Source organism: Opisthorchis viverrini (assembly GCF_000715545.1).
Source record: "Opisthorchis viverrini unplaced genomic scaffold opera_v5_12, whole genome shotgun sequence".
Taxonomy (NCBI): Eukaryota; Metazoa; Platyhelminthes; class Trematoda; order Opisthorchiida; family Opisthorchiidae; genus Opisthorchis; species Opisthorchis viverrini.
Genome location: NW_008751668.1, coordinates 3413941 through 3531544, shown reverse-complemented (window position 1 = coordinate 3531544; position 117604 = coordinate 3413941). Strand labels below are relative to the sequence as shown.

At 44.2% G+C, this 117604-nt stretch overlaps 5 protein-coding genes across 5 annotated transcripts; 2 read left to right on the top strand and 3 right to left on the bottom strand.

Moving 5' to 3' along the window:
- Positions 1 to 19883: 19883 nt before the first annotated feature.
- T265_01180 (hypothetical protein) lies at positions 19884 to 69793 on the top strand (the record flags this gene model as incomplete). Its single annotated transcript, XM_009165141.1, has 7 exons — positions 19884 to 19927; positions 30365 to 30440; positions 30531 to 30629; positions 38032 to 38211; positions 50879 to 50971; positions 66785 to 66895; positions 69662 to 69793. The coding sequence occupies 7 exons, from the start codon at positions 19884 to 19886 to the stop codon at positions 69791 to 69793; spliced, it is 735 nt and encodes a 244-aa protein (XP_009163405.1).
- T265_12737 (hypothetical protein) lies at positions 45899 to 54277 on the bottom strand (the record flags this gene model as incomplete). Its single annotated transcript, XM_009165177.1, has 2 exons — positions 45899 to 46625; positions 53601 to 54277. Coding segments are annotated over 2 exons (1401 nt in total), but the record flags the coding sequence as incomplete, so codon positions are not given.
- Positions 69794 to 93367: 23574 nt separating the features above from the next.
- On the top strand, positions 93368 to 95522 carry T265_01179 (hypothetical protein; the record flags this gene model as incomplete). Its single annotated transcript, XM_009165140.1, has 5 exons — positions 93368 to 93408; positions 94842 to 94872; positions 94953 to 95041; positions 95079 to 95376; positions 95412 to 95522. The coding sequence occupies 5 exons, from the start codon at positions 93368 to 93370 to the stop codon at positions 95520 to 95522; spliced, it is 570 nt and encodes a 189-aa protein (XP_009163404.1).
- An 8718-nt stretch (positions 95523 to 104240) lies between these two features.
- Positions 104241 to 106450, bottom strand: T265_12736 (hypothetical protein; the record flags this gene model as incomplete). Its single annotated transcript, XM_009165176.1, has 3 exons — positions 104241 to 104422; positions 104677 to 104810; positions 106187 to 106450. Coding segments are annotated over 3 exons (405 nt in total), but the record flags the coding sequence as incomplete, so codon positions are not given.
- Positions 106451 to 106905: 455 nt separating this feature from the next.
- T265_01178 (hypothetical protein) lies at positions 106906 to 110203 on the bottom strand (the record flags this gene model as incomplete). Its single annotated transcript, XM_009165139.1, has 2 exons — positions 106906 to 107068; positions 109971 to 110203. 2 exons carry the CDS (start codon positions 110201 to 110203, stop codon positions 106906 to 106908), a joined length of 396 nt encoding a protein of 131 aa, XP_009163403.1.
- Positions 110204 to 117604: the final 7401 nt, after the last annotated feature.

Below are 117604 nucleotides of genomic sequence, written 5' to 3'. Positions count from 1 at the left end.
GGTCGGTCATTCCTGGCAATTTGAGATGCATAATTGAATTTCTGTCTTGTGCACGTGTTCCGAAGACACGACATGTATCGGAAGGGATGGAAGGTGTGATTTCAGCGATGGGTGCCGGCTGCCAGTTTCAATGGTGATTACGGCATAAAACGATGCAGGGCGAAGTAAAATTTCGGAGCTAAGTAGTAATTACTGTCGGTCTTTATTAATTCCAGTGTTTCCATTTTCCTGAGCAAGATTTTACATACGAAAGAGTGGTTATGGAACTGGAAGATGTGTTGATTGCGACGAATCGTTCGGAGAGTAGAGAGGGTCATCGGTGCGGGCCGGTTAACAAGACGAAACAAGCGTGACTGTTACTTCCCCACTGACCAGACCAGAAGAGGGGTTTTTGTTATGTATTCCACCTTGAGTTATGCGATAGTTCTGATCCAAAAAGCAGTGAAATAATATGGAAGTTTTCCGGTGGACAATTCCTCTGGCCTCCGAAAAAAATTCTGGATAAATAAGGATGATTGCCAAATTTTCGAAATTGACACCTCCTGGAACCAACGACTCAGTGGTTTGACACATTTAGATTCAGAGGGTGACCTAGTTTGAAGGCTCATGGGGAAGGCATAACCACATTACTCCTGACACCCTTGTGTACCGCGTGTACAATTTGCGTACAAAAAGGTTTTCCAGTTCTACTGAATCGCTTCCCGGTGGTCACGATCAATCGTTGAACAATCGGAGTTTTCGCAGCAGGGTATTTTCTCACCCGTTCCTTCTCGGGAAAAGGCAGCATCGCTGCTTGCATAAATATGCGGAGATGTGTCACCCGAAAGAGATACCTTGGTGACTTTACAAATCCACCGCAGATGATAGTACGTTTTAACTTTAGACCCCTGTTTTTAGTCGAGCTGCTCAAATCTGATGTTGTCCGTCTGAATTAGGCTTAACGAACTGAGTTCCAACCAGTGCAGTCCGTAATATCACTTTGACAGCTGGATAAGTTGATATTTGCAAGTCAAGCAACAAGCGCTATGGGTCTAAGTTATTCTGTTTTCGCTACGTTGTATGGAATATTATAAACAAATAATTAGTTTTTCTAAATTTCTTCGTTTGGTTCAATACACGTGTTTCTCAACTCAGTTGTTCACCAGGTGTAAATGGTTCCATTGGTCCAGAACCAGCCGCATGTTGCAACATTAACAGTCGTAAAAGATAAAGCAGTTCAGCAAATTATTATCAACGTGTTCTACAAGTGCTCACTATTGTTGGTATTACTCAGCGTGTATGGGATATCTTCTTTACCTGTTCCCCACACTTATGTTGCGACGGCCAATCCTGAAACACCTTATAAGACACCATATTTCGTTTGCTTGCAAGTGCTTTTTGGCCCACAACAAAACGTGAACCCAAAGACCACTATAACATTTAAACTGTGTCTTTAGGTATATAATGACTTTAGGAAAACAAGGGCTATCCTAACAGCACTTTTCTTACAGTAAATTATGTGGCATATACTGCTTACGCGCTACATTTTCAACCCAACATCGGAAATGGATAAATTTCAGCAGTGTACCCTAGTGACGCATGTAGAACATTTCTGTGTTGTTCCAAAACTTAGTGCAAGCGACAGCTTCTACTTTACGGTGGCTGCCTATGATTTTGGGGCAAGCAGGGTACACTCCTCTTACGGGTATATATTTCCAGTCGGAAATTAAGTGGGAAAGCCCAAGGTTCAAAATGGCTGAACCTAATTAAGGTTTGTATGTACGCTCTCAAATTCGCTAGAGGTCCAGTTGACTGTCCTTTTAAAAGCTTTCTTTCAATGCTTTAATTTTAAATCTTCCTGCAGGAGACAGAATGAGCAAAACTCTTTTGTAAAGGAAACCAATTTTACGGGCACAAGAGACGCAAACGACGGTATGATAAATGTGTGCATTTTTTAATCTGTACAAAACTTACCATCAAACTTAAAAGGGTGGTGCGGATAATGCACGCTACTATTGCAAAAGCCTCGGTATTTTAGGGCCTAAAATTATTATTATCACTGTTGTCTGCTTTAAGCTTACACGCACATATGTGGTGAATTGAAAGCCTTCTATGTTTCGAAAGTAATACTTTAACAAATATCCCCAACCAATGTTTAAGTATTCTACATCAAACACCACATTCACCAGATGGAAGACCTATTAAAGCCTAGCAAACTATATACCGCCCGAGTACACCTAAAACCTAAACAGTTGAAAGAAGTACCTAACGGTCAATCAAACGTTGAATAGTATGCATTAGTGGAACCGTATCTATCCATTTTTCCTCCGGTTTTTGGATCAGTTGCGTTACTTTCGTCATCGTTTTTATTACACAACTTCCTAAAGCAGTTAAGTATCTAAAAACGCGCGCCTGTACAATTGTAAAAACGTCTTCTATCTCCTGATAGTTGCTCCAGGTTCAAAATTTCATCAGGCAAATTAATTAATCTTAAAAAAATGGGAAGCCGAAATAATCATTCATAGGTGGCTGAAGCCCCTGTGGATGATTCGAGGTGTGTCTAATCAACTAATGAGGTGCCGTAAGTAAGGCGGTTTCAAAGTCATTCCATTTATTCCAAACAATGCTTGCTGATGAGGGAAAAATGCGCATATCTTTTCATGCTAGGCCTAGAGAACATTTCAATTTACACTATGGACTCTAAATCACCGCCACTCTAACACACAACCCTAGAATTTTGTGGGTAGTGCAAAAATTGTCTACCCTCAATTTAGTTGCTTTTACTGCTGTACGTTCCTAAGAGCTATGCTAAGAATTTTAGCTGTGTGAAAAAATACAAGGCTGATACCTTAGATCGATTTAAAAAACACGTTTTTAGTTCTACTTACTAACCCAACTGCAAACGAATGTCAAAAAAACTTTGCGTCTTATCTAATCTAACTATGGATCATAATGAAAATAAGGACGGAACAATTTGTAGTCAAGACCGAGCTGCATAATAACGGAGAAAGTGACTGAACGGCAGTGCAATACGCATTTCACAGTGAAATACGTCGGAAAAAACCGGCCGAATTATTTTCACGGGTGTTGTGGCCTTAATATTTCATACTTTTGCACTTACCGAATGACGTTACCTTTCTACAGCACGTGTTGTTGCCGAAGACATCCAGCCGATTGCCTGGAATAAGGAAAACAGGACAGGTAATTACGATAAATGGAGGGTTACCATGTACAGTATTACAAAGCAGTATACTTGACGGATAGTTGCACCAACTGGACTCCGTCCGTGTTCCTCTGTTTTACAATATAATTAAAAATAATAAAACTCCTGCAAGTTAAAAGTGCTCCAGTCCAAGAGGACTTGTCATTTGTCATCATCATCATCATCATCATCATCATCATCATCATCATCATAATGAACAGAATGACGACACTTTTCAAAACTAAAAGTTTGCTGCCGTACTAAGAAAGAGAGTAAAGATGGACAGGGAAGGGATTTACCGCTGTCCTACTACAATCATTCCGAGGTGCGTTCACCTTCAAACACTTATTCAGTTAATCTGGATAGAAACTGACAACAAAAATGCCATTGACAGCAACTGTTAGCCATATCTTGAAGTGTCTTCAACCAGGCGCGGTGAGGATCACGCGGTGTCCATCTTGAAAGGTGAGTAGCACCGACAGCTCCCAGACCTTTCATCATCTCTCTCATATCCCTCAACTAGGTCAAGGTCTGACCACCTCTCCGCTTTAAACACTCTCAATTAGGCACGAAAGATTGAACTCTTCTCAGTAAACGACAGTATGCCACAAGCATTACACGACCTAACCAATGCAGCTTGTGGTGTTTTACACATTCTTCTATAAAAGTTCTCGTTGCACAACTCGTCTCGTTACGGATCTTCCGACACCCAACCACACAAGCTTTGGTCCCGAGACAACGACTGTCGTCTCAATTCTGCTAATCAATCAGGCCAATTCTCACAGTCAAACAGCATAAACAGGCTGCACGGCAGCGTGATGCACGCGTTTCTTGATATTTAGGGATATACCGCTTTAACTTCATGGGTGTCTCAAATTAGCTAATGCCACCCGAGTCTAGCAGATTTACGCACTGACATCATCTATCACACCACAATCAGAACTAATCTGGCTTCTAATGTACGTGAAACGCTCGTGAATACGGGGTGTCTCTCAACGGATTGTAAGCCTTCTTCTCTTCTTAAAAGACGAGAACAGTCTTGAGTGCATATTCCAGGTCGACAAGGTTTTTACCACATGCTATTTAAACACCGTGATTTCTAAGACGTTTCAACGCTCCTTCTATTATCGCGTCAATCATCAAACTGAATGGTAATAAAGAGGATGGACGCCCCTGACAAATATCACTTTGTGTACGGAAGCTTGCTGCAATCAAAACAGTGTTTCTCGGGCCACCATAATGCGACGAGGCGAAAATGACGCCGACATTCTCGTTATGAACGGGGTCATGCTGGTCTTCATGTAGTCATCACACTCACTACGAGCCTCCTGGTTTGAAAATGAGCGTCATTACATACTCATTTTTGTGGGACAGTCTGCCTCTGCTAAGTGCGTTCAAAGAGATCAGACAAGCGCTGACTGTGTATTTCATCCCCACTATTGAACCATGCGGATGGAGAGTCATCTGGAAAAGAATCTCGGGGGCATTTGAGAGAACACAGGCAGTCGTGAACCTGAGAGGCCTAGGAGATTCCACGATTACCGTCTAGGATTCTTCGTCAAATGTGGGCTCCAGATGAATGGAAGCTTTTAGCTACGATGGCTGGTTTTTTGGAAGTTTTTGGTCTCTCGGTTTAGGCATTCTTCCTTATTCAAGATGGTCGCTCCATTCCGATCATTATTGGTTTCACTCACAAAGTTTTTGGAGACCGGTTGCACAGACGAGATGATGTAATTGTCGGCTTATTTTGAGATATAATTATGTGTTTTTGTAAATGTCAATGCTTGCGCGAGGTGTAATCTTTCTTGGACTCTGTCTTCAAAATCGCCTTTAAAACCCCATATAGTTAACTGTTTAATTTGTCTGATATTGATTTTTATTCCGCTTATTGTGAGACAGCGATTTTTTCCTTATTCTTTTCTTCAAAGTATTTGGTGTTTTAGCGTTATGGCACCTCTCTCCTAGTAATTATTCTGGGTTTTCATCCAAACCAGTTCACTGCAACAACCATAATAACACGCCGCAAATGCTCCTTTCACCCCTTGTTTGTTCATTTCAAGAGTGAACAGACGAGTAATTGACCGTTCGTATGCTAAAATCTTGCTTTACAGCTGTATCTTTTTGCCTATTTTACACGTCCAGTGGAACAAAATACAACACATTAGGGGGGCTGTGTTATTTAATGACTTCCGACAGGTGTAGTAAAAAAGCTTTGTGACATTTATATTCAAATTTTGATTTAGGCCGCTGCTCTTAGCACAGTCCCTGTACGCCAGCGACTATTCGGAGTCCATGCTGTTGCATTTACTCTAATCAGTATTTGCCTCCTTCTGTATATAAACTGTAGGTAAAATGTTCATGATAAGTAGATTTCCAAGTTTAGAAGGCAAACAACTTAGAAGTTCACTTGTGGAAATGTTTCAGCGAATCCATAGATTTTCAAGCTTCCGCATTCATCAGCGTGGCATTTGATGGTCTCTCAATGCCGTGTTTGTGAGTATTCCTGGATCATTAGTTGTTTGTATTGTTGAAAAAGACTTAACCCTAATTCTGTATTTCCTGAATCTTCGCAAATACTCATTGGCTGAAGATTTCAGCACTACAAAGCAGTTCAAATTCTCAACACCGATCGACTAGGCTGTTTCAACTTCCCCAAAGCTCCAAACCGCACTGAGTGTATTCCATCCTCCGTTGTCCGCTAACATTGAATAAGTTACGTAGGAGGCGAGGTGATTACGGTTTTAACATACATTGCAATTAGTATGGGTCCGCGAATAACCCATAGTATCAGCCACTACTTGCTTGACTGGATTGTGGGAAAACAATTTCGATTAGCACTTTTCACGTTCTTTTTTAAGGAAGGAAATCCATCCACCCGTATTGCATTCCAAGATCTCGGCCAATTAACGTGTCTTAAGAAATGGATTGTCAGCTGCTAAGTATATGTGCTTGCTGAATCGATCAATTGTTATATGTGTCAAGATTCAAACTTCTATAATTTTAATGAAAGTTTTAATCTGTTAGATTGTTTGTAGTACACTAAAAAAACATGTTTCCTCGGACCAGGTAACCGTGTGCGAATAAAGTTCACCTAATTGTCATTTGACCATTCTTTCTATGGTCTTGAGGAAATTTGACGTTCTACTGACCGATCTGTAGTTCATATGACCCATTCCAAGCGTGTTTATTACTCACGCACGCTAGTCTTTGGAAACTAAAGTTGTTGCATTGAGCTAAGATAGATTTTAGTGCATAAAAGAGCTTATTTGTTGGGCTCTGCCGTTTTAATGCTATTGAGAGTTCCTAATAATTTTTCTGATTAATTGGGACTGTGGTTTTTCTCACCTAAATATTATTGCGCCTTGAACACCAAACCCGGGGTTTGTATTTGTAAATTGTATTTGCGAGAAGAATGTTCAGCAACGATTTCAGCATCTCTTTTCGTCATCAGTTAAAGTTTGAGATCCGTTTCTTCTGCGATTTGCATTTGCAAAGATCCTTTTTTGTTGCGCCAATGGCACAAATTTTTCATCCTTCAGTTTATCTCATGGCAGCTACTAAATAACTGAAAATCTCCCTGATCTCCCTGTGTCGACTCCTGCCGTTTAGTATTTTGCTTCCTTTAAAGCAGTACATTGCCTTTGTCCTTTTTCTCATATCTCATAACAAGAGGGTTAATTAAAGCTAGCCCACTTAGTTCTCACCCTTGTGGACTCCGTCGGGTTTTTATACATCTGTCCCTGCATATTTTGGAATGGTTTGAGTAGCCTTGCGTGCCAATGTTTTTAGCTTCATTGAGCTATCATCCTCTGAAAACAGACCTTCTGCAATACCGATAATAAACTGCCAAGCGCGTGCCACCTATGCAACCAACCTAACAACAACCAGATTTCAACCCACCCCCCAGTTCACATCTGTGCTGTTATAACCGCAACCGAATGATTTAGTTCTGTGAAAAAAGATATACAAAACAGCTAGAAGTTACTTAATAAACTGCCAAGCGCGTGCCACCTATGCAACCAGCCTAACAACAACCAGATCTTCAACCCACCCCCAGTTCACATCTGTGCTGTTATAACCGCAACCGAATGATTTAGTTCTGTGAAAAAAGATATACAAAACAGCTAGAAGTTACTGCCTGCATTTTTGCTTGGATCGCTGAACTGTCTTACTGCCGTTTTACTTGAAACGCCTATATCAAGCACGCCTTTGAGAAGAATTATCATCGCCGGCTATGGTTTGACCAAGCAGTTTTCCAAAAGTACTTCAGCTGTGGGTTATTCAGGATATTCAGCATTTGCGTTCACATCCTTTTCGTTTAAACTGTAATTCTTTCGTAATGGACTCACCAGGATAGTACTATACACGTAGGTGCATTTTCCATGGAGTACCGTTACCAGAAACTTTGTATACCACAGCGATATTATGGGTTGGTCCGACAGTCTTCCCTACGGAAAATCTCAATTGTTTATAGTGTACTCCGTTGTACTGGTGCTTTAAAACCAGGAATCGGGAGTGCTTCTTTAAAGAAGATTGAATCTTCTCTATTTCCATGTTAGTGCCGTCTACTGTAATCTTTACTCATTGTATTTACTGAGTGCCAGTGGTGGCGACGGCACAGCGATTTTGGTAAGCTACTTACAAGTGTAAAAGATCTAGCTTATTTATAAGGCCCCCAGCATTGGTGTCACAGTTGCTTAGTGTCGCTAGGTGGATGGCCTCAGGACTTGTGGCTATCACAGCAAGGTACTTTCCCACACTTTCTGCAAACTACAAGTAATCAAGTCTTTTTCTTCATCCCTGCGACGTGTATTTAGGTGCAAAATGGCAGAACGTTTTATTGCATTCTCCTTGAATCTATATTTCATTTCCTTGATGCGGTAATTATTGGCATCCGTGTTCTTCTTATTAAAATATTCCAAATTCTGTGTAATTTTGAAAGTCCTTTGGATGTGATCTATATTTTGAATCCTGCTCTAAAGAACTGCCTCATGCCTACCAGTGAACATTCTCCCCTTTTATGAAATAACTCGATTATGGTGTCTTTTCAGCGTTTTAGTTAAGTGGACTCGGCCTCTGGGATGTTTTAGTAGATTGAGCACCTTATACTATCATTTTCCCGCCTGAGAGTAGGGTGGTCTTTGATTCCTGAAACTCTGTGTTGCGATGGAACCTTTGAAAATTCATTCCGAATTTCAACCTCTATGTCCTTTCAAGTGTTGTTGAAATAATCAAATTTCCGTTGTTTAGGGCTGGCCGCAAACGCTCTCGTCATGTTTCCGGTCCTGGTTTCTGGATGTAGTTTAGTCGAGATGCAAGTATTTGTTTAGTTCTTTGTGTCGGTTTATTAGTTCCTCTTACTGATCGTTTTTAGTGCACGACGCCTTCCAACGTCTCTACGTCTTTCTGTTTCTTGGTAATCTTGGATTTTAATCAAGCCGCTCATCCGTTCCCAGCTGCACATGTAAAAGTGCAAAACACGACAACAAGTTAACAGAGTGGATAGACAGTGGACAGTAGATTCCGAGTTCGTTGTCCTCTTCCACTAGTAAACGAATTGTAAATAATACTGGCTGTGAAGCTGATTAGATCGCTCCCTACTAAGTGCACTTCTTCAGAACTTCAATTTCCATCCATTCGTTCACCAAATAATCACACTTTCAGTTGTTTCGCGACAGACGCAATGCGAAATGCTTCCAACATATGATACTGAGCGCCCTAGTTTCATCTACATCCTTTTCTGAAACCGAGTTGCACATGTACGACAGTTGCAACGTAATCACCGCCGGTTTTTTAATGATAAATATATGCTAGATTCATCATTCATTGCAGAAAAGCTTTTTGAAGCCAGGACAACGGAATAGGTTACGTTTTTGAACCCCATTTAGAAAGTCAGTCCGCAAAACCGTTTTGTTTGAATGCACACCCGATTCAATGTCGTATACTGCAAGCCATCCGTTTCTCCAAAATTAGTCACTGTTTTTTCACTCACTGTTTGAGTTTGTTCGTATTCGCCACAACCAGTGTAAACTAAATATACTGCATTCCGATAACGGATTTCGATTCCTAAATTATTCTCACAATTAATGACGTAGTGAGCAGAGGGACGGAGAGCTTATTGGCTTAGAAAACGTGAACAAACCTATCAGGTGTTTTGACTCTATAAACGTTGCAATATGCGGACCACGTTCTCCAGAAAGACGAAGTTCAAAAGGGATCTACTTTACGTAAAACATGCAGGTTTGACTGTTATCTTGCTTTGTAGAATTTTCCCTGATTTGTTGTATATTCTTTTGCCTCGCATTTTTTACTTTGATTATGATGACTTTTCTCAAAGTTTAACACCCTTACTTGTACGGAGTATTTCAGGTGTATACAAACTACATGCCCTCACGTACAATATGCATAACTTAGTGCAATTGTTGGAAGATGTGGAGGTATATAGATCTTTGGATCACTTTTTCCGCATTTCGCTTTGAGTGATTTTGGAATATCCTGAGGAAGGCTTCTTCAGGCCACATAATCCCGCCGTTCAAATACAATGTTGTATTGGTAACAACCAGCCCCAACCTCTGTGGATATCCTGGACTGTCTGCCGACAAATGACAGTCAGCAATTTTTACGCGGTCAACATTTCATCAATAAAGGTTATTTTTCTCTTTCAGAAATGAGCTACCCTGACCACCGTCTGTCAACAGGGAACATGCTGCGTGCTCTTTTCTCCCCCTCAGTTCGTGGATAAGCTGACTTGATTGCAGCAAAAACATAAAAGCCTATCCCCTGAACAGAATTACCAAGGCTTATTAAGGGTTCGTCAACTGTTTTACACTGACGCTTGCCAATTCAGACGCTATGTACTCTGTAGCCACACACACCAATATTACGACTGACCCTATAAAGAAAGCCATTCAGTTATGCTTTGTTCAATGTCCTGGAAACCTGAAACTTCAAAATGTGAAGGCCGCTTTCAAACGGATTGACAATTGACATTTGACAGTTGATTTTGACAACCCAGTTATGTTATTCGTCCAACACTTTTCCATTTTTGCCCGCTTATCTCGTTATACTTTGACAATGGTGCCGTAGGAACGTCGTGGTCGCTAATTGTATACGGTTTCTGACTATATTTCAAATGCCGTGAGTTTGAGTGTTGAGGCCGTATATTATGGGACGCAGCCAGCTGGCCGGTACAAAATCCTCGGCTTATTCAAGGTTAAAACCTTTAGTCTCCCTGGCTTCAGCAGGTTTTGAAAGTGTTTCGAGAAAAGTCAACAAAGTCGCAATAATTTTTTTTTAGGGTTTTCACTCATGGCCGTTGGTAGCGTGCTCAAACAATTTGGACGGGTATGAAATCAAGTGTTAAGAAGAAACTTGTACATTATTAATCATGTTTCGAAAAGTTTCACGAGATAAATATTATGGGGTACAATTTCAACTTGTCCAGCAGGCGTACAACTGACTGGCGGGTTTGGATGAGCACATAGTTTGTTATTATCCCATATAAAGGGCCAGCCAAATAACACTAAACGTTATCACGATTATTGTATGCGAAATGAGTCCGAATACAGTGTGAAAGTATTTTGGGCGGAATTTGTTACATTATGAGTCAGAATCAATGTTTTCAAAGTAAATAACTATCAACAAGAGCTTATGTTTACAACACATACATCTCAAAAAAGTGTCTGAAAGCATTTACACTTACACGAAACCATGTAGCGCGTTCTGAATGTTTCTTTCCTTAGTCAGAATTCCGTATAGTCTAGATCGTCGGTGGCTTGAGCGGAAACGTATCACATTGCTTATAGCAGTGTTCAGGTCAAGGTCACCTATCCGATATGAGTGATTCGGAAGTTCATTCATTCCCTTGATAAGTCTGATGGTAGAGTTGGACATAGAAAGGAAAACTCGTAGCATACACTGCCCCTTCAAACAGAGCATTCATTTTGCCAATGATGACTCAAAAACAACACAAGAATCCTTCTATATTATGAAGCAACCAGCAAACTCTTTGTCAACTTCGACACTATATTTTTGGTGGTCGTTTGATTCGGGTTGGAAGCAGAATATTCCACTCGTATTGCGGGGTGAAGGATAACCGCATTTCCATTGAAGAATACTCCCGTTGCAGTTTGCGCTATGCTGCCACTGTCTTAGGAAGTGCGTTCAACATAAGTGTTGCAGGAAAAATCACCTCAATCCAATTAAGAGTTCGAGAAGCAGAATGGACACGAATGCACAACAAAGCAGTCAAAACGTTTCATCGGTTGGTTCGGTCGGACATCTGCGCCTCCTGTTGGCAACGGTTTCGCATCAAGTGTTCCAATAAGGCAGTACCGACAAATACAAAATTTTGAATTGCAATTTGGGCAAAAATGCGGCAGTCTGCTGAACATCAGCAGTGCTTCAAACTACCAGAAGCTTCTGGCATTCTGTCACCGACGTTGAAGTCATAAGGTTTCTTACTCAGCTAAGGAATCACCTGATGAACCCAGGATAATGCGAGCGAAGAACGCCAAAACGACCGCAAATCACCAAAATTGCATTCGCCCGCAAAACAATCGCCAAAAAAGTCAAAATCTAGCCAAAAACGTTCGCCATAGTTTCTTTATTTAGTGTTCTATCTTGAGCTAAATCAAGCCACGCAAATACTGCTAGCCAGTGGATGAAGCCTCACCCTGGCGCGAGTGTCTCACTATTCCAGATCGATATAAGGGACTGTCGTTCATACGCTTTTAGACGGATGGCACTCTATCCTGTCGCTAGCTGCTTGAAGAAGTGAAGTACAGTGCTATAAACTGTTCCTGTTGAAGTCTTCCAACAGGACAACCGCTCCCTAGAGCCTCTTCAGTAAAATCGATCCCATCCATGGCGACGAATCGGGGGTATTTCAGTTCACCATGGGCTGCTGAGACAAACCTCCTCTTGGCACTCTAACCCAAAGGCTGGATGACCCAAACGATCTTCGCCAAGATTAATTGAACCGATCAGATAAGTCAAAAGCCGACGAGGTCCGTTTTATGTGGAGCTGCGGAAGAAAAATGCAACTGCTCGCAGGACTGCTGGGTTCGGTTTCATTCTGAAAAAAGCCAATGAATTATGTCCCAAACTTAAAACGAAACCAGCTGCAAAGACGGCACATCATAAGAGCTAAAATCAGCCCGAAGTTCAAGGTTACGTTTGCTTCAGCCGGAGGCGGAATACGAACCTCGAAAGCCCAGAACAGTATCCACTCTTGCCAGATTGCAACTCACAAGGCCACCAACCAGACGCCACCAGATATACGGGTATCGAACCTTTTCCCAAATTTCGATCAGTCTACCAGCCCGGGTGACAAAAAACTTCTCGCTTCCCGTTGTCCAGCCTCCAGCTAGGCAAACACCCGGGATATAAGAAATGAATATACCTAAACCTTGGGGTTGTCGATCTGAAAAGGGAATGAATGACAACAGACAATGATGAAATGTCTCCCGTGGGAAAATTGCTCCTCCGGCGGGCTAAATATTTAAGATATGTTCACACACCCTCCTTATTGGCAGCATCACGATTGGCCGCAGTCGAACCGAGCGACCCGAGCACCTTTTGAAGCAAAAAATCTAATACCAATGTGGAAGCCGAAAACCCTCCGACAGCTAACCGCTTTGCACTTTTTAATTCTCTCAAGTGGTCGCGGTTCCCCGGTTCCTAGCTACCACCCTCCTACTAAAACCCTCATCGTACACAACCAGTTAAATATACGCCCTTCCAAACTCAGCTGCCTTTAAAGGGTGGCTAAGCTGCATGCCAGTCGAATCTGTCGCAAGTATTACTACTCGACCAACAGCACCGCATGATGAATACCCTATGTTCCTATTAGCACTATATTTTGTTTATAGAAGTACCTAAGGTAATTTTCCAGCTACATCCTTTACAACGCAGTTTGTACCCCTTTGCCTTAAACTGAATGAATGTGGTAAAAAATAACTAAACAGGAATTAACCGGAGTACGTTCTTAAGGAAAACTTATTTCGTAAGTGATCACATTCTGCGTTAAATAGTTTGTCGTAAATCATCGCTAAGCCTCAAAGGTTATTGCATATTACCTTCCTCCGGCAGCTCGTTAGCCAACGTTTAAAAGGTAATAATGGGGCCGCCAAGTCATCGAATCAAATGAGCGCTTATACGCTGGCAGTTCAGCTTTCCGTTTTCTCCATTCAAGGACCCACCACTCCATTACTGAATTTCTGTGGACGAGATTCAGATCAAATTTCGGGCCACCAATCAAATGTTCACCGATACTTCTTAGGGGGCGGCACCGCACTGTATTTCAAAGATAACCACCTTGTGTGCCAATGTCTTCTTGCTTATCTGTGGCATATTCAGCGTAGTGCAAAGCATAAAGTCACCCGTATTCGTGAAAATATGCGGTAAACTTGGCTTCAACTTTTAGCGTTGCTCAAGGCTCAGCTTTAAGTGCTTTGCTCCTCCTCCTATTAAGCAGTGGTCTGTCCACCTCTCGAGGTATGTCATCAATATATTAACCGGAATTCGAAAAGGAACGTTGCAAGCGTCGTTCTTTATTACCCAAGGCTCCGCATGTGCGCCAGGCCCAAACCGTCGCTGTGAAATTTGCTTCGGTACTTACCATCCAGCGCATGCCCCTAATGCCGCAATTTATACGGTGCTACCAACAAAGGGATTGGGCTTCTAGCTTGGGCCTGCAGACCGTCCAAATAATACAAGCATTTCAGATAATCACCCCGGCCTGCAACAGATATCTAAAGCGTGCGGCCGCTCCTCATGCAAACCCGGCTACACGCCGCCATATCTAGGAGCGCCTTACTGAGCCTACCCAAAGAAAGCAGTTAGCCTGTCCTAACATTAACTCGGTCGGCTACCTGAGATTAAGTAGAGAATTGACGTCTGTCCTCCGATTCTCAAGGGATGTTAAACATGAGTGCCGCCGAACAATCGCAGTTGTGGATTAAGAATAAAAATCCACTCTCGACTGTTTTTTCAACTGTGCTTGTCGCTTCCAGGGCCGGCAATTACAGGAATCTACATATTAAATAGCCTTAACACCGCCCCATACAAAACCTCGTACGGCCCTTTGCGCTGTATCCGGCTGAAGAATGATAATCCTTGAGGACCATTGCCTGAACTCATCTGATTTTCATGTCAACACTACAACAATTTATGTCTCCATACACAAGGGTGTGTCGAGGAAACGTTTTGCGTTGAAAGATTAAATTTCAATATGCGTGCGCTCAAACCATGAAGCTACGTGAAGCAATTTACTATTGTGGAAAGTTGCTGTAATTAATCGGTATTCGTAATTTCTGATACATGTTCACCTCCGGATTTTTAATAGCATGACGAAGTACGATGGGTGCTAATTGTTTTGAAATTAATGACGGCGTTCTTTTCATGCTTCACGGTATTTGATATTGTGTTAGGCGAATAGACGATGGATGATTACGTGTTGTTTTGCGGGCAGCGAGGAAGCAGCACCCGCGAGAGCTGCCTATTGTTCCCTACAAGTTGCAAAGGAAACATATTTTTATTATTTAATCGAGTATCTCCCACTGTTTATGATATTGTCCCCTTTTTGCGCAATCACCACTACCCGCAGATCCCTCAGTCATGCCCAATTCTGACTGTAAACGCATGAACATGCCAGACGGTATGCCACCCACAAGTTGGAAATAAACATTACCATTATCAAACATTATCAGTATATGTGCAGCAGGCACCCCTCGAAGTTGGACGAAAGTCGGCAACTTATGGGAAGCCAAACACTTGCTGCATGTTTCGATTAGAAAACTAGAGGCATTCGTTCCATATTTCGGCTCTTTTGGGAGGACGCGGAAGCCATTTATCTCGCACTGTACCATCCTGTGTACAACAATGATGTAATTAATTTGTTGCACCATAGACTGCTTGTTAAATAATGAAGCATCGAGGTGAATTTGGGCACCTATGGTACCCCGCTTAACTATGAAAAGTCGTCGTATTATTGCGGCAGTTTTCGTTATTATATTTGGCAGGGTCCTCACAACTCTGACCATAAAATACCTCCAGAATCGGCAACCGGATCTGCTGGGGAAATGGTAATCCCTTTGGTTTCACTGTGATAAATGACACGTATTCAGTCCCGGGAATAACGGGGACCGAGCAAAGTCCCAAGAACCTCTGGCTCATAAATGGTCGCTACATAATTTAGGCAGTGAAACCAGCTTGTATTCAGCCTTGAATACATTCCAGTGATATTTTGGTAGATTGATTCATCTCTTCTATTCGTTAATGGGTTTGGTGACTCGGTAAACATTACTGAACAATCTTGTACATTTTCTATCCAGAACGTATGTACCAGTCAGATTTTGTCTCGTTCTCGCTTGACCATTGGCCTATCGCGGTTGCGCCTCGTAGGCGTTGCCTGTCTGTTCAGCTGTCAGCCGTTAAACGTCATCTTGTAGGCTAAACAGTCATCGTGGATCCCAACTTAACTGTTTATCTTGTGCATTGGATTTATTAAACTCATTCTATTCCCTCGTCTTTCCAAGCTTTGATTTTTAGCATTGGCTGCTTCGAACACCCCATGTGGTCGCTCCCTTCCAGGTCCATCTATCCGGGTCCTCTCTTTACATCAACATGGGTCTTCAGGTGTCTGCAATTACCTGTGATCCTTGATCAGCTTTATTCTGTCTGATTGGCTCCTTTTGGCCAGCCAAGGTCCCTTCTTTTTCATAATTGCGCATGCTCTGCCCATACCCAATCTGGTGGCACATCCGTAGCTTTTCTAACCATACTCTGTACCATCTCATCTCGCTCCCTCGAAACCTTCAAACAAACGCCTCTCCTGGTTCCAACCGCCTCCGGGGCAAACTGGTCCTAATTCTGATCTCTTCCCTTGGGTTTAAGCATATTGATGCACTTTCAGATTGTCCTACCTGCAACTTCGATTATTTTTTTCAAAGTTTACTTTTCATCTCATGCATTAGCACAACCTCGCACTCTAACAGAACATCTACACCTCGCCACCGTGTTTTCAGTGATATTGCGGAGGCTCTAGGCGAGTTGTACATTCTCCCTTTCAGAAATTCTGTAGGATTAAAGCGGCTAGCTGCAACTTGGAACTGTATTGACCGTACATAACATATGTACCAATATAACCAATAAACGGAAATATAATTCGCCGAGGGTGGCTGAGTGTGCACCAGGCATGGGAGTACGTGTTCGGACACGAAGGACCACCGTTGGATGGGTATATTACGTATAGTTGGCGCCTTATTGTTGGCTGCTTGCATGGGTAGTGACCGGCAGTTACTAGAATTAGTCAAGGTAGTTGGGTATGATGTGCTGTCGTTGGCCATTGGATAAGGCTACCGTGCAAAGCTGAGGTTTCATAATGAACGCCTCAAATAGAAAAAGCCAAGCAGCTACGATAAGTAGGCAAGGTTAGTGACATCGAGTGCATTTATGGGTCTCACGGGTCTGCAGGCCGTTAGAACAGGGTGTTATGCATGGCTGAGGCCTCATTTTTATCGGTCCCCATGGATGGTGTTCGCCCTAAGCAGCGGAGATGAGCGATTGCACATACGGATATTACTATCATGGGTCGTCGTTGGCAAATAAACCATGCTACCGTGTATAGCTAAGGCCTCATAATCAATGCCGTACTTAAAAACGAGCCTGGCATTCACGATACGTATCCATGGCAGGCGACAACACCTGCTGTTTCGTGATGGGGAGGCACGCGAGTAGTATGTGTTGTTCGTGGGATTTCGCTTTGCGTTTACTGATAAAGGGAAATCTGTCGCGGAATTCGTGAAGCCACTATGTGACGTTTGCTTGGATTTGACCAACGAATGAGGAGAGTCAATGAATCTCCAGGAAAGTTCAAGAAGACTCGTTTGGGAGAAGATTGGTGTCCGGTTTTTTAACTAAGATGGAGATTAGAGTTTTGATTCCCTGTTCAATGGTCTGTAACCGGTCAGTTGGCATTTCCGAATAAATAACTTCGCAGCGAAGGCCTTCTCCCTTTCATTTGGTGCCGTGACCAGGATAAGGATGAAGATCCCGTTGCCGCAACCCCTTGAGGATAGAGCTGTTCGAATCTTCCTGGAGGGCTTTGAGGAGGTTGCGGAGGCTGCCGGGCCGGAGACCGACCAGGGTATGATAGCAGCGCTGAAGACCCTCCTCAAGGGCCGGGCGAAGGTGGCCCTGGATGCGGCCAGAAGAGGCCCTCAGAAGACGGACTGGGCCGCGGTGAAAGAAGTCCTTGCAGCAGAGTCCGACACGCCGGCCAACCGCCAGGAGGCTATGAGGCGGCTGAAGGCGGCCAGGATGGCACCCGGATCTGACCCGACCGTGTTCTTCGCCGGCCTGCAGCAGTTGTTGGATCGCGCTTTGCCGACGCTGGACGGAGTGTCGCGACACCAGTTGCTGTCAGATCAGTTCGTCGAAGGTTGATCGGGAGGCACGCGAGTAGTATGTGTTGTTCGTAGAATTTCGCTTTGCGTCGACTGAAAAAGGGAATTCTGTTGCGGAATTCGTGGGGCCACTTTGTAACATTTGCTTGGATTTGACCGACGAATGAGTGGAGGCAACGAATCTCTAGGAAGACTCGTTGCGGTTGGCACGAGCAACTGGCCAGTTGAGTGCGGAGGAGCTGCTGCGTCTGCCCCAGGAGCTGCCCGAGGAACCACTGGCCACGTTGCAGTCGCAGGAGAACAGGGATACTGCATCAGTGGAGGAACTGCAGACCAGGGTGGACCAACTCACCGAACAGCTGGCAGCCGTGAAGACCGAATCGCGGAGGCACGCTCGAACCAGCCGATGCTACATGTGCGGCGAGCCTGGCCATTGGAAGAATCAGTGTCCCCGTAGCCGATCACGTGTACACAATAAAACTTTAGAGTACTCCTCTTTTCCTGGGTGGGTCGCGATTAGCGCACTGACACAAGCTACTCTACAAGCCATGGTCGAGGTAGACAGGAAAAGGAGTTATTTTTGATTGATAAAGGAGAAGCTGTATCGCTGAGGCAAAGAGGGAACCAAGCTGAACGCAGACCGTGCGCGCCAGTCGTGAGATCTGTTGGTGGATATCGACTGGAGATTGACTGATTGTCAACGCACTCGATACGCCTAGGCGACAGGTTCGTGCAACACGCGTTCCTGATCAGCCCAGACGTAGAACAAACAATATTGGGAGCTGTTTCTCTCAGGGGCACAGATTCCGTGATTGACCTAAAGCAGGGAAGGCTGGTGACGAAGTATGGCGCAATCAAGCTTGAAGGTTATCCAGGCACTGTCGTGAGGGAGCTGTGTGTCCGAAAACTTCCGTCTTGTAATGTATCGTCAATACGGGTTGTGGTTGAGGAATACTCCGAACTGTTTACGGCGATGAGGATCCGTTTGGCTTCTGTCCGTGGATTGAACACGAAATTCCTCTGTCATCAGAACGCTTTCGACCTTATGGCCCCCGTCCGTTGCTGCTTATCTACGGGAGGGTGTCCACTGACATATTCAGGAGATTTTGAAGAGTGGTATAATCGTAGAAGCTAATAGTGCGTACAATTCCCCAGTCGTGCTTGTAAGGAAGACTAACGGAAAATACAGGTTTTCCGTGGACTTTTGGCGCTTGAATAAACTGACCATAAATGGATTTGTGGTTGTGCCTTCGGTTGGAGAGATTTTTTATTCCCTCCAGCACTCCCGATACTTTACTGTGCTCGACTTGCGTTCCGGATATTGGCAACTACCTATTAAGGAGGAGGGCCGGGAGAAAACGGCGTTTACGGTTGGGGGCACCTAATATCAATTCAAAATAATGTCGTTTGGTTTGTCCGGGGCACCGTTCACATTCCGGCGCTTGATGCTTCGTGTAACGGAGGGACTCCAGAATGTTGCCGTGTAAGGAGGCGATATCGTTGTGTGCAGCAATTGGGAACCAGAGCACGCAGTTCACTCGAAAGCTGTATTGAATGGGATCCGGGAGGCTGACCTGCGGATAAATCAAGCCAAGACGCAGCTCGCTCGGAGTTCGGTGACACTGCTGGGGCATAAATTGGGTCAGGGAGAACTTAGCCCACTGCCCAAAAAATTGGCAAAGATCAAGGATTGTGCTGTTTCCAATTCAAAGCGGTCTCTACGGCAGTTTCTTGGACGAACAGCATACTACAGCCGGTTCGCTAAGGATTTCAACAAGATCGCTGCGCCACTGTACGATTCGCTCGGTCAAAATCGGAAATTCGAATGGACCGGAGAAGTACATGAAGCTTTTGAGCTTGTCAAAGCGCGGATGTCGGATCAGCAACTGACCCTCAAACTTCCCAGGGTCAGAGAGATGGTCATTGTTGCAACGGACGCCAGTGATCGCGGTATCGGCGCAGTCCTAAAGCAGAGTACTGGAGTTATCGAATATGCCAGTCGCGTCCTGACTAACGCTGAACAGAAGTACCCCACCATTGAGAAGGAATGTTCAGCGATCGTCTGAGCCCTGGATAAGTGGATATTACATCTTCTTGGGCAAAGGTTTCATGTCGAAACCGATCACAAACCCCTAAAGTGGATCAGGACCACCAGAGATCCTCCCGGGAAGCTCGCACGCTGGGCACTCCGGTTGCAGGAGTACGACTTCACAATCCAGCACGTGCCCGGGAAGGAGAACCACTTGGCTGATTGGCTGTCAAGGCCGGAAGCTGAAGATGAGGTCCCCAAGATCATGATTGGAGCCAATGGCCTCGTCATCGAACTGGATCCCGGAAAGTTGGTGGAACTCTAACGGCAGGATCCCGTTTTACAAAAGGTTGTGACGCTTTGTTGGATAGAAGGAACATTAAGAAAGGTGGGAGAAACAAGGAATTAGAAGCGTTCCAGGGTCACTTTGATCGGCTGAGGCTGAATGAAGCTGGCATAATTTCCTGGAATGCCACTGATTCAGATGTTGTGCTGCCCGTGATACCTCGCGTCTTGAGACGGAATCTCATCGTTGAATGCCATGAGATGACACATACAGGATGCACCAAGACATACGACCTACTTCGGCAGAGGGCCTACTGGCCCGGGATGAGTAGTGAGGTGAAGGATTATGTTGACCCCTTTGTTAGGTAAAATTACACGGAACTGCAACTTACCAGAGGTAGTTAGGTGGGTATTTTATTTGCGGCCAACCATGGGGTGCCAAAAATGATCCTAACCGATCAGGGGCCTTGCTTCGAGAGCGAAGAGTTTCGTAAGTGCTTGCAGAAGCTGGGTATCAGACGGCTAAGGACGGCACCATACCACCCGCAAACAAATGGCCTGACCGAACGTAATAACCGAACGATTAAGGAGTGGCTTGCGGCCAAAGGAGGTGACTGGGAAATGACTTGCCCGTGGTGTTGTTAGCTTATCGTGCTTCCACGCAGTCAACCACAGGCAGATCCCGTTTATGCTGATGTTCGGTCGACATCCGCGCCTTCCGGTTGATCAGGAAAATTGGGTTGTGGCTGGCAACACGCTTGTCTCCGGAGAGGCCAGAGGAAGAAAGAATGAGAGCTCGAGAAAATTTGACCGCCGTTCAGGAAAGGACTAGGCAGAAAACGGCAAGTAGAAAGGTCCGAACGTTCCCCATAGGCACGGAGGTCAAGTGGAAGGATCACCAGAGTCCTGGAAGGAGTGGACTGTGGTAGCGGAAGCCGGGCTGTCGATGGCAAGGGCCGCTTGTATTCACCGACCGCCGAGGGAACGTCTATACCATTTAAGATGGTCGGGGATCGAAAGTAGTGAATAGGACGCAGCTTCGCAAGTGGCATGATACACCCGAAGACCGGCCGAGTAGACCCGCTGCCGAAGCCGACCTGACGGAGGTCAATGAAAATCGATGGCATGCGAACGAGCTTTAATACGGGAGTGAAGCATCGGTGTTGAACACTGATGTCATGCTGCCGATGATGATGATGAACGATCTTTAAGGGGTGGAGGTGTGTGGCGGTGATACTACTGATGGGAAGGCACACGAGTAGTATGTGTTGTTCGTAGAATTTCGCTTTGCATCTATTGAAAAAGGAAAATCTGTTGCGGAATTCGTGGAGCCACTTTGTAACATTTGCTTGGGTTTGACGAACGAATGAGGGGAGTCAATGAATCTCCAGGAAAGTTCAAGAAGACTCGTTTGGGAGAAGATCGGTGTCCGGTTTTTTAACTAAGATGAAGATTAGAGATTTGATTCCCTGTTCAATGGTCTGTAACCGGTCAGTTAGCATTTCCGAATAAATAACTTCGCAGCGAATGCCTTCTTCCTTTGACACATACACAGATTTACGTTCAGGACGAACAACCATACGCGCATGCCTAACAGTGTTCTTTATCCCAGTCATTTGTACTTTCGCTAAATTTTGGTGGATGGCAACACTTCACTTTTGGTTGACTGTCGTACAGAATGTTCGAATTTGAGCTACCGGCAGCATGTCGAGTGAGGTCTAGGTAATATTTTTTTGGCGTAAAGTCATACACCACCGAGAAAACCTGCGAGGAACACCTGTTCAAAGCCGCGTGTCATTAACATGTGGGTGGCCGAACTAGGAATTATCACACCAATTTATTACATTTTGAATTTCCTCGCAATGTATAGGGCAGGTCGAACATATTAGAGAATGTTGGCTTTCTCAGACCCCATTCAAGTGAGGCTGAAGCTTTCGCTTCCAACAGACTGTAGGCGTCCTATCCGTGCTTCACTGGAGATGACCCTTTATTCGAACAACCCTTCTTCTTTAGCGGTTGAGATAAAATTGGATCAGCTACCACAAGGATGCGTTTAATTTGTTATTCCTTTATATTTTTGTTAGATTATTAGTTTGAAATGCAGTGTTCATCTGACTTCCTTAAGGCTAACTTCATGCAATTTTAGAGGGTTGTTGGATGCCGCTATTACCTCATGTTACTTTGTACCTCATTACAACATCAGTCTCCAGTTTGTTCATTCAAAACCTGGGTTCTGCAGAACTATCTGAAATCCCAAATTTCGCTCTATGCCGTCCTTATTCTCAGCCAGACTTCAATACCTATATGCTGTTTGACTTCGGCCGCTAGCACAGTTTATTACCCTAAATGCGCCATTCGGTAATAAATACAGTTCTAACTAAATCAGTAAGTTGTACCCCAATTAATGCCATTCATAACCAAAGCAATAAAGCTGCTCATCCCCGGCTGACACAGCACCGTTGTTTTTCCAATTTTACTGCAGGACTTCCTGACCTAGAAGTTTGTGTTTTTGGCACACGTGCTTCCCTCAACCTCCCACCCAACACCAACAACGTAGTCAGCAACCCACCTGGTCTTTGCGTCCGTTAACTGCACATTCACTTCTTGCATTTTCCGCAGAGTGCACCCTATTTTTTACTATTAAAATAGCTTCGACCATATATTTTAAAGCAATGGTTTTAACATATTCTGACAGTAGCCACTTAAATTTGATGGTGCACTGACTTTAACCCCGCCTTCTTCTAGATTTTCTATCACTGAACCTGTGTATGTTTTCTCGTCTAGGGCTAATCAGCTAGCGCCCGTGGGGCTCCTAGCAGTTCCCAAGCATCCTCTAGACTGTAGACCCCTGATGAGCAGCCGGTAATCAGCATTCCGAAATCAAGCTTTTTATTGAAGTTCACCAAAACCAGTTTTACCCCAGCTTTTTAAATTACATTTGCAGATTGAGCATGAGTCTGCTGCCTGAGTCATCTTCACTCAGATTGAGCTCATTTGAAAATCGAGTCCATAAACACACTAGATCCCGCCCTGTCTTTATCATTCACAGACGGTATGTTGTTAAATTCCGAACCTATCTAGCATGACTTGATGCGTTTCGTGCCAAATTTGGCGTCCAATACCCATTGATCAAAAATGTTTTGCCCTTCTAGACCTAATCCGTTAAGATAGAGAGCAGCGGTGATAATAATAATAATGATAATAATAAGAATAAGAAGAGGTGGATGATTGTGAGCTTTGCGGCCTTTAACGTCAAACGCTGTCACCAAATTACTATGATTTACCACCAACTTCCCTTGAACTTTCAGTTGAGTCCAAGGCAGATGGACGTACGAACCAGTATTTAATAAAGTCCACCAAATTTTGAATAAGTTCCCACTTGATTTGCTGGCAAAGCACATAGATGGGACATTGGAGTTCCCCTTCACAATTCTGCAAGGGGCGTTGATTATCGTTAAGATTAAATCGGCAGGCACGTTAGGTTTCGATATTTATTCAGGGAATAGAGTTCGATTTTATAAATCCCGTCTGAATAACTAGTGTGGGTGCAACCGTAGATCATTGCAGAAGATAGCGACCTTGGAACCATAGGCTCGTGGTTTTTCTGCAAAAGAATTTTGAAAATGGGCTTGAATTTAGCTGCGCATATGGATATTAGGAGCAAAAATGAGGTAATCGGGAATAGGTTGGTAGACTTGCGTGCGGGGTTCCACAACGATGCAGCTCCCTGTGAAGCTGATGCAACAGGCACCTGGTTTGATGCAGTCTACCGGACTTTGGACTTTTCAAGCAGAACAGAGTACCATTGAGGGACATACGCGTTTGCTGACAGGACAGACCAAAGATTGAAAAGAAAATACTGATGCTGGATAGCAGTCAATCTTGAAAGTCCTTCGTAAGTGATTAAATCATTAAAATAGACCTTGAACTGCGCGGGAGGTTGTCTTGAATCAAGAGCGAGTGATGACCTTTAGAAGGCCATTGTAATCTCCTGTTCGACAACATCCTACAAAGCAACTACGCCGGTTCATTTGAGGGAACACGTCTTAGCGTGAGGTGCATTTTTCAAGTTGAAAGACGACACAGACTACCCATTTTGTCACCCGTGACATTTATGTTGTCTTGCACGGCCAATATATTCCCGAAGACACTTTATATACTTGGATCGTCAGCGCGGACAACACAATTTAAACCCCTAATCCATTACCTGCTACTGATGAAAAATAGAAGTAGCGAGTTTCAAGAAATCACTTCTTCAACAGTACAAAGTACCAATGACACGATTCCGAGGGAAGTGCTTATAAGAAGGTTTTGAAACCGGTGAAAGGAACACCTATCAATATCACCGTGTCCTAAGTGCGGTGAGGGTGAGTGATCCCATATTCAGTTTGGTTCCTTAAGCATGTAGAAGAAAACAGATATTAACCAGGTTTGTGTTGTAAAGCAGCGCACGAAAATGCTATTGCAGACACAAGCCTTCAAAGAGCAATTCATTAGGCTTAAAATTCTTAAACTGGTCAGAGGCAACGCGGATCGGTAGAAAGCTGAGAGTGACCAGTCCAACGACTCTCCGTTGAACTTTAAGATACTTTGCGATTCTGATTTTCAGTCCCGTTTAAAACATAGTTTACAGTAACTTTTATGCTCGCTAAAGATTGAGAGTCATTTAACCTCGCGGGCTGTCACGGAGTTTTCAATGAAGTGGCTTACTTGGTTCACCAAGCAGTGGTTTTCCTTTTCCGTGTGTAATAATCAGAAGTCAACAGCTGCTGGCTCAATGGCATTCTCAACGTGAAATGGACGACCACTTGACTATGCTCCAGACTCTTGGAATGCATCAGTTCTGGAGTTATTGACAAATAAATTGAACGTTCATAATTGGTAGGTCTGACGAGAAATTTAATCGAGGACTGCTGGAGTAACACAGTAGCGCGATTAAAGTTGAGCATGAGGGTGTTGTTAGTCGTGACTGTCATGGTTGTACAAGGGCTGGGATACTGTCAGGGCGCCCACACCCAGACAGGAGGACAATAAGGGTCCTCAACAAAAGCCTTTTGCTCAAAAGCACAACCGCAAGGCAGCGGTGTTTGGCGGGGAATGCAAATGCATTACGATTTCTACGGAACAAGTCGTCACATGTTCCAAACCCCAACCTGGAGGGCCGGAAGACTGTGTTCGTCAGCCCTCTAACCATTGACCAAACTGGTATGAGAGAATCTGTGAGTGTCGCGGGGATACTCCTCACTATAGTTCAATGGATCGCTGAGGTGCGCAAACCGCCACACCCCGGTAGGGTCCATTCTCTTTGTGACAACATTGAGATTTACTAGAATGTTGGCAGATCAGTTGCATTTACTGGTGATTGATCAGACAACTGTTGGTCAGTTGTTTGAGTTTACCAATTAGCTTGTAGGTTTCTCTTCACCAATCATGGAATCACCATGATTGCGTGGTTGATTAACTCAGCAATGAAAACCTGTGGACATCACGACATAAAAAACAAAGCTGGATTTATAACTTCCAGTTTTCAGTAGGTGAATGCGCAATGAAAAGGCTTATTTTGTTGACCTCGCTGAAGTTCCTTAAAGGATTAGCTGTGAGGCTTTTCGGGCATTATTCGGACTTTTAAGTACTTCTTATTACTATATGTCGGAATATTTGACCTTGGATGCAATGACGCATAATGAGCATTGCTCACTGTACTCGCCGTTCCAAATTCAGCCCATTTTTGAGTTTCATAACACAAATAGCTGCCCTAAGATGACCAGTGTTTCAGGTTAGATGGACGAACAACTTTCACCGTTGTCTGTTGCGCGAACCTGTAATTAAATGTGCAAAACCGGTGGATTTTCACCAGCATCATTTGTCTGGTCGAAGTGCCATATTTTAGGAAAATCGACTGATAGAGATAATACAGTAAATTTTTAAAAAGTCAGGCGAAGGATAAGGTTGAGAGAATTCTCATCTAAAAAACAGCAAAATTTCTGCGGCGTACGCGCTCAAAAAGATGGTAATTTTATTTACTGTAATCGTACTAATATCCTGAGAGCTTGGATTCGATTCTGGCGAGTCACAGAGTAAAACGCTGCGTCATCCATACAAAGAATGTACGGAAAATCCAATAAGAGTTATCCCATTCGAGTATGCTTCTGTATTAACACGGACTACAAAATGGTCTACGATTAGCGAACTATGTAATAAAAACAAAAGATTCAGCTCAATTCAAAGTGGGTTTCCCATCAAAACCACATTGATATATAATTGAGTGCGGTTCGCTAATTTCATGTGGGTTCATGAAACAAAAGATTCAGCTCAATTCAAAGTGGGTTTCCCATCAAAACCACATTGATATATAATTGAGTGCGGTTCGCTAATTTCATGCAGTTTGGGTTCATGTAGAACATAAGGTTGGCGGAATCTATGGGACTGAGTCTATTAGATAAGCCTCAAGACAACCGAAACCAGTCAGGAGTTGTAGAGGAGTTCTCAGCAACATTATAAGTAGTGAATTACCTCTATGCAATGGTAAATCTCTCTTATTTCCCTGCATTGATATCTGTGGCGTACAATGTATCAAAAACAACAGAAATATTGCGAATGAGACATAAGAAAAGTGCTACACCTTTCCGAATCGTGCATAGAGTTTGATTTAGGCATGCGTTTTGCAAAAAATCTTAGTCTTTCAAACTTGAAATCAATATGATTTGGAGGAATTGCTTTTACCGTGGTCGTCTGTCCTAGTACACAGGTCTACCTATGTAACGTCATTCGGAAGTACCATCCTAGAATTCTCCACGGGGAACGCGAAGGCTAAACTTTAGCACTTTTCCAGTAATGAAGGTCTTAAGTAAAGATACGCTCAATTCCCTGATAGCTACTCACTCGAGAGTTTTCGTGATGGAATGACGCTACATCCTGACTGTTTACACTGATGATCAACTCTGCTCGTGGCCGGAAGATTAAGTCGTCAAACTACTGGCTGCATGCTCATAGGTTTGAGACACCCAGGGGGGTTTTGAGCTACGCATCACCGGTGAGTCCCAATAAGGATCCAACAGCCATGTGGTACATTTCGTGCTTTTAGAAGTGGCTGCCTTCACCTATGGGACAAACTCTTCATTAAACGTTTCGAATACTCCTCAAACTACTCGACAAAAATCTACTTATTTCAAAGTGTTCTACACATGAAAGCAAACGGAGAGCAGATGCCGTGACCTTGTCAATACAGGTTGGTATTGGAATAACTTTGAGGCAAACAGTATGACTTTTTTGGGTGTGACCAAGATTCATTTCAGTCTGTCCGCCATTAATTATCCGGAACTGTTCTTCCCTGATGGTATCTAGTGATTTTTTAGGTGTATGCCCCGTATCTGTAAAGACTTTATGGCTTCCACATTCGCTGAATACTATGTTTGTCTTATGTTTCTTCAAAAGTCCTCAGTATTCGGCATGTGACTGACTGTCTTTCTATGCAGTTTCCTCCAAGATGTTTTTTATTTCTGTGCTATGCGAAAAGGTCCATTTACGGATCATCTGTTGCAGCTATTTTGAAAAATTCACAACCAGTTGCTATTTTTACATGGTTCTTTGGATTTTCCCCAAACCCTCATGATAAAGAAAAATGGTGACTTATTCGCGTTGAATTTAAAGAGGGCAGAACTCTTCGAGAATTTATTGTGTAATCAGTTAATACACTGCTGTGTAGAACAAAGCAAATCCACGGAAAAGACACGCAGCAGCTCTCAGTGATTAATACTGAGTAAATCGTGAATGATTCTGACGTCAGCTTCTTCACCCATTATTGATAAGGTCTCGCAACTTGGGGGATATTCCATTCATCTTTCATATATCTCCTTCTTGGTTTAGTTAGTTTCTCCGCGAATTCTGTGTGAATTTATTTTCTAACACCTCTTTGGAAACGGTGAAGATGAATTTGCTATTTAGAAGCACCTGTCTTCAGCAAGAGCTTTTCAATACATACTACTGAGTGTGCGGACAGTTTGTCCTAGGAAGATACTAAATTTATAATAATTCTTTAGCTTCGTTTTGGTTCTTTTTTGTTTTTTTGTTTTGGTTCCTCGGAAGCGTTGTCTGCACCGACTTCTTTTCTTGAACAACGATGCATCTGTGTCACCTAAGTAATGATATCAGTGGGAAGTATTCAAGTTCATTACCGTAGATTTGTTCCCAGAGGTAAATGCTTGCTAGTTTTCTTTTAATGACATGGGTCGAGGATTTCAAACAAAGCCTAGACATTGTATTTTCCACCTCAAAAATTACAGCTTACTTTGCTGTCTGGCGTACAACTAAGGATAACCAGTTCAGGTTTGGTCAACCTGGAGGTAGAAACCTGTCGACGATGGTGTAGTTCTACAGCTAATAGTCTGTAACCAAAAAACAAAGAATTCCTTTGACACTCTTCGAATATCCACCTGATATACTCTGATGTGTGCGGGGCATCTGTCGCCATCTGACGACAGTTTTACGGCTATAGCCAACCTACTTACTCCTGAACCTAGTGGCTGGAAAATTTCTAAATTTTTCGTACCTTGACTGAGTTCAGAATTCCCGCCAACATCAGAACCTACGTCTACATGATGTCCTAACGCACAAGTTCACAACAGCGAATGTGTACGTCTACCGCTCCTTTCAAACTTCTTTAGAGGAACATTGCTTCACATTTTGAATATCGGCTGAACTTGACTCTTCTGAATTGCATATCTTTTTAAAGAATATGGGCAAGATATTCATCCGAAGGTCTTTCGAATCTAACACTCGCAATAGTTCACTGTCCAAATTAGTTGTTTGTGAAGCAATATACAGGTTTGTACTTAAGTAGAAAAAAGGATTTAAAGGTTGCAGTATCGACGCTTTTGGCGTAATACTTTATATAGGTACTCGCTAGGGTACATCCAACGTAAGATATTTCTGGTAAAGTGCGTTCATTCAAGCTGGTGCTTTCATCGCGAAGATAACGGAATTTTTGCCTCGAAAACTGATAAAACGACGGTTTATGTTTTGATACCTGTGGCCGAATGTGGTATGCTGATCTTAGTTTAGCTAACCAAAGTTCGATCATCCACTGTCAAACCACAAAGGCTCTGAGTGACGTCCCTTTCCATTAGAGTGAAAATGGAAGAGAAGTCCTATGGTTCTGGGAATGGCTCAGTGGTTAAATCACAAATTTGCTGACCTGAAAGTACTACATTTGCATCTCGACTTCTCTTGTTTTGGCCTGGGTATCCTGGCAATATCTCAGCCCTCGAGCCTCCTTCAGTTAGCATGAGAGGTAGGCACCAAACGGGTGCTTAATCTTAAAGACTATCTCATTAGTTTTCTTTAGTGTTAGTTCCAAAGGTAATCGCGTTTTGGTTGGATTAAAAACGTAGTTAGCGAATATACACTCATTTACAAACTAATTTGGTTTTTGGAGAGACTCACCTGGAACCCAGCTGAATCTCTCGTGTGTGATATTTCCAGGCAACTAAATGAGCTGCACCAGGCGACCTCATGTTTCAGTTGCTACGATATTTGGGATATCGCGACACATGTATATCTGTAATGCATTACCCATGAAGTTGCCGAAAATTCGTAGACAACCCAAGACCGGTTTTGCCCTTCTTGGTGCTCACGAAGTAGGCGCAGTCCCCAAGTTTCCGTCAACTTTATGTTGTACTTGAAACCAAATTGCACGAAGTTAGTGGAATACACTCATTTGGAAACTAATTTAGTTTTTCATGAAGCTCATCTGCAACCCAGCTGAATCTCCCGTCTGTGGTTGCCTCCGGGCAAAAAGTAGTTGTGATTTACAGAAATCAGAACTTCGCTACTTGAATTAACACACATCAATGTGTGCATTTCAAAAGCATCTTCTGCAGCAAAAGAAAACAACAAAAATCGCCTTAACACACAGCACATCAAGTACATTTTCCTTGATGGAAACCCTTCTGTTGCCTTTGGATTTTGAGTGGATTTATGTGAATTGTGTAAAAATTTCCCATGTGAAAAGATTTTGCTTCGATGACGAAGTTGTTCAGTGCATTGATACCTTTTCCATTGATCGACGGTATTATTTTTGCTCCGGCTGTTCGGAACCCCAACGCAGTTGACTGAAACACCTGAGCATGATCGAATTCAACGTGAACGAGGGTAGCAAACTTTGGGCCATTACCACAATTTATATGCGAAAGAAATCTTGCAAATTCACCACAATTTTTTGATCCAATTATAGGGATCCAATAATTTTTGGGTTTGCCACAATAAGTTGAATCGAAACACTCTAACCTATTGATAGCGCTTTTACGTTCCTAAGCAAAACGGTCTTGTTCTGCTCTCTCTTTTATTCTCATAATGCCGAGCATTTAAGCCCTTTTGAGTTTGAAGTTGTCAGGCTTTTTTCAATTCCTTTAACAACAGACAGCTTGCAGTTCCTCCTTCTTTCCAAACCATTTGTTTTCATAGAATTTTTGAGACTGGACACAAGGTCACAAGGCTTTACACGTCTATTCAAGGTATTTTAGAGCAACGCATAAAAAACGTAAGCGAAATCGAACCTCCCTATAAATTAGCCCTTCTTCTCGACCACGCGATCCTCATGATGATTGGCTTTGTCTATTCCTTCTTTCAGCTGATTCTTCCCCCCACAACCACCTGTGGGGAAGACTTTGATATGTTGATTACCTCAAATGTGAAGCCGTGGATATTCGCGGACACAACAAGAGCACGAGTAGCTACCACTGAAATACTTTGGACAACAAATTCGTCCTTGCGTTTATGTGTGCTGGTCTATTTTGCCTACGAACATTCATTCCATCCTTGAGTACAGGTTACCCGCCTCCTATTCGACATCAGAATGGAAGCTTGATAACGTAGAGAGACGAAATCTGTGACGCAGCAATATCGCGCGTCAGAAATAGTGTTTATCATGCCTGCGACTTTTTTTACTAGAATGCCGTTTGATCATCGGGCAGATCAAACAGATTATAAAGGGAGGTTTGATAAATAGAAGTGTCAGTTTCTCATTAACATTGTCGATAGTCCCACTAGAAGACATCATCTTAAATTATGCAAGATCAGGAGATACTGCATTCGGGTAGATGTAATACTGCGTTCATACGAATGGTCAGTTTACGAATTTGTGACGAGTGTAGTTGGCTTGCTCTTTCGCATAACAAGGACACTGTGTCCTTGCTTTATCCGGATCAGAATATAAGTTGCGTTTAGGATGCTAGTTTCTGTTCAGTCACCGTGGTATCATCTACACGGACATTACTCCTACTGCTACCCACACGACAATTTAGAGAGCGTGTATGCACAATAGCATTTAACTTTTATCTTGAATTTATGAGCTCGTTCCAATAGAACACTACTGAATTATCTATAGAGGAGAATGTCGGTAGCTCGGGTAGCGTAGATGGTCGTTGGCTTGTTCGCTGAGCTGGGCAATTTGGTTGCAAACGTTTCATCACCAATCGAGGTGACATCATCAGTGCGTAGTTGTGCGTAGCGGTGGGTTAGTGGTCGTGCGTGCAGTAGTGTTACGTGTTTGTTGATATACGTGCTGGTAGACGGGGGTGACCTTTGACCACGATTAGTTATTCGGTCGGGCGGTTTCATTGGTTGTTCTTTTTATCCCGTATCCTCATTCGCCGATGCCCACGTGACCCTTGAACTTGGCATCACTCGCCGTCGTAGTCTAATCGATGTTGGAGTGACCTTTGTCCTTTCGAGTTCCGGTTGTGACCTTTATTGATTTGACTTCGAGGAGTTCCTTGTTTCTTCGTTTGTGAATCCATTATTCGGTCCTCCTTGAGTGTTTCGGTTGCGATGTTGATCTCTCGCACGTAGAGGTGCGCAAATTGGATCCAGTTCGATGCACCGGTTTAACGAACCTGTCGTAGATGCTTCCAGAAATTCTCTTCCGTGTAGCGTGTCTCCGTATGCCAAAATTTTCGCGTTTTCCAGGCTGAATTTGTGGCTTTTCTGGTCCTCGTTTATGGATATCAAGGACAGGGGGTCATGCCTCCTGACAGCCGCGTTGTGTTCCTTTATTCGTGTGCCTAATTTTCTCCCAGTTTGCCCCCCGGCTACCAGCACGTATATCAACACAAGCGTAACACTACTGAACGCACAACCACTAACCCACCGCTACGCACAACTACGCACTGATGATGTCACCTCGATTGGTGATGAAACGTTTGCAACCGAATTGCCCAGCTCAGCGAACAGGCCAACGACCAACTGCTGAATTATATTAGTTTCACGGCTTATTTCCGAATGCAAGTAGAACCTGGTCAAGCTTCAATCGATCGGCTGTCATCTCCATGGTGTGGATGACAGACTCTGGGTAATAGCGATTAGGTCTCCGGCACAAATTCACCAGGAGCAAAATCGGAAGCGCTGTGAACGTATTCCTCTGGCTTTTCAGGAAGTTTGGCCTTCAGCTTCTCATCACCCATAATTTTGTTCAGACGTTATCCTACGCGAAATGTGACTTTCATTTTAGGAGAACTGTGTACGATGTGAAGCCTATGGTGAGCTGATCATTGATGATCTACGCTAGTGTCTAGATTGATGCTTTATTCATCTGTTTCATGAAGACTTCCTTCTGCAAAAGGATCAGTGCGTCCCATTAGTATTTGTAATAACTGCTGTCCGTGCAAAAAGGTCGGCAGCAAGTTCCACGAAGCTTCTGTTCTAGTGTACCTATAGGGTATCAAGCCGGCCACATGCACGCGGCTCTGAGACGCTATCAGATACAAGAGGACTTCAGCGCAGACGACAGGTTGGTAGACTGCATTCGAACAAGCCATGGAAGAAACTGATGAAACCATACGACTATATATAAAGGTGTTAGTGAATCTTAAATGGCCCTTGGATTACCCGTGGACCTTTAGGTCCCCGGAATATTCTGCATGTCCCCTTAGTTTTGACAAGTATATAAGGCGATATATGTGTGTACTTTTGGGATTTCTTCGTGTAATTGTTGAAACAAGAATAAGTAACGAAATGACCAGCCAAAACTTTCTATTAGAATAAAAGTAAAAAACAACATTAGGGTTTATCAGTAAGAGGATTTTGTCGTCTTCCGCGCTGGCTAAAGCAGTATCTCAAGTTTGATGTAAAATTTGTCCTCGTCGTTTTATGCTGATCGCTTTGTTCCAACAAAGCAGGCCACGTTTTAATTTTCCCAACAAGTACATTTCAACCACAATAAAACAATACCTGGATTTTTCATGGGGTTTTATATCTGGCGTTTTCTCGGTGCTGTGAGTAGCGCAAATCTTATAGCACGGTGCTCTTTGTTCCTGACGGATAGGCAGTCCAGCAGAATGTGCCTACAGGATTGGCCTCCGTGAGATTCCGTGGATTGAAAAAAAAACAATTTTTTTTCGTGCTGCAACTCCTTCCTCTTGAGTTTAAGTGTTATCAAGGCGGTGCGGTTTGATAGGCCATTTCTAGCCAACAGTGTTCAGCGAGCACGAAATCAGCGTTTGATTGGACAAACGCGACCAAGAGATAGGAAATAGTATGCACCTGAACCCTCAAAATTTCTAGCTTCGTAAACTTTGAATCTCAATGAATGGTGCTTTAGACTGGTCATCCTACCGTGAAATCTTTTTTATCAGCATGACAATGTTTAGGCAGCATTCAAATAACCCAGCTTTGGCTAAGGTTAGCCACGTATCAAGGTGAGATCATACTACGGGGCTGGCTTTTATTCGGCCCCTCTTTTTGATTTGATGGAAAGTGAGACGTGCCTATTAAGTAGTTTGTATGGAGCGAAGCACACTCATTTGCAAATAACGTTGTTGGCAACAATGGAGCGCCGTGAAATCTGAGCGAAATCTCTCGTTTGAAGTATTGTTCTTCTGAATGTGCCGCACAGAGACCATTCCATTTTTTCAGTTTGCATAATATTCGGGACATTGCAGTGTGTTTGCCTGACGGGCCACATTACTGGCTAGGCTACTAAAAAAGCCGTTTGTCAGTCCATTTTTGCTTTCACCCTCTGAACCATGATCAAATAGTTCACCCGGGCTTCAGGCCAGTCATCCATTTCTCTCAACTCAGCTAAACAATTACTATTTTTCGCCAAATGAGTTAAATTTGTTTTTAAAATGAAACATGCGGACTGCTCCTACTCACTTATCCGTAAGGAAGGCGAAACCGGTCGTGGACCGTCGAAGTGTTCTCAGCAGCCCTGTGGGTAGTGTGATTGCTCTAGAAGAGGCAGGATGAATTTTCGCAGCTGAGGGTCATATCTCAACTGTCGCCTATCCCTAATCGCCCACAGTTCCTCTGCCTCCACGCACATTCACACATAACAGGATTCTGGCCTTGAAGTCCATACATCCAAATTTTTAACCACGAGGTTTTAGTGACTAGCGTTATTTTTAAAACTGATTCTTACTTTGAAGTGTGGCATGGTTGCTTTGAACATCCGCATGAATTCGACGATAGAAAGAAACAAGAAAAGTTAGTCGCACAGACAATTTTATACAATTTCATACAATTTTATACAAACGTTTATGTATATTTGCTTTCAGTTAGGGTTCGATCTCGTAAGGTTCCCAGAAATTTGTGCATAACTTCGATTTCAATTTGAAATGTCACCTGCTGTAGGCGACTTTTGATTAACTTTATTAGACAACACAAATTCCGATGCGGGACTTTGTCCAACCTCAATGACTCTTTCAAGCAGTCTTGGAACCTCTCTAATTAGCATTGTACAAGCCTATCATTTCACAATGCTTTCTCAATTGTTTAACGTTGAATTGATCGGTGGTGAGTAAGCAACAGAATTAACCACCGTTAGCTAGCTACCAGATTTGGAAGCTTACTCGACTGAGTTTCTTTGTGAATTGAATCTTTCCTGAATATTGGGCCTTCCGCTTTCCAAGACAGAAAATCCACCCACGCATTTGATCATGCATCTGATAGTCCTACCCCATTTTATGTTACTTGTGAAGTTTTTAAAAAGGATGATGACGTGTGTACATAGATAAAGGATGTCACCATTTTTAGGGCATCACAATTTTCTGTAGGCTAAATTTGACCTCATACGAAAAAACATGCCTAATGCACTAGGCTGATGTAAACCTTGAAATATGTTCGTAAATTCAATAAATAACTATATTACTTAGAAAATTTGAAGCAGTCAGAAGTTTTATCCATTTTGTAAATGAACCCAAAAGATGAATTTCCAGTTGTTCCACTTGCTGGGTTCTCATTAATTGGATGGTGCAAACAAACCGTTAAATTGATACACTGGTCTAACCATTTAAACCGACACTGCTTCATTTGGTTATAAACTAAACTAATTTGAGGAAATGCGTTATTGATTCTCCATACTCCCACGAGTCATCCTTATAGAAAAGTTGGGATATCAGCCAGCTCTAGGTTCGGCGACATTTACTTGGGCTTTCACAACCAGTTTTTTCAACTGACGGATTCAAACAAGTTCTCACACGACTACCTGTTCATCTGCATGTTACCATATAGTGAGTCTGGTATGCCAAACTACTGAAGTATCTGTAGCTACCAACAGCTTCTATGGTTTGTCTACACAAAAGCCGAAAACTTTCATGTTTTCACTAGTATGGTCCTTCTAATTAACTTCAAAGTGGAAGGATTCAGAGTGCTCGACCACAGGGATGACGGGTCAGAACCAACTTTTACGAATGACTGAAAGCACTCTGGCACAGGTGTACGCATCCGCCCCATGTATCTACTTTACGGTCAAGGAGGCCGCTTAAACCGAATTCGTGTTGATTACCGGTCTTCTGAGGAAACGTTTCCACGCCACGCAGTGAAACCGAGTTCGAACCTACTTGAAGTAGAAATGATGGAACTTATTGTTCACTTCTTGAGGAACATTCTGGGGGACAAACGGGAAGCAATGCCAACTGACTGTGTTTTACTGATAATTCTAGGTTGCGCGTTAAATGTGTATTCAACTACTTTTCAGTGGCACTAATATTGACAAAATGGATCGATACTTGTTCCAACACGTCTCTGAAGCCCTTTGGAAAAGCTTCTTAGGCTCGTGAACCTTGTAACACTGAAGCACCGGATTGTGACACGGAGCTGTATATCATCAACCATGGAGCACGTTTTACAGAAAAGTCGAACAAATGACCTCGTCTTTCATGTTTTCACAACATGACGAAACAAGTCAAATTCGAAAACAATCCGTTAATAAGAAAGCAACAACTGTGATCACGCGCACAAGCGTTGTTGACCGGAAACCGCGACCCCCGGAGCAGGCTCGTTCCTCTAATGTTCCGATCTGAGTCCAGTGACCATATCTGGCGCCTACAGTGTCAAAGGGTGTGCATTAGGCTTACGGGGTTTATACGACCAACTATCATTTCAGTATACTCTATTTACCTGTTCACTGATTTGAACTACGCTGAGGGTTAGTAGCAAAATTCAAACCAAGCTTTCAATGCATTCAGCGAGCTGAACCAGTGAGTTTCGCCAAAATCTTCCAAGCTGATGAAAACAACTGTTGAGTATAAGTTGACGTTCAGGTGAAGCTTTCAAAGCTGAATCTTCTGTTAGGCCAAAATACAGGTTTTGCCGTAAGAAATTGCTGGGAGAGATAATTCCAAGAAAGCTGACGGGAATTATTGATGTACTTGTTAAAAGGGGGTCGGAATGCAGGGTACTCGTGGTCTTCTAAAGCTCCTAATGGTTGTATAGAGTTACACTCAATCTAAACTGTACTTAGTTTCCAGTAACACGATTCGTGCTGTGAAGTTAGCTCAGTTTTCAAAGTCAGACACGTAGTTTCACAACGGGTTCCAACCAAGTGAATAAAACTGGTTGTGTTCTGTTCGTTTCAAGATTGAAACATAATTCTGAATTGTATCCATTGAAAACTGGAGCTTATGCCCGTGGTTGTCAGTGATTGGTTCCAAAATTTCCCCCATTTTTAGCCCTGTTCTTGCAATCGCAACCAGATTTCGCCTTATGTCTGTCGCTTTTTTGGTCATAGAACATGTTTAGTCTTACACGGTCGTGCAAGTATACCAAGAACGTACACCGCAGTAGGAGTGTTCAAGCTGATTAAGTGAACCTAGCCGCAGAACGATCCCTGCGGGGGCTGAAATAATCTCTGTGTGTGTATGTGTGTGTGTGTGTCTATTGACAGAGATTTAATAGCTGAGTGAACTAGCGTATATTAAGTGGTGACCAGAAAGTCTTGTAGAATGTTGGTCATCTCAAATGATTAGGTTTCTTGGCAATCAGGGTATGAAAAATAGGCCAAACTACAAACCGCTGGTCCTTAAAGGCTCCGGCAAAATGCCACTGGATAGCAACTATCAGGTAGTATCGGAGCGCAGGAAAAAACCGAACGATCATGCTAATATTCCACGAGCAGAACATATTAGACAACCGATATTCTACTTTCTGCAGACATTGAAATCAAGGCAGTGTTGAAGAATATGAGTGTTGATCAAACGGCTGATCAGGCAGTTCGGGATCAGCAAACAAAGAAAACAACCTTTAACTTACTTTATGATATGGATTCAGTTACACTTTTGTTCGGTCAAAGATTTCATTTCCATCAAATGTAAGTGTTAAGCTAAAATTCCCGACACTTTTAACTCAGTACTTATTGCATTTTGGTGGCCAGTTTTGTCACAGTGCCCCCTCTCCGACTCACGAACGAATGGCCTTCACGTTCTCCTCCGAATGGTCTAGCTTCCCCGAACCCATGGGATCTGTCTCTGTACATCCTGTCTGTATACATCCCAGCAACAATGTTCTACACAGGAGGATGAATACCAGAGTGATTTCTTTCTTCATTACCTTACGGGCAGTTCGGCGAACAGATTAGCAAACAAAGAAAACAACGTTTAGCTTGCTTGTTGATAGGGATTCAGTAACGCCTTTGTTCGGCCAAAGATTTTAGCTCCATCGAATGTAAGTGTTAAGCCAAGATCCTAGACACTTTGGACGCAGTACTGATTGTATTTCGATGACCAGTTTTCTCACAGTACCCCCTCTCCAAGTCACAAACAAATAGTCCAGGTTACTTTCCTTCACGTACTTCTCCCAAAGGTCTAGCAGCTCCGAACCCATGGGCTCTTTGTACATCCTGTCTGTTTACATCCCAGAAACAGTTCTCTACACAGGAGGATAAATACCAGGGTGATCTTCTTGTTAATTACATTCCAGTCGCGTCAAAAACTCCTTACTTCAAACAAAAGCCAGTTGCGAGTAATGAATACAGACAGAGTGGATGGATTGTTGACCCGTTTTATGAAGATTCACTTGCCCTGGTCTCATCCATTCACGTAAGAACGACTATGTGCTTACATGTGCCTCTCTACAGTATTCCAATACTGTTCTGAGGTTAATTTCAGGAATGTAACCTTCCCGATGGAATGTAAAGCGTTAAACCCAATGCTTCGAAACTAATGTTACTGGTTTACACCATTCAAACAAACCCGTTAAAATGGAAAGAAAATTGAAGAACTTTTTCTACAAAGATTCAGGAGACGTACTATTTCTAACCAGAGCTGTTACAAAACCTGTGGTATTTGTACGTTTTCTTTTGTCTATTTCAAACTGCATGGTTTTCACAGTAAATACTTCATCAACTGCCTCTAATTGTTTTTACTCCTGAAATGGTCCCATTTCGACTTAGCATTTGTCCTTTTATAAATTGTTACGAATCACCCTTGTCCAGTGGACACGGTAAACTCCGGAATAAGTCAACATATCCGTAGAAAAAATGAGTGAAGATGCGAATCCGTGCAAATAAGCTTCGATGATTTTAGAGTGCCTGAACTGGTAAATCGCCCACGTACAATCGGTTGGACATTAACGGAGCCTTTCAAAGCAGTTAACCGACAATTTAACCAACCTTTTACTGCGTCGATTTGAAGCGGTCGACTTTTTCGCAGTGATTTACGATAATGAGTCAATAAAAACTCATGTGTTTAGTGAGGCACAACCTTTCGCCCGAATGCCAAATAAGCAGTGAGGATATGGAGCCAATCAGCCGTGTTTGAGGAAAGATGCAATCGGATCTCGAAAAGCTTAGCCAAGTAGGAGTTTTAATTGGAATGGCATAAGATGACCAAACACAAAATTCCCGAGCTTAAAACGCTGGACCCTCGTCCCCGGATCAGTTAACCTTAACCCAGTGTTGCAAACTGAAATACAAGTTCATGCTTTGTAGTAATTTAGCTCAAGGACTGCACTAGATAAAGCATCCTGATAATTCACCGCCAGGCAGATAGTTTAATCGATAATTCGAACTGACTCAAACATAGTCCTATCTGGTTGGATGAACAACGAACTGTCGAATGAAAAATTTGCCAATACAGGGCAAGACTGATGTATCCTATTTTACTTTCTTGCATATACGTGAGCGGTACCTGGATCAAACGTGAGACATCGAACACAATAAGACATGTAGTAGTGTGAGGATGTTTGCAAATTTCTAATGCCACTTTCTTCAGGTAAGTCAAGCAGGTGTATGACGAAAAGCAGCGAAAAAATCTCCCACTGATTTATCGCTCTTGGGAACCGTCAGCAGTGCGCACCTGATGAAATTATATGTAGTCATTAACTCCCGATTCTCTGTCTGGTAGTTTGATTACTGAGGTGTTGGACAACAATTAGTTGTTCGGTAATGTGATAAACTCACATGTAGACAGTATATTGAGTAACCTGTCTTTCGTGTGAGCACGTTTTGGCTGGCTCTTTGACTAACGACTTTTTAATATCACACATCTTTAAAGTTAAAATGAGACGTGTTTAAACCTTAGCCAGTATTATGGATCGAAGTAAATCAAACACATATCACCACCTCAGGTTAATATTTTCCCTTTACATTGTGTCCCCTGACTGCATGTTTTCATTTTACGAAATGAAACCAACCGATTCTATTTAGAGTGAAATATAACCACTGTTGTTGACACTCATGACAGACACCTTTTCTGGTCTGTTGAAAAACAGAACGAACTGTGATGGTATGTGTTGAATCCCTAGCTAATTTAACCGTTGGGCTCATACATCATTCCTTCGGTTCCTCAAGTGAGGTCTCAACTTAGATTTTCAGATCGTAGGTGGTCTTTCTAGAAGTCTTGTTTGCTAGAAAAGCAAAATTCATTGACACACAGGTGAAAATGGCGGGATTTGGAAAATGCGACTCTCTAAGCTTGTAGTTTAGAGGCAATTCGTCCAGGTGTGGGATAATGCTGAACAGGAATGGAGAGCAGTCAGTCTGTGAAGGAAATATTTGGAGGTTGGCCTACTTTAAAGAACTGCTATATTCGTATGAGTTGATGTGCTAGACGCGCAAAATTTAATAAACCGTTTTGCATTCGTCACTGCGCAATGAGAAATCTGGTTAAACTGGGAAGTAGTACTATTTACACTGAATAATACATCTAGTCTCGGGACACTTTAAGCATCGCCTCCAAATCACAAATAATTGGATGCTAATACGCCCACTAAAAACAATGTAAGTTATCTTGAAGAGTTTCTGTCTGATGCAGGAAGCGTTTCTGATGAGAAGAACGTATTCCTATACTCTCCGAATCCCATAGGTGTGTAAAGCACTAACAGGCCCTGATTCATCCTTGACCTCAGCAACCTGCTTTCTATGCTGAATGGCATTAGGTGAAGTTGCAACCCAAGTATTAGGCAGCGCTGCACGGGCTACCTTCCTTGATTCTACGATACATCCGTTACCGTTATTTAATGGCAGACTGTTTATCCAACCCGGTGAAATGTTAGGTTAGGAGGAAGGAAGACTGGAAGTTACTAGCAACGCGAGGTGGTTATTGTCCAGTCTCGCAACACGTACAACGGCAAACAAAACCTTAAATTATTTGCAATGTGCTGGAGTATTGATAACTCAGGTGCGTTCAGTGGTAATTGATCATGCGACCGTTGGTCTATTTGCCGAGCATCAAAATTCACTAGCAGACGTTTCGTCACCATTCGGGGAAATATCCTCCGTGCGCTCTTGGATACATTTAACTGGTATGGGGAATACTAATAACTAAAACAAGCTGCTCACAGGGTTGCTGAGAACTCTTCGACAACCTTGTGAATAGTTTTCCTTATGAAAATACACTGTGATATCTCGAATACCGTACCAACTAAAACTTGAGGGCGATCTGTGTGCAGCGTACTCAGTTGAAGAACATAATAAACGAGAAATTCACTTGAGTCTCCCGTGAAAATTAAATTGAGTACAATTGTCACTAAGAACCAAAACTTAGAAGATCGTCCTTGTATAATTTTCTGTTGAACTTGAAGTAATAGGCCTTCACAATTCCGTACAGTATTCGGTAATCCCCAGCCTTGAAAATCTGGTCTAATTTGAGAACGCTCGCTTATTTGCAAAATGTCTATTGAAGGTTACATCGTTTATCACATAATTTCACGCTGATGCGTCCAGCGCGGACTATGAGCAATAGAATGGACAGTTAGAAGACTGAACTGACGTGCTTACGTGATAGATAAAAGATGGTCCTTGACTACCTCCGTAAACAGCCAAACTGATGAGTTTGCATTGGATCGAATAACCATTTAATATGGTTTAGAGGGAGGCTAGTTGTAAGGCGGTGCGATTATGGGTACTGAAGGACGGATTGATGATGAAACTTAGGAGAATAAAGGCCGAAAATCACTGATCCCCAAATGAATTCGGCAGTGCGCACTTGCTTGGACGTTTAATCGCAATGTTTCCAATGTCTAGCGATACATAGTCGTATCAAAATGGGCGTATCATTCCCCGATCGTTCAAGTGGTTTGGATTTAGTTTTGAAGCCCCAATAAAGCGAATAACCAAGTGTACGAAAGCGTCCTGGGTAATGTATGTCCCCCTTGCATCATTCTGATTTAGCGGACGAGTGCAAAGTGAGCACACTCGACCCTCAGCTAACGGCATGCTACCCCCCATGCAGTAAATTCAATGGCCAGAAGCAAGGCTCTCTAATATCAGAGAATCCCTCTCAGGTGGATTCTGTACTTTTGAATCCCGGGTAGAAGCCATTTAACCAGCAACTCCCTCTCAACAAAGGTCTTTCCATTATGTTGGGGATTAAAATTTGTTGCGATTTTCTCATTAGAACAAACTTTTGAACGATTAGTATTCATCCGTTTCAATATCACTGCTCATATCCAGGTTAAATTGAGCAAGTGTATACAAATCAATAAGAGCATTCATATTAGCAAGTTTGAACTTAAAACTACTTGCTTTTTGTGGCAAATATGTTTTTGAGAGTAGAATGGGTGGCTATGTTGGTTAGTTAGTTGCATTTTCATGAGACTGGGATCGTGTATTATGCACATCCAATTAGCCGCAGCTTTATAAAAGTAACATTCTCGGTGCATTGCCAGATGTTTTCCGAGTCGATCACCGAAGGTTCAGCGAGATGAACAGTATATTCCGTCACCCCAGACCAAGATGTTTTTCACCCATAACTCATCCTTCATACCCCGAATGAAGTTGAGGCTTTGGAATGGTTACGCGGGGTTGGGAAGGCCTGGTGTTTGAACTATCAACTTATCACGGCAAAGAGTCATCATCTAACTTAACAGACTCCATGGGAGCTGAAAGATACTGTCAAATTTATTGGCATGAACTGCTTTATTATAAAGCTGAATGGGACGGCTGCATTGAATTGGCCGATCGAGATGCGGCGGCTTATCACACAGCAGCTAGTCGAGGGTGCTGACGGCAAATTTTTCCAAACCCACATGGTATTAGTGTACTAACAACAAGTGCTCATGCCTGGACGCTGGAAACAAAATGCTTGCTAATATACCTGGACCACAAGTGGGAAGATTAGAAAGGCTGACAGATTTTCTGAGCTGGTTTTCAGACCACAGAGGTTTTTTGCTATGTTGACTGACAGGCCAGTTTACACCCGAACAACAAGTTTTGCACAACCGGGTGGTCGCTGGTTTGTTCGCCAAGCTGGGTAATTTGGTTGCGAACAGTTCTTCACTGATCAAGATACCATCACAACTGCGCTGTTGTGGTTGTGCACAACCGATGACACACCAATATGCTGTACTTCAGACCGGTGCACTGCTGATATCAACTCGATTAACGATTAGTTGTTTGCAAACGAGATGCCTAAATCAACGAAAAAAACTTTGGCCATCTGTGACAATAACGCTGCCAACATTCTCCTCACAAGCCAAAACGGCTTTCTGGGTAAAATAAAGTCCAGTTTTAAAGTCTATTCTCGAGTACAACATGATGCTGTTTTGACTGGCACTGTCGTTGGCATGATTTCGAATGAGAAGTTTCTCTCTTTTCTCCCATATTCTCCTGCTACTCTTTCGCATTCATCGCCTGCATTCACTTTTTATGTTTGTGACCATGCTCTTCAAAAATAAATGATACTAAAAATGATAATAAAAATAGTAGTAGCGTAACGGTGGATACTACTGATGAAGCATGCCGGCAGTATATGGTTTCCTTATACGTCCGCTTTGCGTCCACTGAAAAATGAGATTTATTATGGAATTTGTGGAATCGCTTTGTGGCATTCGTTTACGTTTGAGTAATAGTCAGTTAGTATCCAGGAATGTTCAGGCAAATTTGTCCCATATGAAGGCGGATACACAGTTTTTATAAACAAGATGCATATGAGAGTTTTGCTTCCCTCTCCAGTAGTCTGTAACTGTTCTGTTGGTGTGTCCCAATTAAAAGTTCCGCAGTGCGGGCCTTATTTTTTCCACTGGCAGTAGTGAAGTTTGTAACACGTCAAAATGGTAAATCCTGGTTGACTTCCTGTATTGATACCTGCTACAACGCCAAGTAATTCCATGTATGCAAGATATGTCTCCAATTAGTACGGCTTGGAGTCAAACGGATTGTACTCTCCGGCAGCAGGCCCAGAATGCGAATAAATCTGGGAGTAGCACGAAGAACCAGGGAATGACAACAACTGGGTCTTTGTGCTGGCCAAAACCAAGTCTCACAGACTAGCTTGGCTTTTGAAGCAGTCCATACGCATGAATATATAGACCACAGAACGTTCGTAAATAAACTGGGAAACGATCGTGTATGCGACTCCGGGGAAAGACGGTCACAAGTTTTCCTAGACAAATGCTCCTGCGCTAGCAAAGTGCTGGACAGCATTTCGAATGGTATAGCCTATACGACCGTCATGTATCATATCACTGAACTATGGTATTTTGCTATGAGTCCCAAAAAATGCCCCGAAAAGTAGGGTTTTACAATAGAGCAAGATCCGGTCATATTTCATTTGACGTGACTGGCCGCACGTAAGATGGGATTCTTGAAGTGCTTTTTTCACACTGCACTCAAATGCAAAAATGGTTTTCCATCCGGTCGATTAAACTGAGTACTAGTTTTTTTCCATTCTCACTATCATTGGCAAACAAAAGAATCATTCCTACTTACAAAGATGTTGAGATAAGTACCACATGAATTGCAGCAAAATCTGTTTCCTCAGTTTCCTGGCTAATAAATCAGGTTGATGTTCCGAGCAAGCCAGAGGATTCCTTGAAACTCCTTATAACTATGCAAAATGGAAGTCACTGAGAGCAGCAAACAGCCTAGCGTAACACTCAGTGAGTGATGAATACAGATGCACTTTTCAAACACACACTCTGATCCTGAGGAGCACGAAACTCTCTCGGCAACCACGAGCAGGAAACTATTCACTGATGCAAACATCTCCAGCTGCCCCTAAATAAAGATGAAGCAACGGTTTGCTACTCGTATTAACAGTAGGAGCATGCTTCGATCATAGCAGTAACACTTCCCAAAATCGATTGGCTGCTGAATTATCTTGTGGTCTCCGATTTCGAAACACTAGTGGACTACTGATAGAGTTACTTTCATGGTATCAGACCACTTGTGGACTTGCTCATATTTCATTACAAACCTATAAGCAGTTGACAGCAGCTGTACGTCCTGCAAGGAGTGGCATCATCGTGCGACTAAAGGCGGGGTTACAGTCAGTCCTTGGAAAGCAAGGTACAGTTCTTTACTCAAATTGTGTCCCTTTTTGTGGCCACTGGTTTCTTCCTTTGGTGGAGTAATGTTGCATGCGTTTACCGTTTTGTTCTTGCCAAGTTATTCTTTGGCTTCTACAAAGCTTAGTAGTGTTGTTCGTCCTCAAAATGTTTAAAGGCGGTGAAGATTGTCCGGATTACGATAGGTGTGCTGCCCGTCACCCAATTCTCACTGAAAGCAGCAAAGAGACTTTTGATCTTTGTTTTTTTATTTCTTAAATCCACGTTTACTAATGCAAAAGCGATAAGAGTTGATAAAAACTTGCTCAAGACTCCCATGGAAAGTTCAAGCACACAGTCATCCCGAAAAAAGCTTGAACGCCCTACCTTCTATCTAGAAGTAACTCAGTTACGGTATTATACGATTATATCCAGGAGATATAATGTGATCCACCTCCAAACAGTCCTGCAGCGATAGTTACCGTGACCGCAGTCTAGAGACAATATTGATCGGTTTTAATTTCATTCGTGACTTTATGCTTGTGTCCCTCTCGATGCATCTCTGTCGATTACCAATAGGGACGAATTTGCTATCTGGAAAGTCACAGTCATTTGAAGTTTAACAGAGGAACATTCATCCTTTTCCTTTGTGCCGATCAGGTCCGCCTTTGGGCAGTCAAATATACCAGTGTACTATGGATCAGTGGTAAGAGACATCCTCGACAAATCGAAGGTCGTTTTGCTTGTAGATTTACGCGTTCGTTTTTTCACTATTTAAACTGCATAACTTAGTGGGATATTCCATTCTTCGGCGAGGAAGATGACAAACGGATGTTCTATGGACACAATATATATGGTAAACAGTTCGCCGTTTCTCAAAATCATTGATGTTTTAAAAAAGTAATTCCAATGTTAAAAGTTCTGGAAATTTTACATGACGAAACACACATCCGGTCGGATAAAAATGTAATAAAAAAAGTTACTGTTTGCCCTCCCTTATACCGTAAAAGGACATTGTTCATCTGTTCTGAAGCAACATCACAGTGGGTGAAATGAACATCATCAAACTAGTGATAATCATGAATGCATTGCCGACCATCAGAGGAGCTTTTAGCAATCCGTACTGTATCAGGCAAAAAATTCCACCGCTGAAGGTCACCACACCCAAAACAGTTCCAAAATAATGCACGGGGAAAGCAATCATTACAATTGTGCTGGTCACACTCGCCAAAATGGATGCAAATGCTTCAACGGCAACAAAAGTAACGTAGAATAGCCACTCTAAACCCTTGATGTAGGGTACGATACTTATGAACAACGACAAACAAGAAATGACGAATAGAGTTGGCCCCATGGCACGTAAGTGGGCCCAGTAGATTTGTTCGTCTGAAATGCTATGTTGCAAATTGTTCAAGCGATGTTGCAGTCGACGCCCAAAGGCAATCCGACATAGGTCTAGCAAGATTCCTGTAGCTGGTGATATTAATATGGTGCACATTGATACGGCCGAGGAAGCTTCCAACAGTCGTTTCACGATAACATGATCGTCGTTGAACGCGTTAGTGAGCTGTGCATTCAGCTGACTAAAGTAGAATGAAAAGCGTAGCAGTCCAGGCATAAAGTATAGAATGATTAGCAAAAATGGCAAGGATAGAAAACAGTGTTTGAGGTTCAGGTAACGTCGCTGGATCACACGGGTCACCTCAATCTGATACCGCCTGGTTTTGACCTCATTCTTTGCCACGAGCTTGATTATGGAAGAACAGGAAAATAAGCGTTAATTAGCAGTGGGATCAAGCAAACTTGTAAAAAAAATGCGCTGGAACCATTCTCTCTAGTGGCCTTCGACTAAATCACAAGCGGTTTTCGGTTGTACCGCATCAGCTGACCAGACTACACATGCGTTGCTGATCACGTCGCCTATATCGATATGTGATAGATATATGCAATACCATAACAAACTATGGCCACTCAAAAACAGTCCTGCATGTTTCAAGTTCCTATGACGCTACCCGACTGGGAATTCTCGACCGTCAGACCATTCGATCAACACAACTGGGACGGCTACTGAGTCGTTGTCCGGGTCAAGTTGCTCAAGCGTGAACGTGTTCGCCTGTTCAGAATTGACAATTCACGTGCGTTCAACCTGCACTGGTGGAGTAGTGGTAACATGTTCGCCGGAAGTTCCAAATCCCGTTAAAGCCAGTGATGCGCACGGCTGGTTTGCTCTATTAGGAGCCAAACTCAAATCGAGCGCCTCTTTCCCTTGGCATGGACTCACCAGAATAACTGAGCCAGGACAGGACATTGACACAAACGTGAGCTCTACGAATCCTACAACCAGCTATAGACACTGTGTTACCGGTCCTTCCTACGAACGAAAAATCCAAGTGATATGTTGCTTATATTTTTTTCCAATTCTACTCTCCATCATTCGGAGATTTCACCTAACTAGAACTACATCAGATAGTGGCGGTTGTGAATAATAGTATGAAAAGGGCGGTCGTGCTTCACGTTGGGGCACTCAAATTCAGGTCTTTTTCATCAAAAAAGAACGACTCCTTTCACCGGTATAGGGTGACTAAACTCTGCCAGCCCTGACACCCCTTAGTTCAAAACCACGCGAAATTTAGTCACTAACTTTGCGAACGTTCGGCTTTACAGGATCTGAACTTCGGAGATGCCATTCAGCTGGCTGTGAATTGACGTCGTTATGCTTAGGTATTAGGACGAATATTTACGCTACTGGAGAACATCCTGCCACGGCCAAGTTCTAGGATACACTGCTCCCAAACAAATGTGGAATTTTGGCATCAGTCTTATTTGAAGAGTGCTTCTTTTGTTCCGACTGCATCACTCTCGTTAGCACACATCAAGTGGGTATGAACAAACCATAATTAGAGGAAGGAAGACTGTCCAAACGGGATTTGTGTGCAGACCGCCGTTAAAATATGTTGCACGTCGGCTTTAACCATACGTTTTTCCCACAACTTAAGAATGCCTGCAGCCATAGAATTTCACTAATAAAATAAAACGCTGGATTGGCTTCGCTGAACCTTGTGTGATCAAGGCCTTAGCTGGTACAACACTTTTAGGTTATTCACTATCCACTGATAGTATTGTTAAGCAGACAATCAACTAAAACACGTTGTATTAGTTACATGCTCTCTTCAACAGCGTCAATTAGATTCACAACGAATTACTTGCAGCAACAATATTGTTTCGCTTGCGAAATGCAGTAACAACTCGTCAAATTTTGCCTGTTTATTGGTAACAAAATGTTCGGAAATACGTTTTTCAACCAAAGCTATAAAACTATGAATGTGTCTTTGCAGGTGGAGAACTACTGCCAAAGGTGTTCAAAACCACGCTTATTCCATGGTTAACCCACAAGCACCCGATTTCGGGCTGTTTCAGATTTTCTGTCAGATTTCTCCAAGCTGCTTAGGAAACAAGTTGAGTATCAGATGTATTTCGCCGTAAATCAGTGAAAAAAACTGCAAAAACAAAGCCCTTTGTGTTTCTAAGACTTTGCACATTGGATAAGCTTAACGGCCATTTTTTGGAATACGTTGATGTAACAGAACCGCAAAAGCGAGTTGAGTTTTACCCTGAATTGCGATGCTTGCGTCAGGACAAACGACTTTACCGTTTTCTGTGTTTTCGGTATCAGTGAAACAGTGGTTTCCCACAGCTGATTCAGACAGAGAAAAAGTGTGGAAATCGTTAGAAATTTAATTTGATGAAGTAAACAAAAGGCAAAGGCAATAAAACAATTACTCGAGATCTGGTCGACCCTGGAAATCAGCCATGAAATGCGGGGTGAGGGGGATCAAGCTGCCATAAATGCTTAGATAAGTTGCCTGACATGCAAGCCATCTGAGTGTATTTTCCACTGCTGGTCATACCGATAAACATGCTGTGACTGCCATGCGATGAGAGGATTTCGGCATTTCAGATGAGATTTAGTTTTGTCAGTCAGCCATTCTTTTGGACAACCATCAGGAGTCCAGTGGTTGGAGGAACTTGGATTTTCAACATTCCAGTTAGTCGTTTGACATAACACTAATTAACTAAGACTGGCACATCGGAAAGTGTGACTAAACTGTAAGTATATGTGATGGAAGTATCTGTGGATGCTATTACAAAAACTGATAAACCAAACTGTGCTAATTTTCTGTGGTTATCCGCCTGTACACCACAAATTAAAATGTCGCGGTCGAACTAAATCGAACTACACCACCCATTCTACGTTGCAGCCCTCTGACCTACGGACACTTTCCTTCATCTCTTTTAAATTTGTACGCGTGATTAAATCTAATGGAGCCAGTGATCAATCTTCAGATTTATATACCTTTGAAACGTTGCATGGCGCCAGTAACCTTTAACTGCTCATCTTGGCCGCGTGCTTTGCTATTCATCAGCTTCTCTAGTAGCGTCAATGGATAGAACAGGCCAAACTACTCTGTGGGGCTTCATACTGAACTCAATACCGATAGTTTGTATATGGTTAGAGGATTTTGAATTTCCAACCAAGAACTAAACACTACTGCCCAACCACTCGTATGAAAATGACAATATTCAGCCGTCAGCCGAAAGGTCACGGGTTTGAATCTTCATAAGGATCCGTCAGGATTGGGCTGCAATCATTCCAAATGAAAGTGGACCAGCTACGTAGTGTTGCTTGCCTTTACAGCTCAAACCAATTTCAATTGCCGAATAAAATCCATACGTCTGTGTTGGAGTCCTCCAAAACTACACGCTGGAAGTCATCATTGTTTGTATCAGAATGGCATAACAAATCGCTTTAGGAATCAACGATATGGGCGTCCATCCTCCATATTCCTTGGATTGAGGGGGGGGGAAATTCTATCATCGCTGGTCGCTTGTTTTTGCCTAGCTATTTGTTCTACGCTATTTTCAATCGATAAGAAAAAATCTAAGGAAACTGAAACATAAGTAAAAATGTACTGCTGAGTAAAGCTATCTAAATTGTGACAAAGCTTTCTGTACAAAATAACCCATATTTGGCTGCTTTTAATATTATTTGTTTACGGATTAGAATTTTTTGCAGACGCTTCGCGTCTATTGAAAAGTGAGATTTATTGCGGAATTTGTGGAATCGCTTTGTAGCATGTGTTTACGTTTGAGTGATGGTCAATGAGTATCCAAAAATGTTCAGGATGACCTGTCCCAGAAGAAGATGTATACACAGTTTTTATAAACAAGATGCAAAAAGAGTCTTGCTTCCCTGTCAAATAGTCTGTAACTGTTCCGTTGGTGTTTTCTAATAAAATAGTCCGCGGTGAAGGTTTTCTTTTTATCACCGGTAGAAACAATCAAGTTCCACTCGATCAGAAGAAAGGCAGATTCACTGATTCGTAAGTAGCATATCCTAGGACAATAACACAATGTGTAAATAACATATTCTCATTTGCGTACGAATTTTGTTTTGACAGGGTACTTAGCTGAATCCAGCCGAATCCCTTGTTCATGATGGTTCACTTCGGTTGAGTTTGCTGCTTCAGGTTACCTCGTGTTTCAGTTGGCACGATATTCAAGATATTGCTGGGCATTTCCGTCTAGAAGTGACACGTTACTCATCAAGCTGTTGAAAATTCTTCGACAGGCCACGACTGGTTTCACTCAATCTGTGGCTCAACAAGCAACTCTTGTTATTTCGCTGTTGCATACACCCATTCGTGTGTGTATCGTACAGAAAAAAAGACCGACTATTTGAAACGAGAGTTTTAGTTGGATTCATATTTCTCCTGTCAAAAAAGAATTCTTATGCAAATGAGAGTATTTTTTTAATCTGTCCAATTTGAGTTCAACTAGAACCACCCCGTGAACTTCTCTTTAAAGCTGTTTTCTCCCTCAACTAGATATTTTGGGCGGATAAGATGGCCAAACATACTACCGGGTAGGTTGTTGTATAAAACTGTTATTACCGTACTCGTTATCAGTTGTGATATCCTGTGCTTTTAATCATTGATTTAGTCAGTAACCTTCAGTCGATCCACAGTGGAAGAACCAGCCATTCGTTCTTCATTTACGAAAGCACTGCATTCCGATACATACTGGCTGCCTACAGTAAGTTAGCCCGGGTAAGCGTTACCTCTAACCTCTATGCTAAGTTTGAATGAGAAGAACTTGATAGGTACTATACAAAACTCATCACAGTATAAGACTACTGAGTGACTGAGTCCAACAAATGTTTATCAAGCGTACTAGAAGTTAAGATTGAACACAGTTTACAACAACAAATCCAAATGATCACAGTTAACTGCATGTCCCTCGAAGCAACCTAGAGCAGTTATGATTTTGGTGAAAAACTGGTGTGCTTTGAAACTGCGCACAGCGGTTGCATATTAGTTTTGGAAAAACTTTTCCACATTTGTCATTGCTGCCAGATTGCTCGTCGAGTCGTATTGCTGGCTTCCGACTCATCTGTGTTGTTCAAGGCATGAGAATATTCCATAGTTTCTTGCCAATAATTAAGTATTTATTTATTTATTTATTTATTTATTTATTTCACGCAGCAATGACGAAACCATGCTTTCGTTTGAAGTCGAATCACTATTCAGTTCAAACAATCACAGCGTTGCCAGAGGAACAATTTGATCGCTTCTCACTAATCCACACAAGATAGCAACCAGGAAACTCGAAATTTTATGTAAGCTCTTGGACTTCTGCATCAGTCCAAAGCTATGGATACGCTAAGCTTACGAGAAAAGGTTTACTATAGAGTGTGCATGAACTGCTCAATACCAAGTTTGAGGATATAATGAACGTTTGGACATTTTAGTGAAGACAAAGGTGGAATTTTTTCTGGAAACTTGTATATAGCGTAAAGAGACATACGGGTCAAATACTGAACAACAAAAAATCGTCCAGTGAGCTACAAGAAGGACTAAGTTTGAACTCTGTTCAGAGGGCGGAAACACATCGCATCACTACAGCATTAAGGAATAGGGAAGAAAGCCATCTGTTCAGAGTACAGTAGAACAGCAAGTATCCAAACAATTTTATTAAGAGAAGCTTAAGGGGAAAGACAGCTCAACAACATCAAGAACAAGCGGCCTTTTGTCAAGAACATATGTGATATCATGGCCAGATTTTTGGCTCAGAAAGTAATCCTCGTAGCCACAAACCGGATGCTACTTTTCAGAAACTGATTTGAAAACCAAAGGACAAGCAAGGCAGAACAAACAGGAACCACCAACCGTGATCGAAGGTCACAACGTACACGCAACGCTACTCAACGGACAACCAGCAATCCATCGCGATGCTTGACCGCGCTTCCAACAGCGCACTTACGATGTCCCTGGATCGATGATGAAACGTTTGCAGTCGAACCGCCCAGGTTAAAAATGCCAACGATCATGTACACTGCCTGAGCCTCTAACCAAGACCAACTCCAAGTCTGAGGGGTAATTTCAAGCTGTTGCCAGCTAGTAGTTAATTCTTGATACTTATCCGGACCGGTATTTTCTCTGATTAAGAAACCTCAGTGAACCATAGAAAAAATCTCTCCGACCAAGTAAAGTCCAGAAATTTTTTCGGTCATAATGCGCTTCATAGTTGGCTAATTTCAGACCTTACCCAACAGGCCATAATGACCTTTCGATTGCACAGCAATATCTCTCTACAGGTACCGATTAACAGCTGCTACCCTTTGAATTACTGAACTTGGTCGAATTCATCAACTCTCTGTTATAAGATGAGCATTCTACTTGCAGGGTGCCAGTAGCAATTCTATCCCCATGTTGCAATCAACTACTTTCCCATCTTGAAAAATTGACGTAACGCTCTTCGAAAATGTCAACTTTACTCAAGAGAAAACAGCAAGATGGGCTTCCTAAAATGTTCAAAATTTGAGTACAACAGGGATTTGATGCGCACCACAACTATTTACAGCCCTTTTTGTTGAGATTCTTAGCTGTTGGACTGAACCCAAGGCAAGTCAGCTCACATTGGTAGCATTTGCTGCAGTTTGATTCTTTGGCACTTTGGAGATTTTCAAACAGCGATTTCGATCACACTCAAAAAGTACCTCTGAGGCTTTCCGTGTAGCGTATTTCTGGTGATGTTGTTCAGCAGATTAGGGTATATTGTGGAGATTATTACTGAGCTTTTTAAAATAACGCGATTTCAAATAATTGACCAAAACATGACCACATTCTGATTCCAGATTTTTCGCCATTGAACTATAATCCAGCAGAGCGCTAGGCAGTTTTTTTGCGTGACAGTGGGATCTCTCAAGTCACTGATTGGAGCAAGTTCAAACAGGGCTACCGAAGTTTCTGAACCATATTAGCATACTGGGCTAACCTGCGAAGTGAGAAAGAAAAGCTGCGTTAAGCGGTTAGTTAGTTTTTTATGAACCTCTCTTAGTCACGTGATTTTGAGTTCCTTGACGGTTTTCTGACCAGCCTTTTCTCTGTTTACCTGTGATCGTTTAACCAGGGGTAACTGAGCTAATCCTAGGTGCAAGTGTTTACCAGATATAAGCTACTCTTATTGTTAGAGATGCTATCAGCACTTTTTTTAAGTCAGCGATAAAATTAGGTCTTCAAGAATGCGATATCCTGGAAAGTAATAGCGACGTGTACAAAATGTATGGAAGTCATCCATTATTTGACCATCAAACATTTGGCCAAAATGGCCCACCTTACGAAAATTTCTTATCTGGAATGCAACACAATGCGTAGGAACTTACGTCTTCAGGTGAGTCCAGTTGCATTTCAGCAGTCACTGAACAAGGTTGTTCCATGTCTTTGCCCCATTGATTCAAGAACAGTATGGCAATCAGACAACCACAGACCACTGAACAGCAACCAAGAATTACAAAGGAGGTTTGTATGGAAATCTGGGGAAACGTCTTTGCCATAATAAACGTAACAACAGCGCTGGAATCGTAGGCACCGTTCTGTACAGAAATCACTAAACCACGGGCCTTGGGAAAGAGGGAACTAATGTGATTGTTGCAAAATATGCCAGCCAACGATCCAACGGCCACAAAAATCACTGCCGGAAAAAGTAGATAAGAAGATTCACGGCTGGTAAAGGCAAACATAAAGCACCCTATGCAGAAGATCAGAGTAGACGTCATTTTGGCAACTCTGAGTCCAATTCGATCCATAAAAATTCCGGTTAATGGAGCCAAACACATCTGAGAAACCACTCCAGCTATGTAGGCGCTTCCAAACATGTTTAACTGTTGACTGCATTCCGTGCCATTACAGTGGCCATGAAACACGCCAAGTTGAACATATGGTGGAATCAGTGCGTTGAATCCGTAGAAGATTGCCCCAAAGAAAAGTATATCAATCAGTGATGAAATTAGCGCAGACCATCGTTTGATCTCGCCTGTCCACAAACTGTCCAGCGTTGTACCTGCAATGCAGCGAATGGAATTTTCTCAAAACGGTTATACTCCATTCCTTTGGGTGAACCATAGGAGGCTCAAACGTACAATTTTGAAGCTTATTCTCGATTCAAGGATGGTTAGGGCTCACCAGTCTGACGTAATTACGAAAGTTGCTAAACCTAATTTTTTATCCATCCCTATGTGTGCTACATTTATGATTTAGGAATTTGCGTGAATGATTGCAACTTTAAGGTTTCGATAGCGATTTCCACAACCTCAGAAAACAGCTAGACTCAGTGGCCGAAACCCAGTTTCCATTAATTATCGTGAGATTTTTTTTTGCCCAGCTCTTTATTTTGAGTGGATTTACAAATAAGAGATTTTTATAGTCACGCGAAAGTAGTTGAAGGAAATAAAGTCGCCATTCAACCAGAAAATAGACCGATAAAGAAGCTGGTTTAAACAACCAATCGCATATGTGGATCGATCCAGGTTTGTCATATCATCTTGCTCATAAACACAAAACTGATCACCATCAACCCATCCCACACTAAAAGGGGGTAATTTGGCTCGTCGTGACCACTTCGCGACTAGCGACCAAACAATTTCATCCTGTCATCGAGCTAATACTTAGTGACTCTGTCCCATATTGTTTTGTACCGATGAATATTCTGTATTGGCCTAACTTTACACACTCAAAGGCCAAAGCGTGTTAGTTGAATTCCAAAGTATAAATGTGTTCTGAAAAGTCACCAGGAACAAAGTGAAAGCACTCTTCATCTTGCTAGTTTTTAATTGAACTAATGGCCATCATCTTAAATTGACTTTCTTGTCACATGGACATACATGAGGTTTACCAAAAGAGCAGACAGACAAACAGATCATTCAAACCCAGCATCAGTTTTTCCTTGTTGAGTTTCACTCGCATCGCTGAAATCACTAATTGAACATGAGTGTCCACACTAAAACAGTGCGCGACACGATGAATGGATGTTTCAACTCACGAATAACTAAGAACCACAGAACAACGCAGTTTAACCTACTTCGCAGTGCTACAAACCACATATTCAGACTGTGATAAACACCGCTATTACTGTTCATCCGAATTCTGTCACAATGTACTTTGATGTAGTGAGAGATGTTGTTACTAAGGGGCTGCTTCTCCAGTGCAATAAACAAACATCTCCACCAAAACAACGTCCGTCACCAAGCTGAGGAAATACACTCTGTCAAAAAAGATGTTTGCCCGGAATGTGAGTTGTGTAAATACAGGCCAATCCCAGAACCAGCATTAATTTATGTGGTTATGCTGTTGACATTTATAATTGTGGAAACAAAAGCTATTATTAACCGAACCAGCCGCCTCCAGGTTAGAAGTGCTTTTTCTAGGAAAGCGCATTTTTAGCAGTTTTGCCGTAAACGGTGTGCTAGTTGTGTTACAGGCAAGGTTATCCAATACGCATCAACATTGTATTCTTAGATTGGCGACAATCGGAAATTCTCTATTAATCCCGGGTGAGTAACCATTGCTCACAGTCTTAACTCAGCCCAAGACTGAAATGATTACTTTGCTAACCCGTTAACAAATATATCAGAACTTATGAGGTATTATTGATTATTCAGCCCTTAAATAAACCCACGAGGAACTTAATTGACTTCTTTGCGCCGTGGCCCGACATCTGTTTACGGACTGATTGAACGACGCTGGCAGGTATTGTGCGGGACACACTTATGTATACAAACACAGGTATCCGCATGTAGGTAACGCTTTGGATGTCTGTTGTCCTTAATAAATTCAGGAAACAATACGGTAAGGTATACAAGATGTGGCATGGGGAAAGATATCGGCATGCCAAACTGATTACCCACAGATTTCTGATCAAGCGTTTTGCAAACAAAGATGCATTTGTAGGCAAGACTGGTGCTTCACACCACTCAAAGAACGCACGCAAAACGAATGTACGGCTAACCAGTAACAGACAGTAACCAGTTTTCTACGCGCAACTGTTGCCACCACACTCATCATAATCTCTGCTAAGGTTGTGACCTTTTTAATTGCCCAGATATTTAATCTACAGATGAGACACACTAAAATCAAATATACAGCATAATGTGGCGCTTACTCAATAATGGCAGAATCTATGCTGGGAAGAAAAGGAACAGACGATCAATTAAACAAAGGGCTTATGTGTCTAGCCGCAAAAGATCCTGGATGTTGGGCAGCAGTACTTCCACAGACGACGGTGAGTAAAGTCTACTAAACACATTTGTTTATTGAAGACCGACATCCGGTTTCCTATCTGCCTACTTCACTGAACTACTTTGATGACTCATCGCAGACAGTATTCGCAGAAACAAGCTGTGTAGCAAGCTGAATATCCTGCGCTTGGGGCAAATCTGGCACTATTGGGGTAAAATGTGAACAGAAGCAGGCTGTTCTTAATACATCGACACACCTCTATGGTGACCCACACTTGTCAGCTCAGGTGATTACAACTGAGCAGACAAGGTCCATAGTGTATGTGAAAGGTTGTGATGGCGCGCAGTTCTCGTAAGACCCACTCCGGACACAAATTGGGCTCATCAATGCTAGCCATAATTAACCCTGGTCTGTAGAACGACGGTCACATACATTTGTAGACATTACCCTCTGTAATGTCTGTAGTGATAAAACAGGTCATCAACAGATATATGAATAGGATACGAAAAAATAACGTACCGTAAACTAGGATATAAAAACACGATGCGAGCATACACGAATAATTAAGATAACAAAGAAAACAACTAAATAACTTGGCTATCAAAGCCAGTGTGTTTGTGTAGGTATTACGGTTTCCATAAGTTTTGCATGGGCTTTATCATACATGTCTAAGTACGCCTAGAGAAGGATACCTATACGTAATAAATGACGCCGGTTTCTTGACAGAGTTTCACTGAAGCTGGTCCCTGTAGCTTTGAGCTATAAAAGTGGATTCATTCGAGAGTATGGTGTAGGGTGCTTTCCAATATTTTGGCATTGTTCACTATTGTGTTGCGCACACAAAGCTCAAAAATATATTGACTGCATTTTTCTCGCATCTTCTGCTGTTTAACTCATCATGGTTAAAGTAATCTACTTTGGCCAGACAGGCTCTGCAAAAAACAACTTCGAAGTATCATCTGATAGTGCCGCATTATCATCCAAAATGGTGACTTAATAACCCTGATGATGTTACTCCTTTTAGAGTAAGAGATATCGTCAGAAATATGCAGCAATTTGGAAGGAAGCCGTTGAGATCTTTTTTCGGCTGAGCTGGTGAAAATAAAGATAATTTCCTATTCCACGTGTATCATCGCTTCAAATAATTCGAGGATCTCAATATTTCTGGCATGACTATTTAATCAGTCAAAAACTAAGGAAGTTATTATGTACCCGAGTAATTCCGTACTCAGGCAGAAGCAAAAAATATTCATATAGCCATCTTGAATGGGGTTTTTTTGGTGCAAGTTGGTTCCTGAAAACGCAGCCCACTTATTTAGAATGAGTCCAAACAAATTTACTTTTTCAACAAGGAAATTAATCACACGGCTGCTGAAATCCCACATTCGGATAAAGAATATCATAACCGAGGTAGTCAGATGAGTCTTCTCGGAAAATCTAATTGATATGCAAATGCGAGTATTTGTTGACATTCATTTTTTGTTCAAGAAAAACTCTCGAAAATCGGTTTGACACTATTGAATTGCGAATACGATTCCTACAAGAATGTCAATTTCTGTAAAAACCTTTACTTAAAACCCCGTTTCAAAATAATTCCTTTAATAACTAGGAGCCAAACTGCATGTTCTAAACCTTCGAATACGTCAATTTTGAAAATAAGTTCTACTAGCTTCTGAGCGATTCATTTATCTTTTCTTCTTTATCCTCTCACTTAAAGCGGACACTCAGGGCTTTACTAATCAGGTGGGGGAAAAGGATAAATTAGGGGCAACAAGGAACTGCATGGAACAAACTAATGAGTGGATGACGTTAGGAAGAAAATATGCTACCAGCTTTTGGGTGACAAAATAGGCTTACAATATTGTGTCCAATATTGGTGAGAACCTCCCAAATTTAATTTTAACGGATGCGCGTTTAGCCAACCGTTTCACCAAAATAAATTCAGCCCTTTAAATTGTAGTCAACAGTGAGATTGTAGCTCTGGGTAAGTGTACATATGAGTGACAGACAGCCCTAGCCAATGTTTGGGTCACTTTGACCACTCAAACTCGAAAGAAGATAATCTGGTTCGCTACTGAATGCCTCCATTTAATGCGTTGCTTAGTTATCGCTGTTACACTGGAAATTGTGTACACTGTGTCTAACTGAATTCATGGCTCTTCTTCTTAGTTTTGGTTTCAGTTCTTTATAATTCACATACTCACAAATTCCATCTCTAACACTCTGGACTTCCTAATGTTTTAAGATCACAAAAGTGCTTTGGGTGAGTCTCTGTGGACATCGGTATACGAATTTGATTGAAGATTGTGTACTCGTATGTACTTAGGGTGATGCATATGAACGGTGTGCGCTCTGTATTTCTTCACAGATACACTTTGGGCCTTAATTGTTCACCCACACTTATCTAGCTACAGAACCTAAACGTAACCGTTTGGGCATGGTGACATATTAGTTGGTGTCTTATGCTGCCTCGCTGGGAACGAATGCAACGTTATCGTCTGTTCAGACCACAGGCTTTGTTAATGAGGGGGGAACTTACGAAGAGAGGCTAGAAAAGGAGCAACGAATCAATGTGCTGAGAGCGATTGTGGTAACATCAAGGTCCAGGGGTGCATTTGTATTGCTTGCTGCAATAAAACTAGTAACCTGCTTTTCCTAGGCGATTAATATCTTCATGTTTATAGAGATGGTACTTTCAAGGACAAACGAATCAAAAAATCGCTACCCTGAAATATATACGCCTTAATATAACAATAATGGGTTGGCCAATAATGTAGTACGTAATGCCTTCAGGGTATTCTGACCAAAAAAGGCGTCCATTACACGTTGAATAAGCTTGATTTCTATGGCCCGAATGCACGAGTAAATTACTGTGGAGCCAACTTTTCGAGGTAAAAAGTGGCGCCGGAGTCAAAGTCGCTTTCGTGCTGCAGTGCATAACTAAACACAGCTTGCCCAGAAGCCTACCTATTCGGTCCATGCAGGACACCAACCTCTTCAACCCGAAGTTTTTTTTTGCCAAAAATAATCAGAAAAAGTATGAGTATTCCACGGATGATTGTACCTAATTTGCACACTCGAAAAAGAAGTAGCTGAACAAGCTGTAGCTTCTGATTTGACAGCCACCCGATTTCGTCTCAGTATAAATGCTTCTAAAAACACTCTACCAATGCGCCCAAGGATCACAGCACACCCTGCTCAAATTATTAACCGCGATTTAGCGTGCTGTGAGTCAAAAGTACACTGTTTGCGGTAATACTGGGCTACGTGCATGAGTTTCTAAGCTAAGTACTGGCTTTGGTCGATTGTATAAGCACAATGAAAATAAATATAATCTTTAAGTGAATGCAAACGTTACAGTGTATCGCTGTATGAGAGTAAAAAGTAGACACCATGCGAAAAGTATGTCAGGATGGTAGACAAGTCTCACTTTAAACGCTTATGAAAGCTCTACAAATTAACTGGCTCGATGAAATTCCAAACAGTGCATTATGTACATACAGAAACGCAACATAACATGATCTGAGGCGGACGCAACGGCCAACAATCTGATCTGTTACTTAAGTGGCTTGTCGAGACTGTGGTCGGATAGTTCATCACTTAGATTGCTCTGCATCGTAAAATTAACCTTACGGTGAACGCTCAGCCTTATTATTTAGAGTCGTGGAAAAACAGTACCCAAGGTAAAATCGGTAGAGCAAATCAAGCACACAGTTCTTAGCTAAAAGCACAACAGCCCGTGATCATTAATTTCGCTGGCACATGACAAAGCATGTACTCATGGCTGAAACAATAAAATTATTCAAAAAACTGGTCTACCGCTCGCTGAGCTGCCGCTGGCAGCGTAAGCCTAGAACATTAGAATCGTATTACTGAATTAGGCGGACACATACTCAAACAAGCCATTTGATCTTAAATAGTCAGCAGTCAATAATTATGAAATGCTGGCCCTAAAGCAATTTGGTACGAATTGCTGAACGTAGATGTCTACATCCCAGGTTTGGTGAGCTACAACCAGGTGAGCTTTTAAACCTATGTGAAAACAAAAAACACCCTGTGCAGACCAAAGTAATGGATGGAAAAGGGGCCACAGCGATACTGATCTATCTGAAGACCAGTGTTACGCTATTTGGTATGATTACTGGGTTAGCGCTGAATAAGGCATTTCGACAAAGAATAGGGTATACCTATCCCTCAGTCTGGAAAGAATCCAGATAGTGACATCGGGGAGTCAGAGGATTACGCCCTGATTATACTTCTGATATTTAAGGCAGGTCATCAAAAAAGGTAACGGCAGCTACTTAAACTCTGCGACTAAATTTAAAAACACGTCTCTTGAAACAGTTCACTTTACCTAGCTGATCTAAACGTAGTTTGCTACTAAGATTATTCCCACAATCTCTCGTCTATTTTAGCATTTGTCAGTTTCCTATAAGAAAACGCACACAGATTGTTTTTTGCAGCGTGAATCTTAGCTCCCTAGCCCTGAAAAACATCAAAATATATGTTATGCGCCCTCTTTCACTAGCCTACGCATTATAAGCATTGCTATTTGCGAATGAGGAGTCTTTCTAGGATGTCCTTTAAGCATAAGTCTTTATGATTAGGTGTGCGTGCATACTATCCTATATATGGATTATTTAAGGACCTGAGGAAGAGTGAGTTGACTTTCTGAAACCTAAGCTACCGGTTGTTTGTGGTTGTTAGAGCGTTTTGTCGCACTTTTGACCATCATGTGCCGTTGAGCCGGTAAAAAGCAAACCCCTGCAATCTAAATAGATATGTTATGATTTAAAATCTCCCTAGGTATCTAATTTCTGAGAGGCTTTTTTACCAATGCCACTTACATGCATTTCAAGTATGCATTCCATGCATCTACTTAGATGTTTTCATGGCCCAAATCCAACCGAATAACCATTAGAATCGAACCACTGACCAACTTCTCGAGGTCTAGAACCATATGATGGGAACGCTGACTTTCCTCTGACAGGTCGTTTGTCAATAGCGGGGCCAGTATTAAGGACGGCTTTGAAGCATTGAAGATAATAAAGGGTCACTCTACCAGTTATCAGGAGGATTTATTGTATCAAAAGATAACAAGTCCCAACGAAAATAACTTTGCTACTGTGAAAACCTCAAGTAGTTCAGTGTTAAAAGCTGTGACTAGCTTTGGGTCTGCGACATTCCTAAACAAGCCCGGGTACCGTATCTTTTTCTCTCAGCCTAATACAAATTTTGCGCACTCTCGGCATACAGAAGAGACCGCTAAGTCTTGCGTGTGATGTGCTCTGCTAAGCAATAGTTGCAGTCGTAAAACGCTTCACATAATGATTCGCTGTCCCCAAAGGTTTTGTACACTCCCCTGACAATCACTTGCGCGTAGTTTCCGGTCATTTTGTGACATTTGCCGGTGTGTGCTGACACCAAGTTTACTAAAAAGCAATAAACCTTGATCTCTAGCTGTGCCACTAAGAAGCTTGGTCGTTTCGGAATTGAAAAATGGTGAATAACAGTTCAGGCACTGAAAACATTTTACGTGATATAGTGTGAAACCCAATCACATGCATATCAAAAGATCCATACGTCACAGGCCTTGTTTAATTTGTATGAAACGTTGCGTCACGTCCCTGCCGAAAATAGAGGTTTTGGCTCTATTATTACTTGTTTTGAGGAACACACGAACCTGCTATCCTTTGCGCTCACCTCAGAGCTTTGACAAACATAATAGCCAGGATATCTAGCCCTTTCATAAGACGAAATTAGCCATTTGAAAACTCAATGTGGCTAGTATAACTTTTAGCCACCAGGTGTCATGTGGTCAACTACGAGAAAAGGTTCGAGCACTGCGCTTGTTATACTTTTTGTCTGTCTTCTGGTGACTGTAGGCCTTTGGCTATAATGCTGATGGTGCCCTACTAATATTGTCTTTTTTGGTCCATTATTTGACATATCATTCATTTTCATGATTAGGTTAATCCTGTAATACCCATTATGTAGCGCACATGTTGCCGACATTGTCCTGTCTAACATATTGCACCTACTTTGAGGACGCTACTGTAAGGTTGCTTCGGATCTCGTAGATGTTTCTCCGTAAACCAAAAATGCCACACTTGGATATTTCCTGATGTCTCATCAACCTTCTCTCATACCCTAATAAATCGTCACGTATGATTCATTCAGTAAACAAACTTTCCTCGGATATTTACTTGAAAACATTTATGAAGCCCTACGGTCATGACTTTTGATCTAAATATCTTTCACTTTTGTGAGACAAAAATAACCAAAAATGCATAACATTGGAGTCCCTGTTTTTATAGCCGTATTTTGTAGTATTGACTCAGTATCCCCCAAGGTCGTAAATTTCAGACTCCATAACTTTCGTTGACAACCGGCTTTTTGACAGATGAGCTATCTTTTTTAAATACCTGTTGCTCTAATTCACAAATCTCTATGTGTGCTTAGATTAGCACATTTATTATTGCTCCGGAATGTTTAGACTTTTATCCATTAGGTGAAAGTTGATTTTACCATACATTCTAATCCCCCATTCTGTTCACTCGTCTGTTGGTTACCATCCAAGTGTGCAATAGACAAGTCGAATGTCTGTAAGCTTTCTCCTTTTATACCTACCTATTTGCCAGTATCACTAGCTGTATTGCAGCTAAATTATCCGAACTACAGTTCAAATTTAATCGTCCGGTACCCGTCACGCACCCCTGACACGGCGCGCGGCTTAGCATAGGCTCGATTTACTTTTTATGATAGGCAACTGATCGGTTCTTGAGCATCCTATTTTTAAGTGGGAACACTTGAGACTTTCTAATTGACATCAAGCTCGTCGTTGATACTCTAGTCCCGAAAATTACAAGAACAAGCCCTGTGGAAAAAACTATCACAAAGGGACGGTGACTAGGTAACATACTATATGAAAAAAGGGCAAAAATTGATTTAGGAAGCCAATGTTTGCTTAAAAATAAAATGTTTAATCTGAGTGTGTCATAAAGAGTCCCATGTTATGGGCATTTTGGTACGTCAGACACACCGCTCTAAGAAGCATGCTTGGAAGCGACCGTATTTGTAAGTTTGCGACAAGCGATCACGATCTTGTAAGCAGTTAAGTATGCATACTAAAAAAGCGCGCACTATAAGTCACCAAATTCCTCCCTATGGTTTTGTAAGTATGACCTACAAAGGCACTTTTTTCAAAATAAAAAAGTATTATTTCACAAATACATAACGTATGGCCCTGGATGTGCACCATGTATCAGTAGTAACGTTCTTTGCACCTGATATTTCCTTTGATAGCCCGGTTTTGTTCCTTTGGTGACGATGCATGGCTAAAATTCGTTTCATTTTTTAGTCATGCTCATGATGTGGTGGCCAATGTTGGTTACATGTTTCCGTGTGGTTTGATTAAGATTTCAGTAGTGATTAAATCATTTATTGTTGTGTTAACAATTACTTTTAATTACTTTTAATCTGCGGATGAAGTAATCCTCGATTTTTCTCTGCTCAAGACTTCCCACAGGCAAACTCTATGCGGACCGTGAACCCATTCGTTTGGTTTCGAATTTAGTCAAATCAATCTCTCTATCTTTTTGTTGATGATTTATGCATCTACTTTTCCCGTCGTTCTCCTTTTTTGTAGTCGGATACTACTACAAATAGTCCAATAACTTCCACACAATAGCTTTTCTATCTGTTTGTTGAATACACACTTGGCTTTTACCGGTTTTAAATTGTGTCAGATTCCGTGCCACAATTCCGCTAGATATTCCGTTTGAAAACACAAATTGCGTAGTGAGGCACTTTTCTCGTACAAACAATAAACGTAAGATTTGCACGACGCTTAGAATACATCATTGCAGCTCCGGAATCGCGCACATGCTTTGTTGCAAAGCAAGTAACTATGAACTTATACAGGCTGAAGCGAACAGATACGAGTCATGATTCATTATTTCCGTGGAGAAAAAATTCCTTATTTATTTTTATACTTTATGGTAACAGATCTCCAAGTTGTGAGCCCTTGCTCTCATCAATTCTTCAGTGGCAGTCGTTGCCAATTGCTGACTGAGAATATACTTTATTCTTCCACTAACTTCTGCTTGGAATCTGCGCAACTCCACAATGCCTCTCAAAAGTCGGCAAAAAAGAAACCCTATACCGCTTCATCGAACTTGAAGGTTGCACTTGTAAGCCGCAAGTGTTAGTTGGGTACGGAAATTATGCAGAACATCTGGGTGTCCTTTGTTTTTTACTAATGTGAAATCAAAATTGATTTCCCTCCCCTGTGTCCTCATTCCCACCCAACGTGGTTCAGGCATCAGCAGCTTTGTATATACGACTTTCTGTTTACACATGCAGTTATTTGTCCATTCTGCAGCAGTATCAGTTCTAAGGCTTGCAGCTCGCCCCTGGTGGATGAGTAATACGTCGGTTGTTTATGTTTACTCGCCACTTGAATAGATATGACGTTCAGCGAAAACACTGGCGTTGGACTCTGCATATTGAAGGATATAATAAAAATCGAAATGTATTTTATTTCTTTTACCCACACCAGTGCTTTACAAGCGTTGGTATTGTCCGTTTGATACAACTACTAGATTACATGTCGACTGCACCAATAAGATGAAGATAGATTTCGGTGCCGCATACTTCCGTTTTGCTAACTGTATTGCTCACCATAAATCTCGGATGTTTCAGCTTTAGCTAGCAGTTACTCGTCGAATAGTGGGATCTTCGGTAAAGGTTGAAAAATAGAGAACTGATATGGATTGTGAGTATCAGTAGATCGAGGTATTTCCAGTGCGAGGTGCCACGGATAGCTTCCTTTGCCCGTTGATAAATGCCCTGGGTCCTCACCTAAAACGAATTCTGATAAAAGATTTTGCATTTGCCCGCTACTCGTTTTGAATCTTCAATTGCTTTTTAAAGCTCTTGTTGGGGAAAAGCGCGTACTTAATCCCAGAGACTCCTTGTAAGCAAGTCATAGTTATGGCGCTTTAGTTTTCGTATCTGAGGTTATTCAATTCTTAACGTACACCCACTCTATGATATCATCACAGTGGTCTTATTTTGCTCATCGATGAGGAGAATGTTCAATTAATAATATCGTTACTGTTTGTTCCAGGGCACATTTCATCTATATGTGCGTCTGAAACGTATACCGTTTTATAATGAACATCGCCTCAGTCTATGGTATCATAAGGTGGCATATTCTGCTGCATTCCGTGATTAGGTTGTCATCGTGAAACACTAGTGTGCCAAGTAATTCCAAGTACTTGCCTTAAAAAGGTTCCATGGAAAATTAATAGAAGATGTGGAGTGCAATCTCGTATTGAATAATTACAAGAAGTAAACTCACACAAATTCATGATGCGTATCTCGCTGTGCCTGCACTTTGCTAGTGACTGGTTCGAAATGCCTCTCGCGAGAAAGTAATGTGGTCTTTATTAAGGCGCTAGAAAGAGCCCAAGGTCATCCATGTGTTCAGTTCACTTTGCGGACTCACGGATTCACCTATTGATACACAGGATCGAGGCTTTCGCTCAGGTTTCCCAGTTCGGTTTTGTTCTGGCCGTTCAGCAGCTGTCGTTCATCTGAGAGGCGCAAGCGAGAAAATGGTGTACTGCTCTTTACGTTCTCAGCGCAGAGCAGTATGCTTGCCAGCGCGGGGACTCGCATAAATGTGTTTAATAGTGATTGGAACTGGGTTCTGGAAGGAGCGTGGACGACCGTCGTAGGAAGGTTGCTCCACGCAGCTACTACATGAAATGAGAAAGGATTTTGCCCATTGCAAATCCGCGCTCTGAGCTTGAAAATCTTCTCATCATGTCCCTACCGTTGATCAACCGTGAAAAACAGTTGGCCAAATCTTGTTCAATCTGGGCGCAAGTAAGAACTGAGTCCCCTCGGAGGGGACACACTTCCAGGGCGCCACGACACGCGTTTCGCAGTCCATGGATTTAAGGCGGGCAACCATTTCGTGGCGGCTCGCCGGACACGCCCACTCAGGGTTGTCTTTCGTTCGTCCTGAGGAGACAACAGTTGGCATATTCAGGAGCCGGTCTGAGGTAGGCCCCAGAGAACATTTTGAAGTGCGTGCGAGTAATGCGGGTGGAATGTGCTCCGAATCATCCGCAGAACGGCGATGCCCTTTGGGCCGTTTCCCTTTGATCCAGTGAGAATTATATGCTTGAAGTGAGCCAGATAACCGAACCCTTTCTGGCATCTGTCCTGGTGAGGTATTCTGGTCCTTTCTCACAATGCATGACAAAGCATTCAGTGGGACTCCTCAAGATGACGTTTTTCCTCGACACTTTTTGTTAGTCAGAGGAAGGTGACTGTCCAAGGAACACTGCTTTGCAGCGTCTACACCCGGTTGGAGGGCGTTGGCGTTGGATCTCCAAGATTTCATGTCGTCCGCAAAAGTGGACACGGACTGGTAAGAACATTTGGAAGGTCGTTGACGTAAATCAGAAACAGCGGTAGTGCCAGAACGAAGCCTTGAGAAACTCCAAAGAAGACTGTCGCTGAAGGATATTAGGTCTAACCTGGTTACAGTCGGAATGATATGTCTGATGGGAACTCCTCGATCCAGTGAAGAATTCTCTTTTGAATCCCGTAAGACCCGAGTTTGTGAAGTAGTGGGTTGTGTGGTACTCGAGTGAATACTCTTGAGACGCCGAAAAACATGACTTATGATATGAGTCCGTCGTCCATCACTGCCCTCCAGGAAGTGGTTTCCAGGACTCCAGCAGTGGTAGCTACCTGATACTCCGGGTTCAGGTGGTGAGCTAAACCGTGAGAAATCTGTGCCATATTTGAACTTCCCCTTTTCTGCCGAACTGAGTCGCCTTTTTCGTGGCTTGTTGCTTTTCAGTTACCAAGATGATGGGAGTGAACTTTTGACATGAACCTTTGGAAATTAGGCTACAACCTGCTTCTATGTTGCTTCAATGGGATCGCTGATATTCACAGTAGAAAATCAGCGAAGAACATCAAAAATCGCCCTTCTCAGTGAATATGGAATATGCCAAATGAGGAGTGGAAGAACCATCACCCCAAAGACATGAACCCGAGAAAATGTTTCCAAAGTTCTTTATCTAAGTTTGCTACTTTTATCGCTGTACCCCGAACACCATGACACAAATTTTAGGAGCTTGAACGCCGGTGCTATTCGTGTAGATATCGACGCAAATTGTCTTTGAAAACTGCAGCTTCTCGTGTTTTCGAATGATAAAATGTGTCCATGCGTCACTCGCAAGATTTGGTACATCATTGTAATGCGCGGTTAGAATGCTTCGGAAAATATCAACAGTAACGTCAGCGAAAAAAATCAGGTGTCTTGCCACCGTCAGCCTGAATTTCTGATTCATCCACGAAAATACCATAAGGTGGATGTTGTTTACCTTCTCATGATGTGATGCACCTAAATCAGTACTCCATGTGTGGAGTTCCAAAACTCATGGAGCCCTCGTCAATCTACCTCACAAATGACTCACATACAGCGTTCGATAAGTTATCGAGATTTGTAGCTTGCTCCATACAGGCAAAAAATTTTGCACGACTGGTGGCCCTAATCTCTCTTTTTATGTACCATCATCTTTAAGGCTATAGAGTTTCCCGCCGTGCATAGTATTGCATATTTCAACCTCTGGCTGTATGTGATCCAGAGGCCCAACATGGCTATCTTCCATTTTAACTACTGCCCGGTTTACAGCTGCACGGATCCAAACTGAGTCAAAATTACCTGTAAATTGTATTGGTCCGACTCTACCGGTTTCAATCCTCTCATCTAAATTTAATCCAGGAATGCGCTACCCTTATCCGCTTTTTGCACATTCGACGTCCCTTGTGTGGCCTTCCGGAACCTCAGAACACCCAGTGTGACAGTGCGTTAAAGACACGGCGTTGCCATACCCAGTGTGATGGTGCTTTCGCAAATATTCTCTTCCTACACTTGACAGTCGGCTATTGCCTACTCAGACCTTTAATTTTAACAACTAACCGCTTTTTTACCCGGCCCAAACCGCCGCCTGGATGAGTTCTTTCTAACACGTTGAACCCATCATCCGAATCAAACCACCCCTTTTCCGATTATACTTTAGCTCGCTTCTTTCACGAAATCCAAGATCTTACTTGTGATGCCCATTAGGCCCTATTTAGTGGCATTACCGCATACCCGCGAATATGATTTACATTTGACACCTCTTCAACGGTGCCACCAGTGCGTCTGCACAATTTCAGTGTATACTACGTTTTTGAGGAAAGACTTGCCATCGTCTTAGTTGGACTTTCTCTATCTCTTCAGACAGCTCTGTGCATTCTGTGACCCTGAATATTTGCCCCATCGTCAAAGGGTTTTTAAATTTTAATCCCAGTTAACCGGCTTCATTACTGAACTGGTCATACTTCATGCCCGAATTTTCCATTACTTCTTGTTCCCCCTTTGCCCAGCTGAAAACACTGACAGTAATTGCTCCAACCGCAGCGTATGGCCATCATCCACTCAACCTGGCTAGTCTCAAAACCATAATCACATAGTAATCAAACATGATCGAGATTTTTTGTGGCTCTACGTAGGCCTTGCTCCGCCTGCGTCACTCTTCCACCCTAACCCAAATCAAGCCGCCACAGGAATACACAATTCCTGTCCGATTATCTCAGCCTCGACGTCCTTTACGGAGTTGTCCAGATCTTGATGTATGTCAGCGCAATGACGGCATGGTACTGCCATAGCCAGTCTGATAACACCCCCGCAACAATTTTCCTTTTCCTCCAACAGTCACCTCTCGCCTACTTGAGGCTATGATTCCAGATACAAACAAAACTCTCACCTGGTCACAAGGGCCCTCGCAGCAAGTTCGTTCGCACCTGCTACAGATTTTGTTTGGATTCAACCAACCTGGTTTCCTGGTGAGATTTCGGTTCGCCCCTACGGCAAACACTTTAACTTATGGCCATCGTTCAGCCTCATGCTACAGCACAGCCTCTGCCAAAAATTTCCGCAACTGACTCATCCACAACAGCAACATCATTAAATCTACTTAGCTGCAAAGTAAAACATTTTTCAGACGAAAATTGCTACTTATATCCACTTCAGTTTCTTCCGCCTCCATCTCCGTCTTAGTTTTTTGTGACCCTGCCCATTTACTCAGCTCCCAAAGTCGCTCACTGCCAGCAACGATTTTTCTTTTTTCATTTCAAGTTCACCAGAAAAAATCGTGACTCCTGCCTTATTTTACTAAAATTTCGATTCAAAAAATACCGTGACCTTCCACCTACTCCGCATCTTTCGCTGGATATGGCTTCCCCAAGTTGGGTCGTTGTGGCGACCTAATTGTGCCTTGATTGTCACGTTTCCCATAAGTTTGGAAGTAGGTCTATTCTTATTACATATCGCATGGCAACCATGTCCCTTAGGCTGTCTTTTCGCCAATTTTTCTTCCAAATTTTGGTTGTAACTTCTCAAGCATGTTTTAATCGACATGCTCCATGTGAGTTGGGAGATAAAATTTACTATTATTACTACATAATACTGCATGGATTGTTGATAAATTTTTGCTCCTTCGTTTGACGCCCTCGGCCCGAGTTTGAAGGGAACGATTTCAAATTTAAAGCGTGCATATATGCTAACGTTCTTCATCCAGGTCGGGCAATCCGGGAAGTTTATGCATGCTGTGAGGTTCACGGTGTATGTATTGTCCACATTCACATCACTCTCGTTTAAACAGTAAAATGGTAGTAAAACTTTCACCCCATAAGTCAAGTGTCCGGAGCCCGAACATCGGCATGGCCATTAGATATGCACTGTTGATGGGCTCTAATAAGAATAAAATTCCAGTCCAGTGCTCCTCTTACCTTTGGTGTGGCTTCAACAGCATAATTGCGCCAGGACAGTATGACGTCCGTTCAAACGAGTGATGTGAATGTTAAGCTGCGAGGGTCACATCAAAAGCTATGTTGAAGACTGCAGAAAGATTGTAAAGCCACTGAACTCTAAAAATCCACATAGTCTTGGAGTAGGAGAACGACAGCATAACGGATTAGGTGACTTCCGTCATCTGGAATCCATTATAGAGGGCCAGGAGTTACCTAAAATCCGCCCTATGCAGTTTGATGGTCATCCCAGGAGCCATTGGAGGTTTATGAATCAATTCGGGCTTTACGTCGAATCAAGACCCAAGACCAGGGAAAGAGGCTCGTACGCGTGCTCCGGTGTAGCCAGGGAGGCTATCGAAGATTGCCTCATGCTTCAGCCTGCGGAAGGATATGAACGTGCCCGCCGAATTCTGCACGAGTCTTTTGGAAGGTCTCGTGTGGTTGCTAGAGCCCTGATAGATGATCCCTTTAAATGTTGTCGTTATACCTCGTGCAAGGCAAGAGATCTGACTCAGTTGGCCTTCAAGATGCAGAGCTGCAAAATAGCTCTGGCTTACATAAACTACAGTGCAGAACTGATTTCCCTGGAGAATTTAGGTAGGTTAATGAGGTGCTTGCCCAATACTTTACAACACAAGTGGGCGGAATTCGTTTACCAAGCCACTCATGATCGGGGAGAGCCAACCTTCGCCGACCTCACACAGTTCGTTACTCAAAGGGCGAGAGTGCTAAGTAGTTGTTACGGCCCTCTTGCAGAATCCGTCACGCAAATGGACCAAGGTGTACGTGGCCAAGCTGTTACAGATGTAGGCAAGAGCAGGACCGCTTGGAGTCATGCGATCGTTCGCTCAGATCAGGCCCCACTGTTGAGCGAGATCGGTCGTAAACACCGTATCAACAACTGCGAGCGCTTTCTGTCTTTCGAGCCAGTGGAAAGATGGTCCACCTTAAAGTCTCTCAACGCCTGCTTTCGGTGTCTTGAAGGCGGCAACAAAGCAAAGGACTGCCAACTGCAATATCGATGTGGAGTAGATGGATACTGAGCCAAACACCACGCTCTGCTACATTCGAAACCACTAGATAAAAAAGCAGAGTTAGTTCCTGTAGTCAAAAGCAATGCAATGACTGACCGCAAGACGGCTGTTTCCCTAGGACTACTTCCAGTTCGTCTGAGAGGTCCTTCGGCAGAACTGATCACGTATGCCTTCTTAGACAGTGGGTCCGATACAACTATTGTGTCATAACTTGCTGCACCAACTCGGCATAGCGAGTCATCAAACGCCGCGTGAAATACAGACAATCAGTGGATCTTGTTTAGCAGTAGGAGACTTTGGAAGCTTCGAGATGTGTCCACTTCACGGTGACGAGGTTGTTTTAGTGAAAGGTGCTTCAGTAGCATCTGGAATCCTCCCATCATTAGTCGTAGACTCAGGCTCGGAAATTGCAAGTCGCTGGGTTCACCTGAAAGAACTGCTTTTTGAGGATATTCCGTCTAAATCGGTTGGTATACTTATTGGCTGTGACGTTCCAGGAGCTCACTGGGTGCTAGATCAGCGGTTGGGAGGTCAAAAAGAGCCATTTGCCGCAAAGACACCGCTGGATTTGGTTATTTTTGTGCCACTGGGACCGGTTAACCGTCAGCTGCCTGTCGTCAGCGGAGCCATCATTGGAGGGTCAACTCCGGTCTTTATACGATGCCGACTTTGCGGAAATTGATTCACTTCGGAAAACTCCATCGGTGGAGAACAGGCGAGCGGTAGAATAGGTGGCCGCAGGAATTTAACACTTCAGGGGGGATTTGTCGTACCGCTCTTTTGGAAAGCAGACCGACCTACTGGTTCTTCGAACTTTTCGGCAGCCTTGTCACGACTGCACTCGTTGCGAAGACGCTTCCTGCATGACCCAGAATACTTCGAAGCATACGCAGACGTCATCTCACGGAATCTCGAGAAGGGCTATGCAGTGCCGGTTCCCTCTGAGCTGGTAACACTACAATCAGCAGCAAGATGGTACCTGCCGCACCACGCAGTGTTGAATCCCAGAAAGACTGGAAAAATGCGAGTCGTATTTGACTGTGCAGCTAAGCACCACGGAAGATCGCTGAACGACATGCTTCTCCAGGGACCAGACACAACTGCTGACTTGGTGGGAGTTCTTTTGAAGTTTCGAAGAGACCGGGTTGCTGTGTTGGCAGATGTCGAGGAAGTGTTCATGCAGGTCCATGTACCGCAGCCAGATCAAGGTCTCTGATATTTCTGTGGTTCCCCCAGAAGGATTTTCATAGTGAGTCTATTGAATAGCAAATGGCCTCTCATGTCTTCGGCGCCGTCTCTTCTCCGTTCTGTGCCAATTTCGCTCTAAGACGAACAGTGTCTGTTTTCGGCGGGGATTACGACGACCGAATCAAATCGTCTGTAGTAAACAACTACGTAGACGATTGCTCGGTGTCAGTACCTTCAGTTACTGACGCAAAGAGGTTTGTGCAAGGAATAACTGATATATGTCCAAAGGGGGTTTCACCTTCATAAGTGAGTGAGCAATTTCCCCGATGCACTGCAAGGGCTCCCATCGTCTGAACAAATGTAAGCTGTAGTGGAGATGTCCCCAAAGACGATGAATACACAGCGTTCGTTGGGCATTGAATGGGATCCATCTTCTGACATCCTTTGTTTCCGGTTTCACATTCCCGAGAAACCACTAACGCGAAGAGGAATCCTAGCAGCTGTTTGCTTGCTCTTCGAACCACTAGGGTTGGTATCCCCTGTATACTTAACCGCGAAACAGCTGCTACAGAAACTTTGTAAGGCCGGTCTGGGTTGCGACTCTCCTGTCAGTGAAGACCATTTAATTCGGTGGCATTCTTGTTTAAACTTGGTCAAGTCGATGGGAGTTGTGCAGTACCCGACATGCTTGCACCCTGACAATTTTGTGGGTGTCTGTAACCCTGAGCTCCATGTACTCTCAGACGCGTTGGAAACAGGTTATGGCGTCGCTGTATGTGCACGTTTTGTGTCAAACGATGGTCGAGTGGCATGCCGTTTGATTTTCGGAAAATCCGGAGTTGCTCCCTGTAGGACCGTTACCGTTCAGAGGTTGGAACTTGCTGCCACCGCATTAGCCACCAGGGTCTATAAGCTACTTATTGAAAGCTTACCCAACTTCTCCGTGGCCATTCTCTGGACGGACTCACAGATAGTGCTTTATTACATCAAAAATCAGGCTGCAAGATTTTGTACCTTTGTAGCCAATAGGCTAGCCATCATTCAAGAATGCTCCTCACCGAGCGAATGGAAGCACGTGAAATCATCGCAGAACCCTGCCGACCTAGCGCCCAGAGGTATTATAGTATCGAACGATTTGAGCCGCTTGATGTATGGACCAGAGTTTATCAACGAACCGAAGATTGTTGTGTCACCTTTGCCCCCTCTCGGATACTCGATGTCGTGGAGCTGAAAACGAGCCGAGCAACTATTGCCGTTATTTCTGCTCGAAGTGTGTCCGGGCGTTTGTTTACCCGATGGTCTAGCTGGTTTGTGTTGTTGAAATCAGTTGCATGGTTGAGGCGCTCCATCCACTGCATCATGCACAAATTAGGAAGGTCTGTCGTATTGCCATTTGTAGGTCACCTACAAATGAAAGAAATGACAGAAGCTCGGGTGGTCGTCACATGAACTATATGTCCATTTATCAAGTTTCACCGCCACACTGACGACCCATTTTAAGCTGATTTTTGAATCTTTGTATGTTTGCTCTACAGCTTGTAGATGGGAACCCAAGGCCACTGAACATAACTAAGCAGCCCAAATCGGGAAGTCTGAGCGAAAGCCACACCCGCTATCCAAGTTTTTGCCGGCTGTGATAACCACGCTAGTACAAACTCAAAAGCCATTCAATTTTCCGATAACTGAACTGGGTCCAGATCTAAGGCGGGCCGATCATTCCAAATAGAAATATACGGTCATCTAACTTATGCTGTTTGATCAAAATTTGTTTCACTGCAAATTATTGCACCAAGGCCTGAGCCGTTACCATCAGCCAAAACGGACACTCATACTTCTGTACAACCTCTTAACTAACCGTAAATGTATCTCTTGAACGCTATTGGCAGGCTTCTGCCCAAAGAACACCCCGAGGCCTGATCGCCCCATATTTCAACGTGTGGTGCACAAAGTGTCTGTGCGTTTTGCGATTTGGCCAACCCTAACGGGATCGTCCTTCCTGGCTTTGTGTTCTTGTCTATGGAGCAACAATCGCAACTCAACTGACGTCCATGAGAACATCAGGAAGATAATGACCACCGGGCCACAAGTTGGGAGTAACCCTTATTATTATTACCTTATGCCTGGGTTTACCATAAATTACAAGCTTCAGTAACGAAATTCAATGTGTTTCTTGGAGCCCCGTCTCTTGCATGGAGAAATCTGTAGGTCAATCATCCGTACATGCGTCCCTAGGGCCCACTTGATATCTATAGCGGTTTTTCTTATAGCCCAAATTAATTCTGCAAGACGTCACCCGCAGTAAGTTCTAGCAGACGCATTTTACTGCAGTTTTCTAACAATGGTGACAGTTCATAAAGAAGACAGAACAAGCCACGTTTATTGACCTCGTGGGTTTCTCCAGCAATTTTTGTGGTCCATTTTGTCAATAATCCGGAATCCTGTAACTCTTGTGTTTTCAGCTAATTCTGTGGTCTATATTCGACAAAAGCCTCTTTCAAATGGCTGATGAGCTCTGTTAAATCAGGCTAATTTCTGTGACCTTTGTTTGTCTGTGCGCAACATATAAGTTGTCCGTTCAAAATAATCGTTCTAGCTACCCACTTTTGTCATTATTACAAGGATTCTAGCTGACAAAATGTTGCACCATTGAGTCGTTAACTAAAAATTCACTAATCAGCCGGGCAGTCGACTTCCCAAATTTTCGAGTTTGAGTTAAATACTGGCAAACCGCTCGTGTCCCACATGGTTGCACCAGCTTCTGTCGCCGGCAGTCTTTGTTCAATGTGCTGAGCGTAAATTCCGACAGGTAGTAAGTACTAAATTTTTGACAATCCAAGACTATCTGTGGTGCTATGTTGTGGTTCAAAATTTTCATTTTGCAATTTGCCTTTAACTAAAGCTGATACGCTTGCACACAGCACGACGGTTCATCTGAAAATTTAAATATTTTTTACATTCCATCGCCGGGGTCGTTATAATGCCTTTGTCATGCTTAGAAATTTTCTGCCTCTTGTGAATCTGTTATTCTGAAATTCATCCTGTGCCGCTTTGAATCATTTGACAAGCCAAGCCAAGAATTGGGTAACGTTCTTGTGAAATTCACTCAATAAATGTAAATATTTATGCGTATTTTATCCAACCATCTATTGTGTTCATGATCATCGGACATACTGTGGTTCACTCGTGCTCGAGGAAACATTAAAGAAAAAGGTAATACGAAAAGTCTTGCGTTCGGTGTTGTTGATGGACGATTGTTTGCGTGGTTGAATAAACAGCATCCACCGCCAATAACTCATAACTCTATCATCTACTGACAGGAACTTTCCGCCACTGCAAATGGATATAACGCGTGCATGCTAGTACTGTTGTGTAAAGTTCCGCATTGGTGGACCTCGACTAGAGCTGGTCTAAGCTTGGCTGGTTGTAAATAGAGGGCCAATACAGGAGCTGCCGAAACCCATGGACGTGTGTTTTCATGGACTTCGCATTTTTATTCATTGGTGTCATTGGTACAGTCGTTAGCTGGTTTTGGCGCACAGGTATCATGGCGGTAAGTTACTGCGTGAGGCCTTGATGAATGTGATCCATGGGAGATTGTTCACTTTTGCCTAATAAAACGTAAATTATGTAGCGTGGCTAGAAGCTATGCGAGACATAATAGCAAGTGGCTATAGTGGGATACACTATGTCAATTCCAAGTTGGAGTTGCTATGTTTGGCCCGGTAATACCCGCTACGTTTTAACCGGGGGGCTAACAGAGGACACCAGTTGAACCCTGCCACTAGCATGTCACCGTAGAATGTGACCTAGTTGTGTTTATTTGCCGCTGTTTGAATATACAACCACAGAATTCCGATGATTTTTCCTGTAAAACGATCGCCATTTACGAAGCCAAGCATGAAGCCGTAAAATTCAGGTTACTTTGGTACCCGCGGAGCTGTTTTAATTACATATTAGTTTGGATCTAGCGTTCGTTCGGCACAGCGAGTCAACAACTGACGGAGAAACTTGTGGACGCTCTATTCGCAATCTGACCGAGGCAGAACCTAATAACGGTAATAATAATGCAAATGTTTGTTCCCAACTTGTGGGTGGCATACCGTCTGGCATGATCATGCCTCTACAGTCAGAATGGGGCATGACTGGGGGATTTGCGGATGGTGGGGATTCCGGGAAGAGGAGATAAGATCGTGAACAGTGAGAAGTATTCGATGAAATAATGATAACAGGTTTTTTTCGCAACTTGTAGGGAACAATGGGCATGAAGTCCGACCAACTCAAAGGCTCAGTCGGCTGATATCAACTAAAACAGAAAACCATTTATGGCCATGATTGGCCTTAAGCGGTTGAGTAAATGGCCGGAGTCACAACGAGCAAAAGTGGAGGTGGAGGAGGAATAATTCGAATTGGGAGAACATAGCAAGTTTAGTCTCAAAAATATGGTGCAATCTGAGAACGAGCAGACTCACTGGTTGCACTGATATAGGGGGGGTCAGATGCAGGGGTTAGGTTGGATGGGGCCACAGAGGTGGTTGAATTCGAACGAGTAGTCCAAAAGTTTGGAATGAATGTCATGGTGGTAGTTAGGGTCAATGAAACGAGTAGGCAAGAGGGCTCAGTTGGGAGGAGGAATAGAACAGTTTCGGGTGTGCTACCAAACTGAACATGGCAGTGCCGTGCCATCATTAGCCTGACATGTTTCAGTTTTTGGACAGCCCCGTGACGGACGGTCACGTTTAAGAAGATTCAGCCGGGGGTGTGCAGTTCATTGGGTAGAGGTATTTCTTTCAGCCTCGTCGGGGAAACTAGCTGAAACGAGGCCGATATGGGGTTCTAGGGTTTTTGTGGAGCTGTGGACCATAGGCCAAGTGGAGTGGATATTAGCAAACCAGGTCGTTCAAAACGGGCACTCCCGAAGTTCAAAGCTTGGGAAGATGAGAGAATGGGAGGAGATTCGCAAAACATGGTGTTTATTACGTGAGTTGGGTTATACCAGTAGAGAAAGTGTGTGCAAGAGAAATAGTCACTAGTCCCCAAAGCACTGCTATCAGCTCTAATCTGTAGATGGCGCATAGCGAGTGTCTACCACTGGCAGCGGCGAGTAAGTGTATTCTCTGTTTGGATGACGAAATGAGCTTTGGTGCGGTGCAGCATCTATTCTGACGAAAGCAGATACAGTTATGCTCGCCGATGTTGACCACTGGCAGTTGCAGAGTATTTTTGGGCTATCCCAAGTGAACTTCTAATTTTTTGCTTCTTTTTCTTTACAGATGAGAGGCCAATTCTTTCATCTAAGGTTTATGGCATTGCCAGGTGCATAACTCAATCGAGGCGAGCCCAACACCAGCAGCAACAAACAGAGGTCAGCAGTACTATTTTGATTTCCTTAATTTAAAGGCCAGATTCAGAACCACCGGCGATGGGCGATGCACCCGTGCTACTGAAGGGGTGGCGGGTATACGAACGCACCATGGCGCAACGTAACGGGGCAACCCTCCCTGCAGGGCGTACCCGTCCAACGAGGTAGGTTTTCATCCCTCGTGCATGCCACCAGGTCTGCGAGGTGGAAAACCAACCAAGAAGTCATAGGTGCGGTTTGTGCATTAATAAATACTCCAACAACCATTTTTGGTCGAAGTAAAGCCAGGCCAGTAAAGACAGCTCAGTTAGTGTGAGAGTGCTTCGTGGAGCAACTCATCAAATGGATATATATAAGCGCAGAATGCGCTTCGATAATGAAATGAAGAAAAAATCGACTTTGGTTTGGTTTCTATCAGTTAGAGTTAGACTGTGAGCACTAGTTACTAGACAGAGCTGATAGAGTAATCTGGGCTGGGGACCTGACTAGGATGAGGTATAAGTTCACTGGGGAAATAGAAAACAACCGGGCCGTTAACACTGCTTATTTAGATCAAGTTGGCATTAAAGTCCTTTATTAGCCTAAAGCCGATCGAGAGGATAGGAAGAAATGATAACAGAATCCTTTGCTTGCCCACTAACTGTAACGTCGCTGAACTCATATGCGCACTGGACCCGATTCGTAGAGGTCAGAGGGTATTCGAGTATTAAGTAAGGCGGCAGCAGTTTCACAGGTGATGGATTTGTGCACGGACTGATAAAAAGTATGATAATGCGTGATGCTTCGTAGATGCTCAGGAAGGCTGTTCCAGATGCAAGCGCGATAAACTAGAAAGAAGTAGTGGCGTAGGTTTGTACGAGCTGGGGGACACACTAAGAGGTTGCAAGAGTTACGGAGTCTGCAGCGAGGTTGTGAGTTTATACTTGGTCTAACCTCTGCTATAAAGGCGTCCTTATGCAGCAGATGGTGTGAGAGAGCCAGATTCAATTGTAACCGTCTAATCCATAGCGGTTCGAGGCCTAGGATTTGACAGCGGGAGCGGTAAGTGATGCAGTGACGTAGTTTTGACGGTTGCAGGAAACAAGCGTTAAATAAACAGAGCTTTATAAATAAAGATTGGGACAGACTGTCATGCAGGTTTCGTGAAAAATATCTGCAGATGCCTTTGTTTACAGAACAAGGTTATAGTCCCAAATCAAAAAATTATACCAGTTGCCTAAAACTGGACTAGAAACAAATATATACTCCCTATCACAGCAAACAGTTTGCCAAAGCTACTTTCGCGCCAGAAGAAAATTATAGCGAACGCTTAGGCTCGTTCGTACCCAAAATGGTTGACAAATCCATACAAAGGTATACCGCACAGCTGACCTCGGAGCATTCAATTCGTTTAAGCAGGCGGTATGCTATGATCCGTTCACCAGAGCTTTGGACATGGCCCAGACATGTCCTTTTTTCATTAGGAGTAAGGCCGCTGAGATATAATAAGTATGAAATTGCGTGCAAAGGCCGAGTGGGGAATAAAATATGAGTAGTAGCAGCTCGTTTTGGAGTTGACGTTAAGTTTGACGGAAAATGGGGAGACTTATCACAAAGTAAAGCGTTCTTTAAAAAATTAAATACAAATGATAGCATCCAGGCTAAGTCAAAGTAAGCAGGAATATGGCCTATAGTTTAGCGTTGATTCAATAGTGGAAGTAACATTACAATAATCGAAATACTTTGTTTCATCTTGAGCACCCCAAGAGGGGACGAAGCGCTGCATCCCGATTTGTGTCGCCCAACTTACTGTCACGGTAGCCTAGTCTGTGTCGCGGGCCTGAATTGTCTGGATCGGTATTCGTTCCGGTAGCCTGCGTGTTTGTGCCACCTAGTAAGTGATGCAGTCCCAAGTGTTCACAAGTCGCAGTGCTAAAAACTACTTCACGCATATCTTTGTAATGTACTAATTCACGCAGTTTATCCAATGTCACTCGCATTTGCTTCTAATTCCGTTAGGTTAATTCGTATAACTCATTCAAGTGCAAAAAAACAGGTGGCCTTTTTACAACAGAATAGGCTGACTGATATTTTGTACTTTCATATATTCTATGTCCACCCATACGCGAACACGTTCTCTAGTGCTATTTTAGTTAGTGCAGCCGACGGTTTTATATGGTTCAAGGATCTGAAAACCGTCTTCTTGGCTCGCAACTTCATAAAATTGATCAGTGATTACCTAATCAATAGATAACTACCAGCAACCGCCACACACTGCAACCCTGTCAACCGCTCAATGCGTGATGGTAACGGCTTGGCCAGCCGCACCGGAATAACATACCATCAATGCCTCACATTCATTGCCACGATGCTGATTCATTCTAAATCATCTCCATATGACTGATATCTAGCAAGTGCAGACGTCGCGGCACAGGTTGAGGATGACTTGATACATACACAGGTCTCTTCGTTTCATAAACTCAAGGCCCAAGGTAGCCGGTTAATAAATTTGTTTCCGATTTCAGTATACTGCTCAATATTGTTATTCACTGAGGTTTCTCGAAGTCTTGTCCTGAAACCGCTCGGTTTAGTGATACGTGAGCGACTGGTGATCCTTAATCTTACTTTCCTGCTAGGTTGATGTAGTAGACCTCAGTTAAGCCACGATTCTTACCACTTATCTGGGAAGCTGTTGCCTGTCCGCTTTTCACTTGTCCGCTGTCACTGCTGACGGTCATTCTATTTCTTTCTCTTCGCCCCTCTTCCCAAGCCTCAATCCCCGACCACGGTTGCCCAAACGCTCATTAGAACTGTTATTCTCTCAAACTGGCTGGTGCCCGGTCTACACTCACACGGTCCTCTAACAAAAGGAAAATTATCCGTGAGCCTATGTCTGCATGACTTCCCGTGTCAATCTCCGTCTCACCACGGAACTGCATATCCCTTCTCCGACCCTTGGCGACCGTTACGGGGTTGTCCATAAGCCGAAGCACGTCAGTGCGATGATGGCATAGCACTGTCATACCCAGTGAAGTGGCACTCCCGCAACTATTTTCTCCAGAATCTTGACCGCACTCCCTCGTCCACTCAAGCCTGTAACCACAACTTCTAGCAGTTCCCGTCCGGCCACGTCTCTGGGATGAGCTCTTCCGTACCCAATAAATTTTCGCTCAGATTTGGCTAGCCTGGCTTTTCTGCCGCAATTTCGACTCGCCTGTTGCAAAAGTTCAAATCCGTATACGGAGTTCGGGTCGCCCTATATATTAGCAACTTGTCCCCATCCAACCTATTCCCCTGCACCTGACATCCCTACAACAGTGCAAACAGTGACTCTGCTTGCTTTCAGATTAAGCCACATTTTTTAGACAAAACTTGTCATGTGCTCCCAATTTGAATTATCCCATCTCCATCTCCACTTTTGCTCGTTGTGACTCCGGTCATTTACCTGACAATCCAAGGTCACTCATGGCCAGCAGTGGTTGTCAGTTTTAGTTCATGCCACCTGACTGCCTTTGATCTGGTCGAACCTCATGCCCATTTTTCACAAAAAGTTGGGAAATAACCTATAATTGCTATATCATCGGGTGTTCCCCACTGTTTGTGACATTGTCCTCTTTTTGTGCAATCCGCACCCCCACAACTCCCTCAGTCATGCTCCGTTCTGACTGTAAAACTATGATCATGCCAAACGGTATGCCACCCACAAGGTGGGAATAAACATTATTATTATTATTATTAATCATCTGGGACACTGCAGAGTCCCCGTCCTTATCCACATAACACGGAAATTTTCCTGCTACAATGCCAACATTCATCACACGGATATCTCCTCAATGGAATATTGGCCAACAAGATTATCCCGTCTATTACTGTGTATCTCTTGATTAAAAACAGTAGCCTGTATGTGTTTCACTTTGCTCGAAAATGTATTCTGCATACTCTTTTGCACGCTTTACATATCTCTAGGCGCACCGTTCCGTTGCGCATCGTTTGCGTGTGCTCACATTTTTGGACCAAATTTCGTGTTTCGATCTCGTCTGCTTAATAGTCACTGTAAAAACATCACTTTATACGATTCACATTATTGCTTTTAGGGGAAATGAACTCCACCATGAAACAGACTGCCAGATTATATGGATGCTATGCCAAACTAAAGCGATCTTCAAAGCATCGCCGTCCTCCAGCTGACTTTTTGGAAGAGGAGATGAAAATGTCTTTCATAACGCATGGTTAAATTAAGCAATGGGCGACAACATGAAATTGCTGGCCCTAAAGGCTGTCCCTGAGTAGATAAGTGGATAGTGGAATTAAATGCGTTAACTTAGCGGAAAGGTAAGTGTATGGGTCGTCCGTCACCGCCTCACTGTTGTTAGCTCCAAGAAACGAATGCTGCATGGCAAAACCAACCAGCAGACGCTAACCGAGACTGCAGGTATTCAGTTGGTTTTAAGTTCCCTGCATTGTGTGTACATGCTCACTTCATAAAACAGAAGGGAAAAACGTGTGTGTTATGTCTGGCCGAGTAAGTGGACCTTAGATGGTTCAACCCCAACCAAGACGAAGATAACAACGCCTTACACGCCGATGTTAGCTGTGAGCAACGCGTAGTAACTTCAGCCTAACCCATGCATATTTATTAAATCTAACGGAGGGATAGCTTCCATCCGCTTTTATTTCCTGGTGTTGCCAGACAAATGAAACCGGGACGGGTAGAAACAGCTACAAGTATATATATATATAATGTATGTTTACCCACCCTCATATTTAGTGAAACACCTACCCACTCGGAGTTCGTAATGCTTCTTAATGCACTGTCACGACGCGTATGTTAAATTTTAGCGCCGGCGAAACTAACAAATACTGATCTCAATAATATACCCGGTGGCTAGTGCACGGCGGTGGCTACTATCTTACAGCGCACATAGCCATGAAGCCTGGTAGTTCACACCAGCGAACTACACGAATACCAGTAGACAAAGCAACGACGGGTCAGTGAATTCATTGAAATTTTTTACATTGTTCAAACTAGGAGTGAGTGACAATATTTCCAAAAGCCGGTGTAACGGTTCATGATACTACTGAAGCATGCTAGTAATCTCTGGTCTGGTGTCCAAAAGCCATTCTCGCTCCTGAGAGTAGGTGATATTTATTATAGAAATTGTTGAACCGCTTGGCAATGTTCGTTTTCTATAGTTCAGCATTCAATGAACGTCCAAGAAAGTCCAAAAACATTTGGCAGTTATCACTTTTTAAAATCTCTGTGTAGATGTGGCGTTTGGTTTTGTGTCCAACGGCTTGTCATTCTTTGCCAGGAGATAACTTCGCATCAAGAGGCTCTTCCTTCCCTTTGTTACCGTATCCAGGATACGGGAAGGTCCCATGACTGCAGCTATTGGTGATAAAGACGTGCGGACCATCCTGAAGGATTTCGGGGACATTGCGCATTTGGCTGGATCGAATCCCAGCAGGAGCACTTTAGAGACACTGATGACCCATCTGCAAGGACAGGCGAAAAAGGCCCTTTATGCGACCAGAAGAGGCTTAGGAAAGACAAATTAGGCTGCCGCAAAAAAGGCTTTTGAAGCGAAGTTCAACAAAACAGTCGACCGCCGTGAGGTTGGGAGGCAGTACGATGTGGCCAGGATGGACTAGGAAGTGATCAGGATGCAACCCGAACGTGCCCTTCGTCAGCCTGTATCAGTGGATTGCGTCATGTTCAAACGAGCTCGTGCTACGGTTGTTGTACGCATGGTCACTGGAACAATCGATGTTGCGTACCCAGCCGCTTTCCAATAATAACCCTTTGATTACTCTTTTCTCGAGTGAGTTGCGATTTGTGCTGTTTTATATAGGCCATTGTTGAGGTACACCAGAAGGTATGCATAATTGATGCAGCATCGGGGGTGCAAAGGAAACCAAACTGAATACAAAATTTGTGCACTATCCGTGAAGGCAGTAAGTGGACACCGATAAAAAACTGACGGATTATCAGTTCACCCAGCGTGCCTGGGCATCCGTGCACCAAGAGTCCTTGAGCAGCCCAGACATAAAACGGATAATTCCGAAGGTTAATTTCCTCAACGGCCCATAATCGATAATGGATCCAAAGTGGGGAGGATGACGGCACAGAGCGGCTAACACAAATTGGAGATTTATCTAATCACTACCGGCAGTGAAGTGCGCGTCCGAAAGCTCATGTCTTGTAATGTGGTCGAGGAGAATTTCGAACTGCTCACAATCGATGAAGACCCGTTCGTCGCCTGCCCATGGCTTCAACACGAAATTTTTCTTATGTGTGAAAGATTTCGACCTTGTGGCTACCGCTCCATCTATATGAATTAGCCCACAAACAGACTCAGGGGATGCTGGGAAGCAGCGTGATCAAAGAAGCTAACAGTGCATGCATCCCCTCGGTTGTTCGTGTGAAGAAAACGTACCGTAAATTGGGTTGTAGCTGCTTTATAGATCGAAAAAAATTTCTACCCCATCCCCGGCAATCACGGTAATTCACAGTGTCAAACTTGCGTGCCGGATACTGGCACCCAGCTATCAAGTCAGAGGACCGGCAGAAGATGGCGTTCTTGGGTAAAGACACACAACATTGATCCCGATAGATTCTGTTTGACTTTTTAGGCACCATTACCTCTCCGGTGCTTGATATTTTTTTAACGAAAGGACCACATAATATTGCTATGTATGAAGATCATATCGTCAAGAATAGCGATCCGGAACCGGAACACCCGTTCACTTGAAAGCTGTACTGAAGCCATCCGAAAGTTTGGTCTGCGGATTAACACAGCTAAGAACAGGTCGTTCGAAATTCGTTGACACAGCTCTGGCGCAAATTGGATCAAGGACAGGCTAACCTTGTGCCAGAAAAGAGGGGGGGGAAATATTCAGGCATGCGCAACCCTGTTCCTCACGGTGGTTTTTCGGACGAGCAGTATACTTCCGTCGGTGTGTCAAGGATTCTACCAAATTTTCTGCCCCAGCGGGCAAACTGCTCTGCAAAAATTAGAAGCCACAATAAACGATGGAAGCGCATGGGGCCTTGGAACATGCAAGCCGCGGATAGTGGCTGAGCAACTGACCCTTAATCTTTACGGTCAGGAAGATGCTTACGACGGCAACGGACGCTAGTGAGTTGCATATCGGCGCTGTCCAAGGCAGACTGTGACCAACGCTGAGTAGATGCACTTGAGAGAATTTTGAGCGACTCTTTGGGTTCTGAACAAGTTGAATTCATTGATTCCAGAACGGATGCTTGACCTCAGAACCGAATACAAACCCCTTTAGTGGATCAAGTCCGCGAGGGTTCCTCGCCGAAAGCTCACGCAATAAGTACTCCGGCTAAAAGAGTGCGACTTTACGATCCAGGACGTGCGGCAGAAAGCGAACCACAGTGCCGATTGGTTGTCAGGTTCAGGGGCCTCGTCGTCGAACTGGTTCAACTATACTGGCGAGGTCCCGTAATACAGCTGCAGCCGCTTTGCTGGATGCAAACTGTATAGGGAGCATGGACAAGAAAGAGGGAGATCTGGAGACTTTCTGGGAGTATCCTGATGGGCTAAGCCTCAATGAGGTCGGCACGATATCCAGGAACGCCAACGGTTTAAATTTCTCACTTCCCCTCATACATCACGCCTTGTAGCGGAGAATGATTGTCTACTGCCCCAAAATGGCATAGTGTGCAATAGGGCATACGACTTACTTTGGCAGATTGCCTACCGTCAATAGATGAGTGGTGAGTCAGTATATGTGGTGTTTTGAGGGCCTGTAAGCGGTGCCGACTGGTGATATTGAATACTACAGAAGAGATTCACCTCATGAAACCTATCTCTGTATGAGCGATCGGAGAGTTATGATCCGTTGGTATCAGGGGCATTTTTGTGGTAGCAGCCAGCAGCAACAATACACCGTACCGATAATGGAACTCATGTCGGGGTGGCAGTAGCACCGAATCAACATGCGACGACAAACATTCGGGTAGGGAACATATCATTTCTTGGCCACCGAGGGGTGACAAAAATTATCCTAACAGATTATGGAACATGCACTGAGAGCACAGAGATCAGAGGTTGTTTGCAGCAGTTGATCATTAAGTGGCAAACAAAGGCAGCCTACTAACCGAAAACAGATGGCCCAGCCAAGGCGATAACCAAAAGATTGTGTAGCGTTAACGGTTCACAACATCGGAAGTAACGTATCGAAAGGGTGCCAGTTTGAACAATGATTGAGGCCAAACTAAATGAGGCAAACGAGGCACTCCAGCTGGGAAAGATGAAGTGTGTACCACTGTATGCTACTAATGAGGCATACAGCCGGGCCACGCTCCAATGTCCCAGCTCCGATGGGAGGCGTATTTCGCTAGAATTGTGGGATCATTTTGTGGCGTTCCTTCACTCTTGTCTGATACTCAGTGAACGTCCAGTAATATTCAAAACCACATTTAATATTTTTCGCTTTTTACTGTGTGTAGATGAAGAATTTTTTCCTCCCCAATGGCTTGTCGCCGCTTATTTCGTGTTTGCTAATGAATCACTCCACAGAGAAGGAATTTTCTCTTTTCATCGATGCACCAGTTGTGTTCGCCAGTTGTTTATCCAGTGGCAGTGAATCTCTTCGCTGGGTTAGGCTCACAAGTGTTTCGCCAAACACAGAAGGGCGCCTCTGGTCAGTGATCTGATAAGAACATCTCTTCGCCCAATGATGTGGGTTTTTCAAATCGATAGCCAACTTTAGCAAATCGATCGGCTGCCATCTGATCAGCAAATGCGTTTAGGCATTTCCATCCATCTAGGGTGTGTAAACTGTGGCTGACTGTAAAAATTCAATATTGACCGATGACCGATGGGTTTATATGTCCTGATCATCTGGTTACCAGTCTAAGGAACGAACAATTTTCGCGCCGCCTAATCCCCTGATATTGCTTTCTCGAATTAACCCAGCTCACTAGCGACGGTACTGCACCAACACCAGACCAAGCCGCCAAGTCTGCTTTGTCCGAGTCACTTCGATTGCGACGTTAGACGAAACTCATTTCCCGGTCACCCCTCGAGTTATGCCATTGCCCTCTCAAGTCTGAGGCGACCAATCTACTTGGGATATGTCCACAGCCAAAATGCTCGAGGGCATAACTCTGCCTTGGTTAAACACTTTTTACACTATTTTGCTCCACGCATAGTATGAAGTTTGAAACATTTTGCTTTTTATAAGATACATGTTTCTTCGCAATGTAGAATACCGAAACGTGAACTCTGGTGCAAAGAAGATGAAAACTGATCCTTTAAAAACTAATGCGAAGCCGCGTTGATCTTGTAGAAGTCGAGCTGTCTGGGTATTTTGACAATCTGAACACCCTTAGAAAAGTCAGGGTCCGGGATTCGCCGATTGTCAAGGGTCGGAGCTAGATTTTCATACAACAATTCTGCGCAGTACAGATACGTACGAAAGCCGACTTTCCAGGAAGCTGGAGCAGATGCACACGGGTTTAAATAGCAATGCGCAAATCAATGTGATCCCTTAAGGTCAGCGCCTGGGATGGCGTATTAAGTTAATCGTGTGCCTTGGAGGAATAAATGCCTGTGAACTATCTGCACTGATGCCAAAAGTATCCCAAATTAATTGGGTGGGTTACTCCCCGTCGCTCATTTCGCCGAGATCGTGGGAACAGCGCAAGCCTACACACATTCGCCAGGCGTTCTGGTGACAGGAGTCGGTGATTGCCCAAAGTAACGGTCGTGGCTCTTGTGCTGGAGGAAATTCCATGACGTTGGACACATTCGCTATTCACCCACAAACTCAAGAAGCACTCTGAGACGGGGTATATTCAGCTGATTATTTATGACCTCAAAGTGGGATTACGGCTACAACCTACGTTGCTTGTAAACATAATGCCCATCACGTTGCGAAATTTCCACCCTGCCTGCGATTTGAGGAGACCCGAAAAATATAAGGTGATGGGTACTGGTAACGAGCTCCACTGCCAAAGAACTCGAGCGCTCGCCGGAAATTTCCATTTGTTGAAGTAGTTTCCCCCACGAAGCGCTTGAAACCAAGAATGCGTTTGAATTATAATGAGTAGTTTGGTAAACTTACAAGTTTTACAATATGAAAAGTTTTGTCTTCTGATTACGTACTCGCCCATTACGAATCCGGTGAACTAAATCCAAACACTTTCCTGCTAATCAGGCCCCTGTGCAGTCTAGAGTGCATGTCCAACTCCTTCAAAGAAAGTGGTCTCTCCCAGGGCGTCCCAGGACATTTATTGAATCGTTCGCGTGCAAGTGTGAAAGGCGCTCAAAATTCACCGTAGGCCATGCGTATCGTGCGAAATTCTCGGTGAAAAAATTAGGTTCATAAAGACAATTATGAAGGATTACGTTTCTCTGGGAGCGGAGCACACCAGAGCTTAAATGCCGTAGTTTAAAAGAGAGGTCTCTGAAAATAAAAAGTAAAACGACGAGGCCCATTAGCCGCACAGTGCCTTTGGCTGCAAAACCTTGGCGATTGGAATAAAACATTTTACGCCAAAATGTTGCAATTCGTTGTTCACGTGCTCAAACCAAGAACCATTCTAATCTACGTTCATGCTTTTGCGGCTCACCGAATTTCACTAGCCAGTGAAGCAGCTACACCTCTGGCAGAAAAATTTTGGCGGAATACTTTCCCCGAACATCTCCCAGCCATATTTTTCGACTTCGCAAAAGCATCTGATATGGTCCCACACATCCAGCTGCCCCACAAACTCGAGTCTTATGGCATTCAAGGTAAAATCCTTTGCTGGATCAAGACGATCCTATCAGACAGATTATTCCGAGTGGGAATAGGCTCGACCCACCCATGTCCAGCGCCGGTCTCCATTGGAGTTCCTCAAGGCTACGTTTTGGGACCACTCCTGTTTCTGATCTACGTCAACGACTTCCCAGATGTTTTTGCAAGCCCATGTCTACTTTTTGCATACGACTTTAAATCCTGGAGTTCCAATGCCAGTGCCCTCCAAATGGATGTAGACGCTGCCAAGCAGCTTCTTCTGAATGATGAAAAGTGCGTCCATATATCGCTTGGAGAGGATTCAGCGAATGACTTTGCTATGCATGGTGAAAAGGGACCAGAAAACATCATGAGAATAGATGCCGAGAAGGATTTGGGCATCTGGGTCTCCTCAAACTTGTCCTTCTCACTACACCATGAGAAATCGGCCCAAAAGGCATTCGCCATTTTACGGGTGATCCGACGCACCTTCTCCCGTATTACTCGCATGGACTTCCAAATACTCTATGGGTCCTACTTCAGACTGCTCCTGAAATACGCCAACCAAGTTGTCTACTCAGGACGTACGAAAGACGCTACCCTCATTGAGCGTGTCCAGCTGGCCACTACGAGAATGGTTGCCGGCCTCAAATGCGTGGACTACGAAACGCGTCTCGCGAGGCTTGATCTCTTTCCCCTGGAGTACCGTCGCCTCCGAGGGGACAGATTCTTACTTATGCCCTGTTTGAACAAAGCTTGGTAAACAGGTTTTTCACCGTTGACCCAGCAAACACAAGGCAGGGACATAGTAAGAAAATTTTCAAGCTCAGAACGCATACATTCATTAGACGAAATTTTTTTCTCATTTCGGGTAGTAGCTGCGTGGAATAACCTTCCTCCGACGGTTGTCCGCGCTCCTTCTAGAACCCAGTTTAAAGCACTATTAGACACTTATTTAGGCGAATCTTCGAGCTGGCAAGCATACTACCCCACGCTGAGAACATAAAGAGTAGTGCTACACCATTTTTCACTTGTGCCTTTCAGGTGAACGACAGCCACTGACCGGCAAGAACAAAAGCGACCGGGGAATTTTGGGCAAAAGCCTCGATCCTGTGTATCAGTCCGTGAATCCGTGAGCATCGCTGATACCCCGGATGCCTAGTTGCGCTCAAAAGATTGGACTCGTACACTGAACTCAATTGCCTGTCTCTCATTCCAACAAAGACACCTGGCTTTCGAGAGCTCTATTCCATTGTTCGAATACTGAGAGCTCAAGATAACCTTTAAAATCGGAAGAGGGTATTGGAGCGTAGCGCGCATAAAAGTTTTCTTGGAGATTGAAAGTACCCTAGGAATGTTGTTCGTCGTTTGGGTCCCGCATGACCCAAAAGGGTTATGTACGTATGTACATACATATGTTTGGTCTCAAATCATATCACTAGAAAACGTGACTAGAGTACTTAGCATGGACCGCCCAGCTACTCCTAATATACAGTAAATAGCAGACGAAACTCTGCAATAACTTTTCACCGGACACTAATGGGGCACACTTCTTGACCCGCAGTACTCCAGAGTTGACACCACTGTGCCAACGGCACCAGTGCCGTGTAACAACCGGAAGAGTAAGCAGCTAGCTGAAACCATGATTGTAATTATACAGTCCGGATTTAACTAACTACACCCCCCTCTACCAAAAATATTGGACGATATTCACGGATTGATACATAGGGCCCAGGCTCTTGTCCAAGTTTCCCGGATCGATTTTGTTGTTGTCGTTCATCGGCTGTCGCTTACCTGAAAGGCACAAGTGAAAAAGGGTGTAGAACTGCTCATTATGATCTCAGCGCGAGGATTCGCGTAAATGTGTCTAATAGTGCTTTGAACTCAGCTCTAGAGGGACCGTGGACAACCGTCAGAGGAAGTTTATTCTACACAGCCACTACCCGAAATAAGAAAAAATTAGCCTAATGAGTATGTGCGCTCCGAGCTTGAAAATTACTTACCATGTCCCAGTTGTGTGTTTGTTGGGTCAATGGTGAAAAACCATTTGGCCAAGCTTTGTTCAGACAGGGCATAAGTAGGTATTAGGACCCTCGAAGTTGACGATACTCCAGGGGAAAGAGGTCAAGCACCGCGAAACGCGTCTCGCAGTCCACGGATTTGAGGCCGGTAGCCATTTTCGTTGCGGCTCGCTGGACACGTTCAAGGAGGGTGGCGTCTTTCATCCTGACGAGGCAACTTGGTTGGCGGTCTGAAGTAGGCCCCATAGAGATTTCGGAAGTCCATGCGAGTAATAAGGAAGAAGGTACGCCGAATCATCCGTAAAATGGCAAATGCCTTTTGGGCCGCCGAACCAACAATCATACTGATCGGTAGGTGCATTTTGCACCCAGGTGCAGAAATCTGAGGACACTGTACGAATAATTCGGCAGATATACAGCAGGGATTTCTGCACCTATGATAACTGGGAAGTAATTAAAAGCCGATTTATCCCGGAATCCTCCCGATCAATATTTTGGAACAGATATTCCACAAGATTTTCGAATTCGAAATGGAAACTAATTTTGTGGACGTGGCCTAGAGTGGGCGTTTAAATGGGCGGTCTGGCCGTCATGTTTGTTGCTAGTCTTATGTAGCACTACGTGCTGGAGGTGGAAAAGACACCCGGGTAGCCGAGAACCCGCTTAATAACCAAAAGGCACTAGACTGTCCGTTTTGCTTGAAAATTTAAAAACCGAAAAAAATGGGTGATGACCTAACCTCATCCTAAAATAACCCTAACTCTGTGAGGCAGACGGTCCTCTGGCGTGCATACGAAGCATAGGTAATTCATCTATCGCGGGAGATTCCTCGTTTCTTACGACTACCTAGCGTACCTCAGCACTACTAATCCGATGTTTCCACCAGACCTGACCAATGCTTCGGAGGCGCCGATGATCAAACACTAACATTTTCCGAATGCCCTCTGCGCGTAGGGGCTACGTCTCTGATCGAATGTGGATTGCACCACCGCAGTGTAAACTCTCCCCTAGACAGACACAAGCCACGTCGTTGCCATAGGTGTCGGAAGTTGGCAAAATTTTCCCTGGCTTTCCGATTCAAGAAACCCCATCTCCAGTCAGTCCACCGAAACTTATACAACTGCCAAGGTAAACAAGTTTACCCCGTCGATTGGCTCACCTGCAAGCATAAGGTGTTGGTTGTACCCCGCCCAGTCTTGTAGCAGCACCTATTCGTTGTACATGTGTGGCGCATGCTAAGTCGTGTGGCAGAGTTACTCAGGTTATTTAAAACCGTTTGCATTTGGAGAGGATCTGAACCAAAGAGAGCAATATCGTCCGCATACTCAATGTCTGAGGGAGCGTACGTCCCCGGGAGCAATTCGACTCCCGAGGTCTCAGATGTAGGCATAGAAATTCTAAGCAGCATATCATTAACAAAGTTGAGGTGGAAAGGTGTAAGGCTGGAAACCACGCGGATCCCACTATACCGCACGTCTTTAGGCGCTGCTACGGCCGAGAAGCCCGGTCCGCTCGAGGTTGGCCCAGAATTCGGGACGCTTGCTGGTCCGGCATCAAGGCGAGATCTGATTGGTCAACAATCTGGACCCAACAGCCAATCATGACCCGGTATTGGCCAAATGCCGGTTGCCAATGGCGCATCCAGAACGCGTCAGAAATTCCAAAGGTATAACCGCTTACGCTATATATACGAAGCGCTGTACAACTGTTCTTGACTTCGTTTTGGGCGCTAATAGACCTTGTGCACCTTTGGTGGTTGTTTTGACGTGAACGCTAGCTTGGGAGGCCCAGACCGAGAACTAAGCTGAGGAAAATTCCGCCACTACAAAAGGGGAGAGACAGCCTTGTCTTATACCACGGACGTGGGGAACTCAGGCGAGAGCTACCTGTATACTCGTACGTGCCCGCAAGAGCTCACACAGAGTGTCCTCGCAAGCGAGACTCAAATTTGCTGACGCAGAATCAATGCGGATTTCAAATCCAGAAAAACAACCAACGTGTGACTGAAGGAGTGGCGCTGTTAAAGAATTTGTCTTAAAGCAAAGGTATGGTCGAAGCATCCTCGACCAGAGTGTAACTCAGCTTGATTCTTACGAATCTTACGATAATCCATCAACCCGCCCAAAATAATTCCAGAGAGCACCTTAGATGCAACGGACACCAGGTTGATAATACAATGGTTTTCACATGACTTCTTTGCTACCTTTTTGAAAACTGGGATGACGGTCGAGGAACTCTATTCGGCTGGCATTCTGTCTTCGTTTCAAATCTTCTACAGTATGGTTGTCAGACGGTTCAGCAGGACCTCGCCACCTTCTTTGGAGAGAGAAGGGTGTAGACCATCCGGGTCAGGTGCCTCGTCGCCCTTCAGGATTGAAATCTCACACTGGATTTCAGACGCAGATGTTGGTTTGGTGTCAATGTTCCGTTCGGGCCCGCTTCGTTCTTCCAGTGGTTTTGTTGAAGGAAACCGGGTGAAATGTTCTTGGAATCGCCCATCCCACCGCTGAAAACGGTGATTGAGGGAGTGAATCACTGTCCTGTCTTTTTCGGATGTTGTGTCACTGACACCTGTCTTCTTTTGATCCGTTGGTCGGATCAGCTGAAACAGGGCGTGGCTGTTACCTGTAGCGAAAGCCTTCTCCATCTCCTGAGCCTCCGAAATCCACCAGCGTTCTCTGTCATTCTTTAAGCTCCTGATGGATCCGCGTGCGCCACCATCGTGGAACGATGTTGACGTGTGATTGTGAGGTAGACGAGAAATGGGAGTAGTAGGTGCATGTGTGAAATTGCTTGGAGATGTAACCAAACGGAAGGGAAGCCGTCATAAGAAAACACGTTCCTGCCGTCCGGGCTTTCACCAAGGAACTCCCACAAATGATAAGTTTTCCTTGTGACTTGCTCCACATTTCATATTGCATTTATTTTATGCATGGTGCAACTCGCTGCTGCAAACTACTGTCAACCACAGTAAAGACTTATTAGTGCATACGCCTTCTGAATTGCATTATGGCTATACTAACCTGTGCACTAATAATTGCACTGCGTTGTACAATGAGTTGGGAGGGAATGAGGGGGAAGGTCGGTTAGCAAAGAGCTGCGAGGACAAGTGATATTTCCCGGTTGCCCAGGCCGAAGAAGGGGGTTTGGTTGAGGTACCTACCTTGAGCCTTTGACTCGAAAGTCTGACCCATCAGTCAGTGGGAGGATGTAGAGTTTTGTTGGAGGACCCTGCCCCTGATTAAACTGTCTGGACCACGAGACAGCGGTTGTTAGGGTTTTCTTGGGGGACCCTTCCCGGAGCCAATGAGTCAATGGTCTGACCTACCTGGCTGTAGGGGATCAGCCTGGCCAGAGGGCACAGAAAGTAGGGCATTACTGTCTCACTCCTGATGCGGCTGCGCACAGCAGGTGCCTTTTGAGCAGCACCGGACTCTGGTTTTAAAAGTAATTCGACCGAATTGAATAATGTGCAGGCGGTCACGGTCAACCATTGGGTGATTAGAATGTGTGGTTTTTTGGGGCCAACCTTCTGTGACCCGTCCTTCCTCGGGGTAAGGCAGCATCGCTGCTTCCATGATAATGGATGTGCTGGTCACCTGGGGGAAACGCCTTACTGCCTTCATGCTCCTATAGCAGAGGACAGCACGACTTTACCTCCAGACCATCTCGTAATACGATTACTCGCTGTTCGTCGGGTTGCTTTCCGTTGGACTGGTTGAACCTTTAGGAACTAAGTTCCAGCCAGTATAGCCCGCAGGATCGCTCCAGCACAGAAGCCCGGCCACCACGACACACTTTGGGTCGGGATGCGGTCACTACCTTCAGTGCGAGTACTCTTTTTAGAGAGCGGAATTCCGTCGACTTACTCCAAGTGTCTGGAACAATCTTTCTGGATGTAAGCTAATCATTTTGGTCCCTGATGGTTCCGCTTCCGAAAAGCAAACTGTGTAACTTGGAGTAGCGTGCATCTTCAAAAGGACGGAATCCCTCATCGGAGCAACTGCACGTTGGTAATTTTTTATTTGGCATTTGGGTCTTAATGGCACCAGTGATGAACGAAGCGAAATATAATGTGCTCCTGATGGCGAACTGTCGCCTCACGGTACACGTATGTAATGCTAATTCCGTTTCTGAGGTGTTCTTCTCTGTTAATCTTTTTTCTCGTTTCAGATTCCTATGTGGAGTGCAAGATTCCTTTCCGGTAAATTGCAGTGCGTCCTTGACTCGCGCGGTCTAGTTACTAATTATTTCCGGTATTTAAACTACCTGCCTTCGCGTCAGATTTCAAGCAATACACAGCCTACTGCTGCAGTCAGCACTAGTCATGATCCTCTACCTGAAGCCGCGCGGAAAGTGGACGCCCCCAAAATGTAAGCATGACTTTCTATTTGAGATTTTATCCTGCAGTCTTGGTCACCACATCGTAACGGAAGAGTGTCTCACGTCAATAGTGGGGGACCGGGCTTTCTATGAACTCCCCGTACTACATATTAGTGCTGGAAAAAACAATACATTTGCCACATTGACTGATTGTAACGGCCGTATTTTAGAACGATCAAGCTGCAGTGCGGAGGGCTTTCAGAATGCGCGTAAAAAAACAACAGTGGCTGCTCAAACTTTGGGAATTTCCATGGGTTTTAAGGCTCAAAAAATTGGAATCACTACTGTTCGAGTCAAAATGCGTGGGCTTGGATCTGGTCGACTGGTAGGCCTTTTCGTATTCTATCTGTCCATTTTCAGCCTACTTTATCAGGGGCCGCACTAGCGGGCTTACAAGTGGTCTCGTTGACTGACGACACGAGCATGCATTACGGTCATGGAAAGCGACCCCGAAAGATGAGGAGGAAATGATTCGTCCATTCATATCATTATTGTATATATTCGAAATAGCCCACGATTACATTGTACACTACTAACCTGATAATTTCCCCCCGCGGTTATAGGACTGTTAGTCATGCGGCCACTTTGGAAATAAAAGCATCTGCTGCGTGACAACAGCCTTCGGGTTGGTGACATCCCGGTCCTCGTGCTTCCTCTTGGTGGTATGGCAGTTAGGTACCGGAAGGTGTTACAGTTTAATGATTTTTAATCGTTTATCAGTTTTTTGTGACCGGCTAGGCTTACACCGGCTCTATCCGTTCTAGTCACTGAGTATCAATTCTAAACAGCTTGGCGCTTACTCTTTTAATCATTTCTGTTTCTTCTGGCAGTGTCAAGAGATTGTGTGCACGAACATCGAATTTTGTTCACCTTGGCAGTTACGCTGGTTGAGCCTAGGTCTGTACATTTTCTACCACCTTTTGGGATTATTGAATGAAGGTGAAATTGTGCATGGAGTCAGAGGCCTAAAACTGATACTGTGTCAGGGAACTGGGCTGTCATCCATGACCATAATCGTACTTTAATTGTCGATTTTCGCGCGTCTTCCTCGTCACAACTGCTTCTTTCCTACTACCCGCAGCAATAGCAGACATGACGCTACACATACAACCTCCCAAAATGTTAGAAATTGTCATCTGACCAGTGGTCGCTGCGGTCAAGCTGTGACAAACCCATCAGTGATGTACTGTGTTTCGAGTCAACTTGAATCTAAGACACAGTTCAGACTAAAGCGTATCCATCTCCGTGATCAGTTAGTATGTTTCTTTGATATAATTGACCATTAAGTGAAGTTAAATGATGGCCTTGCCGAGCTGTCAATGGTGAAGTTGATTAAGGATCGCCTCTCTGGACCACTGGTTGTCCCGACGACCACCAGCATACTAGGTAATAGGCCAAGTTAGATGCACCCTCGATGTCGAAATTATCAGTACTGCTTATGGCTATGCTTGGAAAAAATTAATGATGAGACATGTGTAGTCTCGACCAAGATTCACATTCCGAATCACATACACCAGCCGCGCACACGCGTAGGCGAGAATGTGATCCTGTGTTCGATGGCCTAAACCTGATCATGTGATCAATCTGAATGAGGACAGTGATACTCGTGCTGGAGGAATTTCCAGCATTCAGCCACACCTTCGCTACCAACACCCGATAAATCTCCAACCCCATGGCTTTATACATAAAAAAGCTCCCGTGAGGACGGATGATTGTCAGGTAAAACAATGCGACGTTCAACAATAGTCAGGCTGTCCGATTAAGGTGACAGTCGGTTAGACCAGGAGTTGCACCCAAGTGTATTTCCAAGACTCAATCTCAGATCAAATGTGATGACCAAAATTAAGGGGTACAACACAATGTAACCTGCGACTTGGTACCGTTCCACTATAAGAGGGATTAATTTATGCACCCGATTCATTTTGCGCGCTGTGCTGTTTTCTTCGGCAATCTTTACAAAGGTTAGCAATATCATTTTCAACCTTGTATTATTTTACCTTAGGCCGTTTAGCAGTACAGGTGTAACTTTCAACTGAGACCTTATAAGACCAAGCGAACATGTTTATACTAGTGTCCATTGTAATATGGAGAGGCGTATCTCAGTGAATTGGTATGCTGAAATTCTCGAGTTACAGCTGGCGTAGTGTCCCATTACTCGCAACTTCCGCCACTCATACTGGGCTTATATTCTGACCACACGCTAATCATCCCCTTCTGGGACAGTACCAGGTCCATGTAAATCGTCTGGTCCTACCCACAGTAGAATCGCTTATTCAACCTGGCGTCTGGTTGTACACAGTGATTGTCGGAAGAAATTTGTAATCAGAGAAGCAATCAGAAAGTGACTGAATGATAATCGTTCAGTTGCAACACCCTTTAGGGGCCTAGGTGCCATGCCTCCCCGAGGAAGCACGAGGGCTGGGATACTGCCACGTCGCTTAAGCCTAGACAGGTGAAGTCAAGAGGTAGAGGTCGGGTTCCGACCTTCCGGCCAGTAAATCCATACTCTAACCACTGAGCCATCTCGCCCAATGAGAGTGGCACAGTTTGGTATCTAACAGTGGGAAAAAGGGCGATGGCTACCCGGGTTCACATCCCACAGCCCTTAAACAGAACGCCGGAATCCAACGACGTTCAGCTGCTTATTCCTCTTGTTCCCGGATTTCCGGAGCCTTACGCTTATGCATCCGCACAATCCCCCAAAGTTAAATTGGCTAGCTTACAACTAAACAGCTATACCATTCGTTGAGGCGCTGTGGGTGTGGCCTAACCGTAGCGTATGACTGAGTGGCCTAAACACTCTTAGAATCCCTGGGACCTTACAATCCTTGCAGAAGCGTCTCTTGGATTGTTCGACCGGAACCCTATCACTTCGAACTTTACCGTACATCCATATCTCATAATTCAATTGGAGTTCGTAAGTATGTTGAGATTCATTCGGTTGATCTTCTATTTAGGGAAAATTCAAGGTAGGGTGGAAGGTGCGACCGACTTCAAATATTGAGGTTGTTTGATGTAGTAAGAATAACATTATTCCGACAAATGCAATATGGACGCTGTTAACCAAACTGAAAGGAAGTTCAAGGGATCTGCAAAAAAATTAATGAATCGCCCAGCTGTAGCACCCTTTCGGTGCCTAGCTGCCATGCCAACGGAAGGAGGCATGTGGGCTGGGATACTCTAGGTTGCTTAATAGATGCACCCTCGATGTCGAAATTATCAGTACTGCTTATGGCTATGCTTGGAAAAAATTAATGATGAGACATGTGTAGTCTCGACCAAGATTCACATTCCGAATCACATACACCAGCCGCGCACACGCGTAGGCGAGAATGTGATCCTGTGTTCGATGGCCTAAACCTGATCATGTGATCAATCTGAATGAGGACAGTGATACTCGTGCTGGAGGAATTTCCAGCATTCAGCCACACCTTCGCTACCAACACCCGATAAATCTCCAACCCCATGGCTTTATACATAAAAAAGCTCCCGTGAGGACGGATGATTGTCAGGTAAAACAATGCGACGTTCAACAATAGTCAGGCTGTCCGATTAAGGTGACAGTCGGTTAGACCAGGAGTTGCACCTAAGTGTATTTCCAAGACTCAATCTCAGATCAAATGTGATGACCAAAATTAAGGGGTACAACACAATGTAACCTGCGACTTGGTACCGTTCCACTATAAGAGGGATTAATTTATGCACCCGATTCATTTTGCGCGCTGTGCTGTTTTCTTCGGCAATCTTTACAAAGGTTAGCAATATCATTTTCAACCTTGTATTATTTTACCTTAGGCCGTTTAGCAGTACAGGTGTAACTTTCAACTGAGACCTTATAAGACCAAGCGAACATGTTTATACTAGTGTCCATTGTAATATGGAGAGGCGTATCTCAGTGAATTGGTATGCTGAAATTCTCGAGTTACAGCTGGCGTAGTGTCCCATTACTCGCAACTTCCGCCACTCATACTGGGCTTATATTCTGACCACACGCTAATCATCCCCTTCTGGGACAGTACCAGGTCCATGTAAATCGTCTGGTCCTACCCACAGTAGAATCGCTTATTCAACCTGGCGTCTGGTTGTACACAGTGATTGTCGGAAGAAATTTGTAATCAGAGAAGCAATCAGAAAGTGACTGAATGATAATCGTTCAGTTGCAACACCCTTTAGGGGCCTAGGTGCCATGCCTCCCCGAGGAAGCACGAGGGCTGGGATACTGCCACGTCGCTTAAGCCTAGACAGGTGAAGTCAAGAGGTAGAGGTCGGGTTCCGACCTTCCGGCCAGTAAATCCATACTCTAACCACTGAGCCATCTCGCCCAATGAGAGTGGCACAGTTTGGTATCTAACAGTGGGAAAAAGGGCGATGGCTACCCGGGTTCACATCCCACAGCCCTTAAACAGAACGCCGGAATCCAACGACGTTCAGCTGCTTATTCCTCTTGTTCCCGGAGCCTTACGCTTATGCATCCGCACAATCCCCCAAAGTTAAATTGGCTAGCTTACAACTAAACAGCTATACCATTCGTTGAGGCGCTGTGGGTGTGGCCTAACCGTAGCGTATGACTGAGTGGCCTAAACACTCTTAGAATCCCTGGGACCTTACAATCCTTGCAGAAGCGTCTCTTGGATTGTTCGACCGGAACCCTATCACTTCGAACTTTACCGTACATCCATATCTCATAATTCAATTGCGTAAGGTAAGTATGTTGAGATTCATTCGGTTGATCTTCTATTTAGGGAAAATCCAAGGTAGGGTGGAAGGTGCGACCGACTTCAAGAGGTTGTTTAGAGCAATCGAGATGCCGAGGTTGGGTTCGGACATTCTTATCCGTAACCTACACCATAACCACCGAGCTATCTCGAGGAGTCTACTTATGGTTTATTTGAAGTAATATTCAGTAGTAACAATAGTAGGGGGTAATTGCAGGAATGAAAAGTAAGAATCACAGTAAGACTTGGTGTATCGCAGACTGCATGACTGGATTGATGCCATGAAGTTGGGCGTTGCCCCGTTGGAAACCGGGCGAATTGCCATAAATCAAAGTGTGCCCTGGAAACCACGTTCTCAGACGAGACATGGCATGAAGAAAAGTGCTCTTCGTGCGCAGATTCTTTGAAGCGCTCATATGGCTCACATTCGAAATGGCACGAACAAGTTTTTCTCAATCGCTCAATGAGTCTGCTCTGTCAGTTGCCGCAACCCAGTTTCGTGCTCTCTTTTTACCACTCGTGGATGACCCCAGGTTCATGAACGAACAATAAACTTAGTGGGGATTGAACGCCGATGTCTACACTATTACTGATAATCACATGAGTGTCTTGAACTCTACCGGGCGAGTCCGTTCTGTAAGAGAGGACTTCATGACTTCTAGCGGCTTGTTTTTCATCAGTCTCTTGGCCGTTGCGTAGTTAGACCGATCTCTTGCCAAAATTCTTGTACATATTCTTTGCACCAGCTGAGATCGTCAACTTCTTTCCCTGGTACACAGCCCGGCGAAGCAACATACTAGAGTCTATAGGGATTAGAAGTCCACCATCGGTCAACCTGCTTGACAAATCTCAATCTGCCATTTCACTTAACAGAAATTTGGAACTCTCTGTGGGCAGCCCGCAAGTCTGAATATATCCAACAGGAGGGTGATGCCAAACTGACTATTCTGATGCTTCCATGAATAGTAAAACTTACACAATTAGTGAACGAACTCGGTACAGGCTGCCGTGTGCAGCTGCTACGCACTGATATGAATAGACGGTGCATTCCACACAACCCCGCAACCACCAACATCTGAAACGAAATGTGTTTAACAGGTTTCAAGCGTCTGTGGCGCTACCTGACTGACGAGCCAGTCGGTTGACACAACCAATGTACGTTACTGGGTCATCGTTCGAGGCATCAGGCGTTCCGCTCACATCACTCAAGCACAAACATGTTCACCTAAACACCGCTTCACAAAAAAACCGCCTAGAATTTTGTAACAACACTTCGTACCTCGTACTTCAACACTGGCTGCGCTACCGTTCAAAAGGAGCTGTCCAAATTTGTTTCCACAACTCAAGCCCGACCACCACGTCAGTGTGACAGCTTTAGGTCGGGGGTTTTCCACATCACACCGCTTCACAAAAAAACCGCCTAGAATTTTGTAACAACACTTCGTACCTCGTACTTCAACACTGGCTGCGCTACCGTTCAAAAGGAGCTGTCCAAATTTGTTTCCACAACTCAAGCCCGACCACCACGTCAGTGTGACAGCTTTAGGTCGGGGGTGTTTCCACATCTAGTGAGGTTCGCCAAAGCTGCCCTCTATCACTCTTTTCGTTCACGTTTGCCGCCGTTACAACAGTGGGTCGAAAATCCAGGAATCGCAATACCTAAAGAGATCCCATCTGCTCGGCTTCCACTCAGCTGTAGAGTTCTCAGATCATGCATCGGAAGCATGTTTCGGACCGTGTTGTTGAAAGACAATACCAAGTGCACAATTCTAGTCCGTCTTTCCATCAGTAACAGTCGGTGACTGTGCTTGTCTGACGGTGCAATGTGATCGTCTATGACCGGTTCGCACGCTTCGGTTGTATCCTGGTTTGTTGACCGCCGCACGGTAGACGTAAAACTGAACCTCTCCGTACTGTTTCTCGACGTCGTTACATTACCCACAAAAAGGGTCTGATCGCAGTAACAGTAGATTTTGAATTAGTTAATGAAACATTATTGGGCACCTACACAATCTCCCGGACGGAATCCGCCAAGAAAGCAAATTGACGTGGTGAATCAATGGGCGAACACAGACAGTTGCTGGTTCGTTTGAATCCAGAACACCTAGATCTTTCGGTGAATACTCATTGTTTAGTGCAGCCAAAAAGGTAGTTCGAGAGTTTTATCGGCAACTTAACGGCGTTGAATTGCAAGGTAACAGCTGCCAGCACAGATCGTAGGCGGGCCGTGATACCGCCTCATATTGGCTTAACCGACTTCCTGAATCCACAAGAAAATGAGTCAAAACAGAAATTCACTTCCTTCACTTCACTTCCGCAAAAAAGCTGATAAGAAGCCTCAGCACGAGTACTGATTCGGACTGAGCACCTGACCATGACATTCCATTACTCACGACTGAGTGAACAGGAATACAAAGTCCGGGAACACGCACATAATCAATCACGCAGTAAAAAATTCTGTTCGATCGCTTTATTAAGGTAATACAACAAAACTAGACGTCCATTGGCGGAAACAGTATGAGAGAACCAACAAGGACAATAACTTGGGAACAAATTAGTAGGATGAGATATCACGCGATGCCCCTTCGACAGTATCTCCCTCAACTACCGTATCGTGGGATTGCTTCGCTTTCTTTTGAAATGGGACTACATTGGGGTCAAAAAAGAACGGTACAATTAGTAGCACGAATGGTTCAGTACACTGGGTCTGATTGCCACAGTAAATTGAACCCAAACCACGATAACGGCAAACAGGGAACCTTTTCCAGTTCCGTCTGTGTTTCAGATCAGTCCACTGATCTCGTTATCTAGATGTACTCAGCTTACCACTTCTACACAAAATTGAACCTAAAAATTCAGGAGGAAATAACCGTGAGCAAAAATGACTGGTCACTATACTCACAGACAATACATATCCACAATACTTAGTCCAGTGAACCCACATCTCCGGGGCACTGCTTGTCCGAAACCATTCAACTCGGGGCACATCACCCTGGAAATACAGATGCAAAACACTTGCGTGGATTGGGTTTTTGTCTGCACTAAAGTTCTGATTATACCTGGAACATTCGCATGCACGTGTGTAAAACCCGTTGCACACAATCGTACTAAACAGTAGTGCAAAGGAATAAGTGAATTTATGCTGTGACAGAGGAATCTACGCACGTGTGGAACGGGTGCACTTCCCAGAAATCGTGAGGTGTTCGGTCATCACACAGACCTTACTCCCTATATGCCTCTTCAAAGCATAATAATAAAACCAAGGGGATAAAAAGCGGGTCCTTTAAACACAAAATCGGACATGTTACGTAGCCATTTCACTTCATCGTTGTTCGTGGGCTGTCTGAAGTTTCGTCAGTTCAGGAGGCCAAGCGACCGGCTCTTATTTGTCCGTTAACTTGATGGTGTTCATGTGTGAGAAATCGAGTGTCGTATCAAACACGTCAACGGATAAGACCCATCTAGGACTCGAGGACAAAATGACAAATCCTTCAATTCTTGTCAATAAAAAAAATCCTGTTACCTGGTTGTTGTATACTGACCTATCGACGCTGCCTGTCGTGCATGGGTGCCTCCATAATCACAATCAACTCAGCATACGACAGCGGTATTTCCCGGCTTGGAGACACGCTACCTACAACTGGTTTGCCCGATGAGCTCTAGCAGTAGAACACTTAGTTCATGGATTTAAATGATGAAATCAGGCAATTCTAGCGAAGTGACAACATTTCACACTCTCATACCAAGTGCAAACGAATGTGTGGCGAATGGAATCCAAGGCTCCAAGAAACCCTGGGGTGGTTAGACATTCTGCAACCTTAGTCACGAGAACCAAGATAAACGCAGCGTTACGTTCAAATCCCTTTGAACACAGAGACCTGGCTTTTATCTGGTCATGATTAGAGCCTCAGAGAACGTATGCCCTCGCAAGAGCTCACTTAGATGCTTCGGGAGAATAGAAGAAAGAAACAAAAATCTAGCGTTATTATTCTGAAACCCGACGAAGATTCTGGTTTTGTGGTTCTGCGGCAGATAAGCGCGACTTTCCGCTACCGGTGTAGTGCTACCTATGAGGACAATCATGAATGATGGTTCTGAGCAAAACAGATTCTAATGCTAGAATGGAGCATATCATGTTGGACATTTGCGCAGACGCTCAATCTGACAATGTTGCTGCTGGAGAAGTCGTGTGTGAATGGGCTTGATGGAGTGTCGAGGTGAGGCGCTGGCTATCGAAAGGGTGCGCCGAGATTCAAATTCGCCTTCCGCCCTTTACTTGATATATATATATATATATATATATATATATATATATATATATATATATATATATATATATATATATATATATATATATATATACCTGATCTCTAGACAGCTCTCTGGTTAAGACTCAAGGCTAGTGATCAGGTCATTCGTGTCTCAAATTTAGTTACGTAGAAAGGGGAATAATTCGAAGAATATGTGCCTTACCCTCAGTCAAAAGAGCTGAAGTATCCAGGGCTGACAGTCTCAGACGACTTGTGTCCTCAAGGTTTGGACCATATGGTATTTCCCGATGCTGTTGGTTAAGCTTCTCCGGAGGTGCATGTGAATCACCATCTCTCTCAGGTAACTGGAACGTCTGTGTTTGAGGCACTTCGTCCTTTTCAGGGGCTAATGAATTCAAATTATCATTTTCACCATGGACGTTCACCTTCTGAAAATGCGCCATCAGTCTATAGTGTACTTACACTGGACGCGAGAGCTGTTTCCAGTGTTTCTTCTAGTGGTGTTCCGTAGTAGTTTGCCACTTTTCTCGCTCTAAACGCGAAATTTTTTTAATGAAATCGAGCGACTTGCGTTTCTCGAATAGTCTCTGGTAAACCTGAAGGCTGATGTTGCTAATTTGCATGGGAACCAAAACATACCGGTCAGCTCGAAGTTCGGAGACTTTTTGATCCATGTGTCGACAAACAGCCGCAGTTTTTCATTTTGCCAAATGCATTCATCGTAATCCTTGAGTTTCGAGCGGCACTGGCTGATAAAGGCAGTCCGCTCTTTTCTAAATCAAGGAATGAAAAGCACAAGAGGGCAAAAGCCAAGTGGTGAAAGAAAAGTGACCCGTTTTAATGCACACACACACAAGTAGCTGTTCAAAATTGTGGTCAAGATCGGGTGGTCTGTGGGCTTAGAGACATCGTTTTCAAAGTGTCGGTCTTAGGTTTCATTGGCTGGGATTCCCATCGAAACTGGTTGTCAGAGGTTTACAAACATGCTCCACCTAAGCCAGGATAGCCAACACACTCCCTAAGGTGGGAGTTCTCGTGTACAACCAAGTAAGACAGGCGTGTTGCGAATGGGCTATAAAGCATTCTGCTGAGGGAGAGTAACTGAATTTTCAGAATCTGCATCCATTACCCTATAAAAACAGTCATCCTCGATACCGAAGGACAGGCGGCGACCTCAGACATTCCTCATTTTAGAGCTCGTAAGTTCAGTTCATCGACCGTAGGCCACCAGTTCGCCAGTCCTATTCCCAGGAAACGATACATTGAAGTGTAAAGCGGACCGGTTGGTGCAAATGTAGAGTTCGCCATAAAGGTGACTACTTATAAACGGCTGGATATTTGTCGCAAACTTTTCACAATATCGCAGAGGATCTGCAACCTCAACCCGAATGGCCATAAACCCGGCTCCATTTACTTGGACAAAGTGAGGTAAGGAGTAGCAGCCAGCTTTGGCTAAAACTGAACCTATGGTATTTTGGACACCAATCTTCGTTAACGGCGTACTAGCTAAATAGATCCGTGAGCGTCAGACAGAGTAGGTCACTAAACAGATACTGCCAGATTGTGCACACCTTTGTCCCAACCGTAGAATACAAGTAGCCTACACTCGTTTATAGGTTCGACTGAGAAGTACTCGGACTCCCGTGCACAGACTTCATTGGTCTCAGCAAGGTCAACAGGACTTTTCAAAGCTCAACTGAAAATGGCCTGCAGGAAATTTATGAGAACTAATTTTTGAGCCACAATCTAGAACCGATGGATGCACAAAAGTCACCCATTATCGGTCTCATAACCAAAAGGAACATACAGTCGGTGTGTCATAGTAGTTAGATGGACCCAGAGTGTGGACTCATAATTAGAATCAACCGGTGGCACCATTCTGGCTTGAACCCCGGCGCATTTAGTGTTTGTTAGCCCTATTAATGGCTTTACTGGCTATGGATTGGAAGAAATCCATGCGAAAAGTTATACTCGTGTGGATGCCGAGGATAGAACTGGAACAGATGTACATCCTGTTTAGCTTTTTCGGGACAGCCGAAAACCAGCAGACCAAACTGGTAAAGCATCACCGGCTATCAGACCGACGTAACCAACGCTAAAAAGAAGGGAGGTAAAAGACGACACATACTGAAATCTCCATAGGCATTACCTCATTGACTCGTTTGAGTCTTTAATATCTTCCAAAGCCTTTTTCAGATGAAGCGTTTGTTTTGCTAGAGATTCCTTAACTCCTTCCATCCTACAAGAGATAGCATCAGTCCTCTAAAGGCACGTTCCACCTACTCTTCTGAGTACCGCGATTGATGGAAGTAGGACGCTTCGAGTTGCTTGATCTCTTGTTCAATCAGCCCCTTGGCATCCTTCTTGCTCCCCACTTCTTTAATCAAATTAGAAAGTTTGTTTTGGACTTCTGTAGGAACGGAAAGCAGATAAACAAGATATGAAACAATACCTAGATAATGCTTCTTCTCGTCCTGCAGTTGGTTGGTCAATTGTTCGACGTGGAATCCTGCGAAAGATCCGTCGTCTTGAAAGAACAGCACTCACCTAGTTCACTGACTAGTGCATCTAGATCAGACATGGTTGAACGGATTGGGCGTCACAGGGTTCTTCGTTGCTTTCAGTCACTTGACTTTCGGAGTATTGCTACCTGTTCTCTGGAAGTAACAGGAAAAAATTTTATTGTGGCTGCGAATATGTAGTTCAGTTGATGACGGGTTTTTGGGATCATCAGCGACGATTTTGAGATAAGTAATAAACATGGTACAAATATAAAATTCACCATGGCACAATAAAGGCGCAAGCAAGCCGCGTGACAATGTTGGGTGGCGCTTCAACTCGACTACACCTCTTAGGAACTTCCTAAACCTAACGAACTACCCCCAGGCCACTAGGCGAGCCCTTGGCGGTGGGCTTCAGGCTGTTCGCATTGGAATGACCTGTTTGCAATAGCAAAACTGCAGTAGACACTGGCTCGAGGATTGCAATACAATCTAAATAAATGCGGCTCCTTTCAGCGATAAGCAGAGTTCTAGGGAGACAGTAGACAGTAAAAAAGAAAAAAATAATCGTCCGGTTGTAACGCCCTTTCGACTCCCACCTATCATGTCATCCCCAAGGGACCACTAGACTTGAGATTCTGCCAGCTCGTCCAAGCCTATCCAGAAGCAGTCGATTTGAGAGAACACTGGCTCCCAAAGCCAACGGTCTTGGACGTACGAAATGGCTCACCAAAGTATCCGTTCTGAGTGAGTTGGCAGAGAACGTCTAAGTCAGTGACTAGAACCGCATGTATTGCACTTCGATTTCAAACAATCCTGCCTTCATAAACATACCATTCTGTGTGAGATGGCGATTCCAAATTGGGCGCGACAGTGCGCCTGCTTGTTCGAATTGTTCGGTGACCATGCTGCGTGTTGAAGCCCCATCTCAGCTCAACATTAAAGACAACTAAATCAGTGGTCCGGGAAGCTAAAGATAGACGGCAGTACCCAGTGACCGACAACCTAGGTGAAGTGTTGACCACAGACCACCATATGAAACTTCTGCTGGAATTAGCGTGGCGTAGAATAATGCCTTATGTGATTTATGGGGGAAAAACCTATAGATTCACAAGGCTTTAGCTGACTCTTTACTCGGAGCATCAGCGATAACGACTGATAGGCGTGGGTCATAATGTGTCAAAGATTAGATCTGCATAGCAGCTGAACGAAAGCCCATGCAGACTGAATTGGTTGAACTCGTAAGACATCACATACCAGAAACCGATCAAGCAAAGCCTGTGCTAAAAATGTGCTGTGCTTCGTTCCAGTCTTCGACTTAAATTGTTCACGTATGTGCTGCACGGCGGCACTAGATTGCGTGCTGGTAGTCGTTCTAGAAGCTGCCCGTTCACCTTAACCCTGTGTTGGCGGTCCGGCATAAGGTCTGTCCAGTGTACTGATGATGGTGGGGAGCCACTTTTGTCGAGAACAAAAAGAGTACTGGGGCATATTATCGAACACTTTATTGAAGACTGTGGATCATCATCATTGACAGCAATACAGCGCCAATGGATACTGGTGCTTAACTGCCACACAAGCAGGAAGGAGAGCCTTGGTAAAAAAAAATGAGAACAGTGGGGACTCAATGCAAAGAAGTCCTAGGTGGGATGCTATACCAAAACCGTCCTACAGCTCGCAGTTAAGCTCAGTAATGACCGGTGGTCTACAAATACGCCTACCTCATAGTCTTGATCAACCGACCCCACTCAACTTTCGCATGCCAGCAACAAATTCGTAACACGGAGTTGGTTGGTAGCAAAACCATGCCGTTCCCACATGTGTAGGAAAGTACTCCCGATTTGCTGCTGCAGGAGCATGTTCGCCCACCTATCCGTCACTGACGTCAGGCTAACTGGTAGATAACCGGTCGGGTCGCATTTGTCTCCAAATGCGAGATGGACCAAGTGGTTCCAGCGCGAAATTACTGACTGGAAGGTCCGTGTTTCGAACCCAGCCTCTGTCTCTCGACTTCCCTGTCTAGGCTTGGGCAACTTGGCAGTATCCCAGCCCTCGTGCCTCCTTCGTGTGGCATGGCAGCTAGGCACCAAAAGGGTGCTACAGCTGAATGATTTTTTTATCTCCAAATTTCGGCTTAGTGATGACTTCTTCCAAGCAAGCGGTACTATGCCTTCTTCATTGGCGATCACGGCAAGAGATGGGGCAAAAATGTCCACCGGCTGATTGATTATCAACGGGTAGATTCTAGTTTTCCCAAACGGAGCAGAATCTCGGGTAAGTACGGAAGAAATGTACCTTACTTCCCTCTAATCAATACGGGAGCTGTGTAGGTTTTCGCGTATGACACACTGATGGGTACTCCTTAGCTAGCAACGACGAACGTTCTAAAATGCCACCAACTGTTTGACCCGTTTTAGTCATCAATGACGGTAAATGGTCTCCGTTTCTCCAACTGATGTAGATTAGGACCCGGTACGACTGTTTCTTTGGACTTTTCACTACACGAAATTTGCGCTCTCCGTTTGAATTTCAGCCAACTGTTACCATTCCGAAGCTTCTTATGCCTCGCGCGATCCGCTAATGTTACTTTCGCCCTATGGATGTTCCAAAACCCGTCTAGCACGCATACCAGAGCTCAGTTCCTTGTCCAATGTGCGCCTCTACTTATCTTGGCTTTTTTTTTGAAATGAAAGGTTGGAATGCCTGTAGATTCGCCCGGAAATGGACCTTGGGAACACTGATATCGATAGCTCATAGTGAAATAGCCAGCACTGCTGATCAGTCAGAGCTCCATACATTCGGTCTTACGGTCTCTACCTTTCTGAGGCTCTCAGCTATCATCACGTGGGCGGTCAGCTTAAGGGGACCATTGGATACCACGGGCTCCTTATATTCCAAATGGAGCTTCAATGAACAGTACGTCAACGCAGGATTCCCACTGCCTCAGGAGATATAGAGTCGATTTATGGACATGCTTAACTCGACCTCCTCCACCTCAACATTGCTGAGGCCTTGGCAGCTTATGAAATATATTTAGGGTTTCGAAGTGAATCTTGAAACTGTGCTGCGATTGTGAAGACTTCTGCAGAAGACATTCACAAATATGTTGACCGATCTCGGCATAGCGATGAAGCAGATAGCCACAAGTAGACCGTCGTAGGTCCTGTGCATTCGTAGTTGGTGGCTCTTAAATGGTGCTTTGACGTATAGGATCATGTCTCCTCACCACCCTCGATTTCGGTCACAACGGCACCGGTGGTAGCCCAGACGGTATCACTGCTGAATCTACCATCTTGTCCAACTGTCTCAGTGAACCCAATAACATCTGACAGGAAACCAACCATCTAGTGTCTCGTAGCACAAATGGTCCCAGAAGGCACAAGCCCTTCAGTCGTTATCGGTCTACCGATTTTTCTTCAAACGCTAATCCACCTATTGGTGTAGTCCTTAGGAATCTGAGCTGGCGCTGGAAGTTCTTCGACAGCCGAAGTCGAAGTGGACCTGGTTCCAGTATTTTGCCTCTTCTCAGAATCTGCGGGTAGTGATGGCCTCTGTGTGTTAGGTGGTCGAGATGCAAGTGATTCTAGAGGTCCCACTACGTTTCGTGGACTGCTTGTCTTGTACGGGTGTTGTCGCCTCCCGGTAATTGCCCGGCTCTCCGACATCGTTCCATTCCCTGGGAACCCCGCCAGGAGAGTGGCCAGCTGGTTTCTCCGGGTCTCTACAGGCTGTGTAAATGTAATACAACTGGTCCTTAGAAGCATTCGGTTCAATAGTTGCAACAGATATCGGAAGATTAGGAAGCCGGAGGCTCAGATTGGTATGGTTACTGAGAGGAAGGAGTGGACCTCATCACCCGTGGTGATAGAGTGGGATTCGGGTGAACCGAATGTATTCTTAGAGATACATGTATGGACAAATCCTAGCCAGAGGGTGAGTACGGATTTATAAGCATATATATTACTTAGCGATGTCAGGATACCAATAGAACTAGCCAGCAGAAAGACAGAGGACTAGAGGCACTAGATAAAAGACAAAAGGAAATGGAAGGGATAGGACTGCATCAACCGCTCGTTTAGAACTTTGAGCGACGGAGCGACCTCAGCGGGAAGTTTGTTCCAGAACGGAATTATTACAGAAGAGGAATTTCTATGTGATCTTGACGTAAGTCGCCGGAGGAGGGAGGCAAGTGTCCACGCAACCGATAACTGCAAGAGTGTGGAAAATGATTTTATAGGGGCAGATGAGACACCCATACAGGTGCAGGTTTTGAAGAGGGAATAGGTCAATGTGAAACAACATTACCAAGTGATATCGGAAGATTAGGAAGCCGGAGGCTCAGATTGGTATGGTTACATCATATTTTCACAAAGCTTCGGCCAAGTAAAATCGTCAGGCAGTTCGAATTTACTGACCGGAAGGTCCACGGTTCGAACCCAACCTATATCTCCTGACTTCCCCTGTCTAGGCTTGGGCAACTTGGCAGTATCTCATCCCTCGTGCTTGCCCCTGGTGGCATGGCAGCTAGCCACCGAAAGGGTGCCTCAGCTGAACGTTTATTACTAAGGGCGATGTCTGATATAGTTACCCGTGAATCCAAGGTTGGGCGTGGTCTTTTTAGTGGACAGATCGGGAGGGTAAACTTGATATTAGAGGAAACAGCTTGAATGCGTGCTTGCCATTAAGAGCGCGACTGGGCAGTATCTGCCTGTGTCCATAGGGACTGACGGGTCACGTCTCGGAGTTCCCGTCCAAAGAGACCGCGACAATCAGCGCCGCTAATTTTGCTAATAATGGTTTTCATACTTCGCTGCTAAGTCAACGCTTGGCTCGTTTCAACCTTCCACGAGGTTGTGCACAAAAGTTCTCCAGGAAAGTCGGTCAACTGGCACTCTACCAAGCCAGCGTAACCTATGGAGTGTGATCAGTTCATCTACCATGGATAAATCGTTTCTCTTGAAAACCTTACGATGTATTTCAGTGCCACTGATGCGGTGTTCCCACCAGACTCTGGCAGTACTCTGAAGACAATGAGGGTCAAACACTGGAAGACTTTGACTTCTCCAGTTCACAGCAGCCTGGTTTCTGACCCATATAACATTATGGAACACCACCATTTACAGGTAAACTGATGTCAAGCTGTGCCATATGTGACACAGACTGACAAAAGCTTCTCTGGCCTTCCCAGTCAGAATGGAAATGTAGTCTTCAGCTAACTATGGAGGAATTGACATCATTCTAAGTCACTAGGCGGATATCCGTTGGCAGTGGCCACTTTTCGGTTCGTTCGGCAGCGTTTGTGAATCCTACAACCGGAAGGTTGCTCGTTTTTTACTTATCATGGATGCTTACGCCTCAGCCGACTGTAGCTCTGACGCCTAGTACGCCTTGTTAAGGCAGGCTAAATGCTCAGATATCGTTATGGTTGTTGGAGATTTGAGTACACAAGTGGGCAAACTTAGCGTATCTGAGGGTAGTCAGTTTGCGATGGACCCGGCACGTACGGACTATGGTGAACGACTGCTTCTGGTACGTGCTGATCGTAGACTGTTTTACGCAGTACTTACTTCCGGAATTCGTTCCTTGCCGATACTTTTGCTTCAGCCTACGCGAGCTGAGGGGTTAAGACAACAGTTGCAAAAGACCCGAGATTGTGGTTAAAGCGCGAGCCTATTAACCGTAAAGTCTGTGGTTTCCAACCTAGTTGCTTCAGCCTACGCGAGCTGAGGGGTTAAGACAACAGTTGCAAAAGACCCGAGATTGTGGTTAAAGCGCGAGCCTATTAACCGTAAAGTCTGTGGTTCGAATCCAACCTAGGCCCGGGGAATCTGGCTGTGGCAACCCTCGTGGCACATCAGGGCACCGAAATAGTATTACGGCCGGTGAACAACTGTATTATTATTATCGTTTACCTGAAAATGTCTCAGTTCCCTTGCCTGCAGAGGCCACGTCTTGCAATCATACAACAAAGTAGCATTCATCGCCGCCTGATTTATACCTCCCTGGAGATCTAGGGCCGTTGCTTTTTCGCCATAGAAGACTCATATTAGCAGACATGATTTGAGCCTTAGAAATTATTGAAATGACCTGACGTTACGGTTTGAGATTGCACAAGTTCCACGACAAGTAAAACGCTTTCCAGACTCGAGCGCTTCTCCTTGGGTGGTATGGGTGTCTAGTAAATGTGCGTCCAGAAGCACGACCTTATACTTTGTGGGTGTAAAGCACATACCGAAGTTCGAGCCGACTTTGGTCAACTCACTCAAAAATAGCCATGCTTCTTCCCCCTTCGAAGACGAGAACGAGGCTGTCTGGATATCCCGGGTCGAAAAGGTTTCCGTCAGCAGCTATCTGAACACGGGTTTTGGATACTTCACGTAAGTCCCAGAAGCTCGCTGAATTGCGGCGGAGACAGCGAGCACTGTTGTCAGAAGCCACTTTATGCAAAAATGTTTTTGAGAGCTCCCCGATTAATGCGATACTCCTATACTCTTCAGGACACAAGGGAATCACCATGCCGACAACCATCCTTGCGAAGGAATCGTGTTAAGAACAGCAGACGGGTCAACAGAGTTGAATCCAGTAGTACCGAAATTGTAGGTTGTCTTCACGTATGTAGTTGGTGTGGTGGAACGTGATGTGATCAGCGCAATCCTTGCCGGAGTGAAAAACCGCTCGCCGCTTTCGCCTCAGTGCCTCACGAGCCATCACAAAGCGACGAATAACAGGTGATGCCAAGAGTTTCGCTCCATCACGAAGAGACAACCTTATCACGGTACGGCGCCTTTGGTATCAGCATAACCTACTGAGTTATACTGGGGAGCACGTGTGGCACTCACACAGCCGTTCACACCAGGTTTCCCAATGGGTACAGGTTTAACTAACGGTCTCTTCGTCCTTCAGGTTGGGAGTTAGAAAATGTCACGGAATCCGACGGTTGTCATCTCAAGAACCAAGTGCGGTTGTTGAGCTAACCTTGCTAATCGAGGTGAATATCCGCTGCAGTTACGTGCCAATCACAGAATGTTTACGTGAAGTACTAAATTCCGAAACAACAGAAGCCGGTCGGCCATGTGGGGAGCCAACCTGTAACAAAGGTGGCGTGGGCCACTTACTGACTGCCGCTCGTTCTGGAGCATTTGTGTGGACTCGAATCATGCGTTTGTTCGTTGCTGCTTCTCCTTACGCTTCTCAAGGAAGTGAAATGTGAGCACACCTCGCCTGGCCACTGAGCTCTCGCACCCTGAATTAAAACAAGCCTATCAGAAACACACGTTGACGTTGCTTTCGGAAAACGCGTATTTTGATGTTTCCTCTTAGGGAAAGGTAATGTCCGCAACCCTGTAAGATTCGGGGCACTCCGCTTCGCGTACTTGACCATCGACATCTCAGAATTGCATGGGGAGGGATGCAATACAATAAGCTAAGCTTTTGAAGGCAATTTTGTTACCTTGGAGAGATTTCAGTTAAGGTGGCGGCATTTTGCGACTGCTCTACGCTGGATGACTTTGGCGGGAGTAGCCTGAAAACACTTAATAAAGGAAATAGTTCATAAAGCTGTTGGGAACAAGGGACAAATTTGGAGAGCCTACAACATCAAAGGCTGCCGAGCTTCGCACACACACACACACACTAAATTCGAGTAGTTTCGATTTTCTCTCAGTGGTGTGCAGCAATCTGCAAAGCGAACGCGCCACCGGTTTCATACGATTGCTTCCATGGAAGAAACGGAAGTCACATTAGAGATTAATCCCCGCTCCAAACCAAAACCGTGTGGGTGACACACTGAATCGTACCGTATAACCAGGATAGGGGTGATAGAGCTCGGAACTGGCTCTTGTTCCTTCCCATCACCCACTAAAAGCTCCACTGGTGTACGGGGTTGGATGTTCATGAAAACTACTATGCTAGCAGTCAGAAACGCCTTTATGTAGGTGCCTACACTTACAGAGAGAGAGGGAATGACTTCATTTTCTTTCACAACACTATCCCTGATATATTTTATTCATCCAGCTAGTACATAGAACAAGAAGGGTTGGAGAATGTATACCCGAACACGTTAGAAATTTTCTACTGTCCCTTGTTCCTTTAGTAGCCAGTCAAAGGGTGGTAGAACAGGTTTCCTCAGTATTCCGGGTGAGATGTCAGGATGCGGGTTGTATTCGACGTGCGTGGGGATGTAGTGACGGCACACGCCGGTTCTGCTCATTATTGTGCAGATATGGGGATTGTTATTATTGGAACCACAAGGTACAGAGAGCACAAGTTAAGTGTCGCAGGAGAGATGACCCAAGCGAAGCAACTACGCGCACGTACTGCAACCGAAACTTCAGGCACGAGTCAAGAACAGGTCCGGCAATTGTTCAGGGTCACTTAAAGGGATATACGGACGGGCTCCTGCCTCCTGTCTGGGACTTGTGATAGCTCGTCGGAGATACCTGCAATACGGAGAAACATGAATACACACACATGTGGTCATATGATAAGCATTTATAAGCAATCAAGCTTCCCATGCGTCAAACGAGTGTAGCGTGGGACGTGTTCGAGAGCATGTACCGACGGCACACAACCGTTCTGAAATGTGCAGATATAGAGTTTGGTATTACGGAATCCACACGGCACACACAGCACACATTGGCACAGATCGGTTGACACAGACAAGAACACCGGAGTGTGGCAACAACACACGTGTATTAAACCGAAACGGAAACCGGAAGACCGGGGTACAAAGTCAGGTCAAGGTCAATCAGAGGGGTGTCCAAGAGGGTTACTCTTTCCTCCCGGGGCTCGTGATAGCTCGTCCGTGGTACCTGCAATAGGGAGAGAGAGGGAGAGGCACGTATAAGGTCATATGAGAGACGTGCAAGCAGATACAGTCGAGTTTCAAATGCGTTACATTGCCCCCTCCCGAGCCTGAGCACTGTCCTCGGTGCTCGAGGAGTGCTTGTAACACGTGCACTTATTCCCGCTGTTTGGCCAACAGTTGAAGCGGGTGGGCCAGAGCCATGTGGAAGAATGGGTCCTAACTGATTGTAAAATTGACAACGCACGTCCATATGTGCTTGACTAGGGTCTTGAATGACGTAGGCGGTTTCTGGTTTTCCGACGTGGGATGAATCGCTGCTCAAGGGCATCCAAAGACAGTCAGAAGCCGCTGGCGCTCGGTCACCATGTGACAAAAATCTCTTTGACTGAGGACAGTTATTCCTCGTTTCTTGCGTGCGTTGAGGAGCTCTTTTGCTTAGTGGCAGTCGGCGCGACACGTCACTCACGTTGCCTTCTGAGTTGGCAACTTTAAGACGGGTTTGTCGAGCCAAAGGGTGCCGGTCTCCAGAAGTGTTGGCAGTGGCAACGGAAGTCTTGGTTTTGACTGGGGTCAAATTCAGCGGAATGATCGAAACTGCATCTGTTTGATGGACAGCATATTCCGTGTGCCCAGCTGGTGAGATGACTATAGAGACGCCTGCTCTGTTGACCACTGTGTCCAGGTTCGTCGTATATGCGTTGTCCATCTTCATCTGTGCACTGAAGTTCGCGTCCACCACCACTTTTGTTTGTTGTGGCTTGCTATCTACAGCTTGGTTGTTTTCGTCGCCTTCAGTGTGAGGTGCTGGGTTCCGCTCGTTCACATCACCAACATGACATGTGTAGTTGGCAGCCTCTTCATGTACTTGCTTCAAGTTATCAGGTAAAGTCCGAGCTGTGTTCCCTTCCGTCTCTCTTGGCGGCTTTTCGTTATTATCAACTTCATTATCGGGACTTGAATAAGCCGCTTGTGTGAAACAAAATTTGTGATCAGATTGCACGACAGGTTTTGTTGAAGTTATCGTACCCAAGTCCGGACACATAACATCAAGTGCGGAAGTGGTGGGAGAAAAATTGTGGACCGGAGAATGACAGTGAAACATCGAGGTGTTGGAAAGGGGGTTTATGTTGGGCGAGGAGTGAAGGACGTGACTCGGCGGTCGTGTGTCGAACAGGTAGGACAAGTTAGTCCAGAGGATGTCCGGTGGTGCAGACAGCGAAACGCCTGAATAAATTACACGACGGGCGGCAGGGTCATCTAGATTGCACAGGATATAATACTCGTGGTACTGCGGATGTATCCGTGTAAGGAATGCCTTCATTCGAACCGACCAGAGTCTCAAGTCGTCGCCCAGTTGAAACGTCTCTGGTTCTTCCAGAGGTGGTTGGATGTGGGACATAATCAGTTTTGAAATGCCGACCGATTCTTTGGCAATTTCGGCGTACGTGTTTCGTTATGGTTGGCAGGAAGATCGAACGTAAAATCGACTTTATCCCACCTCTGTCACCAATGTAGCGTAGGACGTCAGGAAGTCAGTGGTAATCGACGTTCGAGAGGATATAGCGACGGCACACAACCGTTCTGAAATGCGCAGATATAGAGTTTGGTATTACGGAATCCACACGGCACACACAGCACACATTGGCACAGATCGGTTGACACAGACAAGAACACCGGAGTGTGGCAACAACACACGTGTATTAAACCGAAACGGAAACCGGAAGACCGGGGTACAAAGTCAGGTCAAGGTCAACCAGAGGGGTGCAAAAGAGAGTTACTCTTTCCTGCCCGGGGCTCGTTGTAGCTCATCCGTGGTACCTGCAATAGGGAGAGAGAGGAAGAGGCACGTATCAGGCCATATGAGAGACGTGCAAGCCGATACATTCGGGGTTCAAATGCGTTACACGGGTGTAGCGTGGGACGTCAGGAAGTCAGCGGTATTCGACGTTCGAGAGGACGGCACACGTCAGTTCTGAAATGTGCAGATATACGGACTGGTATTAATGAATCCACACAGTATACACAGCACACATGCGCACAGGTCGGGTGGAACAAGGGAGAAGGCCGGAGTGTGGTAACGACACACGTGTATTGACCGAAACCGAAACCGGAAGCGGGGGGTGTACAGGGTCGGGTCAAGGTCAGTTAGGGGGGTGTACAAGCGGGGTACTCTTCCCTGTCCAGGGCCCGTGGTGATTCGTCCGTGGTACCTGCAATGGGGGAAGAGAGAAAGGGAGGGGCACGTATAAGGTCATATGAG